At 39.4% G+C, this 144,179-nt stretch overlaps 1 protein-coding gene across 1 annotated transcript; it reads right to left on the bottom strand.

The window, feature by feature from the left end:
- Nucleotides 1–62,961: 62,961 nt before the first annotated feature.
- Colec10 (collectin subfamily member 10) lies at nucleotides 62,962–117,408 on the bottom strand. Its single transcript, XM_004661372.2, has 6 exons — nucleotides 117,228–117,408; nucleotides 88,656–88,727; nucleotides 86,335–86,406; nucleotides 71,016–71,069; nucleotides 69,601–69,696; nucleotides 62,962–65,139 (listed from the first exon to the last, which is right to left on the bottom strand). The coding sequence occupies exons 1-6, from the start codon at nucleotides 117,373–117,375 to the stop codon at nucleotides 64,748–64,750; spliced, it is 834 nt and encodes a 277-aa protein (XP_004661429.1). The 5' UTR covers nucleotides 117,376–117,408; the 3' UTR covers nucleotides 62,962–64,747.
- Between the last annotated feature and the right edge of the window lie 26,771 nt (nucleotides 117,409–144,179).

The raw sequence follows: 144,179 nt of genomic DNA, 5'->3' as shown, positions 1-144,179 counted from the left end.
TTTTGCTGGCTTGTTAAAGTTTCATCTCAAATTCCTAGTCATGGTTTCTCCCTGCCTCATTTCTTCAGAATGACAAACCACTGGGATGACATCTGTGTGCTCTCTTCTGCAGACTCACCTCTGACCACTTTGTTCTAGCAGCCAGAACTCAGGTGTCATCTTTTAATCATAGCATAAACTTAATATAGCTTAGCTCCCCATGCTGACCTCTGCCCAAAGATGTGATTGGTATTGTTTAATAATGACGTAGGGTGAAGTGGAGCTCTGGTTTGTAGCACATGCTGACTTCTACAATACAAACAATTGAACTTGACCAATGGGAAGAAGGCCTTGTAGTTGAAACTATGAAGGAGTAATGTGTGATGGTATGTAGTGTCTCTGCTCTACATATATGATAACTATTGATGCCCTCTAATGCACAGATACAACATCTAAAAAAAAGCTTAGAAATTGCTGAGTTTGAGTGTCTGTTATCTCCATTTCCAATACAATATATCCTTTCATAAGTCTATAGGATTTAAATTTTAGTAATGTTTATGTACAAATTGCATTCTGTAAATTACTTAAAATTTAATGATAAGCTCTTATGAGCAGGTTACTGGATGACCCATTATTTGTCTGGGATGAGGCATAAGAAGTGGATGGAGCAAGGGAAGAATTGAATCATTATAGATTTTCTCCAGACTGAAATTTTCTTGAAGCTCGTCTGAGAATACTCGAAAACAAATGAAAGTCATCAACACCCCTACACACACACACACACTCCCCTCCACCCCTCCACACCCCACCACTTCCCCCTAGTGAGGGATTGGGAAAGACACTATTACATGTACAGGAAACAGAGGCAGATGGAGCCATGTTTTGATAGGTTTGATATATATGATATACATATATACACACACGTATGTGACGTATTTTCATTTTATTTCCAATTACCTCCCTTGCCTTCCATTAACACTATTCTATCCATTAATCTCAATCTTACTTTTATGTGGTTTTGTTTTTTAACCAATTGATTTAAATTAGGGTTGCCTGCACCATCATGGGTGGAAGGTTGTTTACTGTTGATTGGGCAACTTACCAATGGCTACACCACTGATGAACTTGACACCCCCTCTCCCAGCAACCACTGGCTGCTGTTACTTGTCTGGGGTCTCATTATCCTCCCCTATCAATGGTGAGGTCTTGACAGGCTCAGTCATGTACTGGAAAACACTGCTGTGAGCTCATGAATACAAATACAGCATTTCACAAATATCCATCCCATCCTCCTGCTCTTATATTTGTTGTGTCCCCTTTTCTATGAGGGTCACTGAGTCTTGGAGGGAAGGGTTTGGTTGATGACCTTTTTGAAGCTGAGCACACAGGAGTCATGTATTCTTGGCAATCTTGCCAGCTATGCAGCTCTACATTAACCACTGCCCATTGCAGTGTGAAACTTCTGCAATTGATTCTTCAAGCAGTACTAAATCTATAGAAATGAACATAGATATTTATAAAGCAGTTTGACACACTCTATGTTTAGCATTACCACAGAAGTAGGTTCCCGCTTAGGGCTTATGTTCCTAGCCTTAAGCTTTTGGCGAAGTTTATAACATCAGGCATGAATTCTCTCCTGTGGAGTAGGCCTCATGTCCCATTAGAAAGCCATTAGTTACTCCTATAACATTCATGACACTATTGTACCAGTGGGCTTATCTTTCCTGGCAGTTCATTTGTAGAAAACACAAGGTCCATAACTGGACAGGACAGATGGATGGCATCTCTCCGTCAGCAGCCAGCTTAGTACCTTCTGGTATGAAGAAAGCAACTAGGAGGAAGGAAGCTTCCAGCTCAGCTCCAGCTTAGCTTCTTAGTCCTGCAACCACATGCGTGTGGTGTCTTCAGCAATGGGGATTTAGCATGTGGTGTGCGTGTTGTATGCATGTGCCCCCAGGTGCATGTGGCTGGAAAATAGCAGCTGTCTTCCATAGCTCTTCTGCCTTGTTTCCCTGAGAGTCTTTCACTGAAACTGGAGCGCCCTGTTTTTTGGTTAGACTGGTTGACCAGTGAGCCCCAGTGACTGTGGTCCTCCCAGTGCTGGGATGGCATGCATGCACTTGGTGTCTGGCTTTACCCAAGGGTGCTGATTGGTCTCAGGTCCTCAGACTTGTGCAGCAGGAGCTCTACCCACAGAGCCATCTCCCTATCCCCAATCCAAGTGTTCCTGATCAGCTGTGTGCTGATTGGTGTGAAGCAGAAATAAAGATGTGTGAAACTGTGCTTTGGACACAATTCCCAAGCCCTCCACAAGCTGCGGCGGTATAGGCTTGGCTGATCTTTTGATTTCATTTTACCACTGATCACTGATTTACATATTAAAACATAAATTTATTTGAAAATGTATTTCTACTAAATTCATGTTAAAATGATTTACCTAAGTCTTTCCTTTATTTTGAAGGATTACCTTTCCCTCTGTTTAACTGAGCATTCCTTTTAGGGATCATATATAGAAGTGGCTAGGACTGTTGGAGCGCTAACATTAACTGATAACACTAAGAAATACATCTTTCCTTCTTTAAACTTCCCCTCAGCCTTCGTGTGAGCTGTCTTTATCTATCTTTAGGATGCAACAAATGGGCTTAGTGTCTGTATAATTATTAGAAAGAAAACTTCTTTTTAATTAATCATATTTCATTACAATAGTTAGTGTGTTATTAAGTGGAACTACCTATCATTTTCTTCTACACATTGCATTCGTTTCACTGCTTTAAGCCATCTCAGGACTCCTGCGCTGAACACTCATTAACCTCCTGTCTTCAAGCCCTAGTCTGAACATTAGGAGCTGGTTTCATTTCCTTCCCTTCTTTCCCCAATTGGACATATACTATCTAGAGAAGAGGTTCCACCTATTCCTTACATTCACATGACTAACGTAGCTCCAGTTTTTATGGAAACTGGACTTTCAACTTATCAATAAGGGAGATCAAAATACCTACTGTATACAATTGAGAATGTGTGTATATATATTCTGTTACAACAAATACATTTTGATATTTACTAAAAAAACAATTTAGTGAATTTCAGTGAAATTTTTTAAAAATTTTTATTTATTTATTTGAGAGCGATAGACACAGAGAGAAAGACAGATAGAGGGACAGAGAGAGAATGGGCGCGCCAGGGTTTCCAGCCTCTGCAAACGAACTCCAGATGCGTGCACCCCCTTGTGCATCTGGCTAACGTGGGACCTGGGGAACCGAGCCTCAAACCGGGGTCCTTAGGCTTCACAGGCAAGCACTTAACCGCTAAGCCATCTCTCCAGCCCTTCAGTGAAATTTTTGAGCTAATTAAAAAATCTTATTTATTTGAGAAAGAGAGAGAGAGAGAGAATATGGGCATGCCAGGGCCTATAACAATACTATAAAACCAACTCCAGATGCATATGCCACCTTGTGCATCTGGCTTATGTAGGTATTGGGGAATTGAACCTGGGTCCTTAGGCTTCACAGGCAAGTGCCTTAACTGCTAAGCCACTTCTCTAGCCCCTGGAGCTAAATGCGACATATAGTGTCAACATTTGTATTAATAACTAATCATCTGTATGGTTTATATATGATACATTCTACTTATGAAATGTTGTGCATATGTACATAAGGTATATTATATATATTTTATACACACCTCTAGAAATACTTTTACAGATATAATATGCATATTATGATATACTTGGTGTATTTGAGACAGGAATAATTATGCACATATATTTATAAGGTATATATATATACATATATAGAGAGAGAGAGAGAAAGAGAGAGAGGGAGAGAGAAAGAAAGAAAGAAAGAGAAAGATAGATAGAGATATGCTATTTTGGCAATGCACTGTGGTGGATTAAATTAAAATGCCTATGTTTCAATCCTTGTTCCATTGGATGTGTGAATTTGGGCAAGTACCTCTTTCCATCATACCACTGCTGTTTCTTTTCTTGTGCATGACAATAATGAGGGCATCTTCCTGCAAAAGGCATATAAGAACTAGTTAGTATTTAATCAGAAAAGTAGAAATCGCATGACTCCTATGGAATAAAGAGTGTACTTTTGGCATTCAAATTTATATAGCTGTGGGAGGAACACAGGGAAGAAAAGTTCTGGAAAAGATTATTGAAAGTTGCTATTGAAGCTGGGCATGGTGGTGCAGAGGTAGGGGGATCGCCATGAGTTTGAGGCTAGTCTGAGATTGCATAGTTAATTCCAGGTCAGCCTGGGCCAGAGTGAGACCATACCTCGAAAAACTAACAACAACAAAAAAGTTGCTATTGAGCCTGGCATAGGGCAATGAGTGGGTAGGCTTGGAAGATCCAGGTACTGTAGGAAGCCTTGGAAGGTGATAGGCTTTTCGTAGCTGCTGCCTCAGTGAGTTCCCAGTGAAGTACCTTGAGGTGTATCTGAAGTGAGTATGTCACTCATAAAGCGGGTAGGTGGCAAAACATGAATTTCAGATAAGCAATTCATAGTCTTTTGTTGTGATCATCTTCCAAATAGTGCATGGGTGTATTATATTTTAACGGTAATTGTTCTGTATCTGAATTTCAAATTTAGCTAAACCTTCTTACTTAATTTTTTTAGCCTGTATGTGTGTGTGTGTGCATGCATGTGCCCATGTTCATGCCCATCTGCTCTCCTGTGGTGAGATGCACTTGCCTCTGGTGGGCTGAGAGAACATTGGGTGCTGTTCTTTCTCCATCACTGTTTTTCTTTTGTTTGTTTTGAGGCTGGGTTCACTCTAGCCCAGCCTGGTTTCAAACTCACAACATTGCTCCTATTTCAGCCTCCCTTGTGCTGAGATTAAAGGTGTGATACCATTACTGTGATCCTGTGTGGGATTTGGGGTTATAGATATAAGTGGTCATGCCCAGCCCTTTAATGTGGGCTCTTCAGACTGAAATTCAGGCCCTCATGTTTGCATAGGACATGCTTTTAATCCCTCTAGGCCAGAACGTCCATATATTTTAATTTCCTAAATATGACCCTCCTAGCCTGTGGTCATTTTTGGTCAGTATGGCCAGAAGTTAGGACAGAAATTGGGCAAGGAGCAGGGAAAATTAGCAATAGATTGGAATTCTCAGCAGAGAATGTATGCCTCATAAATATTTGCCTAGTGGATGTGTTTTCTCTGCTGTCTCAGGCTTTTACCTGTTTAATTACACAGAGTAAGTATACTCACATATGATCAGAGGTCAGTCGGTGGTTGGCTGGCTCCGTCACTCTTAGGCTTATGTGAGGAAGAAGTGTCATGGCAGAAAACTGTGGCAGTAGGAACCTGCTTACTTCAAGGCACCAGGAAGTAGACAATGAAGAGCTCAGAAACCGAACATACCTTTCAAAGGCTTGCCTCCACTGACCTCCTTCCTCCAACCAGACTCTGCCTTCCAATTTCCACCACCTCCTAAAAGCCCACTCATTTTTGAATCCATCAATGGACTGAGCCACTGATTAGGTCATAGGTACCAATATACAATCACCCCTCAAAAGCTGTATCTCTGACCACTGATTTGGGAACAAAAAGAATTCAACACATGAGCCTTCTGAGGGGCCACTTCCTATCCAAACCAGAAACAATTTTTAAAAATCACCAACTTTTACAGTTACGATGGTATTTTAAAGAAACAAATAGGCAAAGGGTAAAAGGAAACAGTTCACAGATAGATGAAAAATATCTAATCTTACTAGTAATAAAAATGAGAAATTACACTGACATTTAAGAAACAGAGTTAAAGATTTCTAGAACCACTTACATTTCTCAGCTGTATCTGCTTGGGAGAGAAGCAAACACGACTTTTAAGTTATTAATTAATCAAAATGGGGGGCTCAAATGTGCTTAAGCCACACCTCTCTGTTCTAGGTATATCAGCCCTACACCGATATGTTCTTTCCTTCTTCCATTGACCTGGTGAGCTATGGTTTTGTTGCTTATGTATTAATGTCTCCCTGGATAAAACTGGTCTCACATAAGTGCAACAAGAATTTCATAGCAAGATTTCTTTCTCCAGATCACACATATCATTGCTGAAGAAAGCTCCCTCCATTTGCCACTGTTGATGACAGTAGCCTCTTTCTTCTTCTTTCATTGGGTTATTTCCACCAATGTTTTCCCTGATCCATGTTTGCTCAATTGCCTGTATTTTGAGTATGTCTTCTTCCTCTGTTTAACATGCCATTTTACCACATATAAAACTTGTTTATCTTCTATCTCCTCTTCTTCCTCCTTTTAATTTCTTCTTCTCCTTTTCCTCTTCTTCTTCCCCTCCTTCTTTCTCTCATTTTGGGAATTGAGCTCAGGTTGTCATGCTGTGCTAGGCAGGGGCCTTACTACTGAGCATACCCTCAGCCCTTTAAGCTTCATATTTTGAATATCTAATCTTTCTCTCTTACATAACAGCGTCCTCTGAGTTCCATTAATGAGGAGGTTACACACTGCTTAAAGATAGGTGTGCCAGGCAATATTTACAATGTTTTCATTTTTAAAAAGGGTGATATTTTATTTACCATATTATATTTTAGCTTTCCCTTCAAGAAAAAATGTGTTACAGGTAAGCAATGATTAACTACTCCCTTATAATGTATTCTTAAGCTCTTTTATTCACCGTGGGCCCCACCCAGTCTATTTCCTGTTTATATCACTTTCCAGAAAGGCAATATAGCCTCATTCCTTAGATGAACTGCCAGGCTGCAAAATTTGGCTACTTGCTAATTATGTGTCCTCACTGAATTCCTGCACCTTCAGATGCTCATGTATTTGCTATGTCTGTCACACAGTTGAAAAAAAAAATGCCTATCTCATAAGATTCTTGTGTTAACTAATATAAAACTTTAGAGTGCTGTCTGCATATAAATGTGTTCAATAAACCTTGAGTTTCATTAACTATTTGCACTTTGTTGAACTTATGAGTTTTGTTTTAAAAATCTCTAAATTTGATTAAAGTATCCATCATAGATGCTATTATGCTGTCAAGACTATCTCATTTTCTTGTGAGAATTGTCACATTTTTCTTAGAAACTTATTATGGATGATCTCTCCAAACATACATGCCCACACGCATACACACACACACACACACACACACACACACACACACACACACACACACACAAGCAGGTGTCAGAATAGAAGGTTCTAAGATGCTGGAGACATTCTGAGAACTCTAGCCATGTCTCCTGGGCTTGAGGCCAACAGCTGTCCCTAGGTTATGAATGTCTATTCTTTATTTCTTTCTCTTCTATTAGTTGAAAGGTAGTGATAGCAAGCCAGAATTAACCTCTTGCTTCTCTAGGTTCCATTTTGTCTCGCCTCTCTTAGTATCTACTTTTTTTGCCCTTCTTCCTTCCTTTTGCCCCCTCTCCCTTCCTCTCTCCCCCTTCCCTTCACAGACAGGTGAACTCTCAGTAATTACTTTCTAGTCTGGAACACTAGATTTGATCATTCTTGTCTTGGACCAGAAAATACACCGTGATTAGTTAAAAGATACCCATGTTAAAATGTACCAAACTAGAATTATTATTCTCAGTTTGGGCTGTTGCATATTGAGCGCCTGCTACTGTGAAGACTCCTCTTATCAAATTTTTATAGTCATACCTATATTTTATATAGGTATAACTATATATTGCATAGAGGCATAACATATATTTTATGTTTCCTTCTATAAAAAGTATTCAAACTTTGCCTTCTACAGGCTGAGACTCTGCCTAAGCATGGTAAACTCTAGTATGAATTGCCCTAGGTGAAACATAGCCTAAATAGATTGTCTCTTGAAGTTTAAAATGAATATAAAAGGAATATCATATACCATGAAGCTCCCCATCCCCTCCCAACTTTAGTAACGCTCCTGCCTGAAAGGGAAGAGAGAGAGTAAAGAAAGGTCATACTTGTGATATTCTGACTAAATTTATGGACCCAAAGTTACTAATAAGCCTGGTTTTACTGCCTGGACTCAATTTGCAAAAAAAAAAAATAACTGTACTTAATTGGATCCCACCACTTTACTAAAATCTGAGATCATTTAATACTTCATCATGAAACTTTTTAGGATTTAATTTGGAAAAATGTCTTGAAATACTTAATGTGAGAGGAGGAAAAAAATTTAGCAGTCACTACACATCTCTCTCACTGAAAGTCTGCACATGCCTGGCAGGCCTTGGACTGGAGGGCACTGTAGGAGTTTAGAAATAGGGTATTACATCCTATCTGGGTGGCATTTGATAGACAAGGGATTGGTATTAGTGATGTATGTGTGTTGGGGGGGGCAGAATGGAGTTAAGATGTTGAAACCAAGTGAGCAGTTCAAAGCTGGCCACAAAACAAAGAGGAAGTGTACCCAGGTGGGCAGTCAGGAATCAGGAGGCTGCAGACACTCAAGGGCATAGTAATGTGAGGACTCCAAAGTCTAACTGGGCAGGCGGCCATAAACTGAGAATGCCACAGGGAGGGAAAGGCAGGGACAGCCAGGGAACCAGAAACTGGCCAAGCTTCATGAACACAGGTCCTAGTCACAAAAGAGTTTGATAACAGAGACCAAGCCCTGTTTATGATGTAGTCTGAAAGGTATGAAGCAAGAATGTCCTCAGATCCCTTCCCCACCAGGGTCTGTGACCCAGGGCACAGTGGCTCAGCCCCTAGCCCATTGCCTGGTACAAAGAAAGGAGAAACTCATCACTGGGAGGTCCACTACCTCCATACAGAATGGAGAATTTTTTTTTGCCTACCTTATTTTGTAAGAATCAAAATGAATACAGTAACAGTACCAGGAAATACCTAATGTGCTTTATCACAGGTGCTCCATCAAGAGTATTTCCGCATTCTCCTTGTCAACATCAGCTTCCATATTCACTTCCAGCTGGAGCAGCAGTCAGGGAATAATGAAAACAGGTAAAGGACTGTGGTTTGAGAAAGTTGAAAATAAGAGGCAGAAAAGACCTGTACTAGCTACAAATATTGATCTGAAAGTAATTTATAGCGATCATTTTGTTGAATATTACACTCATTGACTCGACACCTTCTCACAGTGGTGGCCTTCAGATAAAATCTAAAATCTGAGCTCCTTAATCTTACAGATGAACTTTCAGGAGGTCACCTGTACTGTTAATTCCACTGCTCACCTCTCCCTGGAGGGAAGATCACAATTGAGAGATAAAGAGAATGGGTGGGTCTTCCAACATGAGCCCAGTTCAAAAAATGTCCCGTGACACAAAGAAAAGTGTCTCTATTCTGCCCAAACAAGAACAGCAAAGAATCATGGCCAAACAAAATTAGCCACAACCTGTGATGCCCATTGACATGACTGGAGTTGCATGATAGGAAACTGCATGCTTACTGGTTTGCCCTACCCACCCAGCACTAACCACCAACCAATCAGGACTTCTCTATCCACCCAGGACCAAGCACCACAACCAATCAGGAGTTCCTCCATTTATGTGGCAGGAATTGCATGCTGAGGAATTGCAAGCAAAATGGCCTGCCCTAACCACCTAAAGTCTCCTCCCTAAGGGAGGCATCTCCCTGTCTAGCCTTGGGCACACACAGCATTGTTTATGTGGTGACCAAACTGTTGTTTTCTTTGTGAGACAGTGAGTAAACTTTCTTTCAATTCTGTCTTGAAAAGTGAGTTCTTTCAGTGACCAGATTTCACTATCATCCTATGGCCAAGCTTAAAAGATATGAGATTATAATAGTATCCTATCTTCCCTGCTTATTTTTTTCTTTCCACTCTATTTACTTTCAAACTTTATTTTTTTCTTTTGCATGTTGAATTTCATCTGCTTTGTTCTGTTTTGCATTAATATCTAAATCTGTTCAAGTCTCTTCTATGTTCAAAATAAAGCAACAAACTTCCAGCCGTGATGTCTCCTTTGAGCTGTTCCTGTTTCTTTTGTATACAGTGTTACTGATATATAGAAAGGAAAGCTTGAGCTGCCAATATAACCTTCTCATGTTCATTCTTCACACATTTCAACTCACCACTTTCTATTATCTATTGATCAATGATCTATCTATCTATCTATCTATCTATCTATCTATCTATCTATCTATCACCTATCATCTATCTACCTATCTTCTCTCATCATCTACCATGTTTTGAGATGGGATCTCACTAGGTAGTCTTGGCTAGCCTGGAATTCCCTTCACAGACAAAGCTGGCCTTGTGTTTGAGGCCATCCTCCTGTGTCTGAGTTCCAAATGTTAATAAGTTTGTAGGAACCCTGACTCCCACTGCTTTTCTTTATTTCTACAATTATCATACCTAACCTTTTTTTTTCCCACTTTTCCCACCTCTCCTGTGTTTATTTTTATAACTTACTTTCCCTGCTTGATCCTTCACAATAGACTGAATTTTCATATTCCATTGTTTCAATTCTTCTCCCTTAAAGCCTCTTACTATTTTTCAGTCTAACATTATAAGGGAACCCATTCCCTTGCACAATTTTGATTGTCTTGACCCCACGTTAAAATAATTTCACAACTTACATTTCCAGCTGAGAGCTTTTTGTAATTGATTCCTGTATAACACACTGTCACTAGATATATCTGCTTAGTTGGCACATGTGTTTCCAGGTCAGGTTCTCCTGGGTTCTTACCTTCTCAAAAGAAAGAATTCATCTGAGCGACACAGACAAATTTAAGCATCATTTTATTTAGTAAATCAAGTGACTAGTACACTCCAGAAAAAGGTTGGCATGGACTAAGTCAAAGTTGGCATAACATCCCATTGGGTTTTGGGTTTTAAAGATATTTTAATGAATATTTATGGTGGCATAGTCATAGGAATACAGTGACTTTTTCCTTTCAAATTCTGAGAGATTCCATCTATTTTTTGGGGTATACCCATGATCCTCTTGAAAAGCCCACAAAGTGGGGGTGGATCCCAATCTCCAATGTGCATGATATTGTAATAGAACTAGGACTTTCTGACAATTCAGACCCTCCATGATTGTGCATATGTGGCCGTTGGGAAAGTCCTCTGTGTCTGGGTTTCTGTTGTCATGGGAAGAATTTAACTGTAGCTTCAAGGATGCTTAACCCCACAGGGGCATCCTGATTGTGGACAGAGTCACCCGCATGTAGCTGCAGCTTGCCTTGGACAGCTCGCATCTAGTCCTTGTCAGCTTGGCCTCACATGAGCATCTGAAACCCAAGCTATCCAAAACACAGTTCAGGTTTTCCTATCATTTTACTTCTTTTGGATTAGTTTGCCAGGCGTGGTGGCACACGACTTTAATCCAAACACTCGGGAGGCAGAGGTATGAGGATCGCCATGAGTTCGAGGCCACCCTGAGACTACCTAATGAATTTCAGGTCAGCCTGGGCTAGAGTGAGACCCTACCTCGAAAAGCAGAAAAAACAAACAAACAACAATAAAAATGAAATTAATTTTCTTTGATGTGTGTGTGTATATGTGTACCCATCTTTTTAAATTTTTTTATTATTATTATTTTTTTTCTGGAGCTTTCTTGTTAGGCAAGACTACCTATCCAGCAAGCCACAGGGGTTCTCTTGTCTCAGTGTTCCCAGAGCTGGAATTGCAAGCACATGCCACCATGACTGGCTTTTATTTATTTTTCAACATAGGTACTGGGGATTGAACTAGGGTCTTTAGCTCTGTCATTAAGCACATTACCAACTGAGCTCTTTCTCCCAGCTCCAGTGTGCTGATGCCAAGGAGACTGAGGGAGACTAGGCACATGGAGTATTGTGACCGTGGAAAGGGAGGTGCTGTGCTGCTCGCTGTGAGAGTGGAGGAAAGGGTCTGTCGGGGAAGGCGTGCAGAGTGCAGCCCTGCACCTGGAAGGGACCGGATTTCCCTCTAGAGCCTCTGGAGGGAGCACAAACCCACCCTAACACGGCTTTGCCTAGAGAAACTGATTTTAGGTTTCTGACCTCCAGAAGTGCACAAGAACTCTTACATTCCCAGAGAGTTGTGAAAGCGGCCACGGGAAGCTAAGATACTACTGGACCAATTGTGACCCACACATTTGGTTTCCATGGGAAAGAAATTTGTCTTGCGTGCTTCCCGATCCTCCATCCTCCTTTGGGTATGGCTTCTCAAGTGATGCTGCTCTCCTCTGCGCTGTATCTGTGTCCTCTTACCTCAAGGCCCGTGGTTGGATCATCTGCCTTCTGACTGGAATCGTCGGCTTTGTGAGGATAAGGTCTGCCTTTTTCACTTATTCATCTAGACAGCTTTATTCCTTGCCTGGGGCATAACATTACATTCAATTACGTGGAAATATCCATATGAGACCATTGTTAATTTCATATGCTTTAACCTAATGGGCTCTTATGAAAGGTCTACTGAACACAAGCATGCAAGAAAAAAACGGTTTCAAGTGGTACGAGCTTGTTAGAACTTTGTTTTCACCTCTTGCAGTTCCTTTGTCAGGGAAGTAGGGCAAATCAAATGTGTGAGGAATTCTCGCTGCTAAAAGCCATCTTTCCTGTAACTTCTTGTCCTGTAAATGCACTCACACCTGACCTACGAGCAAAGCAGGAGTCATGAAAAGAGGAAACAGGACTGTGTATCTCACTCTGTAAAGTTCTTTGCTAGAATTAGCCCATTAATCCCGTCAAGAGCCCCATGAGTAAATGCTATTTTTATATGCATTTTACAGACCAGGAAATCAAGACAGAGAATTTAAGTAGCTTGGCCAGGGTCAGATTTCTTGGTAGTGTGGAGGTGCCCAGATTCAAGTTCAGACTGTGAGCTCCACCCTCCAAAACCTTTGAGAAAACACGATCCTGGCAGAAATACTGGCGGCACAAGTTAAGTTAGAAGAAACTTGTGTCTGCCTAGCTTTGGCGGGATGGAAGTCTCTGAAATGGTAAGCTGAACAGTTGATATCTTGAAATTTATAAAAATTATTTTCTAGTGAATCTGTGCATAATAGGCTCTACTTTTATGTGTGAGATGAGCAAATTCTGTTGATAAAAATTCCCTGAAGGGCTGGAGAGATGGCTTAGCGGTTAAGCACTTGCCGGTGAAGCCTAAGGACCCCAGTTCGAGGCTCGGTTCCCCAGGTCCCACGTTAGCCAGATGCACAAGGGGGCGCACGCGTCTGGAGTTCGTTTGCAGAGGCTGGAAGCCCTGGCACGCGCATTCTCTCTCTCTCCCTCTATCTGTCTTTCTCTCTGTGTCTGTCGCTCTCAAATAAATAAATAAATAATTTTAAAAAATTTCCTGAAAAGTAGTAAGTCAGATTTTCTGCATACATTGGAGCTAAAACTTATTGCCTGACCACAGAAATGTTATAAGGACTGTAAGGCTATAGGATACAAGACAGAAAAATAATGGGATTGCTTGAAAATAAAATCATCATACACAATGCTTTTTTGGAGTACTAATAGTGTATTAAAGTAAACACATTTAAAATGTCATTGTCTTATTGTAAATATTTTTTTCTGTTTTATTTATTTGAGAGGGACAGACAGAGAGAGAATGAGGCAGAGAGAGAGAGAGAGAGAGAGAGAGAGAGAGAGAGAGAGAATGAATGGGTGCGCCAGGGCCTCCAGCCACTGTAAACGAACTCCAGATGCATGCGCCCCCTTGTGCATCTGGCTAACGTGGCTCCTGGGGAATCGAGCCTGGAACCAGGGTCCTTAGGCTTCACAGGCAAGCACTTAACCGCTTAGCCATCTCTCCAACCCTGTAAATAATTTTAACAGTTGTATTATAGACACTATCCCGAACTCTACTATTTTACAAAGCCCAAACAGTTCAGTGCCAACATGATAAGTAGCTATTGAATACAATAAACTTTGTGTATCAATCACCACACTTGTGACTCCAATGCAGTCATGGAGAATGCAGGGTTTTGATGGGGGTGGTGGCACATGCCTTTAATCACTGGGGAGGCCAAAGTAGGAGGAGCTATGAGTTTGAGGCCAGCCTGGGACTACTTAGAAAATGCAAGTCTTTCATTATAATGGAGGCTGGTAACTTACTCTTCTGAGACAATATGCTAATGCTGGTACATATGTCATTGTAAACACCTGAAGACCTAAGTTTCCAAAGTGATCACTCTTGTGTATTTAGCTGGGCTTCTAAATGTCAAGAGACCAACTTTACATGACAAATGAAAGATGCCAAAGGTTAGACGCTCTATCCTATCTCACAGCATCTTTTAGCCCAGAGTCATATCCTTCTTGTTATTGAAGAAACCAGCTGTGTTCAGGCTCCCATTGCGATGTGCATTCGCAATTTCCTGTCCTGTCACTCCTGAAACAGCATAGGTGGGGAATCCTACTCTGGGTCGATATGCACAAAATGAATAACACTGTACAAAGTAAAAGGGACTTTTGATTCAGTTTACTCCAAAATTGGTATTTGTTGAAAAGTATTTTACAAAGCACATTGATAGCCACCAAAAACAACTAAAGCTGCGGGTTGTTTCCCATTAATGCTTGATGCATTCTTTGGAGTGGATCAAAATAAAAAGGACGACCCTCTGAGCAGCATGGCAGGAGGCTGGTCCTCTATACACACCTCAGCAGCATCCATGCTTATGGATTCACTCAAGTGAGTGAACTTGTTAAATGTTTATTGCGTTTGCGGTTCTGTGTCCTTTATAAATGCAAGCTGCAAATAATATCTTCAGTCATTATTATTATTATTTTTTTTAATTAATTTATTTATTTGAGAGCGACAGACACAGAGAGAAAGACAGATAGAGGGAGAGAGAGAGAGAATGGGCGCGCCAGGGCTTCCAGCCTCTGCAAACGAGCTCCAGACGCGTGCGCCCCCTTGTGCATCTGGCTAACGTGGGACCTGGGGAACAGAGCCTCGAACCGGGGTCCTTAGGCTTCACAGGCAAGCGCTTAACCGCTAAGCCATCTCTCCAGCCCATCTTCAGTCATTATTAACGTGCAGGTATAGAGCAGTTGCCAGGTACCAGGTGCTATATTCCCTGCAGGATATTCAGTGTAGAGCAATGGAAACCAGGCTCTGCTCCCATTCTAGAAGCGGGACAAAAAACCAAGACCACAGACTCTGTGGTCTTGAAGGAGGGTCTGTAAGTACAGCATGTTGGGCACCTCTTCCCTCTACCACACAGCAGTCTGCTGGGCTCCAGCGGGAGATGTAACATAGAGCAATAGAGTGAGGTCAACTCCTTCCCCAGGATGTGGCCATAGGCTGGCAGAGCTCCAGTTTAACAGCTCCTTTTCGGTAGCTCTGCCTATTCTGTTGCCCATTTCCAATATCGGCTTCATTCTTTCACCTCTTCAGACCTGCTACCGTTAAAATATGGAATGTCTTCTCCCATAGGTTCATGCTTGGAATACTCAGACCAAGCTTATGAAGCTGTTTTGAAGCTGCAGAGCCTTGGGATAAGTGGCCTGGCTGACAGATGCAGATCACTAGGTGCAAGTCTTTGAAGGTGATACCTGCCTTTATGTCAGGTGGTTCTTTTTCCTGTCTGGCATGATTTGAACAGGTTGCTGCCTCATGTTCCTGCCACCATGGACAGAACCCCTCTGTCACGCCTTCTCTGCTGTGACAGACTAAAACACCCTGAAAATGTGAACCAAGATAAGCCTTGCCTCCATTAAGTTTTTTTTTTTTTTTTTTTTCTACCAGGTATTTTGTCTCAGCAATTGGGGAAATATCTAAAACCTGAGGTTTGGCCTCCTGTTACTAACCTTGTGGTGTCCTTATTCCTCTACACTCAAAGTTATCCACAGACTAGAGTTTAAATTGCATAAGATCAGAGCTTAGTTCATATTAATCCCTGTTCTCAATATTTCTTGGCATAATGCCTTTCATAAAATAGGTACTTGAACAGTACATTAATGTCCACATGATCGTGAACTGTTGAAACTGCTGCTGAGCTGTCAGAAGGTAAAAAGAAGCATTTTTGTTAAGAATGGGGGCTGGAGAGATTGCATAGTGGTTAGAAGCAAGTGTTAAGGCACTTACTTGGGAAGCCTAAGGACCTTTGTTCAATCTCTCTCCAGATCCCACATAAGCCAAAGACGCAAAAGTGACACAAGTCAGAGGTCACACATGTGCTGTCTGTAGTTCAATAGCAGTAGCTGAGGCCGTGGCATGCCAATTCTTTCTCTCTGTCTCTCTCTCGCACACACACATACACATGCATGCACTCTCTCTCTCTTAAAAAAAAAGAATGGGGGCTGGAGAGATGGCTTGGCGGTTAAGCGCTTGCCTGTGAAGCCTAAGGACCCCGGTTCGAGGCTCGGTTCCCAAGGCCCCACGTTAGCCAGATGCACAAGGGGGCGCACGCGTCTGGAGTTTGTTTGCAGAGGCTGGAAGCCCTGGCGCGCCCATTCTCTCTCTCTCCCTCTATCTGTCTTTCCCTCTGTGTCTGTCGCTCTCAAATAAATAAATTAAAAAAAAAAAAGAATGGACCAAATATTAGTGTTGATAACATTACTGCCTTTTCAAAAAACCACACAACATCTTCCTCAGTTCACATCCTTATGCCTCCACCTAGAAGCCAAGTCTCCTTAAAAAGTTCGTTCAGCTACTACGAGCCTCATTAATACTGGGAAAGTAAAATGAAAAAAATTGATCAATATAATATTGCTCAATATAATTTGAGAAGTTCTTTGTTAAAGCAATGTACTCTTGCCAAGGAATAAAATCAAGATAAATTTTCTTACATCAGGATCATTTGATTTTGCCATTACTATTCAACTAAACATTTTTCCTTCACAAAATTTTTTTTTAATTTAATATATTTTGTTTATTTATTTGAGAGAGACAAAGAGGGAGAGAGAGAGAGACAGAGAGAGAATGGGCACTCCAGGGCCTCAAGCCACTACAAACAAACTCCAGATGCATACACCCCCTTGTACATCTGGCTTATGTGGGTCCTGGAGAATTGAACCAGGATCCTTTGGCTTTTCAGGCAAATGCCTTCATTGCTAAGCCATCTCTGCAATCCACAGAACACTTTTAATAACCAAATTTGTACTTTAAATCTTGTTGAAATTCTGGACTTGGAAATGAGATAGGGTAATACTTTTTAATTTTATCATTTTAATAGACATATACTTTTATGTCTAAGTGATAAGTTTAGCATAATCAGGAGTCATCATCAATAGCAGCCTCAAAGGTAAATTAATTTCATTGGGTGTCAGTGCGTGGATCAGTGAGCCCTTTCCCTAATTTAGTGTCAGTTCCTAGCCAATTGTGTAAGACAAGGAAAGGGAAAAGGAAGACAAGACTTCTCCAGGGTAGTTGTAATCTGGCACATGGAGGAATGGGGCATTCGTGTGGATTCTAAATCCTATGGCTGGACATAAGCTCTTCCTCCATCAGTTAACCACTGCAGAGGTCTTTTGTAATTTGCAACAGGGCTTCATGTTAGTTACTTTATAAACCTGCTGTCAGAGCTGGCTTGTGATCAACCTAAGTGCTCACCACATTTGGTACTTGTATCACAGAATTCCCTCAAAATTGATTTAAAGTTTTTAGTTCAAGAGTGAATCAAAGTGCACCCACTGTGCCACGTGTTTGAAGAAAAGGTAAAGATCTGTATACCCAAATTCAAGTGCAAAGTTATACATAGTGGATGGATGTTAAGTGGAAAAAAATAAACTGAAGGGCTCCAACTTTTCTGTGGTTGCAAAGTATTCTATTGTCTTCCATCTTCTTCATGTATGGGGAGTTGTTACTAAAATACAATGGCATTTGACAAGGCATCATGATCCAGGAATCCTCCCATTGCTGGATTAAAAAAAAAAAAAAGGCATTATGCCAGAGGGATAATCTTGGAAAAATCATTCTGTTTATTTCTAAAAGACTTTCCACCAAACCTCAGGGGTGTCTTCATACCATATGATGCCGTGAGAATGCTTTTAGCATCGACTGTACCCAGCAGGACTACTGGGCTCCTTGGCCCGTTTCTCTAAGTCTACACCCTAATCTCAACTTTCCATCTTAACCCTGAGATGGGGAGTTAAATAGGTCCAAAGAAAAGAAAGGGGAGCATTTATTTATTTATTCTTCTTGTACTAAAAATTCTGCAATATGACCCAAGTTTTTTGGGCTTGATTCTTGTAAAGTAATAAATCTCTTTTGTGCTGTAGAAGAATAAAGATGAACCTTGGACACTACATATTTCCTACCAGCCATCCCTGTGAATCCTGCCTGTCCCCACATTGTCTCTGTTCCAATTAAATATATATAGGTTTTAGTTCCAACTCAGCCCTTGAAGGCTGGATTATCTTGATGCTGTTATTTATTATCTTAGTAGTCTTTCACTTAACTGGAAATGAAGCTCTCTTACATGAGGGTAGCTTGGGGAAGGAAATAAATAATTACAGAGAAAACTTCTAAAAACTGCGTAGTTCTCACAAGGTCTTAATTCTCCTACAAAGCTTCTTTCAGATTTATTTATTTTTCTCTCCACTGGTCACTTTAATCTGGTCACCTTTGATATGAACAAATGGCAAGGATTCTAGTGGAATAAAAGAGAAACATCAAGAGTACAAAAGGTAAGATGTCAGAAACATATCCACCTCAACACACAAGGATTTTATCATCTTCCAACATTTCTCACTTCCTTCTTGTGGCTCAGTATTCTGTTGCCTCATCCTTCTAGGAAATGGTTTTCCCCTCACACTTAGTAATCTAGAGTGAGCAGAGAAAACCAAAGTAACTGAACTGATTGACCTTATGTGATTAGTTTAGAAAGCAGTTCTTCACATGACCTGGCAAAATTAAAGATATTCTCATGGACTTTTTTTTTTTAATTCATGGAAAAAGACAGCAATAGTCAGTCATTTCCTAGTGGATTAAGTAATTGAAGATTCCATTTCCTGTTGGCCCCAAAGTCTTTTATAACAAAATAACATGTGGAGAGAAGACATGTAACACATTCTGGAGACAATGCAGTTTTTATTTCCAGTTGGAGCCTGTAATATATTTGTTCTTTTTGTGGTTTCATGTATTCTAATAAATTTTCATTTTTTCCTTTAGCTCAACCAGTTTATTGGCTTGCTGTCATCTTCTATTAGAAATGAAATTGACTTAAGAAAGCCCTTAAAAGAGTCAAAACTTCATAATCCTTCACTCTGGGCCAAAAGGAGGTTCTAGAATCTGCCCAGAGAGGAGAGCCTGAGGTTGGAGCTGCTTTAGGAATAGACGCTGTCCTTGCCTGCCTTCAATTCAGAACTTAATCAGAAGGAACTGAAATCAAGAACAAAGGCAAACTTAGGAACTAAGAGGAAGTCAACATGAAGCTATTGACTCTTACGAGCCAGTCAGAATAAGCATCAAAAGTAATAAGCACACAGACAAGAAGAGTCAAAGTCAGTTGGTCTTCCATGGGCAGTAACTTCAAAACAGTAACTGAGTAACTAAAGCTAGGAGAGGTAGTTAAGAGGCAGTATCCATCATACAGATGCAGATGTTTGGTACTGATGATATACAGAGGCTAGCTCCAAATGAGTTGGTGACCATGACTATTTGCAGAAGCAAAGGTTGTTGTAAATTGGTGATAATGGTATAGATGAAATACTTTGCTATCTAAGACAATGAGCCTATTCAAATGATAACATCTTTAGTCTTCATTCACATCTCTTGGTCCTATGTTGTCACAATTCACTGGTTGATATACTTAAATTTTCAGGTTTTTTAAAAAAAGCCTAGTTAAGTTAAATCCCCATTTTCAGAACACTAAGTATATGTAAATCCACATTTATAAAGCAATTATTTGTTTTGGATTTTTCAGGTAGGATCTCACTGTAGCCCAGGCTGACCTGAAATTCTGGAATTCACTATGGAGTCTCAGAGTGGCCTTGAACCTCCTACTTCTGCCTTCAGAGTGCTGGAATTAGAGTGCTGGAATTAGAGACCTGGAGAGACCAATGTGTAACACTTCATTCTACATAAGACTTATCACCTCATCTCTTTTATCTAAATAGTAACCTCCTTCCAACAGAGCTATTTATGAATCAACTTGTATTTCAAGAAACATCTCTTATGTGAAGAAAGACAAACCAACAAGCACAAATAAATAGTCTAATGTAAGCAATCTTGCAAAGTTTTGCTTATTGTACATGGTATGTAAGAGTTCAAGGGTTGGACTTAATCTGATTCTGGAGGCATTATATTTACTATAGAATCAGCTCTCAGATGTCCTATGTTTGTTTACTTCACACTTACAATCAAGATTAAAAGGTTGTAGACTCTTTAGATGTGTCTTTAAAACTCAACATCAATAGGTTCATTAACACCAAAGCAAAGACTATTGTATGGAAATTAATAACTGCTACCTCTTGAATCATAAAGATCCTTAAGAATAGAAAGCACTTTTCCATTTACTATTTTATGTAAACTGTATCATAATCCTTTGAAGTAGATATTATGAGAGTCTTTTTAAGGATGATAAAAACTGAGATAGGGACATTAAATAACTTGCCCAAGATTATTCAAGGAAGTGCAATATCAAGGAGCTAGGATCCCATATTATATTCATATGGATATTTTGCTTTTCAATACAATACAAATGTTTCACAGCCAAGCACCATGTTTGTCCTTGAATGAGCTGTCAGAGATATCTTATAAATGACAGTAACAAATTTCTCTTTGCTGTTTTCCAAGCATGATACTGCATAATTGGCCTAGATTTGCACTTGAAAATTATTCAAAAATCAAAGTTCAAAATTCACTCAGACAGTTTCTCAATCACTTGGCATAAAACTTTTCTTGGACCTGATCCTGTTGTCAAATAAGTGACATACCCCAATTTTTGTCTTGTAAATTATTGGTTTTTGTCTGTTAAACTGATTTAACAAAATATGCTTTTTTTTTTTTTTTAAACGACTAGTTAAAGTATGTGGGAGCTTGAATAGAACTTTTGGGCTTAATTTTGCATGAATAAGTTAGAGAAGGATTTTAAAAGTTCTGTCCATATTTAAGTACTTGGGTATTTTATTTCATTTTTAGAAGTTGTTTTTCCATCATTATGTTTATATATATGTGTGTGTGTATGTAATATACAGTCATTATTTTCATAGTGAGTGTGTTTGCTTTATTGAGAAAATATAGGCTAAGAATATACTGGAGACTAAGGAAAATCACCCAATACAAGATTGTTTTGTTTAAATTATGTACAACTTCAGAGAGAACAAAATATATGCAACCTTGTCAAAAATAAAATTTTCTGGATTACTCATAAGTATTACAGAAAGTTAAAATGTCATCATAATTTCATAAAGGAACAAAAAATGAAAAAAAATTATGAGTTTAAAAGTATGCTTAAAGATAACTAGAAAGAGAGAATTTTCTTTTTTCATCTTGAAAGTCTTAATTATGTATTAGAGCAGTTTGCATGAGGAAGTGATGACTGGAGGTAATACTTTCTCTGTACATTTTTGTATACATACATATCAGCCAACACAATGATAAAAGGAAGTGTTCAGTCATGTCATACCAGGGACTTTCAAGGAACAGACCAGTCAACAGCCATTCATCTTTAAAATCTATGATAATCCATCACAATGAGTGTGGTGATGCTTAGAAAGACTCTTAGTGGGTATATTGTATCTTTAGCTAATTTGAATCTGTAAAGAGATAAAGGTCTGAATAATCTTGTAGTAGTTGCTTCTAACTTAACCTCATTTTCTGTTAAATTGTTTGTTTTGGGCTTTTATTTTGGTCAAAGTATACGTGCACAAGACTTTTGACCTATCACTTCATTTTAGATTTATATATGACCAATTAGACAGCAAGAATTTCTGGCTTTGAAAAGTCCTCTCAAAATGACTGCTTGTTTTGTTTAATTTGCAGTGTTACAATATGAAGTCAACATTTCAAATAAATTCCATATTGCCAAGATAATAATTCTTCTTACTTCTTGCTAGAGTAGGAAATTCCAAGCCTTTCCCCTATCAAAACACATGCTCCCACTGTCATAATTAAGTCAATAGAACATCATAGCAATATATGTTTAATGTACAGACTGAATAATTTCTTTACAGACATTTGGCCCTTATTCATTGCCTTAAGGAGGATGTCTCTTAAGGGAAACCATCCAGTTTTGGCACTTTATTCTGTCTTGGAATGAGGTTCATGTGGGTTGGGTTCCAAATGTTATTGAAGTTGCCTAGCTACCATATTTCAATGGAGAAGAAATTGAGAATTTTAAGAGCATTTAGTCCCATAGAAAACTGAGAGGGATGGGAAATTCATAAGCAAAATATATAATTTCCTTCATGTGTCTTCCAACCAAGGCAATTTTTCTTCATATACTTAGATTTTCACAACCAAATCTAAATTTCCAAGTTCTCTGTCGACAGCTTGGTGGTAGAGAGGTATTCATTTTCACCTATCTTCTTTGAGTAAGACTGACTGATGCAAATGGTAAGGTGAATAGTATTTCTCCACTCCTCTAAATTCACACCAGTCTTTAGTAGATTTCAGGCTAAAGCATGAGTCAGGAGTGAAGGTAAAATGTCAGTGAACAAATATTTTTGAGCTCTTATAATATACCAGGATAACACAGGGAACTACAATGCCAGGACTTAGGGAAACCTGCTCCAAGGGAGCAAAGATTGTGAGGGAAACTCCCTTTAGGAGGAGATCATTAATCTGGATCACAAAGAGCACACTGGCAGGGAAAACAGAAAGAGAATACAGACAGATGATTTGAGAAGAAGAAAAGAGGGTATTGAAGGATCTCAAGGAAGCTTAATAGGGCTGAGTAGAAGGCAAGTAATGAGGAGGAGTCAGCAGTAACTCTAGGCCCATTCATGCAAGGCCTTAATACTGAGAATTTTGGGTTTGACCCTAAAGAAAATGAATAGGAAGTTATTAAAAAGCATCATAAAGGGGACTTCACCATCTCAGTGGCAGTTTTGTAGATTTCCTACCAACTACTGCAAGGAGAGAAAATCATTGCTAATACTAGAGATACTAGATGTAGAAACTCTGTTGTGGGTTATTATATTTTCACCGCAATGTTACAGAAAGAAGTGGATGAAGACAGACCATTATGAACAGGCATGGAGAAGAAGATTACATCAAGAGATATTTCTTTTTTTTTTTAATTTTTTTTTGGTTTATTTTTTTATTTATTTATTTGAGAGCAACAGACAGAGAAGGAGGCAGAGAGAGAGAGAGAGAGAGAGAGACAGACAGACAATGGGCACGCCAGGTCTACCAGCCACTGCAAACGAACTCCAGACGCGTGCGCCCCCTTGTGCATCTGGCTAACGTGGGACCTGGGGAACCGAGCCTCGAACCGGGGTCCTTAGGCTTCACAGGCAAGCGCTTAACCGCTAAGCCATCTCTCCAGCCCAAGAGATATTTCTGAGATAGCACTGGCAGGGCAGGGTGCCTGGCTCTGTGAGGTTGTACAGTGAAGGTAGAGATGGAGTACACATTATTATAAACTCATGTGAGCAAAAGAGAAAGAACAAGGATTCTTAAGCAAAGCAGAGTTTCATGTATTTCTGGTAAATTTGAATGGAAACACACTTGGACCTTGGCTCAGGGACTCAGGCATAGGGCTGCTCTAGAGTGGTATGCATTAATGAAAGCTCTGAGACTGTAAGTGGGTCCTTTGGAAGAGAATGGGCAAGATAGTACAGGGCTGAGCTCAAGAACTATAATATTCGCTTGCCATGTGGGGGTGTCTGACTCATAAATGAAGACTAGTTTGGGGAGAGAGATAGAAAAGAAAAATAATAGCAGAGGTGTCAAGAATTCCAAGCAAAATGTCCATTTTAAGAACAAATGAATCCACTTGAATGAGTGTATAAGATACAATGAGATGAAGAATGAAAAGTATATTTTAGTATGGTTGACTTTAGAAATATACTTCTTGGTAATATTTACATTACCACTGATTTGGAAAGAACAATGTTGGTGGAAATGTAAGAGTAGAATGTTAAGGGGGGATAAGAAGAGAGAAATGTGAAAGGGTAAATGGAGACAAGTCTCTGAAACTGGAGGTAGGAAGGAGAGATAAGATAGCTAAGCTCCAAACATGTTAGAAAGCATAAAATATTGCATTAGACTTCAGTTCATGTGAAGTTTTAAAAACTGAGAGGGATGGGAAATTCATAAGCAAAATATATAATTTCCTTCATGTGTCTTCCAACCAAGGCAATTTTTCTTCATATACTTAGATTTTCACAACCAAATCTAAAAGCTCCTAAAAACAGACACGAAGCCCAAATTAGTGGGAAGCCTTTATTACATACTTCCCTCTAAAGCATGAACTTTTTCTGTCATTATTATTCATTTTCTCTGTCTTGTACGATTTGTGATCTGTCCTGGTGTTGCCTGATTCATGATTTGAGTCTGATGGTCTTGTTCCAATCTGTGAAGGTTCGAGGCCTATGTTCAGTGCTTTTAACTGTTGCTTTTTTTTCTAGGTATAAACAGGGGATTAGGTACGAAAGGAACCCTTCCCTTTAATTCTCTCTCTAGTATTATCATTAATTTTTTATCCTTTTATATTTTGGGGAGTGGTTGAGGTAGGGTCTCATTCTATTCCGGGGTGACCTGGAATTCACTACATAGTCTCAGGAGGCTTTGATCCTCCTACCTCTGTCTCCCAAGTGCTGGGATTAAAGGCTTGCACCACCACACCTGGTTTTAGATTTTTATTTTTTTATAAAGAACATAAAGGACAAAAGGCCAGGTTATGGATTAGCAAGTAAACTATGCCTGTGTTTTAGGAACTTTTAGCTTATGGTGATTATCTCAATAATCGCTAAAATCACTTGAATCCTAAGACTTAAACAAGAGAATGTGTGATATTTCAATACAATATCTGTGTGGGAATACTTACCTACCTTTCTAAAAGGTGTATTAGTTTAAAAGACAAAGCACAGTTTTTTTCCACTGTTGACCCAATATAAATTTAATTATCATATTGCCTAAACAAGACAATGAGTCTTGATCAACAGTGGGAAGAAGGTCAAACATGGAGAAGCATCCAAATATTTCCCTGTTACTTCCAGAATATTTTTTGTCACATCTATTCAGAACTCCTGTGTTCTGAACTACTCTCTAACTTCTGTTTGCTGTTAAGGAGAAACATATGAAATGTACACATGCAGAATATTTGCAAAATTAGAGAAACTGCAATTTTGTAAACCCTGATTAGGCAGAAGAGGCCATTTGGGGTTCACATGTGGTTGGGCCCAACACCATCCAGTAGCATCTCAGAGCTAATATGAAGCTGGACTCTGCGGCAGGAAGCTGTGGTTCAGTTCTGGAACCAGAGGAATTATGATCACAGGAAATTGACATAACCTCTTTGTCATTTTTTTATCCTGTATTAAATGGTGCTATTAATAGTACCTGTCTCTATCAAAAGATCAAATAATATAAGGAATAATCCATTTAACTCTCATTGAAACATTTTTTAAAGACCTCTTCTCTGACAGGTACTAATTTAGCACCTGTTTTCTTAATAGACCTGGCTCAGGGTAGTAAAAACAGAAATGTCTACAGGACACACAGACTATGGCTTCAACAAAGCTTGTACCCCTATGAGGAATTAAACTAAAAACAATACAAAGGCAAATTATCAGAAGTTGTAATAAATGCCAGAAATAAACCCACAGTCCTGTTTGGGTAGAGTGATCCGGGAAGGTATCTCTAGGAAGATCACTTCTAAATAATGCAGAGAAATGGAGAAACATGAATTGGGAATTTTGGAGTTCCTTGTCAATACACCAGTATGCCAATGCGTCAATAAATTTAGGGTGCCTCAGATTCCTGTCTTATGAGTTTAGAGAATTAAAATCCATGGATCAGAGGGTAAGGTTTGGAGAGACTTTATTAGATTATGAGGAGGAAGTTCAGCTTCTGCTTTGTGAAGGGCAGGAGATGTAAGAGAGTCCATATGGAAGTAGGGGTCAGGGTTCACCCCTCTCTAAGCCCAGTTGAGATGAGGACAGGCTCAACAGAAACCGGAAGTTCGGGAGAGATGAATAGCCAGCAAAAAGAGGGACCAGCCCACCTGGTAAGCTTCTACTTTATAGCGTTATTGTGGTGGGCCTTACTTACTTTCAGACTCACATGAGTGACAGTGAGGGCTGATTGGTCTGGGCTAGGAGCTGCCTCAAAAAGAGGCCTGTCACAAAGCCAAGTTTTGGTGCTGAGCTTAACCAAACACAATGCCAGGATCAGATTTAACTTCTAGAGAAGGGGAACTCCCTCCCAGGAGAGCCACAGGTTGCTTATGGGAAAACAGATCTAGGGAACTCCTTTAGTAAAGAGATAAGGAAAGGAGAGATCCTCCTCTGATCTCTAGTAAAGTAGAGATTGCCAGGGCAGACTTAGGGGCATTTCTAATTTTCAGTTTTGGGGCCCATTCTAAACTGTCTAACAAAGCTTCCTGACTCCCTCTCAAAACTTTTGTTGGAGAGGAGCACTTGTGAGAGGCTCTGGGAAGCGCTTTGCCTTCCTGGCAGAATCCATGAGGCTAAAGCCAATGTGTAAACAGAGAAGGAGAAAGTGAACCGGAATCGAGGGCACATCTGGATCATGAAGGTTACTATTGACCACTGTTAGAAATTTGGATGTTGTTCCAAATACGTTAGGAAATCATCCCAGGATTCTTAAAACAGGCAAGTGATCACAATTTGTGTTTTTAGTAGAAGCTTATCATGGTGTGGATTTAGAATAGAGTGGGGCGTGTGGGGTTAGGAGTCTGGTTTTTTTTAGAAATGAAAATTAATAATTTGTCTTAAGGTGATTGAGTGAAGATTATCAGGGCATGGATTCCTGGTGTAGTTGTGATGAAATAAAGAGGTGTTTAGAGAAACTCATGTGAAGGAATGTTGGGGAGAATGTAAGAATCCTACTTGTACCCTAGACTTCTGGATCCTTAGTGAGGTAGGATGGTTGTACCTTACAGAGATGAGGAGAGGGGTAGATTTGAGAAAAAGTAAAATTGGACCAGTAGTTCTTAAAACATGTTAAGTGTGATATTTCTAAAATGTATTTACTCTATCCCAGAATGAGAGTGAATAGATTGTTTATAATATTATTAATGACATTGGTAAATGAAATTATTTTGGTTGTAATATTTCTTCATTCATTCAATCATTCATTATCATTCAATATTTGGAGATTTTCTGTTTTTTTGTCTTTTTGGAGATTTTCTTTTGACTAAACATTTTCTTAACAATTCAGTGCCATCTTGGTTTATACTTGGACTACATTTGAATTAGATTCAAAATTACTTCAACAGAATTATTTAAAAAAGTAAAGAGTAAATAATACCTTTCCTCTGTGTCTTGAAATGTTTAACCAAAGTCAATATAAGATGGATATGAATTCACATTGTGGCTTAAAAATACAGACACAAAAGCTGAAGTAAAATAATTAAAAGTTATGGTTACCCCACCTGTGTTCAGCTGACGTTTCTAGTGCGATTCAGCTAGCAAGTGGTACAAGGTAGAAATGACTGCTGGAGGGAAGGGATTATGCCTATAAAACCGTTGATTTGACAGTTTGCAGTTCTTTGTGGTTTGAATTCTATGCCATTAAATTTTTCCTTGCTTTTTCAAATAAAGAGATAAAGGGAAAACATAGTATTTAGTCATGTAAAGCATCTATCTGTATTGTCAAATAACTAATAATGAAACTGTCAAAAGATCAAAGTATTGGTTTGAGAAATGAAACTTCTCATTTTAGTACCTATTATTCCTACCAGAATATATATGACATATGTATGAGCAACTCATTAAGCATATTTAAATACTGAATTTATCTCAATTCTTATCATGTGTAAGGATGGTGACCTTCAGTTTGTGTGGGATTGATGTTGATTTTAGGATATGGGATTGTGACTTAAAAAAAATAGCACATTTTTTGAGCAAATGTGAGTTTTCCCATTCCTGAAGTGAGTTGGAATTAATTATGATCTTTAAATAGGGAAAGTGTTGTCTTGTCTTGAGGATTTTTTTTTTTTTTTTTTTTTTAAGTTTTTAGAGGTAGAGACTTTCTCTAGTCCAGGTAGTCCAGGCTGATCTGGAAATCACTACGTAGTCTCAGGCTGGCTTAAAACTCAGAGTGATCCCCCTACTTCTGTCTCACAAGTGCTGGTATTAAAGGTGTGTACCACCATGTCCAGGTAGGATTGTTTCTAAAATTTGTCTTCAGAAAATTCATTTAAAAGTTGAGCTGAGTGAGGAACCACACACAGAACATATGGGAGGATATGGCAAGATGATGAGGCCAGCCTGAAGACGCAGTAAGACACTGTCTTTTTATTTATCTATTTATTTATTTATTTATTTATTTATTTATTTATTTAGGAGTGACAGAGAGAGAAAGAGGCAGAGAGAGAGAATGGGCGCGCCAGGGCTTCCAGCCACTGCAAACGAACTCCAGATGCGTGCACCCCCTTGTGCATCTGGCTAACGTGGGACCTGGGGAACCGAGCCTCGAACCGGGGTCCTTAGGCTTCACAGGCAAGCGCTTAACCACTAAGCCATCTCTCCAGCCCAAGACACTGTCTTAATAGCCAAAACTAATTTAAAAATTAAGTATTTCTAGTTGGGAGGCAAAAGTAGGATAAGCACAAGGTTGACATCAATCTTGGCTACTTGGTATGAATGTGTTTTACAAATCAAAACAAAACAAACAAATTGAATAGATTGATTTTGAGATCTTAAAAATATTTAATATTTTTTAATATTAAATCTATAATATCTTTAAGTGTTTCAAGCAGGGCTGTGTCTTATTCTTTTGACAGGAATGTTATCTCAGAAAAATGCAAATCATAGACCCTTTATACATGTTGATGTAAAAGCCAGTGATTTGTCAAGAGTTAAAAAGGAGCAGCAACAATCATAAGGGATTTTATTTCTTTGAATCCTGGTTCTCAAATTTACATAAAAATGAAAAATTACTATAATATGTACTTTATTCAATATTCTTGGGGACGAAATGTGTGAGAAACTTTTAGTTCCAAAACTAAAGGGATACAGAAAGTTCCACATGCCAAATGAAATAGCATGGTAATACAAATATTTTCTGACTGAGTGGAGATCGTGTTACTCTAACAGAGCCTTACTTCACAGTCTACCTTTTCTCTTCTTTTCTGCCAAGTGAAACAATTGTTTTTAATGTATATTTAAATGTTAAGCTAAAGCATCACACAGATTTTAGTAAAACTAAATTAAAGAAAACCTTTGCTTTCTGTTCCTTTTCATTATTTTCTTTTAAATAAAGTCCATAAAACTAGTCAAACCAGTCGGTCCACATTCTTGGTAAAGCATTACCTGTTTCTTCTTACAAGGAAGTAAAAAGACAACACACAGACATATATATATATAGACATGCTGGATCAAGGCCATGTACTTTACTAGTTCTGTTGTCTGTGAGACCAAAGATTAGAAACTATCTTTCTTCATACAAATTCTTTTTCAGCCATGAGACTTAGTCAATAAGAGAGATGTTAGTAACACGGTGAAGACAGGTAAAGTTTTAGTGTAGACTAGGAGATGGAACAATGTAGACATGTAAGTGAGCTGCTTTTAGTAGAGAGACCAGGAATTGCTGCAAGCTGGGGCCCAGGGAAATTAGGGGTGTGATATGGAGAGAACAGACAACGTAGTATACCTTTATACCAGTCGAAGGGAGGCTTCTGGTTTCTTGAACTTCTTTGAAGAGTGGTTGGGATAACAAAACACCTTTCTCACCATGTCAGTTACATCCTTATTCCAAAGAATCAAACAAGTTTCATAACGACATATCCTCATGTAACTAGAAATTGTATCCATTGTAAATATTCATTTTAAAGAAAATTATACCTGTGAACAATTGTTCGTGCTAATCTCCCAATAAGCATGCAAACAGACATCTTTTGTCTCCTTTGCCATGCTTTTTAAGAACGGTTCATGTAAGAGATTTCTGCCTTACCATATTGTAGTTGAGGCTTCTAGTTAAATCAAGAAAAAATTTTGTGGCAATCTGGATTGAGTTTAGAGAGGGTTTGGAATGTCATATCTACCAAAGTGTTTTAAGAATGTCAATAATAATAATAATAATAACAACATTAAGAAATGAGCCAGTTCTGTAGATATGGAAGAAAATGGAAAATGTACTAGTTTCCATGTGCTATTGTACCTTATCACAACAAATTCAGTGACATGAAACAGAACCAACCACATAGCTTCTAGTCCAAAAGTCAAAATGGGGGGGGAGAGATGGCTTAGCTGTTAAGATGCTTGCCTGTGAAGCCTAAGAACCTAGGTTCTGTTCCCCAGAGCCCACATGAGCCAGATGCGCAAAGTGGCACATGTGCTTGGAGTTCATTTACAATGGCTGGAGGCACTTGTGTGCCCATTCTCTTTCTCCATCTGCCTCTTCCTCCCTCTCTCTCCCCTTAAGTAAGTAATAAGACATACTTTTATAAAGTCTAAACAGGTTTCCCTGGGCTAGATTGCAGGTATGGCTGTGCTCCTTTTGAAAGCTCCAGATGAAAATCTCCAGCCTGTCTTGTCTCCTATGTAGAGCTTGCATACTCCTGGTGGGTCCAAGGCTCATGGCTGCTCCTCCCTCCCTCCCTCATTAAAGCAAGCATTTCCGAGTCCTTGTGGTATGCATTGTGTAGTACATGAATATGGACCCTTAAGAACTACTCACTGCCAGGGGCTCTGTGGCACGATGGAGAGGGTGTTGGGCTTCTAGTGATGACAGAACTCACTGCTGCATTGCTAGAAGTATCACTAGTGCAGAGCCATCAGCTGTCAACAAGCTTCACCGACCGCCTATAGACATCTGCTTCATTGCAAATGGAAACCATCTTCCTAGACGGTAGCCTATGTCTAATTACTCTGAGTAAATAAAAAGTACATTTTATCTTAATTTTCTAAGGCCTTTACAAATTGATCAACTGTGTAAAGTATTAATAACAAGAGACTTTGGGGCCTATGACAATACAGGTGTAAAATTTCCCAACACAATCACTCAAAATATAGGGGACTGTAACCGCTAAACCACCTTTAATCCCAGCACTCAGGAGGCAGAGGGAGGAGCTGTTAAAGACATGTATTGCGTTGCTTTCAGTCACTACTGTACAGCAATTCAAGAAGGTAGAGTTACAAAGCCAACAGAAAAGAAGGAATGGAGTAATAAATAATGCTGACTCACAAATGGAATTCTATAAAAGGGGAAAAAGTGTTAACAGGAGATGGAAGGATTTAATCCAAATTTATCCATAATTCTGTTTTAACCAAAAGGTAGAAATTATCAGAGTAGACTAAAAAGTGAAAGACCATTTTGAATATAAAGTAAGACTAGCTGAAAGGAAAGTGATACAAAAAGCCACAGTATATGAACATCAGGTTTGGAAAGCAAATGTATGTGTAAAGAACCATGACAAAACTAGACTTTAAGATAGGGAAGTTACCAGTTCACTAGAAGTGAGAAAGAGTGAACTCACAGAAAAGATTAGACAATTTTAGATGTGTACATTTGCAATAGGGAGCTCCAAAATACACAACTAATAAATTGAAAGAAAAAAAAGGCAAAACACCACAAAGCTAGAATTGATTTTAATCACTTCTTTCCCATAATTAATAAAACAAACAAAAGTCCATAAGTATAGGGGAGATGGGAAAAGATTGTTTCACACTCCTCTCCACTAATTATTATAACGAATAGGTGAAAGCCATGAAGATATGGGAGATTCATAAAGCAATCTTAAACCCTTGACTTGACTGACATTTAAGGAACACCACACCCAGCAGAGCACATGGGGAAGTTACCACCCAGATCACATGCCAACAGGTAGCAATGGAGTCATAGAATCAAAATATCCCAGACTATGTTTTATGTACACAGTGTAATGTGCTTCATAAGCTCAATGGAATTAAATTAGAACTCAAAAATATAAGATATTTTATAAACTGGTTCCTCTCCTGTGCTGTAGTTTTCTCATTTGATGAGTATGACCTCTTTCCTCTATGCATAGTTACTTCTGTTGAATAATCTGTTTCCCATTCCAAATTAACAACTCTTAATATTGTTTTCTACAGGGACAATCTCTCTCCAGACTATGCTGCCTGCATCTTCTCTCTAATGGGTGTCCGTAGCTGAATGCCAGTCCCCTGGAAATCAGTAACATTTTCTTAGTAGAAATAAGAGACAAGTCTACTCTCCAGATCTTCATTCATTTTCAGAACACACAGTTGCTTAGCATATAACCCTAAGGATTCTCTCTTTTTTCCTCCTTTATCACCATGGTACACCTAATAGTGCAAAATCATGGCCATTCAGTCCCCTGGAGGAGCTTTGACCCCGTGGAAGCTCAGCGTCTCACTAGCTCATGACCCTGAAAGTCAGTAACTGGCCCGCTGCTCGTCTCTCATCTTGACCTTCGCAGTGTTTGCGTGTGGACTGCTGCCAACATGTCCTTAGCAAATGCGTGAAGTAGTATGGGTGCCAGGCAGACCACATGGTAAGATGGCACTCTCTACTTACTATGTTTGACCTTGGGCCGGTTATTAACTTCCATTTCCCTGTGTATGTAATGAGGAAATAGTAAGACTTATTATAATGCTGTTAGGAGCTTTGAATGACTATCAATGAAAAGTTCCCCACATGATGCCTGGCTTGTTTTGAGGCATTCAATAAATTATATTGATTTATTTTAATGTAGTAACTATAATATTCTATAATAAACATGCTAACTATAAATATTTACATATAGACACCTCATGGTTACATATAATATTTATATATATATCTGTTTATGTTATATTTTTATATTTATAGTATTATATATTATATATAACAATAAATATAATATAAAATGTATATAATAACATATGATTATATATTTATTAATATATATTATTTATTTTTATATATTGACATATGGTTACATATAATACTCATATGTAACCATAAGGTGTCTATATGTAAATATTTATAGTTAGCATGTGCATTAATTATTAATGTTTAAATATCAGTCTTCTCAGGATGGTACACATAACTCTTTCAAGCCATTCTTCTGATTACCCAAATGTGTTTTGGCTTATATGTTAGTGACCTTTGGGACATGTTTTCCATTGTCTATCAAGAAAAACGTTAAGTTTTTATTCCATCAAGGGCAATGGATAGGTCTATAAGCCTTTGTTTTTCTCTGTTCTAGCATGCTTTGTTTACCACCAGCTAGCCCTATACTTAGCTTGGTTCCATGAGAATTTTTCCATAGCTGAAAGCTTGACATCAGTTCATGAGATTTTATTCTCTGTGAGCAAGAGTGAAGTTTAAAAGAATCAACTACTATAGGAAAGATTTCAGCGCATCTGCTGCATGGGCTATGGAACCCCACCCCACTCAACTGCCCTTTGTTCCTATAATAGGTGGGATGACCTAATTTCTAAACGATGGCTCCTGATGTGTGCTGAACAAGCTATGACTAGACATGCTCTTTCTCCTCCCTCCATTCCTTCTCATCTCCTTTCCTCCTTCCCCTCTCTTCCTTCCTTCCCTCCTTTCTTTTCCTCTTTCTTTCTTTCTTTCTTTCTTTCTTTCTTTCTTTCTTTCTTTCTTTCTTTCTTTCTTTCTTTAAGAAGCTGGTCAAACTATAAAGGCAACATTGCTTCCAAGTTACTTTATAGTTATCTACAGAATTGAACTATTTTCTAATCGGCAAAACAGGAACAATAGTATGGCAGTTGTGAGAATTTAAAAATATATAAAAAGCATCTAACTCCTGGCTGCCATTGTTTGGATCTTAAATGTTCCCAAAAGTCCACGTGTAAAAGGCTTGGTCCCCAGTTCCTGTCAATGCTGCAAGGTGGTTGAAATCGTATGTCCTGACATGAGAAGGTGAGGTCATGGGAACTGGGATCATACCACAGAATGGGTACAGGGAGCCTGACCCGCCTCTTTCTGTCTCATTGCTTCCTCTTCCCGTGAGCTGAGCAGCGTTTTTGCTTGCTCCTCCGCATGCTCCCTGCCACAGTATGCTGCCTGGTCAAGTGACAGGCCAGTGGACCACGGACTGAAGCCACCAGACTGTGGCTCAAACCCAATCTTTCTGCTAATTAGGTAGATATACCTCTGACTTATTTACAGTCATGGGAAAAGATGACTAATATACTTTTGCATCATCATAAGAACTCAATATATGTTTATCTAATTATTTTATTACTGCCATTCTTATTGTGACACTCTCAATACTCAAGTTCTATGATATTATAGATATGGGATCAACATGGATATGAAGGGCTGGAGTGTTTGCCCAGTGGTTAAGGCACTTGCCTGCAAAGCCTAAGGACCCAGGTTTGATTCCCCAGTACCCACGTTAAGCCAGATGCGCAAGGTGGAACATGCAGCTGGTGTTTGTTTGCAGTGGCTAGAAGCCCTGGTGTGCTCATTCTCTTGCTCTTTCTCTCTCACGTAAATGAGTAAATAAACAAAATATTAAAAGTGTATATGCATACCTATATATACATTGTTTTTCTTTTATTATTATTATTATTACAAACATATTTTGTATGGATACATCATGGGTTGGTACCTTTTTTCCCTTGTCGCTGCCCCCATTCCACTGGGGACCCTCCTCAGTGGGGTTGCAGGTAATCCCTATGGTTATGTATTGTGGGAACAGCAGTCAGTTATTTTTGTGGGGAGGAATACCTCTGGGCATGGCTCAACCTGTGGCTCGGTTCTTAAAATCTTTCTGCCCCCTCTTTTGCAAAACTCCCTGAGCCATTGTGGGTTTTAAGTCTACTTCAGTGATGAGCTCTTAGGAGCCTCTGGATCTCTGATTTGGTAGGTGTTGAGAATCCTCAGGGTCTGCTTCCTTCACCCTGGCGTTTCTTACCAGGTTCAGCATGGAAGCAGCTCTCATGCTCATCTCCTCAGTTCCTCTGTGGATTCAGCTGTGGCTTGGCTGAAGTGTGATGAGTAGTTTATCTCCTCAGGTCTTCTGAAAAAGAACCTTCTGGAAAAGAACGACAGATTCTCCTGTGGAGACTGAAATCAGCATAGTTTCAATGAGATAAACATTATAAATTTAGGGAGCATTTGATGTATGTAACCCTTCTTTTAGCCAAAGACTAGTGAGAGTTTGACACTGAAGAGCCTAATCTTTGTCTCCACAGGGTTCCAATCTGGTTCCCAATTCCAGATATGGGTTCCTTTACACTGAGCAGATCTCTGTTTGGACATCAAAGGTTGCAGTTAGTTCAGTGTCTGAAGGACTTTTATACCATTTCGCTTGCTCCATTTTGTTCCAGTCCAAATGTGTTGCGTTACCTACTTTGTTGAAAGTGACTACAGACACTTCCTGGTGACACTGGCTATCAAAGGGCAAATGTGCTGAGACACGTCTGCTGCTGTGCGGCTTCAGTGTAAGCCTTGTGGTGCAGGCCTGTGAGCCTCCTCGCCACTCTGAAGGCTGAAGCAGGACGATTGCAAATTCAGTGCCTGCCTGGACTACCGAGTGAGTTCAAGGCCAGCTGAGACAACATAGTGTATTCCTTGTCTCAAACCAGAAAAATAAAGCGAGGGCTGGGGACACAGCTCAGTGGTAGAATGCTTGCCTAGTATTTGCTAGGCCCTCAGTTCAACCCTCATATTGTAAAAAGAAAATAAATGCATATGTAAGAGATTAAATTTTTATTAATGCTATGTTTGGGCAAATATATAGTTATATAAGAAAGTATACAGTCATTCATTGATTTATGAATTTTTACTCTCTCTATATATGCATATATATGTATTACTTAAGGTTTACTTTAACAAGTTTCTTAAATTATACATACTAAATAGGTAAACTTTAAGTATTTCTTGCCTAAGTATTTTATTTATTTATCAGCAATTGAGCCCCGAGTCTCCCCCATATAAGGCAAATAAATGTCCTGTATAGTCCCAATCTTGCTTTTACTTTTTACTTTTGAGACAGGGTCTCCTTCTGTAGCACAAATAGTTTCGAATGTGCGATCTCGGTGCCTCAGCCTCCTGAGTCCTGGGATTAGAGGCCCGTGCCTCCAGGTCTGACCCAAGTCATTAAACATAACCTTTGGACATTGAACATATCCTCCTTGTCAGATGGTTAGTAGCCACGATTTTGAACATGTTAGTCACAAAATCAGGAGGGCTGGAGAGGTGTGCAGCAGTTAAGAGAACTTCCTGTGCAAGTGTGCGGGCCTGAGGGGACTCGAGAGACCACCCAAGTTTGCAGGCCAGCCCCCACATACACATCGTGGCTTGATAACACAAGACTGTACCCCCAGACTCATGGCAAGCAGAGACCAGACAATCACTGTGGCTCATGCAAAACAAATGGCAAGCTCAGGGGTCAGTGAGAGGCTCTGACTTGGGCTAGAGAGATGGTTTAGCAATTAAGCACTTGCCTATGAAGCCTAAGGACCCTGGTTCAAGGCTCGATTCCCCAGGACCCACGTTAGCCAGACGCCCAAGGGGGCACACGTGTCTGGAGTTCTTTTGCAGTGGCTGGAGGCCCTGGCGCGCCCCTCCTCTCTCTCTATCTGCCTCTTTCTCTCTCTGTCTGTCCCTCTCAAATAAATAAAATAATTAATTAAAAAACAGGCTGTGGCTCAAGTTAGAATGAGTAGAACAGATGTTCTCCTTTGACACACACACCCACAAATAAATGAAATAAACTTTGGTACAAATGCATCAGCACTAAGCAATATTCTGGAATTTTCAGTGTATTTAATGATGATAAGTGAATTTAGCAAACAGGATTACTGGGGCATCATGGCTCGTGCCTTTGATCCCACCACTTGGGAGGCAGAAGTAGGTGGGTTGCCATTAGTTGGATGGGACTAATCTACCTTAAAAAAAAAATGTAACCACAGAGAAAACAAGCAGTATAAAGTTTAATTCTGCATGTAAAATACTAAAATATATTCTTTACTTTTAGTCTATCATGTATTAACTTTACAATCTCTAGAAAGTCATATTTTTTCTTTGACTAAGATTTTGTTCTTTTAAAATAAAAAATAAGGCTGGGGAGATGGTTCAGCAATTAAGGGCACTTGATTGCAAAACCTGCTGGCTTGGGTTTGATTCTCCAGTACCCACATAAAGGCTTATGCAGAAAGTGGTGTATGCATCGGGAGTTTGCAGTGGCAAGAGGCCATGGTATACCAATATGCACACGCTCTCTCTCTGCTTGCAAATAAATAAATGAAACATTTAAAAAGTAAATAATCGGGCTTGAGAGATGGCTTAGTGGTTAAGTGCTTGCCTGTGAAGCCTAAGGACCCTGGTTTGAGGATCGTTTCTCCATGACCCACATTAGCCAGATGCACAAGGGGGCACACACATCTGGAATTCGTTTTCAGTGGCTGGAGGCCCTGGCACACCCATTGTCTCTCTCCCCATCTGCCTCTTTCTCTCTCTGTCTGTCACTTTCAAATAAATAAATAAAAATAAACAAAATAAAAAAGTAAATAATCATGAGAAGTAATAGTGTGTAGTGATAGCCCTCTTTTACAATGGAAAGGCATCCTGATAAACCCCACATAAGCTGAAAATATTATGAGCTGAAAATGCATTCAACACACAAACTCAATGAATGGTATTTATTTGATTTTATGAGGTAGGGTTTCACTCCAGTCTGGACTGACCTGTAATTCACTCTGTAGTCTCAGAGTGGCCACAAACACACGGTGATTCTTCTACCTCTGCCTTCCGAATGCTGAAATTAAAGATGTGTGCTACCACACTCGGCTTAGTGAATGTTATATGTTAGACATGTGCATGATAATGACTTGCTTGTTTACCTTCCTGATAGTGTAGCTGACCATCCATTGTCTCTTGCTGTTGCAATCCAGCACCGCACTACATATTGCTAACCTAGGGGAAAAATTAACATTTTCATATTGAATAATGGATACTATTGGATGTATATCAATGTCATTCTGCTGTAAAGATAATTTGGTCATAAATTAAATCATCCAGGACAATGTGCAAATCTCAGAGGTTACAAAATATATCACTATACTGAATGAAAGCAAAAAATTAATGTGTGAAATAATGGTACAGAAATATTTTACATTTCAGTTTTATTTGACATTTTATATAGCTATGCTGCCATGTATTGCAGACATAAACAAACCTTAGATGTCATAATTACATTTCATTCTTCAAATGAGCTATAATCCTTATGGGGCCATAGATTGTCTTATTGAGGCATTTATTTGGAAGACTCAGCAAATATCCTTGAATGAAATGAAGTGTTTTGGTTTTTAATTTACTGAATAGCTCAGAAAGGATTTTTTCTATATATTCATCTGTATCTACACACAGATATTTATCTGTCTAGCCAGGCATCCAGCGCTGTGCTTGAAGTTTTGCAAGACTGACAGTCATTCTTTCAACAAGCCTGGTCTGGGTCACCTGCTCTGTGCAGTGCTAGACAGGCATGGAGAGAGAGAGGCAGAAATGAATGAGACTGGTCACTGCATACAATGAGTCACAGTGATGACCTAATTATAGTTCTCTAAGTATTAAAGGCTGTATTAGTCATTCAGTTGATCAGAAGTAATCAGCTTTCATGATTGAAACTTGCTAATCATTGCAACTTGACAGAGTATGGGACAAGTTCTTTTTTTCTTACACAATTAAAAAAGTTGACTTGGGCTGGAGACATGGCTTAGTAGTTAGGGCGTTTGCTTGCAAAGCCAAAGGACCTAGGTTCAATTCCGCAGGACCCAGGTAAGCCACATATACAAGGTGGCACATGCATCTGGAGTTCATTTGCAACAGCTGGAGCCCCTGGCATGACAATTCTCTCTATCTGCCTCTCTCTGTCTATCAAATAAATCAAAAAATAAAATTAAAAGTATACTTAAAAGTTTTGACTTAAAACACATCCACCAAGGCTCAGAGAATTTTGTGAAAGAGAGGGCCACAGGGTGTGAAGGAATAGCAAGAGGTATTGCTCCCCTTCCCCCAATGACTGCAGCTGTCACAGCTCCTAACCCACAATTCCACGGTGAATACCAGCAATCTCATGGGGAGAGCCTTCACTGGAGTTAGGGGGAGGAAGGAGGGAAGTTATGGTACCAACACATGATGTTTCCATACAAAGTCTCTCTCTGTCTCTCTCTCTATATATAGATATATATAATAAATTTTACATATAAATTCTACTGTGGCTGTAGTTTGAGTTTCATATTATCATTTGAGTTCTCCTATCTACAATTTCTGAAATGAAACCTTTGTCTTGGTATTTCGCTGTTATTTTGGTACATCTTCAAGTACATAAATATAGTTATCCTTTTCTATTTTTAACTAATAAACTCAAACTCCATCCTTTATATGATAGTATGCAAACTTTGCAGCTTATACATAGGTATATAGACATAATGTGTGGGTATACTGTATGTTCACGTGTTATGGTTTGCATGTGTGTACAAGCTTATGCGTTGAGAGCTTGTTCTCTGATTGGCCTATATTGGAAGATTCTGGAAATTTTAGGAGTGGGGCCCGGCTTAAGGAAGTGGGACACTTGGGGGATGTTCTTGGGGATGTTCTTCGATGGCCCTCAATTACCCCTGCCCTCTTCCTTCCTTTCCTCCTGGCCACCATGTGGCACATACTTCTGCTGTCAGGATATTCTACCTCATCTTGAGTCCAAGCAATGGCGCCAGTCAAACCTGGACTGAAACCTCTGCTTAAAGCATAAGCCAAAACATCTTCCTCCTTTAAACTGTTCACTTTCAGGCATTTCTAACAGTGGCAGAAAAATCCGACTAACACAATATGCATGTGTATGCACATGCACAATAGTCAATATGTGCTTCAACATCAAACATAAGACTGTTTCTGGACCCAGGCACAGTAAGATGCATTAGCCAACAGCACAGCTTAGCAAACCAGTGGGCAGTGAACTTGACCAGAGTGATTTAAGCTTCTACTTCTTGATTCCGTTCTGCATACATTTATTTCATCTTGGCAAATGAGGTTATTAAAACGCAGTGATCAGCTTGTACATCTCCAAAAGCACTAGAGCAATAATATGGAGAAATGAGTAGCAACCCAATAGATAGGAAAAATAATAAAATTTAAAAAATCAAATTCTGAAAGCACAGGAATCTGAGATCATTGAAACTCTACAAGTTCCCATGACTTTCCTGTTTTATACCATGGTGCAATACTTCATATCGTAAGAACCACTTAACTATCAAAATGGGTTTTCTATTTCACATATTTTTGGGAGAATTGAGTATAATTTAATAATTAGGCTTATAAAATTTTCCTCTACAATAGCTAAGATTGACTAAAGAAAATTCCATGTAGACACAATTCAGTAAAATACTTACTCCTTGTAACTGGTTAAGTAAGACAACCATGGACTTTTTTCTAAGACTTGATTTCATGTGTTTGTTTCTGTTTGGAAACTCCATTTAATTTATCTCTCTTAGTAATAAAATTTTCTTATTTTCCATATTCTTTTCCCTATGGAGACAAAGTCTTTGGGAAGCTCACTGTAAACCTCGTGCTTTCAAAGTCACTCCACTGTTGCATCATAATTATCCCCTTTCAGTGGACAATTTCATTTTCCTATTTTCAGACTCTTGTTAATGCAACCAAGTCTGTCTTCATGACCCTGTATATAGCTTCTTCAGCTTGATGTCATTAGTCTTTCTAAAATCCTGAAACTTAAAAATATGACTGCATAAGTCTTAAAAAAACACCATATGCCTGTTTTCATCTATTTTAATTATTTAAGCAAATACCAACTATAATTACAGTGAGTTTTCCATCTAGATATGGTGACTTATCACTTATGGCTTTAAATTCTCATTTTTCTTTCAACTTATATATATTTTTTTAATGTTTTATTTTTATTTTTACTTATTTATTTGAGAGTGACAGACACAGAGAGAAAGACAGATAGAGGGAGAGAGAGAGAGAATGGGCGCGCCAGGGCTTCCAGCCTCTGCAAACAAAAGTTGCGCCCCCTTGTGCATCTGGCTAACGTGGGTCCTGGGGAACAGAGCCTTGAACCGGGGTCCTTAGGCTTCACAGGCAAGCGCTTAACCGCTAAGCCATCTCTCCAGCCCTCAACTTATATTTTGATTTCTTTCCTGTCATTCACATTTATCTCTCCTTCTTCTGCTCACCTCAATTTCCTTCCTCTGTACAGTGCAATCTTGCTATGTCCATGAGGGTTGCCTGAAATTTCTAAAGTAGAAGATGTCTGAATCCCCAAAATGCTGACATGAAATTAGCATAACTGCTAATATAAGGAATTCCAGACTTTATACTATCTATGTGGCAAAGAAAGGAGTGAAAAGGGAGACCTTTTCCCTCCATGGGCTAAGAGATGAACTTTATGAGTTATTCTCAATGCAAATGGCTTCAACCTAGTCAGAAGGAGGTGGCTGTAGCAGCTCTAGCTCCTCCTTGTTAGTAAATCCTGAGGAAGGAAGATAGATGGCTCCTCCTGTCATCTATATATTAAGCCTTGGCAACAAGGCAACTGCCCTTGTGCTGGAGTCCAATCACAATAACTCGGGAAAGACGTTGCCTTGCCTATGAAGGAAGAAGAGACCAGTAGAGTCTTTGCCAACTTTTTATAGCCCCAGGGAAACAAATATGTTCAACTGCAGCAATGCTCATTGGGAGAAATACAAGGCAATATTTTAGACTCTACTTAGCTTATGTGTTTATCTTTGTGATGGGGATTGATCCTGAACCTTATGTTTTCTAGGCAAGTGCTTTACCATTGAATCCTAATCCCACACCCCTAGTTTCATTTATACTACTGAATTTATAAATTCTGTTTAGAAAGTATGCTTACTTGTTTCGAAAGAACACTGTGTAGACATGACACATTGTGCTAATGCCTTTATTCTCAAAAATAACCGTGATAAATTGTCATACTAAGTAAAAATTGACTTTTAAAAAGAAATAAGTGTGTATGTCTCCTGATGGTGCTGATGACCAACACTTGAACCGAGAACATGCAAATCAAGGTTGAATAAGCGCAGAAGCATGCTAAGTGTAGTGAGGTCTGTTCACTCTATTTTAAGTCCATTAGAAGAGCTTCAGTAGATACCAGTAATGAGTTTTAAAACAACCAGGTCAGAAGCACGAAAAGGCTGCTAGGTCACCACATAGGATCCATTAATCATTTATGTTGTCTGAGAAACAGGTCGGTGAAAATGTACCAAACATGTGGTGGAGGAGACACTGATTACAAAACTTTCAGATGGGAGGACCACACAGATATTATCCACCTGTGACAGCTTCAACAAGAAACCACAGTTTTGTTGAACTTACATGGTAGAAAATATTTAAAAAACATGATGTAAAATATTTCAGACAAATGTTTCTCTGTTTTTTCTTTTTTTTTGTTTTGTTTTTGTTTTTTGAGGTAGGGTCTCACTCTAGCCCAGGCTGAACTGGAATTTACTATGCAGTCTCAGGGTGGTCTTGAACTCACGGCAATCCTCCTACCTCTACCTTCCAAGTGCTGGGATTAAAGGCGTGCGCCACCACACCCAGCTATGTTTCTCTGTTTTTGATCACATGCCCAGCCTATAACTTGTATGAGAAGCTGTCTTCTCTGCCCTTCAGATCTGATTGTCTGCTTCACTGATGTGTTTCGTCACGTGTTGAGTCACAGGGAGCCTTTACAGTGGCCATGGGAACCTTTCAGAGGTGGACTTCAATGTTCTACCTGCTTGCTTCTACCATCGTCCACTGATGCGTGTCCTGACACAACTGGGTGTGTTCCTGAACCTGCTTATGTTAGTTTGCCTCGAGTAAATGGTAATAGGTGGACATAATATTTATCATAAAGGAGAGTTGTTTCTGGGAAAATTTAAGTCAAATCCACAGTATACTCTAATATATGTTTTACATGCCCGTTGTTGCATTGAGTGCACACTCCACTGAAATGTTTATTAATCCTGACTGGCCGTAGGCAGAGTCCATTTTCATCTGGGATATCTTTTGATGTACCCCTACCCTTGTAATTTGCTCTTTTTTCTCCTGTTCTCACTCTCTCTCTCTCTGTTTTTTTTTTTTTTTTTTGTTTTTTTTTTTGTTGTTGTTTTTTCCCTTGTTGTTGTTTTGTTTTTTGAGGTAGGGTCTCAGTCTAGGCCAGGCTGACCTGGAATTCACTATGCAGTCTCGCCACAATCCTCCTACCTCTGCCTCTCAAGTGCTGGGATTAAAGGTGTGCACCACCACGCCTGGCTTTTTCCCTCACTCTCTTTTGTTCTTCAGGGGGCTAAACTATAAAGAGTTACCCAACAATTCCCCTTGCCCTCTGTACTTCCATTTGTTTTTGTCAATGAGAAACAGTGATTGAAGTTCAAAAGAAAAGTAGTGTTTATTTAGCCAGGCTGTGGTGGCAGAAGTTTTGAGTACATATTCACATCTCATACCTTCCCTGGGGGGGGGGTCACACTAACCCACACCCTAGGCCAAAGTTCACACTTCCTGACAATCAGTCTTCTGTCTATGATTTTTGTGAGCATGTCTTCTCCTGTCTTTGGGGGCTTATAAGTGGTATTTGTGTTTCATTTTCACTAGCCTGTGATCTCCGTGGTTCTCCATCTTTGCCTACATTGGGTTACTCATCCATTGTTTGAGCTTACCTGTACTTACCTACTTTGAGTATCCCTGATGTTTCCTCCCAGTACCTTGTGGGTAAAAAGTGTGACTGTGAGTGTCCTAGGTGTTAGGTTTAGCTCCATCACTTCCTATGTTCAGTAAAGTATCTGAGGAGCTTTCCACTAAATTCCAAATTTTTTTACTCATAAAAATGTGGATAATAATAAACTCTTCTTCATAGGCACACAATCTGCTCTTATTGCCACCAGGCGAATCAATTATTTATAGCTTCCTTTGGTTTGGTGTCTGGCACATATGAAGTACTTATTAAGTCTTGGTAAAACAACGACTGTTTGTGACTACAAGACACTATTTTCTCAGAGAGATGCACTTCTGGATAAGTCTGGAAGTCACTAATCAGATATTTCTCTTCAGTATTTTAGAAGAATATTCATTAGGCACAACCAGATAAAACCCATATAAAGAACTTTTATTAATGTTTCTTCCCATTGATTTATAGTAAAGCATGCAAAATTTAAATGATGAATCACCAAAATGCGTGGTGACAGAGACAGACCCTAAGGGTGCTCAAAACGTACCAAAGCAGAAACCCAGAAGGTGCTGAGAGCTCAACACTGAGGTGAACTTAAAACACACCCTCCAAGGCTCAGAGAATTTTGTGGAAGAGGGGTGGAAAGATTTTGAAAGCACAGACTGGTAGGGAATGTCTAGAAGCATTGTTTTCACCCCCAACAATGACAGACAGCTGCTCTCACAACCTGTAACCCATAACCCAGCGTGAATACCAGCAATCCCACTAAGGGGGCCCTCCGTGGAATGGGGGTGGGGTGGGAGGAAAGGAAATGATGGTATCAACATATGATGTATCCACACAAAGTTTCTACTTAATAAAATATTGGGTGTTTAAAATGTACATTATTTTTATATTAAAATCATGTGAGCTAGGATTTTGCACACACACACACACACACACACACACACACACACACACATACACACACACGAATTACTCATACAATCATAAATGGTACATTTGCTGTGCTGTGTACTGACCTTCCAACATTTTTCCATGTGATACTGTGATAACTGTAAATAGCATTCACTGCACGCTAGTGGTCTTTTTTTTATTCTGATTACATTATATATGTAAAATTAATGACCATCTAATGTGGCAACTCTTTGATTAATTGCATTTTAAAGGAAGGAGACTGAAGCACAAGAATTAAATAATTTGTTGGAGATACCATGCCTCAAAAGTGGTGAAATCAGGCTATCTAATATCTGTAAGCCTGCACTGGCCAGCAATGGTCTCTATTAGGTTGTTAGCTGCTTAGCACATTTCCTTTTTCCAGAATCCCCAGAAAGACTACAGTTTCTAGACTGTCCTATTACCAATTGTGTATCATTTTATTTTAACTTATTTAAAGGTCTCGTGATTCACTTTAGATTGTTCTAAGTCAATGGGAAGAGAGATGATTAAGTTCTTCCAGTTGCCAGGAAAAGAGAAATACTTTTTACCTCTCAAGAAGTGTGAGCTTTGGGCTTGTATATAGTGCATATAGTGGATATAGGACTTGTCATGAAACCATGAGGACATGAGTTTAGATGTCCAGAAACCATGTAAAAACTGGGCATGGTGGTCTATAATCTCAATTATGGGGAACCAGAGATGAGAGGATTCCTAGGGCTTGCTAGCTAGCTAGCAGTCTAGGTGCATTGTTGAGCTCCAGGTTTAGTGAAATGACCTTATTTTTATTTTTAATTAAAGGTAGAGAGCAATTGAAGACATCATGTGGTGACCTCTTGCCTCCAATGTACACATGTGCATGCATACCTGTACACACAGGTGAGCCTGCATATGGAATGTGAGAAATATATACATATTCACATATAGACATGCAAAAAGGTGGCAACTTGATAAAACATAGAGGCTTTATCTAATTATTACCCAAGGGATGTCCTTCCATTGGACCCAATAACTGAATGCTAGCTAGAATAAATGAGGCAATGAACAGAATTTTAATCCTTTTCCAGGACTGGACTTTAAAACTGTCCGGTGCATATTTCCCATTCTTCTTTTTCTGTGACAACCTAGGAAGTCAGGATTTCCAACATTACAGCCCTATGAGATAAAAAAGAGTGTCCAATTTCCTTTTCAACTGTGAAATGGATGAGAAATAAAATTTTACTGTGTCCAACCATTATGATCTTAGGGTGAATTTATTAAGCCATCACATGGCATATCCTGACAAAGGCAGTCATTTGTATCTTGACTCAGGCTACTTGAAAAAGCTTTTCTCTTTATTGTTATACATCATGGAGGTCAATTTTAGAGGCTGGGATACATGAGAAGCTAGTTGTCCACTTTGTGGACAGTAGCTCGTAAGACTGTTGCCATTAGTAACATGACAGGGAGAACAGATGCCTTCAACTTGTAGTTTTGGGGGAAACAAGAGAATAGGACAAGAGCATTCGTGTGTACTGGCTGTTATTAGCTGCCTTTGGCAAATACATGTCCCAGTAAGGAAGTGAGAGAGAAATAGAGAGAAATTATGCTTACCATGTTAGCAGGTACCATATCTCTAATGGTGAGATGCTATGGGATATAATGATACAAGTTTGGGAAAAAATCAGAAGTAATGTGGATTAATCACCTAAAGGTTCCGATATTTTCAAAGAAACAGCAAATAACTTGAGAGAGACAGAATTGAGGTGGTGTGGGAGGCTGGGGGTGTGTACTGAGGGAGGGAGGGAAATGTGTGGCAGGACTTGAGAACTCTTCTTATCAAAGGACATGGAGTGTGTTTTCTGGCATACAGAAGTAATAGTAAAATCAGAAGCCTAGTAATTTCTGGAGGCCTTGCATTACTAAGAGACCCCAAGTCGGGCCTTTAAAAAGCCTTTGATTTGAGCTGGAGACATTGCTTAGTAGTAAGACATTTGCCTATGAAGCCCAAGGACTCAGTTCGATTCCCCAGGCCCATGCAAGCTAGATGCACAAGCTGGTGCATGTGTCTGGAGTTCATTTACAGTGGCTAGATGCCCTGGCATGCCCATTCTCTCTTTCTCTCTGCATCTTTCTATCAATTGGGGGCGAGAACTCTGCTTCAAGGGCTGTTGTTAGTCTCAGTAGAGCATGGTTTCCAATCCTCACATCAGATGTCGCATAGGTAAACAATGGACAAGAACGATGTCCCTACCACAAAACCAGGGGCTGCAGAGTACAATGGTCAAAGGAACTGCTCCCAGGAAACAGAGCCAGGGTGATGGGTCAGCAGACTGGAAGTACACATGTGCGCTTCTATTGGTGCCCCAAACAGCCTCATGGTCTCAAATTGTCAGACAGCACTGTCAAATTTCCAGACATAATGAGCCACTTCACCAGCAAAATGCTGCTTCAAGTAATAGAAACAAACACTTTTTTTTTTTTCATCTCAGAAAGTGTCAACTTGATGAAACCTAAATAGGAAATAAGATCACCACAGGCATTGTAACAATTTGAAATACCTCATGGCCTTCTCTTCTTGGAAGAGTATAATTGCTGGTTTTCCATTTGGGAAAATTCCAGCAACTTTCATAACACTCAGGGAAACTGAAATTTCAGTGAATTTGAAAGTGATCATGGCACAATAAGATTGATTTCTGGCCAGCAGTTACATCCTTATGGTCTCATTCGTGCTTGGCTTCTATGTGACACAGCACAGTCTTGCTGTTGGATTGAGGCTCAGACCAGTGTGCCAAGGAGGGGCAGGGCAAGGGGAAGTGAAGCCTGTCGGGTTTTTACTTGCCGCTTTACCTTGAGGCTGAATGGACCCATCATTTCATATGAGAACAAACACAAATAAACACGGTGGAGTAGACTACAACATTTCAATGATTTTTTTTTAGAGAGACGATATATAACTGCAATAAAATTCCTGCTTGCAGCATTGGTATATGCCAGCTTCCCTGGACTGAGTCACTTGGAAGGAGCAAGTTTGCACGCCTAAGTTAACTGAGAAATTGGGAGGTGTAAGGGAACAGAAGGAAAGAGGGAGTGTAGGAGGCAGTTTACAATTTAACAAGATGGATAGTGATGGCTTGTGATCATATGTATATATATATGTATATATATATATATATATATATACATATATATATATATGTATATATATATATATATATATATATATATATATATATATATATATGTATCTATCTTTATTGTCCCACTGGTTTCAGGACCCTGAGTAGAGCAACAAGATGATGACCTGGGACTTATAAATCTGATGCTTTGGGTAATCACCATGGTGGAATTATGGCATATACCTTCACCATTTATCCACTTTTCTCCTTTACCTCCTATTCAACCTTTCATTGGAATTCAAATCAGCACAATTCAAAATCCTTGTACAGAGACTAGCCATCTCCTCATAGATACAGGATAGACAGTGTATAAATGATAGACAGATGGATACATGGGAGGCAGGCAGAGGAAGAGAGATACAGAGAAAGATCAAGTTTCATGAGCTAATGGAACCCTGTTCCCCATCATGCCTCTGCATCTGCCACAGGACATCATGTCACAGCTCACAGGGATGTTTTCCCTGGTGCTAATGATGCTGTAGGATCAGAGTCTGGCCCAGCACCCACCTAAAGCCAGAAGAATGAAGTCAAGCAAAGACTAAAGGAATGAACTCAGGAAAGGCAGATTCCTGTTAGGTCCTGGGTCCAGGTGAGCTCCCATCTAATTATAGCCTTATTATTTTGAATCTTCTTCCCTGCATCAATTTGTTGGACTTAGGTTTCTGTCTTTTGGCTTTGGGACACTCTAGGGTGAAACAGTACTACAGGAGACCTGCAAGACTAGAATGGATGGGGTGGGGGGTTGTTTCCATAGTAACCATTTCTTACAGAAATGACCTTTATCTTGATTGAGCAGAGTCATAGATTTGATTAAAACTTAACCCTGTAGCAATCAACTTCAGTAACCTTTCTAGGGGATAGATGGATAGATAGATAGATACATAGATAGATAGATAGATAGATAGATAGATAGATAGATAGATAGATAGATAGATATAAAATCATAATGCCTCTAGTGTTGAAGAATCAGGTTCTTATTGCTGGAATGTTTCCAAAGTAATTCACAAGCACTAACATTGTATCGCAGAAGAATTCTGGTAAACATGGTGCTAATAGCTGCCAAGGGGTGAGCTATACACAAACTATATCTGGCTCACTCTATGTAGCTCCTTTCTTTTTTGCTTTAGCAATTTAGCCCCTACAATTATAAGTTATATCTTAGTCTTGTTGTATCTGTTAAAATCAACTTAGAAGAATTCAGTTTTCACCTGAATAAATAAATCTATAGAAATGTTGTTTCTTTATTTAACTTTATTGCCTTCTAGAACGGCCACACCTATTCTGATTTTCATGAAAATTTTTCTGCTTAGGATAGATAGTTCACTTTATAGTGTATCAAATCTGGTGTGGATCACCCTGCCAAGATTTTAACCCTAATGCCTTATTAGGACCACGCACATTAATCCTAATTGTCCACTACGTCTGCTTTTCTAATCCTGAAGCTCTTCCAATCTCCTTATGTTATCCTGTCTTCCTAGAATCCCTAATAGGCAACAATGAGTCTCAGTTTGCTGAAGGGATGAGATTGGACTTGATTTTCTATGCTGGATGCTTGATTTGTCCTTCAACCCAAGCTGTTCAGAATTCTATAGCTACAACAAATGGATCTTTTACCTCCTGGCTTGTGGTTGGGATTGGTCAATGGGAAGAGCTTGTAGAAAAACAGAATGGTACATGATGTAAGTCAAGGGGCTTGAGAGATGGCTCAACAGTTAAGGAGCTTGCCTGTAAAGCCTAACGACCTAGGTTTGATTCCCCAGCACCCACCTAAAGCCAGGTGCTGAAAGTGGCACATGCATCTGGAGTTCGTTTGCAGTGGCTAGTGGCCCTAGCAAGCTCACTCTCTCTCTCTGCTTGAAAATAAAAATATGTTTTTAAAAAATATGCAAGTCAGCCTGTGAGCTTTTGGCTTACCTCTTTGATTGGAAGTAGGCTATTTCCCTACCTCTCAGAGAGTCTTCCAGGAAGCTCTTACATGAATCTCTCTCCAGGTCTGGGAGTTTCCTTTTCTTCAAGACCATTGCCCATTCATTGCACAGACTTTTAGTTTCCTATATCATCATTATCCCTTGACTATTTTCCTTAACCCTGTTCATACCCTTATAAACAATTCTCCTTTATTAAACCTTAAAATATTGTGTTATTTATTTATGAGAGACAGAGACAGAGAGAGGAAGAGGCAGGTATATAGAGAGAATGGGCATGCCAGGGCCTCCAGCCACTGCAGATGAACTCCAGATGCATGCACCACCTTGTACATCTGGCTTATAGGGATACTGGGGAATCAAACCTGTGTTGCTATGCTTTGCAGGCAAGTGCCTTAACCTCTAAACCATCTATCCAGCCTTCCTTTGCTCAGCTTAATTACTTCATTTACATGGGATATCTTTATCTTAGTTATTAAAGTAGTATCTTACACAAAGCAGGACCAAGGGGCACCAGGAGACCTTGAGTTCTATCCTGGATTTCTTAATAATTTATAGTTTTTGAATTAATATAAATTGATTACCTATTATGTCCTGGACAATTTGCGTTGACTTTTATGTTAAAAAGATGAAAATGGTACCTTGTGAAGCCATCCATCTGAAAGGTAAGAATTGAATTCTCACTAGACATTGAATCTATAGGTATCATTTATTTTGGACTTTACAGCCTCAAAGACTATAAGTAAATATATGTTGTTTTGTGAGCCATATAAATTAATGACATTTTGTGAAAATGACATGAAAGAATGAAGACAGCTGACAATGGGGAACCATGCTCAAAGTTTGTAAGCACAAATCATATAGAGAAAACTGCTAGTTTGAAAGTATGTACCTAGCAAGGTGTTGCAATCAGTTTCTCGTTGCTGGTAAAAAAGCACCAGACCAAGAGCAGCTGGTGGGAAAAAAAGGTTTATTTTAGCTTGTAGACTCAAAGGGGACCTCCATGATGGCAGGGGAAAACAATGACATGAGCAGCGAGTGGATATCACCTCCTGGCCAACATCAAGTGGACAGCAGTGGCAGGAGAGTGTGCCAAGCACTGGCAAGGGGAAGCTGTCTTAAATACCCATAAGCCTGCTGCCAACAATACACTTCTTCCTGGTAATTCTTCTAATTACCAAGTTGCCACTAGCTGGGGACCTAGAATTCAGAATACTTAAGTTTATGGGGGACACCTGAACCAAGCCACCTCCCAGGGGATGGCAAATGATTGGAGTGAAATTGTAGGATGAGGCCATGTTTTAAAGGCCATCCATTCATCAGAAGATAGGCTTTATAGTATGTTATGAATTCATAGCTTGATTCTGAAGTCTGTTAGATGAAGAGACAGGAAAAGAGGCAAGTCACCTGTGACTGAACAAGTATCACAATGAGAAAATAATATAAAGAATGAAGTGCAATTTCATTCATTAGATGAAAGCAGTACATACCATTTAGTGCATCACAGAAGTAAGAAAAGAAATAGGAATCATTTTAGACTGGTGAGGGTCTGTATTAAGATTCTACTTCTCTGTTAAGAGAACCAGATGATTTTCAGAATCCCGGAACAAAGGATGACCTCTCAGTGTTTTGACTATGATTAATTTATACAACCCCCCACAAAAAGCAGGATGTCTGCACACTGTCACCCCACAGGCCTTGCAGCACTCACAACTCCCTGTGCTCTTCATCTTTCTGCCACTCCACTCCAGTCTGGTATTGCTATAGCCCAGGGGAACCCAATACATCATCTTCCCCCTGTCTGTCAGAGCAGTTGCCTCTCAAATTCTTTTCAGGGACTTTATCATGTCTGACGTTAAGTGTTTTCAACCAGATCCCCTCGGAACACTCTATCTCTATTAAAATCATTTCCTTTATGTGAGGCTGTATTTCTACTTGCCTTTTGAGGGACAGGAAAAATAATAATCTTCAGAATTCTTGAAATATCTATTTGTTCCTTTTGAGGAATGGATGCAATGCTCTGAAGTTTCAAGTTTACCCATGACTGATGGAGATGTCATGAAGTAGGAATGTTTGCCTATATATTTTTTTCTTCCCCCATATATCCATGAAGAGGTATGCCATACATGCAAATAATAAGCTTAGACAAATTGAGAGAAGTCACATAGAACATGTGTAGCAAAGCTACTGCATAAACTCTAAGCCTTTCAAATATGCCCTTATCATATGGTGAAAGAGAATGGTGCAGTCCAACAATGGAAGCAGGAGTTTAACTAGTACATTGAAATCTCACCAAGGTGACTTTGGAGTGTTATTCAACCTCTGCAACTCAATCTCCCCTGTGTAATATAGAGGCAATAGTAGTTTGGGTCATACATTGTTGATTTAAGGATTAAACTAAAACCACCCATAAAACTGCTTAGACTGTGTTTACGTTACAGCAGTCCTTTCAGTAGCCCTGATCTGCGGGTTCACTTCCCGTCATTTCTTACTCATGGTAAACTAAGATCCAGAAATTTGAAGTGGAAACTTCCAGATGTAGATAGTTCATAATTCTTCAATTGCATGCTGTCCTGAGTAATGTGATGAAACTGTGTGTTTTCTCACTCTGCCCCACTCGAGACACAAGCAATCCCTTTGTACAGCATGCTTGTACTTTGCACATACTATCTGTCCACTTTCCACACAGCAGCTTTCTTGTCCTCAAACTTGCTGTCACAGTATCATACTGCTTGTGTTCATGTTCCCATTAGCTTACTTTATAATGGCTCCAAAGCACCAGATTAAGGACACTGGGTGTTGTAGTCACCTTCGTGTGGCTGAGACCAAGCACCTAAAAGCAGCTGATGGGAGGAAAGTTGGTTTACAGTCTGGAGGTAAATTTCACGGTTCTTGGAGAAAGCATGGCATGTGCAGAGGCTGGACATCACCTCTGCCTCAGCAGATGGAAAATAGCAGCAAGAGGGTGATACAGACCCTAGTAAGGAAGAAGTGGCTATAATACTCCAAAGTCTGCTCCCAACAAGACACCACCCCCAGCAAGGCTACACCTCTCAACCTGCAATCAGCTGGAGACCCAGCATTCAGAACACATGAGTTGATGGGGGACAACTGATTCTAACCACCACCCTGTGAATTTGGGTATTACAAAGAGAAGCTGCATGGTACTGTCTTGAGATGGTAAGAAAAGAAAAAAAAAAGTATGGTAAAGTTTTTGAAATCAGTGATAAGAATGAATTTGTTGTCTGTGATGAAATATTTGTACTAGTGTTTAAAAATTATTTTTATTTATTTATTTTTGAGGAGAGAGAGAACACAATGGGATGACAGGGCCACTGCCAACAAACTGCAGACACACGTGTCACTCTGTGAATATGGGATATGTGAGTTCTGGGGAATCAAACCCAGGTTGGAAGACTTTGTAAACAAGTGCCTTTAACCACTGAACCATCTCCCGCCACTATTGGTACTAGTTTTGCTGCTGCACCTCAAACTACCAAAGCTATGGTCATAGCTTGGGAAAAGTGGATGAAGGTGATTACATCTTTGGATGTGTGGATGGGGAGATGTACTATATATGGATTTTGGTATTGTACTTAGATGCAGGCATCTCTTGAGGTCTTGGAATGCAACCTTTAGAGATAAGTGAGGAAGGGGTAGTGCACGCACTACTTTCTGGCAATTCCAGTCACTACTTTAAACAAATTTTTTAACTTTTTAAAATTTTTTTTTTTTAGAGACAGTAAGACAGAGAGAGGAGAGAGAGAGAGAGAGAGAGAGAGAGAGAGAGAGAGAGAGAGAGAGTTGGTGTGCCAGGCTCTCAGCCACTGCAATAGAACTCCAGATGTGTGTACCACCTTGTGTGCGTGGACAACCTTGTATGCTTGCATCACTTTGTGCATCTGGCTTATGTGGGATTTGGAGAGTTGAACATGGGTCCTTAGGCTTTGCAGGCAAGTGCAAACCACTAAACAATCTCTCCAGACCTCTCCAGCCCTCCAGTCACTATTTTTGTTCTTGTTACTTAATTTCTACTTTTCTGGTAAATTTCATGAGGCTATTTTCTTCTTGATTTCTTTCAGCCCATTTCCCTTCAGCCTAACAATACTTTGTCTCCTACTTCCATTATGTTTTGACACACCCAATAGACATATAGGTTTTTTTTTTTTTTTTTTTTTTTTTTTTGGTTTTTCGAGGCAGGGTCTCACTCTGGCTCAGGCTGACCTGGAATTCACTATGCAGTCTCAGGGTGGCCTCGAACTCACGGTGATCCTCCTACCTCTGCCTCCTGAGTGCTGGGATTAAAGGCGTGCGCCACCACGCCCGGCTTGACCTATAGGTTTTTAAACACCTTTTAAATATTAAATGTAACTATTTTCCCTTCTTATAATATATTACTAAATTCTGAACATTCTTTATAAATCTTTCTTTTAAAAATATCTTAGCTGGGACATGGTTGCGCATGCCTTTAATCCTAGCACTCAGGAGGCAGAGGTAGGAGGATTACCATGAGCTCAAGGCCACCCTGAGATGACAGAGTTAATTCCAGGTCAGCCTGCACCAGAGTGAGACCCTACCTCGAAAAACCAAATATATATATATATATATATATATATATATATATATATATATATATATATATATGTATCTTAGAGAGAGAGAGCGAGATTGTGAATTGGCACACCAGGGCCTCAGCTACTGCAATCAAACACCAGATGCTTGTGCCACCTAGTGGGCATGTCTGACCTTGCCTCACCTTTGTGCATCTGTCTTAGGTGGGATCTGGAGAGTTGAACACGTGTCCTTAGGCTTTGCAGGCAAGAGCCTTACCCACTAAGCCATCTCTCAGTCCTAAATCTTTCATAATGTCCCCCATTTGTTCCTCTCAACCTTTAACACATTAGAATGACTGGAATTACCTTGGGATATCTAAACCCCTCATTCAACATCCTTAGACTTAGAAATCTCACTCATTTAAGTACTATTAAATCCCACATCCATATCCATATTTGCTATGGTACTCCTTATCCAACAAATATCCGAAGAAATTTCTTGAAAGAACATGAATAGATAGCATGTAGCTCTTGTGACACAAACTTAAATAATACCAGACTGCAAAGTTATTTACATTAAATAATTTGGCATTTCAGCAGTTGGTATTTTAGTTGTTAAGTTGCAGAATCACTGTCTTATATGGTAACATAAGTTTTTTTGTGTTTTTTTTTGACAAGGACTTTTGGAGAGAGAAAATCTTAATTGCTTAGGGCTTCTTCCAGTGTCATGTGCTTCTATCTTATGTGGGCTTGCTGCCATTCATTGTCTTGAGTGAATCCTAATGAGTCATAGAAGGGAAAGTTGCTAAGATGTATAATTTGGTAGCTACCATTCTTGATTAATTAATCAAATATACAAGGGTTTTACTTCTTCAGTCCTTGAATTCATCTATTCTTTGATCTAGGTCTGAGACATGTTTAGCATGTGAGCTAGATGGTAAGAAGAATCTAATAGCTGATAGGAGATGAAAGGGAGAAAGGATAATATGTACCCCTGTGTCTGAGTAAGCTGATATCAAACCTAATGCATGGGTGGTAGAAAAATTAAACACTCATTTGGCACATCCTCATACTGAGGAAAAAGGGGAAAATGATCTTGATATATATGAAAAGAGGTGGATCAGAAACTAACTACTCTTAGAAGGGAGGCAGGAAATTGAGGGAGTGAAATCAGAAGTCATATTTTCTTTAAGTACATCTACAGATCAAAGGGATTGTGTATGAAATTGCTGCTTGCAGAGATAATAGAAGCATGACCCTAACTACAATTCTAAGGGAGATCTAGAGGATCAAGACAAAGCATGAGATTTTTGAAGAAACTCCAAAATGGAAAGGGATCCAGAAAAGGATCAAATGGACAAGTCTTAAGGTATTAATCCCCCAACACTTCTACTGTTCAGTGATTGTACAGAGTCTTCTGCTGTCTACTACTGCCTAGAGTGGATTAAGTGTCACCTGTTAAAAACTGACAGAGTCATTCTCTGCCTTTCAGTAGGAGCTTGCTATATGTATCTGAGAGGGAAGATAGAAAGACCTGATTTCTTCTGGGACAAGTATCTCCACAAACTCAGCTACTCATTAAAGTACCCATTGTTCAGGCTTGGTGAAATAAGATAGACTTTATTGGGCTTTGTGGGTAATGATTTCATTATTTCAAAGACTTAACCAAAAATCCCTTGGAATAAGGAGCCATCAAGCACATAAACCTAGATGAGGAAGGGTTAACTTGGTACCTGCCCTTTAAGCTTTCTTCGGTGTCAATGCACTAAGTGATGTCAAAAGCAAAGGAATGAAGAATCTATAGTCCTAACAGGTACACGCTAATTATACTTCTGCAAAGGGTGAGGGTATTTTCAAACACAGTGAGTGGTAATGTCCAAGAATTAAGCAAGCAATGCTATTATATCAGGTGCCAGAAATGCTTCAGAATCTAAAGCATGCAAATTATTCGAGAGTGTAAACAATTTGACAGTAAAGACTTCTAGAGGCTTTGCATACCAGGTCCCAGACACCAAGTACTTTCTGTGCACTGAGAATTGAAGGTTTGTGTGTGGTGATTCAAGGGGTACAGCCTTTGCTTTGTGAGTTATATCACCCTGAAAATATTGTCTCTATAACTCATGGCACATAAAGTGGTAAAGCCAAGAGATTAATTTAAATGGAGCTACTGAGTGTTCTGAAATGTAAGAATGTGGAAACCATATCTTAACTGCTTTTGGAGAGCTGCTGTGGTTCTATACTCACTCTAGACCCAGTGAGACAGATTATCTGAAGGAAGTTGTATTGTATTTTTTTGTCTTGTATTTTCAAAATATGCATACACATGCATTCTTAGTCTTGCTTTGCTTTCTAAAGTCCTTGCTGTGCAGGTTGTTTGGAGTTAGAAAATTCAGAAGCAAAGTTTTCAAACTCATTCAAAAACTGTCCTTATCTGATGCTGCATTGTAATGTCTCAAATGTATTACACACACACACACACACACACACACACACACACACACACACACACACGTATGTATGTGTCCTTTCATTCAAATGTTGACACCACAATTGGAAATAGCTTCCTATTATGATTTTGATGTGAAGTGTCCTCTTGGGCTCATGCATTTGAACACTTGGTCCTCAATTTGTGCTGCCATTTTGAGAGACTGTGATACTTTTAGGAGACAGAGTCCAGTTGGAGGAGGTCAACTGCTGTGGTATATACCTTGAGGTTTAATTTTTTAAATTTTTATTTATTTATTTGAGAGTGACAGAGAGAGAAAGAGGCAGATAGAGAGAAAGAGGGAGAATGGGCGCACCAGGGCCTCTAGCCACTGCAAACGGACTCCAGACACGTGCGCCCCCTTGTGCATCTGGCTAACGTGGGTCTTGGGGAATGGAACCTCGAACTGGGGTCCTTAGGCTTCACAGGCAAGCACTTAACCACTAAACAATCTTTCCTGCCCCACCTTGAGGTTTATAGTTCAGGCTTGCTCTTCCTGTGCATTCTCTGCTTCCTGAACAATACAGTGCAGTCAGTCAGCTGCTGGGCACTCCCACCAAGGAGCTGACTTCTGCAACGATGGAGCATAGTAGCTTAAACCATGAGACGAAGTAGATGATTCTTCCCTTTAGTTGCTTTGTTGGGTGTTTGGTCACATCAAATACAAAAGTAATTTCTACTTGGGTATAGTGGCATAGGCCTTTAATCCCAGCACTCAGTAGGCTGAGGTAAGAGGATTTCTATGAGTCTGAGGCCAGCCTGTAGCTGCCGAGTGATGACTCCCAGGATAGCCTGGGCTAGCATGAGAAACCGTTGTGATAAAAAGTAATTTCTTCATTTGTTAATTATGTTCTTTAAATTTTAAGCTCTTCTAGGACAAGACCAATGTCTCTGTTATGTGGAATACAGAGTTATTCATGTCTGTTAATCCCTCAACAACTTTAGAGGTTGCATCACTGAAGAAATTAAGGTCAGAGAAGTCAAAGGTAAATTCTTGTTCTTTTTGTATGTGGGGGGGTGTGTTTGAAGTAGGATTTCACTCTAGTCCAGTCCAGGCCGACTTGGAATTTGCTGCTTATTCTCAGGATAGCCTTGAACTCATGGTGATCCTCCTACCTCTGCCTCCTGAGTGCTGGGCTTAAAGGTGTGAACCACCACGTCTGGCTTAAAGGTCTTGGGAAAAAGAAATTAACATAAACATTCACAGAAACTATTGACTTCTAAAATGTATCCTTCTTGCTGGTACGCCTTTTCCATGATCACCTTTTATGAGCTGATTGAGAAAATAATAATGTGCAGTTGAGAACTCCATGGGGAAATCTCCCTTCTCCCATATATTCAAAGTATACAGACTATCTTTCTTAATATATTCACTCACACCCTATTATAGGACTAGAATTGAATGCCCTACAATTACTTCTCCTCTTTATTTTCTCAAGGGTTGGAAACTATTTCTGTGACTTCATAGCTGTTTTGTATATCATGACAGAAGATAGGAGCATCCTTCTCAGGAAAAGCATTCTATCAATACATCAGATGAACAATAGTCATCTTCCATCTTTGACACTAAAAGCAGCAATTTCTAAGGTGAACAATACATATGTCAAAGAGTTATATGCCTTTAAAGCAAAATATCTGTATTCTTTTCCAAATTGAGTGGGCAATATGGTGATTAATTCAGGATTTCTGTAATGACAGCTTAATAAATTACAACATATCTAATTCACTCCTCTTTCCTTCCCTACCTCTCTGTATTTCTCTATGACAGTCTATGGCAAATCTCAGTTTCACTCAATGTCAGGTATGGATCACTGGAGAAAAATAAGGCAAAAAAACCTTTACCACTTGTCATTGCTCTTTCATGCAAAAACCACAAGGATATATATATATATATATATATATATATATATATATATATATATATATATATATATAATCTTGTGAAGAAATAGTGTGGGCAAAATGTACATGGTGATATGGGAACTTTGTGTTCACATCAAAATGACTATGCCAAAATAGGCATGTTAATGTACTTGAACAAATGTGTCAACATTACTCTTTGAAATAGAGTGATGCAAGTACTCCTACAAAGAATCCTTTTGCTCAATTTATTTTAGTATATTGCTGAGGAGCTGTGATTTTCTCACATAACATGGATGCAAATTAGGATGGATTTATATAATCCCAACAGTGCATTGAATCCTGCACCTCAGTGTCTAGGCTTGGTTTACATAGAGCCGGATGGGAATCTTGCTTATGAGGCCAAGCATCTCATCTGTTTTCCCCCCTTGGGTCTCCAGTCCTCATCATGGTACCGCCTAAACTGTATTAGACACTCTGAACTGAACATGAGTTGATGATTCCTTCTATCCACTTAAGGTACAGCTGTCCTAATTGTTTCATGCTTTCATGCTCTTGGATTCCAATTTTGACTTTACCTTCCCACTGGTACTAGGCACCTGTCTTTCACCCGCTAGGTGGGCTTTGTTATGGGCCTCTTATGTAAGCAGATGGATCCTGTATTAGAAATACCCGTTTCTAATTAATCAATTATCTATGACCAACATGCCCCCTGGTTGAGCACTCCCTACGCATAGCCTGCCTACCTCTGTGCCTCCTGTGAATCATCAACAAAATCTGAGTTGGTTGAACAGGATACACATTATTTAGGTTTTGAAAAGGTTATAGTACTAGGTATCCACTTTCATGATGCTTGGTATATAGAAGACAGTTATTTCTATAATTTTCCTTTCTTGCAGAGCTCCTACTACTGACAACCCAGCTGGTCTCTGGGCTAGACTTCTCAGTTATAGATAGTAAAAGGCAGAACAAAGGCAATGGGTGGAAATTAGAGAAAAAATGTATTAGCGTTTGCTACAGGGGCTTATCAAATTACCAAAGACATTTAAGGAAAGACCACATACCATCTGTTAGTAGAGTAAAGTATATTTATAAAAAGGTATATGTGTACAATCTATGGCCAACAGTTCCTTTCCTTCAATTCCCATTTGAAAGGACTTAATAGATTTCTCCCGTCAAGTCTGAAAGGACTCATTTACAGTATGGAGGTCTCATAATCTGATGGTAATACTACTTATTGGTTTCACTTTTGAACAATATACCCTCCAAAGCTTAGGGTCCATTGTGGAAGAGGTGGTAGAAAGAATGTAAGAACCAAAGGGTAGGACTGCTTACTACACGATTTTCCCGACACAAATGACCTTAATATTCATGATCTCACAGTGCCTGACAAAACCCCCACAAGACCTTTATAACGGGAGGAAAAGATGATATCAGAACAAAAGAAAGACTAATTGTGGGGTGGACATTCAGCAGAGGGTGGATTTGAGAGAGGGAGAATGGGCCTGGGTGAGCATTACCATATTTTATTGTTTATATTTATTGAAGCTGTCAATAAAATGCTTAAACATATTTTTCTTTATTATTTATTTGGAAGGAGAGAGAAAGAGAAAAATAGAAAGAACATGGGCATGCCAGGGTCTCCCACCACTGCAAACAAACTCCACATGCATGTGCCACTTTGTACATCTGGCCTTATATGGGTAGTGGGGAATTCTTCTTTATTAGATATGGACATATTTAGTATATAAACAACACATGTTGGTACCATCCTTCCCTCCTCCCTGCCCCCATTCTGAAGAGGCCTTCCTTGTTGGGGATGTAGGTCAACCCCATGGGGATTGTGCATTATGCATTATGCATTATGGAGGAGAGGCAAATGTTCAAAACATCCCAACTTGTGGCTCTAACATTCTTTCCTCCCCCTCTTCTGCAAAATTCCCTGAGCCATGCTGGGAGCATTTGCTTCTCTTTCTGCTCTTTTTCTTTTTTCTTTTTCCTTGGCTCTGGCCTATAATTCCCTGTACCAGGGTGTGGTCTACATCCACAGTGAGCTGTTGATCAGAGAGACCTACTAATCTCTCAAAATAAACAAGACAGACTTCTGTCAGAGCACTTGATTACCCACCCAAGGTTAATGGTAAGACCCTACTGACAAAGACATCACAAGCTGTTGGCACGGAACGTGGAGAGACCTGGCTGGAATCTGGAAGAAAGCCAGTCCCCCAGTTAGCCTGGCTAGTGCTGGAAGGCACTACCTGAGCTACTGGGGGAAAGTGACCAACATCTGTCCAAGCAACTCAAAGTCTAAGTGACTCAGAAGCAAACAACCTGACGTGATGCTCACACAAGTGCAATAGTGGCGTACAGCCATGGTTGGTGACCAACTGCTCTTGGATTGGCTAACTGATCTGCTCAGTGGGAAGGAAACCATATCTGGAACTGGGAATCAAGTCAGAATTGTATGCAGATAATGATTCTGCTTTTTTTTTTTTCCCTTTGTCAAGTTCCCACTAACCTTGGGGTACTGGGGAACAGAATCAGAATTGTTGAGTCTGCAAGCACATGCCCTTAACAGCTGAACCATCTCTCCAGTCCTGGTTTCACTTTTAAGTTAAAAAAAATCATTACTTTTCATATGACTGAATATAGGTTCAGGTGAACTACATTTCAGAAGAAACAGGGAAACAGAGACTATTTGGGGGAAAGAAAACTAGCAAGACAAGGAAGGGAATTAGGAAAGAGCAGTAAGGAATGAATACATATCAATACACAGTAAAGGATAATGATATATAAGAAAACATCACAATGAAATTCATTTATTTGTATGATAACCAAAATATTAATCCAGAAAGAAAAAGAATAGATGGTTTTTAGAATTGATCCTACCCCATTATGAGCCTCAGTTCTAAAATTAGCAAGCAATGCAATTTGTGGCAAACTTAATCTGTTTGAAAATAAAATTTCATCTGCTAATGATTTAAAAGTCACTTTGCTATATAGCTATACATATTTAGTAAAGTTATATGCTGTATTGTAATATGCTCTATTTGTAGTATATATGTGATATACATTCACATGTGCTTTTTTATATATCTTGAAATATATATTATTTCTTCTCAGCATGCAGGTCATGCACATGCAGATCATAGTAAAATCTAAGTGCTATTGCATACACACAACATGTCTAGCTGGTTCTCTCCCAAATATCTAGCTACACTGTCTCATGAATTGTGATAGAATTCTGTTGGGAGGAAACATGTAGATTAGGAAAGCAAGATAAGAGCATTTGACATATACTCCTACTACAGGCAGTAAAGGTCATAGTCATGACACATTGGCCTTCAGGCAGCAGTGATCCCAGATCTAGAGTCTGAGTTTCTAAGCAGTCCTGTTAAAGTTCTATCACCCTATGTGGAGACTCACTGCCACTTTCTTAGCAGTGAAAATACCCCAAAATACTGGTCTTCCATCTGTTGATAGTACTGTGAGAAATGCTGCTCACTGTATGTTACCTGTCTCATTTATGTCATGCTGCCTTAAAGCATGAAATCCAAGGATCTGGCAGTTTGGACCATCAGGCCTGCATCTTGCTTTTATTTCAAGGGAGTTGACTTTGTTAAATACCTTTGCTTCCTTAGATCTTAGTATTCCCATTGGGAAAATTGCAGTGAAAAAATTTGTCTTTCATATTTTCAGATTATATCAAGATCACATGAACAAGGTAAGGCAAGGCAAGGAAGGCAAGGCAAGGTAAGGCAAGATCACAAGGCATCTTATAAAGTATACTTACACATGTTTTATAACAAGTTTTCAGTTGGGCATGGTGACAAACATCTATAATTCCAGAACACTGAAGGCTGAGGCAGAAGGATTGTGAGTTCAAGACAGCTTGGGCTACATAATTACAATATGTCTCAAAAGAAAAAAGAAAGAAAACATAAGTTTTCATGTAATTCTAATTAAATAGTAGTGACTTAAAATTTTCTTCCTGGCAAGTCTGTAGGATGTTTCCTATCCTCTGGAGCTCCGTCATCTGCTCTTACAAGTATCCGCAGCAAAAATGAGTCATCGAGAGAACTATTGTTAGTAGTATACTGTTCATACTGGAAATGATGGCACTTGAAGTAGGCTTAATAAAGACTCAAAACTTGGGGGACGTAGAATATATCAGAACATGTGTCATATGCGAACTACCCCCAAGCAATTGTTGCTCTCTTTGCCCTTCTTTCTGTCTTATTCTTTTGTGTTCCTCCCTGTTCATCTGGGTGTGCCCATTCCTCGTGATCTTGGCTGGCATTCCATCCAATTATGCTAGCTTTGGCGTGGAGTCCTGCTTTGTAATTTTATCAAACTTCCCCGCCTCCAAAGTATCCTTCACCACATACTCAAATGAGACTCTATAGCCACTTTAATAATGTGATAAATGTCAAACATTGACCAAATTTCTGTTTTTGAGCTGAACTGAATAAGGCATTCACAGGGGATTTGAGTTTGATGTTGTTATATCCTAATGACTTTTGGCATGGTGAGAACCTTCAAAACTTTCCCCAGAGGTGAGAAATGGAAAGATCACAATTTTGGCTAGAAGATTTTGTATGTTTTAAAGTCCAGGCTAAGCATTGATTAATTGTCAACACTTGAAAATATGAAGTTGTAAAGGTCTAGCTATCTGACTTCTCTGAGAATGTCAGGACACAGATATGCACTGGTTACTGCATGGCAACAATAGCAGTAGCAGAGAAGGAACAGCTGGTTCCTTCAAGAGCAAGCTGTGTCCAGTGGATCAAGGGTCTCACCTGTTCCATTTCAATTACTCATGTCCTCTGTCTAGACCCTGCAGGATGACAGTCTGTGACTCTCGTTAAGCCCATAGAACTGACTTCATCAAATCCTTTCTCATAACTACTTTTTCATGGGCCAGATCATGAATAGATAGCTTAAGGAGAGGATACGTTCATTTTTGAGCTGTCTCTCTTATTTTATTAATTGCTTTTGTCAGAATTTTAAACAGTCTTATCATGTATCACAATCCATAAATGGAACATCAGTATATAAGAAGATAATTTATAGTTTGTTGACCTGTGAACTTTTAAATGCCAAGGGAAAAGTTCTTTAAGGTTTGATCTGCAGCTTATGGTAGAATTTGGCCAATCCAGTAATCAGAGATTCTAAACACTTTCCAAACCCCATGCCTGACACATCCTCATGATGTCAAAATAATAGGAAGAACATCTCTGGCACTTGGTTTCTGCCACAATTATTTACAGATAGTGAAGGGCCTCTTGTGAAATTTCATCATGAATAATCTATAAGAGTCAAAGAGGAGGGCTCCTGGAGATGGTAGCACTTTGAAGCTTCTAGAGTTTTCTGAAGGCTTCGAATGTCTTTCCTTCCTTCTCCAGGCTGAAGGGGAGGCATGACTACATGAAGCTACATAACAATAGCAAAAGGAAAGTTTGCAGGAGGTCTTTAAAATACATAGCTTGGCAAACTCTCATTTTCCCTTTTTGAGTTCTAGACTTCTCTTTTCATTAAATCAGAGGGTTATATCTAGGGACTTGAGATGAAAACATGGGCCTATAGGATGGGTCCAAAGATACCTGATTGCTCAACTTTATTGAAGGCTTTAGCTCAGAAACACAAAGGCATGTCTGATATTCCATAGTATCTGTCATAAGTCACTAAGCTATACATTCTTATCAGAGGAATTTGGGATTAAATCATTTCTATGTGTGAGCAAACAAAGAGAATTTTCAAATATGGACACTTCCAGAGTATGAGACAGGTCAAACAATTAGGTTCAAACATTGTTAAGAGCTTGATATTACTCACAGGAGGCCTTCCTCTGGGTCTAGCCTTGAGCCAAGGTGAGTTACCTTAATCATCATACAGTCAAGCAACCAACTACGCAGTTACCTGTTGAGGATGGGACTCTAGGGATAACCGGCAAAGAAAATGCCAAGGGAACATTCATATGAGGCACAAGCAAAGACTTACAGCCCATAGTCATTGAAATTCTCTCAGGATCCATGTCATATTGGAAGCTGTTGGGTCAATAAAATACCATGTATAAAAATGTCACAACTGCCACTGAAGACCATGGTTGAGGAATGGTCGTAGCCTCATTTTAGCATTTGCCATCCATCTTGAACTGGAGCAAATGTGTTGTAATTAACAAGATAAGGATGGATAAAAATACCCCTCTCCTAGTCAGCCACAGGCAAAGGACAATAGCGTAGCATGAGGGACGTTACTTTTTCTTTTTGACAAACTCGCAGACGAAGTACATGGTTAGGTGGCACTCTGTATCATTCCACCTGCCGGAGCTCAGCATCTCCACACAGTCCTCATGGCCATACGGGTCGCTGGGCTCCCCTTCCTTCCAGTTGCTGTAGTTCTGCAGGGGAGTGTTGTCTGTGAATACATACTGCCCCTCCCTCTCAAGGTCATTGACTCCAATGAACACCCGGAAGAGCCCACTCTTGGCGACATAGTCGGCGATGAGAGTATTGACAGCTTCATCCTTAGGCATGGCAAGCATTCCACCCCGGATCCTGCAGTGGGTTAGGGATTCCCTGTAGCTCTTCTCCTCTTGCACAATGTAGTAGAATTTCTCTTCAGTTTCCCTAATCCCTGCTATGACTGCAGGGAGGAAAGAAAGACTATTATTACATGTCTCTGAATGAGAAGATCCAAGCACAGATATAAGATTGCCAGGTTTCGCTTTGTTTACTCGGCACGTGAGAGTTATTTTGTAAGGCTAGGGAGAGGCAATCCTTGCGTAGTATCTTCTCTACCTTTATTGGTGATCAAGTTCCATTTGTCCTCCCTTTCTTTCCTTCCAAACTTCCCACACAATCATCCATCAGGAATGTGGTAGATTGACTGAGAAATGTCCCTCACAGCCTTATATATTTATGATTCAGCCACACTCAAGCCCTTGATGGTGGCAATTTGGGAGGCAGAACCTTGCTGAAGGAGGTTTATCTATTCCAGCTTCTTCATTTTCTTTTTTTTTTTTTAATTTTTTATTTACCTATTTGAGAGTCACAGACACAGAGAGAAAGACAGATAGAGGGAGAGAGAGAGAATGGGCGTGCCAGGGCTTCCAGCCTCTGCAAACGAACTCCAGATGCGTGCGCCCCCTTGTGCATCTGGCTAACGTGGGACCTGGGGAACCGAGCCTCGAACCTGAGTCCTTAGGCTTCACAGGCAAGTGCTTAACCGCTAAGCCAGCTCTCCAGCCCAATTCCAGCTTCTTCTTGCCACAGCTAGTCTCCCCTGGCTGCTGACTCCCACCTGCTATGTAAACATATGATGACCACTTTTCTGCTCTGCCATGCTTCTCTGCATGATGAACTTTACCTCAAGACTACCAGTTGAAATAAAACCTTTCCTCTCCTAAACTGCTTCTGGTTGGGTGTTTTGGTCCAGCAATGAGAAGGTAACTGTTACAAGGGACCAACAGTGACAAAGACATGTTACTATGAACAGCCACTCTGGTCATTTTGTACTGTTTCCCAAAGTGAGCTTGTATTTTAGCCATACTGTCTGTGATTGTTAACACTGGTTGTCAACCTGCAGGATTTAGAGTCAACTAGAAACAAATCTCTGGGCATAACTGTGATGAAGATTCTACATTAGATTGAGGTGGGAAGACCCACCCTAAATATGGGTGACACCATCCCATGGTCAGGAGTCCTGGACTGCACACAGAGGACAAAGCGAGCTGTGTAGCAGCATTCATCTCTCTCTCTGCTTTGTAAGTGTGGATGGAATGTGGCCAGCAGCTGCTCATGTCGTGGCAGCTGTACCTTCCCCACCATGGTGGGTTTTCTTCTCTCAAACTGTCAGCTGACATCAACTTTTCCTCTTGAAGTTGCTTTGGTTGGGCCTTTGGTCACAACAATGAGAAAAGTAGCTAATAAGCTACACTATAACCATGCTCTTCTGTCTTCCACATCCAAGCCTTTCATGCCTGAGGAATCTTATTGTATGAATACTTGGTAAACATCCCATTCCTCTTTTAAATATATATATATATATATAAAGATTTTTCCAATGTAAAGCCATTCCAACAGCCCTTGAGAAGCATTGGGTCTTCTATGTTCTTTCCTGTTTCCTTTATCCTTTCCACTGACTACTGATAAAACTCAGCACAAACAACTTTAATTTCTTTTATTTTTTTATTTTTAAAATTTTTACTTATTTAGTTAAGAGTGAGAGAGAGAGAGAAAAAAAGAAAGAAGAAGAGAGAGAGAATGGGTGTACTGGGCCTCTTGCCACTGCAAAGGAACTGCAGACACATGCACCACTTTGTGCATCTGGCTTATGTGGGTACTGGGGAATTAAATCTGGGTCCTTAGGCTTTACAGGCTAACACCTTAGCCACTAAGCCATCTCTCTCAGCCCTATTTTTTAAAAAAAAATTTTTAATGTACCTACTTATAAGAGAGAGAGAAATGGCCACACTAGGGATTCCAGCTACTGCAAATGAATTCCAGAGGCACCCACCACCTTATGAATCTGGCTTTATGTGACTACTGGGGATTGAACCTGGGTCCTTAGTCCTCACAGGAAAATGCCTTAACTGCTAAGCCATCTATCCAGCCCTGTTATTTATCTATTTTATTTACTTATCTGAACGGAGGGCCAGACAGAGAGGAATGGTCATGCCAGGGCTTCTAGCCACTGCAAATGAACTCCAGAAGTATGTACCACCTTGTGCATCTGGCTTTATGTGGCTACTGGGGAATGGAACCTGGATCCTTCAGCTTTGCTGGCAAGTATCTCACTCACTAAGCCATCTCTCAAGCCCCTCTACTTTAATTTTTGCTTGTACTTTTTTCTGTTCAATTGTGAATGTCTTGAAGACAATAGTCATGGTATTGACACCCTTCTACTTCAGTGCTTAGAACATCCCAAAGTTAATGGATGCTTATTAAAATCAGATTCAGTGGAAAATATAGAAATAATCCAGGGGTGTGTCCACTTTGGGAGCAAAATTCTAGAAGGTGACCCTGAACATTGAGGTTGTCCATACTTCCTCTCACTCCCCATCATGAGATGAGCTACCCATCACCCATCAGCTTGGGCCCAGGTGAAACCATAAAGGAACTGGTGAGATGAGCAAGTTGCTGCTTCAATGCCAAGCTTGACAACCTGCACCAGGGTGATGATGACAAACACTGGTGATACTCAAAACATACCAAAGCAGAAACCCAGAAGCTGCTGAAAGCTCCACACTAATGTAGACTTTAACTGCACCCACCATGACTCAAGGAATTTTGCTGGAGAGGGTGTGGAAAGATTGTAAGAACCACAGGGCGGAAAAGAATATTCAGAGGCATCCTGCCCCATCCCAATGAGTGGTGGCTGTTCTTTCAGCTCAAAACCCACACCCCCATGGTGAATACCAGTAATCCCACTGAGGAGGGCCCTCTTTGAATGAGGGCAGAGAGGAGGGAAATGATACTAACACATGATGTGTACATGCAAAGTTTCTACTTAATAAAAAAAAAAGGAAAGGTCTGGAGAGATGGTTTAGCGGTTAAGGCACTTGCCTGTGAAGCCTAAGAACTCATATTCAGATCTCTAGGTCCCGCATAAGCCAGACACACAGTAATGCAAGTGTGCAATATTGCACATGTACACAAGGGGGTGCATGTGTCTGGCATTCATTCATAGCAGCTGAAGGCCCTGGCATACCCATTCTCTCTCTCTCTCTCTCTCTCTCAATCTTCCTCCTTTTTTCAAAAGGCATGCAAATTCACAATGAATACCACTTTAAGTTAAAAAAAAAAAGGAAAACTGAGGCTCAGAACAGAACTAGGAATTTGGTATGTTCATGAACTCAATGTAGCATTTATGCCATGGGGTTTTAGGAGCATCTCCATATGTCCTATCTTCAATTCTAAAGAAGTCTGAGACCAGTGAAATGTTTTATTATCAGTCTGAGTCTTATTAGATATAGGAGCTTAGTGTATAGCTCATAGCTAGAGCTTATAACAAATTAGATTGGTTAGTTGATATCAGTATGTCATATGCCTCCAGCACTAGGAGATGGCTGTGAACATGAGATCCATTTGTGCACTTCCAAAAGTGCACAGCATATACATTTGCACTGTACTAAATAAGAGAAGAACAAAAAGTAATCAACTGTAATCGTAACTACAATCATTTGCTACATAACACTCTGTCAGAAGCAAATACATCTCGTCCTTTTCACTTTAAGGACTTTACTATTAACTATTATAGGGAAATTTACAAGAAAGAACAAAAATGACTAAGTCACAAAATGTAGAGAAACACAAGTGCTATATTGATTTGTATTAGTGGAAGAGGTGTAAAGAAATCCTGTATTCAAATCATTGCATTGGTCTCTATCAATGGTAAAAGCATTTTCTCCAAGCTTGAATTGAGTAATAGTACCTGTCCATAACAATTTATAAGGACTCAGTGAAATAATGTCAGTATTTTTAAATAGGAGGGAATTATGATCAGGGTATATTGTACATATGAATGGAAATTGTCAATAAAAAGTTAAGAAGAATTTGTAAAACATTAAACTGAAAAAAAAATCTCAATGCTAAGAATGTATTTTTAAAAATATGACATAAGTCCCTTATGTTTTGGGCTAAATATTCTGTACCATTTATTGATGAGCATGGAAAAAAAAACTCTACTATTAAAAAAATAGCATGAAACTAAAAAAAAAAAATAATGTCAGTATTTGTGCACTAGCTCACATATTCAAGGAAAGAGCTATAGTTTTCTGTTTCCCAAGATATATTTCTATATGATTCTTATACTTTTTTTTTACTTTTATGTTTATGGCCCAGCTTAGCAAATACCATTCGTTTTTCCATTCTCCTCTCCTAGCAAAGCACCTGTGTATCCCAAGACACAACATACATATGCCGGAATCTGTGCAGCAGACTTAAATAGCATAGACTCTGTCAATAATTAGCACTTTGAGAGGCCTCCAAACTGCGACACTTTCCCAATAAACTTTTGCTTGACCCAACGTATTTCTGCTCAGAAATACGCTGCTGAAAGCCTATGGCTAGATGTATGGCACAAAACAAAAGGGAGTAAGCTTACCATTCTTAACAAACTTCATAGATGTCTTGAGTCGAGCCACACTGATATCCAGCTGTCCAACCACTTTCCGGTACCTTCCACAATCACAGACAGTGCCTTGTAGATGAAAAGAATTGTGAGTCCGTGTGAAAGTACATGAAGACCAGCTGGAGAGAGCATTTGTTCGCTTCTCAATGTTTACTATTATTTCCTAGTCTAGTTCTATCTCTCTGTTACCTGGTACACATTTAACTTTTCATTTAAAGTAGGGCTTCCAATTTATATCACTTTAAAAAAAATTCAGAAAGTATACTTTTAAAAATTCTTCAAAATGAGTTTGGAAACAACTCTAAGCTATACTTTTGAAAACAATAAATGTAAAAAGCCATTGCACACACTTTGTGAACCACTTGACATTTTTGTTGAATGTATAAATGGTCTATTCAATATGAAAATAAAGTTGTTATAGCTTCCTCAAAACATATTTGCAGATAGTCTTTGTCATTATTACAACATTCCCTAACATACACAGTTCTCACAAGACAGAAGAGTTTTCATTGTTCAATCAAGGCTTCATTCTGATTACCCATGTGAAGTACTAAGTTTAAATGCTACAAATAGATGCAACTTAAATTTAAGGCTTCATTCATCCAGTTTATGGGCTGAATTTATTTTAATGTTATTCATTCCATTTTTGCTCTCCTATCTCTCTAATGACCTAGTGCTATTATAGTGACAGAACAATGATAAAGAAACTGATGTTCAGTTTAAATGATTCCTTCTTCTACTTAATGGTTGTTTCATATAAACATTTCATTTCTTTCATACTTGGCAGTATAACAAGTGAAAATTATTTTATTAGACAAAAGGAAAAACATCTCCTTAATTCATGCATACACATGGTTGAATACGCACGACTTAAGTAATATCCTTGAATTGGTCTTTGCTATACCACTGTGAATTAAAGCAACTAAAATTTCCTTTGAGCCATTTTCCTTCCTTGCATAATACTGCAAACTGAATACTCTGGGGTTACTCCTCAGGCACGGAGAGAAGACTACATAGTCAGGCAAACTTGTGAGTTGGGCCGACTTGCTGGTAGTTATGCTCAGGCCAGCACTGGTTGAGATGCTGGTATGAAGCAAAGCACATGATGCTAACTGGAGTTCTGGTAATTTCCTGCTGTGCCAGGTTTGCTTCTCTCCATGGGCATGACAGGCATGACAGGATGTGCCCTCATCTCCTTCCCCAGGGCTTGGAAAGTCACCAATGGACAGAGAAGAAAGTTCATTTTCTCCCTATCCTCTCTAGCCCTTAGTGAATACAGTTGACCACATGAAAAGGACTTTTGTTTTCTTCAAAGATACATTTATTTTATAGATGGACACATTTGGAATGATGTCAGAAATCAAATAGAAAAAATGAGCATATCATACCTGCCTTGCCTTTTTCTCCAGGTATTCCAAGCAAACCCTTTTCCCCTTTGTCACCTGAATAGAAAACACACAATAACAACAACAAAAAATAGTGAAATAAAAGTGAATTATTTCAAGTAGACAACATCCTATACATCTAAAATCAGAGGAAACAGTGTATCAAATTTTACTTGTCATATCTAGCTCCAACTAATATCCCTTGGTCCTTTTTTATAAATAATTTGCTTTTGAGTTGGCTTCATAGATAAAAATAATCAGATGAGCCATAATTTATTTAGATTGAATGCTACATTTCCCACATGATGTGTAAGGCACATTTGGATTTATGGCACCTGTCCCACTAATAATGTAGCCTTCTCAACAGGGCCAATGCAATGTTCAGCATATTTTAAATGCTAAAAATATCAGTGCTTTGCAAATCTGGATCAGCTGGTTAACATATTTTAGTGTTTTAGTATTTATTTTGGTCCAGGTTATTCTATGTGGCTTTGCCCTTGGTTTTGAAAAGGAAAAACAAAAACCTGTATTGTGCTTCTTAAATTTAATTCAACAAATATTTGCTATTTACATTGTACAAGAATAAAGGCTCAATACTTGTAAAGAATGCATAAAAAAGACAAGATAAAACCTCTAACTTCAGAGAATTTAAAATTTTAGGATGTGATATATGCACATATCCGTAACACAGACCTATAAAATGGGTTGTACCATACTGAAATGTCAATCTTAGTAATTTCCTTTTCTGATCTTCCTTCCGTGTGACCATTTTCTTAGACAGGAGTCTCTGAAGAAAATAATTCTAAAGAATCAGGATATTTTTAAAATAGAAACAAAAATTTTCTGTGTTTTGAACTTCAAAATAAGCTCTTGAAGACCACATCAGACACAATAATTGAAAGGAAAGGCTTTTTGATTTATAAGAGAAAATGGTTGGCTGGGGTTCTTGGTGATCAAAAGAGAAGTGAAATAGAATTCTATGCTTAAATGGTGATCTGGAGAAGTGAAATAGAATTCTGTGCTTAAAAGGTGATCTGGGAGAATAGTGAAAAAAAATATGAAAGATTAACACAGCTTTCAGGTCACCTAGGCTAAAAGGAGTAGGAAGCTCAGACCATTAGATCTAGGAGAAGCCAACAGTGGGGCTCATGACCCAGGAGGACAGTGTGACGGGGAGTGGAGCCCCCACTGCAGGATGCTGTCCCTCACGAAGCCTTGTAGAGCCTACAGGGCTCCCTTTGCCCTTTGAACTCTGGGTCTCTTTGAGCATTCTTCTCATCACTGCATGGTGAGGGCTTTCCATTCAGTTTCCTGTATGTATTGAATAAGGCACTTAGGTCCATAGGTTTCTGAATCCACTCTAAACTGATTTATGTGGACACTTTTCATTGCAGTGATATTGTCACTGGATATGTCAGATATTCTGGTGCTTGCCAAACAGAAGGAAGGGTTTGTTGAGATCTAGAATGTACTTTAAGTGTGGAGGCATAAGTCTCAGCGTTTGTCCTTGGATTCAACAAGACAATGAATGTGATAACTGTTGTAGAGGAACTTGAATAAAAATACTACACTCAAGAAGGAGCCAGAAGAGATACTGCATCTGCTGGAAGGATGAAGGAACTTGAACCTGGCTATGAGAAGATTCAGCGGCAAAGGATATGAACAGGGACACAGTGTAGCAGAGGGTAGAGCCAATAAATAAAACGTGGAACTATGTCAAACACCTTGCAGAGGAAGATTGAGCTGCTCAGATTTTAATTCTGCATCTTCTTTGTATCCTTATGTGCAAACTATAGCAGATAAGAACAGATTTGTGAGACTATGTCAATGGAAGAAAGAGAACATGTATTTACTAAATGCAAATCAGTTACCAAGTGCCATTCTGTATACTTCACACATGTCATGCATATTAAATCCCACAGGGTAGGTAGTTAATTGTCTTTATTCTACAAGTGAAGGAACATTGGACCGACAGATAGTCAACAATTAAATGGCAGTGCTAGTCTTAAAATCTAACATTTTTAGACTCCCTGGTTCATAATGCTTCCCAAATGAGTTGGACATTCAATGTCGATTTCTTAATACTAATGATATTATTTATTTTGACATTATTAATATTAGTATCATTTAGGGAAGGAAAACAAAGTGAAAATGTTATCAAAGTGAAATAATCCAGATACAGAAAAGGGACACATGACCTCATGTGCCCACAGAATCTGAGAATATTGGCCTTGTAGAAGAAGGTAAAGAAATGGCTACTGAGGCTGGAGAAGGTAGAGGCAAGAAGAAATCGGAGGAAGGCTGATCAATGGGGACAATCAGTTAGGTGGAGTGACTCTTGGCTTCTGTTGCATAGCAGGGAAACACAGTCATCAAGAATTCTCTACTTCCAAATAGTTAGAAGAGATTTTGACTATTTCACCATAAAGAAATAACAAATAGTCATGCGTGGTGGCACACGCCTTTAATCCCAGCACTCAGGAGGCAGAGGTAGGAAGATCACCGTGAGTTCAAGGCCACCTTGAGACTATGCAATGAATTCTAGGTCAGCCTGAGCTAGAGTGAGACCCTACCTCAAAAAATAAAAACAAAACAAAACAAAAAAGAAAACAAATGTTTGAGGTGGTTTATGTGCTAATTCATCTCATGGATCATTACATTTATATATATGTGTGTGTGTGTGTGTGTGTGTCTATACACATACATATGTATGTATATATATGTATCAAAATATGTTATGCCCTCAAGTGTGTACAATTATGTGTCAGTTTAAAATAAGACAAATAAATGAAAGAAACAGCAGTCCTCCTCCTCATCATAAAAGCAGTATCAGTTCAAAACTCAGGCATGTAGTTTTAGGAGATTCAGTGATGCAATCAGCTAGAATGTAGTACTTCTATAAATGTGAGCATATTTTTATTTTATTATTTTATTTTCTTTCTTTTTGAGGTAGGGTTTCATTCTAGTCCAGGTTCATCTGGCACTCTCTCTGTAGTCCCAGGCAGGCCTCAAACTCATGGAAATACCCCCATGTTTTCCTCCCAAGTGCTAGGATTAAAGATGTGTGCCACCATGCACATCTTAAATGTGAGTTAAATATTTTATTTTTAAAATAGTTCATATTTTCTTTGCATGTAATCCCTTTAAATTTAGTATATATTGACTACTGATTCCAGTTATGTTATAATTCTCATTCTGCATACATCACATAATAAATAGAAAATTAACATATAGAACAATCATCTCTTCTTATCTGCTTATTTTGTTTTCCAGGGTTTCAGATACCTGAAACTAACTGTGGCCCAAAAATGTCAAATGAAAAATTCCAGATATAAACTATTCATAAGTTTTAAAATGCCTATGATTTTAAATATTATAATGAAATCTTATGCCATTTTGCTCCATGCTTCCTGTACTGTCATCCACCCATTTATCCGGTGTATCCACATTGTGTATACAATCGACCCATTAGCTACTTAGTAGTCATGTCAGGTACGAGGTGGACTGTCATACACTGCTTATTTTTAAATAGGCCTATATAAGACCTAATTCTCCTTATACAGGAGCCTTATAATTTGCTTCACTTATATCATTATGTAGACATCATATCGTCTCACATCCTCGCAAGAAGTGTGAAGAAGTATAGTACAATAAGATAGACAGATAGAGAGAGAGAGAGAAAGACACACAGACAGACACACACACACACACATGACAGAGATAGAGAGAGAGAGAGAGGAAGAAGGGAAAAGATAGAGACCACATTCACATAACTTATATTATATTGCTATAATTCTTTTAACATTTTTTTGTTTATTTTTATTTATTTATTTGAGAGCAACAGAGAGAGAGAGAAAGAGGCAGATAGATAGATAGATAGATAGAGAGAGAGAGAGAGAGAGAGAGAGAGAGAGAGAGAGAATGGGTTCACCAGGGCCTCCAGTCACTGCAAACGAGCTCCAGATGCATGCGCCCTCTTGTGCATCTGGCTAACGTGGGTTCTGGGGAACCGAGCCTCAAACCGGGGTTCTTAGGCTTCATAGGCAAGCGCTTAACCACTAAGCCATCTCTCCAGGCCGCTATAATTCTTTTAACTTGAGTTGGTGGTGCTCATCTCCTATTTTGACTGTTTTATAAATAATTTTATCACAGGAATGAATGAACAGGAAATCACACACACACACACACACACACACACACACACGTGGGGGGGGGCTCTTCACTCTTCACCACTTCTGGCATCCACTGTGAATCTTGGGATGTTTCCACCAGGGATCAAAGAGGACCATAATTGCTTTTGGGAGACTTTTACGGAAATAAAAATATGAAGGAGAACAATGAGAATGGTAGGATGTGTCAACAGAAGGAAGCAAACCAAAGGTCTGGTAGGTGATAGAGGAGGAAAGGACTCCCGTGAACCACAGCACAGAAGGCACAACACTGGAGAAGCAGCTCTTGCTCAGAGTTAGTGCATGAATTGGCTTTTTGAATTAGTGTATGGCTTTTATTCTTAGAAGATGTGAACCTTCTGACTATTTTCCAGTGTTTTTGGCATGATTTTATTTTCTTTTTGTGACAAACTGGAAGTCCAAAGAACTGTGATGGAGTGAAAGAGGAAATGAAGCCTCAAATGTATGGTTTGAAGTCTGGGTCTGCTACTTATTAGCTGGATGGGAAAAGGCTATTTAATTCCCTTAACTCTCCATTTCTTCATCTTCTAAGTGGGAATAATGGTCCCTGAAATGATGAGGTCATTAGGGGAATAAATTAGGTAATGCTATGGCTTAGCAGTTAATGTGCTCACCTGTGAAGCCTACGGACCTATGTGTGACTCTCCAGATCCCACGTTAGCCAGATGCACAAAGGTGAGGTAAGTGCCAGTTCTCACATGCCTACTAGGTGGCACAAGTGTCTGGAGTTCAACTTCAGTTGCTGAGGACCTGGTATGCCAATTCTCTCTGTCTCTGTCTCTCTCTCTTTCTCTCACTGTCTCTGAAATAAATAAATATAAAATCTAAATTAAAAAAATAGGTAATTCTATAGTTTAATGGGATTGGTATTACCTTTGACTCAGAGGGTGCTCAGCCAGACAGTGTTAGCATTTGTTTCCTGGCTCTGACCTATGGTAAAAGACTACATGTTGTACATTTAGTCAGTTTATAGAGAATTTTGACTTAGCATATCTATCTCTTCAAAACCAGTTATGTTTTTTTTTAAATTTTTAATTTATTTATTTGAGAGTGACAGACACAGAGAGAAAGACAGATAGAGGGAGAGAGAGAGAGAATGGGCACGCCAGGGCTTCCAGCCTCTGCAAACGAACTCCAGATGCATGCGCCCCCTTGTGCATTTGGCTAATGTGGGACCTGGGGAACCAAGCCTCGAACTGGGGTCCTTAGGCTTCACAGGCAAGCGCTTAACCGCTAAACCATCTCTCCAGCCCCAGTTATGGTTTTAAGTCACCCACAAAACTTACTTTGGCCCATGAGTGGGAATATGATTAAAAAAATAGCTTAAGTTTGAAAAGTAAGATGTCACATTCAAACAAACAAATAAAAATCACCATACCTTTATGTAAAAGGCTTGTTAACCTTAAGTAAAAACATTTATTTTGCTATGATTAAATTTTGTCTGTACTAAATCACTCTTATTTCTTACCCCTAAGATGAAATACTGACATCCAGAAAGCTACCTTAACTGTGCAAATGACAACATTAATGCAAGTCTAGAAAGTTGAGATGAATCCATGTCACAGGAAAACTTGGAAGGGCCATGACCAAAATTTGGAGAACATATTTCAAAATACAGATTAAAAATGAAACGAATCCAGGTGAACCAGTACTGCATCTCCATTTATTTTAAAATCCTAGGACAGGGTCATAAATTTTGTGGCACATCTCTGGAGGGGTCAGAAACCTCAGTGGCCAATGGTGAAAATTGATGTTAGGGGAAAGTTATAGGAATAAGGAGAAGAAAATAGGCCACATTGTGGAAACTAGAAGGTTTCATTATTCCTTTCTCTCTCTCTTTCTCTTTCTGTGTGTGTGTTTCTGGAGACCACGCCCATCGCCTATGCATGACAGACAAGCATGTTCCCATTGACCTACATCCCCCACTTACTCTTGGTCTTCCCACAAAATATAGTAGGACGTTTCTACTATGTTATAGGCATTAGGATAAAATCAAAGACCTCTGGTAGAGTTTATACATTTTTAAGCCAGCAGACCCAGGAAATTTTTCATTCATGTTTATTTCTAGAAATTCACAGTCATTATGAGGAAACTAGAAACTCAGTATGGCAATGAGTAAAATGAATGCTATGACTCGTCCTCCTTGAAAGAACACCACCATTTAAAAAAATAGAATTCCTGGGCTGGAGAGATTGCTCAGTGGTTAAAGTATTTGCCTGCAAAGCCTGAGGATCCTGGTTCAATTCCCTAGGACCCACGTAAGGCAGATGCACAAGGGGGCGCATGCTTCTGAGGTTCGTTTGCAGTGGCTGGAGGCCCTGGCGTGCCCATTCTCTCTCTCTCTCTTTTTCCTGCTCTCTGCCTCTTCCTCTCTCAAATAAATAAATAAATATCAAAAATTAAATAAATAAAAGTAAACATAGTAATAATTAACATTGTTATTGACAGTTTCCATGTACGAAGGTAATGTAATTTGATCATATTCCCTTTCATTTCCTTTTTTTGTTTCTCCTTGCCTAGTCCCCTTCTTTCCAACTGAAACCTATTCTATTTTGATAACTGCCTTGTCTCCCTTCTCCATCATTCATGTTGAAATGTTAATGTCAATTTTGGGGAGGTTTGTGGAGGTATTGGCAGATGCTATGAAGTCATAACATGGCAGTCCCTTCATGTCATGAGATTGTGTCCCAAAGTACTTCTCCCCATCCTCTGGCTCTTAGATTTGTAAAGTCCCCTCTTCTGCAATGGTCCCTGAGCCTTGGTGGACTTGGTAAAGATGTCTCAGCATTGAGCACAAACTCATCAAACTATTGCCAGTGCCATCAGAAACAGCTAGGATCCCACAGGAGAGATTCTCCTGATGGAGCCTGTTTCCCTGTAGATGGAGAGGGATGGGAAGGGCCATCAGACCGTCACATGAGATCTGTGTCAGTTGTATGCAATGCTGCATGAGGTCTCGTGGCTTCAGCGGGGAGAGGGTAAAAGATCAGCGGTGGTGAATACTACCTATCTAGCCAAGGGGAAGTTGTCATTCATGTTAGGATAGACTTTTCAAAGGTGTTGCTCTGTGGTCACCAAACTCCTATAAATTAACCTTCTGCCCATGTTCTGTCAGAAAGCCCAACAAACTCATTGGCTTACCAAGGTAAACTTAGTGAAATCAGCCTTCAGTGTGTTGGGGTTCCCCTGCCTTGGGAAGTAAGCACACAAGAATAATTGTGGTTCTGTGTGCTTGTACTTGAGCCTTGAAGTAAGATTTAGTTAACTCATCATTTACAGACTTAGCTTTTCAATAGTCTTAGAAGTTCAGCCACTTTTATTTCTCAACCAGTCATACCAAACACAGCTCATCCTTCCTTGTTTTTGTCATCTACTACTCAGTTTTTAATTCTGGTTCTGGGGAGATGGAGCCAGGCATATTGTTAAGGGTCATTGACTAGCTAGTCTGGCCTAATTGGCGAACTCTAAATTTCGTGAGAGACCCTATCTCAAGAAGTAGGTGGAGGGCTGGAGAGATGGCTTAGCAGTTAAGCGCTTGCCTGTAAAGCCTAAGGACCCCAGATCAAGGCTCGATTCCCCAGGACCCATGTTAGCCAGATGCACAAGGGGACGCACGCGTCTGGAGTTCGTCTGCAGTGGCTGGAGGCCCTGGCGCGCCCATTCTCTCTCTCTATCTGCCTCTTTCTCTCTGTCTGTCACTCTCAAATAAATAAATAAAAATAAACAAAAAAAAAGAAGTAGGCGGAGACTGACTGAGAAGGATAATCAGCAGCAACCTCTGGCCTACACATGCATGGACATACACATGCACAAGCATCTTTAAGTACATGTAGGTCCACACACAAGTGAATATGCATACACACACTCAAAGTACCACACAAATATACAATCTACCCCCCTCCCAAAAAAACTGTCATTTTAGTTGCTGACTTGAGTTTCATAAAATATCACTAAGTGAATGTTGGCTTGGGATTAAGACAGAATTTCCAATCATTTCTGAAGTGCCTCTAAAAGTATTCCTGCCATTTTATACTATATATTACTTTTTTAAAAAATTTTTATTTATTTATTTGAGAGTGACAGACACAGAGAGAAAGACAGATAGAGGGAGAGAGAGAGAATGGGTGCGCCAGGGCTTCCAGCCTCTGCAAACGAACTCCAGACGCGTGCGCCCCCTTGTGCATCTGGCTAACGTGGGACCTGGGGAACTGAGCCTCGAACTGGGGTCCTTAGGCTTCACAGGCAAGCACTTAACCGCTAAGCCATCTCTCCAGCCTACTATATATTACTTTATGTAAAGATAAGCACATCTACATCTTTAGTATGCAAGTCTTTAATGTCATAAAATTATGTGCATACCAAAGAATTGTTTTAAAATCAATTTCTATGTAAAAGTTCCTTGGCTGAGAAGGAGTCACTAGTGGGAAAAATGTAAGAAGCCCCCAAGTTACTGTTCTTACTCTACAAGAGGACTGAATCTTAGCTGGTGATCACTTTCTGCAGCTCTTCTACTTGGAGACTCATGGGAACGTAACACACTGAAGCCAGGGGTGTGCAACATCAGGCATGAACACATCCGTGGTAGTGGCTTCCTCACCCCCTTCACTTCTGCTATCTCTGGGGAAATACATGGATCTTAGTCTCATTTCACACAACTGACTCCCAGAAATTTTGTAGTCCAACGCCTACTTTCTGGCTACCCTTAAACGTCATTGATACAGCCATACACAGATGTATGATGCACTGCATTTAAAGTTTGCATAACTTGTATATCCTCTGTTAAAAAGCTGATGAGAAGTTACAAATTGAAAATAGATGTAAACATCACTATTTGTCATAAGTAATAAAAACAAGTCTGTAAAAAATTAAAAAAAAACAAGACAAATATTGCATTATATACTTCACTGAAATTATGCTTTTGGCCCTATTTATTTGTCCTGAGATACTTTCATATATATGCACATAGGAAAGTGTGTGTGTGTGTGTGTGTGTGTGTGTGTGTGTGTGTGTGTGTGTGTGTTGTAATTTGATTGTGCAGACTCCCTATGACCCTCTTTGTCCCCTTCCCTCTCCCAGTGAACACTTCCCCCCACATACTAGTGGATATATATTTGACGAGAATGACTCCCTTTACTCCAACATATAATGACACCCAATGGCTTCTTAGGGAGGTGGAGGAACTCAAAAGCTCCTCCCCTATCATTGATAGAATAGAGACTGACCCTGTCTTGTTCAGGTCCTGTGCAGGTGGCCATAGATGCTATGAGTTCATAAGTGATAAAACCACCAGGAGAGAGTTCTACAGCCTTCTTCTACCTCCCTGGCACTTACATTCCTGCTGATCCCTACCTCTGAGATGTCCCCTGAGCCTTGGGGGAAGACAGTATAGATGTCCTTGTGAGGGTAAAGTCATAATATTTTAATGATTTAATGGATTAGTGTGCTTCTATAATCTTTAAAAAAATATTACTCATTGCACATATTTGGCTATAGCCATTGCTTTTTTATTGAATGCTCAATTTATAAATATATTTAAGAGACATACTATAGTTAGATTGCAGTATTTACTTTAGTATGGTTAATCAAAAATTATAAGTCTTAGAGAACTCAAACACATGAAAAGTGTACCAACAAAGCGTTCATCTTGATGACCTCATGGATTGAAACACACACATAGACATAATGGTTAAGCCCTGATATTCCCCTCCGACACCACCTCCCAATCCTTACATTCCTCATTCCTAAAGGTCATCATCTCAACTAACAACCATAGGGTAAGTTATAATTGACCTGTTGCTGAACTGCCTGTAAATAGAATAATTTGACATGTAGGCTTTTGAAATTCATGGATTCTTTTGAGCATTATTATATCCATGATATCCATCTACTTTGCTGCACATAGAAATAATATATTCTTTTTCATTGATACAGTGAAGACATGTCCTTGGCCATCTTTTGGTGTCATTTAAAAAATGGAAAGTCTTGGGCTGGAGAGATGGCTTAGCGGTTAAGCGCTTGCCTGTGAAGCCTAAGGACCCCGGTTCGAGGCTCAATTCCCCAGGACCCACATTAGCCAGATGCACAAGGGGGCACATGCATCTGGGGTTCATTTGCAGTGGCTGGAAGCCCTGGCGCACCCATTCTCTCCCTCTCTCTCTCTGTCGCTCTCAAATAAATAAATAAAAATAAACAAAAATTTTAAAAATGGAGTCTTTTGATAGACTAGAAGGACACTTTTTGTTTCTTATTATGGCAGTTTTATGTCATATTTATGTGGTGGTTTGGATGTAAATGTCCCCATATTCTCAAATAGTTTTGATTAAGCCTCCTAATTAGTCTCCAGCAGGTGGAGCCCTGGTGGAAGAGTGTGGCACTCTGGGCAGATTTTGAGTCCAGCCAACTAGGCTCACTGTTCTGTCTCTGTTACGGACATATGATGAAGTGAGCCAGCTTTTTCTGCCTTGATAAATCTTTCTGTCAAAACTGTCAGCCTTCTGAAATAAACCCATTTCTCCCATAAACTGCTTTTGCACTGATGTTTTGTTCCAGCAATGAAAATATAACTGCAACAATATCCTATTAAAAATTGTTGCCCGTTTTCCCACCAGGAATAGATGGTAAGATCTTATTGCTGAAGATTCCAAATGCTTGGGCTGCAAGATCACTGAGAAATCCTGTGGGAGCTAAGCCTAAAACCTCCTCTGTGTAGACCAGCTGACAGGAATCTGGAAAAAGCTATGCTGCATACATTTCCATGGGAAAGACAGAGAAGTAATCAGTGGAGGTAAACAACAGTGGACACTGCAAGTCTTAAATTTGGTCACCCAGGCCAAATGAGCCAATGGGTACAATAGTGGCATGTCTATTATGGGGGAAACCAACTGCTCTCTAATTGGACTAGAGGCCCACTCTATGGGAGGGAGTACATGCTTGGTACCAAAAACCTATGAAATTTAGATCTTTGAACCATTGATTCCGGATGTAGCACCATGTTCAGGGTCAAGATTGTATGCATGGATATCCAAGCAACCCAGCAATATTAACTCATGATTTTTCAATGCAAAAATGTGTCAACCGTGCATAAATTAAGTTAGGCTGTTTGGAGTTCTTCATTTCCATTGGTCTGTTTCTATATTTCAATCCCATTTTAATGGTATAGGTTTATAATGACTATTTAAATTCAGTAATTTGTATCTTCTACTGTTGTTTTTTTGTTTTTAAGATTGCCTTGTGTGTTCTTAGTTCTGTTCATTTAGACATAAGTTTTGAATTAGTTTTCCAGTTTACAAATGAACATTTCTGGGATATCAATTAAAATGACATTGAACATATAGATCATTTTGGAGAGAATTGACATATATATAATATTGAGTCATGAAACCTTTATACTGTTACTTCCATTTCCTTAGATATACTTTAATTTATTTCATTGTCATTGTGTTGTGTTTGTTGAAATGGCCTTATGTAACTTTAACTAGGTTTATTCCTAAGTATTTCAAATTTTGATAGTTTTATAAAGGGTATCATTGTTTGTCCAGTTTCTATGTAGAAACAAAATTGATTTTTATGTACTTAGCTTTCCAAGAAGTACTTCTCTGTACAGATGGTTTATCTATAGTGTATTTTGAATTTTCTAGCTATATAATAAGTCACTTACAAATAATTACCCTAATTCTTATATTTCCAGCTCTTGTGATTTTTATTTCTTCTCTTTGAATTTTTGCTCTGGTTAGAATCTCATGTGAAATGTTGCTTAGAATTGGTGATATAGGGCTACACCAATCTAATTTCTAATCTCAAGAGAGAAGTGTTCAGCATCTCACTAGTGAATAGATTTTAAGTGAGATTTTGTTCTTATTGACATTCCTTTTCTTAGCAAATATGCTTTCTTGTATTTCCAGTTTGTAACATCTTTAAAAACACAAGTAGGTATAAGCTTAGTCAAATATCTTCTAAATTTTCTGGGGTTATAATGAAATCTGTGGGATGTTTTCCTATGCCACTGTTCTTTGTCAGCCCCCAGATTCCAAGTTCAGTTTGAAAAACTTCCTACTCAAACCTCTTAGTCTCTTGGTTCTGCCTCTCTCATGAATTGGTGAACGTCTTGGGGGGAAAGGAGTACAGAATGCACTCCTCAACTTTAGCTTGAAGCCCTGGTGCTCAAGCTCATGGTTCCTAATATTCTGTTCATGTGGGTAGTTCTTTCACGCCTGCGAATAAGTTGCGGTTGTTTGGATGTGGAATGACCCTTATAGACCCCATGTGTGGGAATGATTGCTCCCCGGTTAGTGGTGCTATTGGGGAGCTTGGGGAACCTTTAGGAGGTAGCACCTTGCTGATGGAAGTATGTCACTTGAGGTGTCATAGTCCAGCCTTCTGGGTGCCCTTGCACACTCCACGTCCTCCACAGAACCAACCTGACAGTGGCTGTCTGCTTCTGTCATGCTTTCCCAGCCATGACAGACTTTCCCTTGAAGGTATAACCCAAAGATGAGCCATTTTCTTCAATAAGCTTATTCTGGTCAAGTGTTTTATCTCAGCAACTGAACACACATGTATTCGGTCGCTTTAGACTCAGCTAGTCAAATATGTAGAAAGATTAATCTGCAATAAACCAGTCTATCATGGCCGATAGCAGACGTCTGAATTTTGTCCCCATTAAGTGGCATGATTTTCTTCCACCATTTCAGTTTGTTTTTGATAAGGTATGTAAATTGAGACTATTGTCAAATTTGAGAAGGTATCCTTGTCTTTCTCATCTATACTTGAAATAATCTGATCTGGAAAATTCTCCATAGACTAACTCTGGCTCTATGTGTTTCAAATATTGATTCTTTTCCACACCTATACATTTATTATTCTGAATGCCTCAGGACACATTTAGCACTTTTTTTCCCCATGCCTTTGTATAGGTCTGCACAGTAAGTGGTAGAAATATTCTTAGATGCTATTCCTACACTGGACTTGTTAGCAATAACGTAACTGCATATGGAAGTAACTTCAAACTGCCCAAATATATCACAATAAGTTCAAACAAGATGTTTTTCCCCACTTAAGCTTGCCTCAGCTACCTCCCAAAATACTTGTGTCCACTCCAAAACCATTCAACACCAGAGGGGAGATAGAGAAGTTGGTGCTGGAGACAGAAGTCTTGGGTTTTCTCAATGGACAATATCATCACCTCAAGGATACCATTGTCTTTTTTGAGGAGGTGGGGGTGGTAAATAATTTAAAAATAGGTATAAAAGATAAACACACATATATGTAAATATATACATATATATATATATATTGTTCATGGATGCTATTAGAATTTCATGGGGAAAAGCTATTAATAAAATACACATAAAATATTGCTAGAGCAGTAATTATTTAAAAATAAAAATGCCTACTTCACAAATTTTACTAAGTCATACAGACATGTGACCCACTCCTGGGGCTTCTCTTGGGATTTCAGGAAAGACCCATGCAAATGAGAGGCTCAGAAGCAAGAACTTCCTAGCTTCATGGTAAGACCTGGAACAGGAGACACTCACAAAGTTCTTCCTTGCTGTGAGAATTTCTACCAGAGGTGACATTCAGCAGAAGTTACCAGTTCATAATCAACTGTAGCAATTCCTTTTCATTTGCACTTCCCTTCATTCCTGTCTTCAAAGTGGCTGAAGGAACATCTTCAAGGAATGAGATGTAAAAGAATGAGGAGAGAGAGTACTGAGCCACACAGTTATAAAAAAAGGTCACAACTTTAGCTTAGGCTCCAGCCTGTCAACCTGCCTACAAGAACCCAGGGTGGTCACCACTAGACAGTTGCCAGTTATGTAGAGGTTCAAGTTTATGGAAAGATGGGCATATGTTAAGGCTATAAAAATTATAGTACCCTTGGCAGTGAGCTTCCCTGATCTGTAACTTTGTACAACTACATTCTGCCTATCTCTCCAAAGCCTCCCCACGCCAATTTCTGTAATTATTTTGTAATACAGAGGTCAGTTTTTCCCCATCTCATTCGTTTCCCTCTCCCAGATGGTCCCTGTGGTAGATATATTATTTAGAATTGTGATTCTTTTCTTTTTGAGAAACTGCTATCTTTCTGAATAATCCGTGTTATTTACAATACAGTTTTATTCTTATTCAGCTTCCTATCTCCAAACCAAGTGGAAAAATGCCTATATGTATGAATTATGTAACATCCAAAGCAACTGGAACTCGCTATCATTGTGGGGCTTTATGAGAAATGGGTAGGGAAGGCATGCTTACATTACATTACAAATTGGTGACTAACAATTTTTAATATTGAGACTATAATTAGCTACAAGATCAGAATATGCCTAAATGCATATTAATTGTAATTATATATATATATCGTATGTCCATCCTATTAAAAGATCACAGGGACAACATTATTAGCTAAAAGAAGACACACTGCCTATTTTGTGTTCTATGTTAGGATGTCATTTGGACAGTATCCTAAGAGAGGCTACCAAAATATTATGTTTTATTCTGTTCCTTAAATTTTGCTTTTTTTTTTTTTTTTTTTTTTTTTGGTTTTTCAAGGTATAGTTTTACTCTAGCCCAGGCTGACCTGGAATTCATTGTGTAGTCTCAGGGTGACCTTTGAACACTTGGCGATCCTTCTACCCCTGCCTCATGTGTGCTGGGATTAAAGGCATGTGCAACCCCGCCGAGCTAATTTTACTTCATTTTGATCAAGCTTTTTCTGGTTTTCTCTCTTTCTGTGAGATATATCACTTGTGTAAGAGCCAAGCTGGGAAGACAGAACCAAGTTGTATTTATCTTTGTATTTTTTTTTTTTTTTATGAGAGAGAGAGTAGGCATGCCAGAGTCTTCAGCCACTGCCGTCGAACTCCAGACTCCTGTGCCACCTTGCGCACATGTGCAACCTGGTACATTTGTGTCGCTTTGTGTGTCTGGCTTATGTGGGGCCTGGGGAGTCAAACATGGGTCCTTACGCTTCACAGGCCAGTGCTTTAACCTCTAAGTAATCTCTCTTGCCTCAAGTTATCTTTTAAAAGAAAGTAAAAGGATCATTTTCGCAATACAAAGCTGTAAACATATATTCAAGATATGTTCCATTTGCTTTAACTTGCTGCTGGAGAGTAATAAATATTACTTACCCTTCTTGCCAATGGGGCCAGACTTGCCAATATTGCCCTGGGGTCCTATATCACCCAGTTCTCCTTTTATTCCTGAAAAGAAAAGCATGCCATGCTTACATGAGCTTTTGTCTTTCCTTCACAGATGTGAGTAACATGGCAGTCATACAATGGGAATATCGAAAAGTATATTCTTCTACTTGTGACATGTAATATATATCCTGGCTTATATTACTTACACTGAAGTAATAAAGTATTAAAATTTAAATGTGGTTGATTATGACAACTCTTGGCATTATGACATTAAAATGCAGCATTTTTAACATGAACACAGTATCGTTTTTTTAATCTAAAGGTTAGGTTAAGGGGAAGAGTGGAAACTTGGACTCTTATGCGTTTATTCTTCTCTTGATACATTTTGGCATTGTTTTAGGATTGATCTAGTCTCTCTTGAAAAATGGAGTGGGGAGTGTTTTACAAAGAAAAATGTAGGTAGTCATGAAACTTAGTGATAAAAGAGGCAAAAGAAATATTTTATTTTTGGCTAGCATGGACCTCACTCCATAGCCCAGACTAACCTCAAAATTAAAGTAGTTCTTTTCTTTTATAAAAGAAATATTTTATTTATTTATTTGCAGATGGAGAAAGAGAGAGCGAGAGCGAGAGCGAGAGCGAGAGAGAGAGAGAGAGAGAGAGAGAGAGAGAGGGAGAGAGAGAGAGGGAGAGAGAGAGGGAGAGAGAAAGGGCACTAGGGCCTCCAGCCACTGCCAATGAACTTCAGACACATGTGCCACTTTGTACATCTGGCTTGGCGTGGCTACTGGGGAATCAAACCTGGATTGTCAGACTTTGCAGGCAAGTTCATTTACTGCTGAGCTATCTCTCCACACCTAAAGTGGTTGGTTTGCTTCAACTTTCCAAGTGCTGGAATTATAGGAGTGAGCCACCACAGCCAAATTTCTTACTGAGTTTTTAATTCCACAATTTCGGATCAGGAGCCTTTCATCATTTTAAAATTGTTTTCTTTTTTAAAAAATAATAATAATATAATTCCAATTCCTAGTTACAAAGCTTTATTTTAGTGTGATTAAATTTGCCCCTTTAAGTTACTCAGAGTTCTAAAAGAATGGGTCTAGGACAGCCATGTGGTGCAGCTATCAGCTGATTCAGGTGTTCAGAGAGACACGTTTGCACATCCCAGTCAGCTCTCAGCTGTATTAATGAAGACATCTGAGTGGCATTTATGTTGTTCTCATCCTTTTTGTGCCTAATCTCCCCAGGCCCCTCCATTTCTACTGATATGCCATTCATTTTTATAAGGAAAAAGAAGTTAAGGACATGACGAGAACCTGTAAAAAATAAATGAATGCTTCAATAAGTCAGGCAACGCATACTATAAATACAGCTGTGTTCCCTAAAACTCATTATCTCTTCCATTTTCTCAGAGAGTGCTACCCCTTAGCACTCCCTTGCCTCACTCTGACCAGCGATATTGACTTAGCTTAGGAAATATGGCCAAGTCTTGCTATTGGGCAAGCTCATAGTACTTCTTCAATAGCCAGCCAACTCACATTTGAAAAACATCAAATGCATCTTTGAAGACAGGAAAGATAGCTTAGCAGATGGGCCTGCTCATCTGAGTTGGATTCCCCAGTGCCCACATAAGGCTAGATGCACAAAGTGGTGCATGAACCAGGAGTTCGTGGGCAGTGGCAAGAGGCCTGGCATGCCCATTCTCTCCTCTTTCTCTCTCTTTCCCCCCTTCTCTTTCTCTCAAATAAATAAAAAGCATTTTTATTTATTTATTTTTTTGTTTTTGTTTTTCTTTTTTTAAAATTTTTATTAGCATTTTCCATGATTATAAAAAAAAATCCCATGGTAATTCCCTCCCTTCCCCCCCCCACACTTTCCCTTTGAAATTCCATTCTCCATCATATTACCTCCCCATCACAATCATTGTACTTACATATATCCAATATCAACCTATTAAGTACCCTCCTCCCTTCCTTTCTCTTCCCTTTATGTCTCCTTTTTAAAGGCGGGCTGGAAAAATGGTTCAGAAGTTAAAGGTTTGCAAAGCCTGATATTTCCCCAGTATCCATGTAAAGCCTAAGGAGTTTATTTTCAGTGGCATGACCATACTCACCTGTCCATACTCACTTGGGCGCTCTCTCTCTGCCTCTCCCTCTCAAATAAATGAATGAAAATATTTTAACAGTTTATCTTTAGGGTGGAGACCATTGTGATGTACTAATTTCAAGGCAAGGGCCAGGAGAGAAGGACACAGAGAGAAAAAAAAATGCTTTTACATTACAGTGACAACTTCATATGGGCTTACCTACCTTTTGGTCCCCTGCGTCCCACTTTACCGTCCTTCCCATCTTCACCTGGATCTCCTTTTACACCATTGTCTCCTTTTAAAACAAAATAATAGAAAGTGGAGCAGCTCACATCAAAACCTAAGCCCATTCTCCATGGGGGAAAGAGAGTATGTTTAGAATCTACTTTAAAACTTAGATGTGAAAATGTTCCTCTGCCACAAGAACTGGACACTTAACGGAAAGAAAGAATTTTCTCCATGTCCAACTCTGTGAGAAAAGTGCTCAAACTGTATGCATGGACCAGGAGGCTAGGAATAGAAAACAGCTTCAAGCAGTGATATGGGACCAGTGACTGTGTCATAGATGAGCAGAGTTCCCTCATGTTGAATGACTAAGAAAGGCTGGGAGAATGATTGCATAACAGGTGCCATGGATGCTAAACAAAAGACCCGGATTTGAATACATGTTAGTCACTACTGGGCTGAGCAATTCTTTAACAAGTTGGCAATTGAACTTACTATCTTTGGAGGAAGAGAGGTCTGGAGTTGAGTTATGGTTCTCTGACTCCCAAGAAATTCAAGACATGCAATGTTCATAGAGCTGGGACATAATCCCAGCTTAGTACTGTTTCCTCATCCTCAGTATGGCATGACCTGCCCTTACTGCTTTGCCCAGTTGTTTTAGGATCAACACCATAAGCACGTGAATGTGCTTTGAAAATACAGAACACACCACGCATAATGTTATGACCAGATCTAGGTATTATCACAACCCTCCCTAAGAAGGGCTCTTGTCCATCACCAGAGGAAAGATGGAGAAACAGAAATGTTGAAGGGCAAAAGTGAAGTTTTGGGGACTTAGCAGTTTGAGAGGGAAAAATGTTTAAGTGTTCATTGATTTATCCAGAAATAGCATATATAGTTTTTCTGGTCTTTTTTTTTTTTCCTGGTAGCAGAATGTTATAATTTTAAATGATGGGGGAATGGATTTCCATGTTATGAGATTGATGAGATTGTCCAGGCACTTGAGTACCTCACAAGAATACCTATAAGATCCCTTTGGAGTGGGCTTTCAAGAAGATTCATAGACGATTTCTGTGGTCACACTATAGGGAATGACCAGGTGCTGTTTTTCTAGCTAAAGTCGCCAGTGTCTATTGACATGTGCTAAGAACTTGAGTGGAGGAAGGCTTGACATGGAATTATCATGGCTTTTCCAGATGCTTGAACTCATTATTGCTAAAGTTTATAAATGGAACAAAACGAGAGCCTATGTCATTAAGGTTTCATGCTTATTGTCATAGAATTTATTCCTGGGTGGAAGAGGATTCTCTAAATGTATTTCTGCCTTTTCCAGTATCAAGTGTGCTTTCAGCCTACACTTGAGTGACTCTTAACAGATGGTAGGTTTCAGAGAGATTGACAATTGGCTAAGTTTTTTTTTTTTTTTTTTTTCGGAGAGAAATGAGAAGATGTATGGAAGATGATAATTTTTACTACCTTTTAAGCAAGACAATAGTAGGTGGGGGGGTCAGTTTGTTTTCTCAATGACTTAGTTGATAGGAAATGCATTGCTGAGGTAGGTGAGTGGGATTGGGACCTGGTTTTGCCACTCTCTAGCTGAGGGATGCAGGTTCCTTTTCTGAGTCTTGTTTCACTCAGTGGTAGAATAGACAAAATGTTTCTTATAGGAAATACTATATAGAAAATTATTCTCCTCCTAATACCGGGCTAAGGTAAATTCTTCTGATTACCTTGGTTGCTTAAAATACTACTTTATATTCTAGATGTCAGTTTACCTGTTTATCTCCAACATGTGCAACATGCCCTCCCCTGTGTGCTGATGGACAGTTGTAATATTCAACAATTAAAAAAATATTTTATTATTTATTTATTTTGAGATAGAGATGAGAGAGAGAGAAAGAGAGAGACAGAGAGAGGGGGTCACTCCAGGGCCTCCAGCCACAACAAATGAACTCTAGACATGTGCCACTGTGTGCATCTGAGTTTCATGGGCTCTGGGGAATCAAATCAGGATCGTTTGGCTTTGAAAGCAAATGCCTTAATTGCTAAGCCATCTCTTCAGCCCATCATTTTTTTTTATAATACATCCAGAATTTAACACATTGCATGAGTCTGATAATTAATAGCTTTAATAAAATTGGGTAGACATTTTATAAATATAAGTATTGCTGAATACTATATGCCAAAATTGTTCTTAATGCTTTACAGTTAATCCTTTGATCTCCATGACAACCTGTGGGAAGGGTACTACTCTGAGCTCCATTTTACAGAGGAGGAAATGGTGTCAAGGAGAGGTGATATAACTTATGCAGGGCTGCATAGTTTATACATAGTAAAGTTAGGATTCAAATCAGGGCATCTACCTTCAAAGCCCATGTTCTGATAAGCTGAATGATTTGGGGGAAAAATGCTGTCTTCTCACTTCTGGGATCTGGATTGTTATTTTTGGTAATGAGTCTAGAGAGGCATGTTCTGTTCATTGAAGGGCAAGGTCATGGAGTCACCAGGATGTGAATTTCAGCACCATGATTACATCCCCTCTCTCTTCTGCTCCCTGTGGCTTCCCCATTCATTTCCAAGCAAATGTCTAACTGGAGGTGGTTTGGTGGGGACTAAGGCATCTGTCACTACCTAGTGACTCCTAATGGGAGATCCTGGAGGGTGGAAATGGGATTATCCTTCTTGTGACCTCTATGACTGCTCTCAGACTGGTAGTGAGCAGAAGGCTGCCAGAGATGAAATAATCAACTTGTATACCTGACTTCTGCTTGGGTCCTGGTTCATTTGATCTTTGGAACTTGCTTTAATGAGAACAGAAGAGAAACGCACAAGCAAGAATTAGAAAGAACCTCACCCCATACACTCCTGTTGTTTGCTTTTACCCTCTTGGCAACAGTTCATTAGATTACTAGAGCTACTTACCCTGCTTTTCCTTCATTTACAAAAAAACTAGCCACTTCTATTTTAAATTAGGTTAAAAAAAAACCTATAAACCAAAATAAAATAATTTTAATTTTATAAAAAATGATTTGTTTGGGCCCCTGCAGACCATGAGCTTACTGTGATAATCTGTCCAGCAGAATTCCAACAGAGCACACAGCTGACCAAATTTTCTTGGGCTAGATATTTTTACAATAAGCAAAAAGTCGTTTATAATTGAATGCTATTTTAAAACTAAATAGCTGAGTTCATGTAGGTAGCATGAACTCAAAGGGAGTAATTATTAAAAATTAGTGCACTCGTTTTTGAAATGCTAAGCAAAATTCACCGGAAGCTCTTCCTTTTATATTGCTATAGTAACCTTCAAATCTTTGGGGGGCAGTTGTTAGCATTCTTTCTCTTGATTCACCTCAGAAAAGAATGGGAAACATGGCACAGGCTCACCTATTAGTGAAGCAAGAACTCAGTCCTAAAACATATACTCCTCACCCCTTTTCACACTTTATTTCTAAATATGCCAATTGCATCCTGGGTTTTGGACATTTCAATAGTCATATTGATTATTTCCAAGACTCCTCATGCCCGTCACAGAATAAGGCTGTACAATGGACCTGCACTTTGCTTTCTCCAATCACTTGGCTAAACTATTCAGGGGCTGGAGAGTTGACTTAGTGGTTAAGGAGTTTGGCTGCAAAGCCAAAGGACCCAGATTCCATTCCCCAAGACCCATGTAAGCCAGATGCACAAGATGACCCATGTGTCTGGAGTTTGTTTCCAGTGGCTGGAGGCCCCGATGTGCCCATATTTTCTCTCCATATATCTATGCTTCTTTATCTCTCTCAAATAAGTAAATAAAAATGAAATTTTAAAAAATTCAGTTCTTTTTGGGACCTGTGACCAATCCTTCTCTACACTGACCCCATGAATTAACCCCTAGGTGCCTTCGTTTTCTTCCTTTCCTGTCCTGAAGAAGTTCTTTTAACACTGTCCCTTCCACATGGGCCTCCCTGATGCAGAAGGACAATAGTGCTTTGTGAAGAGGCCTCTGTAGCAAAACCTTTTACTTCTCTGAATATATTTCCTCATCCGTATGACAAAAGTAATGCCTATCAGTAAGGACTACTATAAATTGAGGGTACCTCCTTTAATGTATGAAAAGAACCCAAGAAGTTCATTTTTTAAACTCCTTTTTTCTTTAATGAAAAATTAAGAAGTGATCATTTTTATTCACTGGCTCAGCCCTTATCCTATGACCTTTTTTTGCTTTTTCATTTGACTATATGGTGTTTCATTCTTTAGTAAGAAACATGTTGTACACATAAAAATAAAAACACAGACATATTCGCTACTGGCATTTAACAATTAGCATGATGTCATTGCTTGAATTATTCATTCCACTGATTTTATAATGACTTAATTAAAGGCATAATGCATTTTCTTTAAATAGTTCAGTGAATGTCTCCAACGGGTGTGAGGGTCTCCTGTGTAAGCATATTACCCTTATAACATCCTTGCTTTTGAGTTCTTGCTAGAATCACCTTTGCAGAATTCTGTGGTGTTATTTATCTTGGGCTTATATTGCTGTGCTGTAGCAGTATAATCTAGTCAAAAAGAGAAATGAACTCTCAGAAAGCCAAAATGCACAGGAGTAAACCTAAATTCCTTGAAAACAAATCATGAAAAAGCATTCCACTGCAGAGTGGTTAGAAGTAAATAAATTTCCATCAGTCATTTATCGAAAGCAGTAATTCCTGAGAAAGTGAGTATGTAATGGTGAAGTCCATGGGCTCTAAGCTTATATCTCCCAAGTTTGAGGTTTCATTATGTCACTTACCATCTGTTATAGTTTGGGTATTGAAAAAGTTTTAAATGTCCCCAGCAACTCATGTGTTAAAGATTTCGGAGTTGGTGGAACCTTTCAGGGGTAGTGCCTAGTAATGGTTTATGGTTCATGGTAAATAGTTATGGTTTATAGTTAATGGTAAATGCCTTTGGTTATTGGGGGCCTGTCCTTAAGTGGAATTTTGTGATTCTACCTTCTTCTACTTCTTGGCCATGAGAAAAGCAGTTTGTTTGGCCATGCTACCACCAGAGGCTGAACCTGTGGGCCTGCTCTGTCTTGCACTAGAGCAAGGACACCAGACAGACCTTTCCTCAATGCAAGTTAATGTTCTCAGCTATTTTATCATAGTGACAGAAAGCTAACACAGTGATTGTTTTTCATCTTATGTGTGATATTTAGCCTCCCAAAGTCCACTTTTTCTTGCTGATAATTTGAAATTGCTGGAGTACCTATGCTAGGGTCTCCCAAACTGAGCATGGTTTCTTCCTTCTGTGATATATATGTCTCTGAATAACTTTAGCTGCTTTGGGATGGAAATGTCCAGCACAGGAAGAAATGAATCACATGGTTTCGTATTTCTTGTCTAAGTTAGTGCTGAGGAATATCAATACTACTGGTTTCTGATGGCTTTGTGTGTGATTCTTCAAGTGTATAAACAGACTTGTATACAGGAGGTGGGACTGACCACTTGGTTAATGGGAGTCAGGAAAAGAATGGTAAGTGATTAAAAAAAGAAATAAAATAGTGAGACTGACAGGAATTAGAGAGGGCATGAGGTTACAAAAAATAACTCCCATCTTTATGGGTATGAAGTGATATTTCGATGTGATTTATTTTTATTTTTGTTTTATTTATTTAATTGAGAGTGACAGAGAGAGAATGAGGCTGATAGAGAGAAAGAGAGAGAAAGAGAAAGAGAGAGAGAAAGAGAGAGAGAGAATGGGTGTGCCAGGGCCTCCAGCCACTGCAAACGAACTCCAGACATGTGCGCCCCCTTGTGCATCTGGCTAACATAAGTCTTGGGGAACTGAGCCTTGAACCAGGGTCCTTAGGCTTCACAGGCAAGTGCTTAACCACTAAACCATCTTTCCAGCCCTCAGTGTGATTTTGATTTTGATTTCCTGAGTGACTAGAAATATTAAAGGTCTTTTCATGCATTTAGTGGCTAGTCAAATAATCATATAGCTTCTTTGGAGAATTTGTTAGCTTTTATGTTTTTCACTTGTTTGTTTCTTTTTTTTTTAAGGTAGGGACTCGCTATAGCTGAGGGTCACCTGGAATTCACTGTGAAGTCTCAGGGTGGCCTTGAACTCACAAAGTCCTCCTACTTCTGCCTCCCTGAGTGCTGTGATTAAAGGTACATGCCACCCCACCTGGGGAGTTGGTGAGCTTTTTCTGTTTTTGAGTTGTTGAAGCTTTCTATATAATGTGGATATTAATTGTTTATCAGTTAATAATTCACAAATATTTTCTTCCACTCTGTGTACTGCATTTTTGCTCAGTTATAGTGCATGTGAATGTATAATTTTGATGAAATCTAGTTTTTGTTTGTTCGTTGTGATTTTGGTGTCATATCCAAGAAATTGTTGACAAATTCAATGTCAATGAAGTTTTTTTTCCTTAAGTTTTCTTCTAAGAGTTATACAGATTAAGCTTTTATGTTTAAATCTTTGTACCATCTTGAGTTGTTTGTATACTTTTCATAGGTAAACATATTATTGTTGTTGTTGTTATTTTTATTTTTTATTTTGTTTGGTTTTTCGAGGTAAGGTTTCACTATGGCTCAGGCTGATCTGAAATTTCACTATGTAGACTTAGGGTGGCCTTGAACTCACAGCAATCCTTCTACCTCTGCCTCCTGAGTGCTGGATTAAAGGCATGCACCACCACGCCTGGCTAAGCATATTATTTTTAAAGTTTAAAAATAACTGGGCTGGAGAGATGGCTTAGTGGTTAAACGCTTGCCTGTGAAGCCTAAGGACCCCGGTTCAAGGCTCGGTTCCCCAGGTCCCACGTTAGCCAGATGCACAAGGGGGCACACGCGTCTGGAGTTCGTTTGCGGTGGCTGGAAGCCCTGGCACGCCCATTCTCTCTCTCTCCCTCTATCTGTCTTTTTCTCTGTGTCTGTCGCTCTCAAATAAATAAATTAATTAATTTAAAAAAAACTTTTTTTTTTTTTTTTTTTAAGTACTGTGTGTAACTCAGACAAGACGTCTACTGGCCTCCACAGGCAGCTGCGTGAGTATATGGTAGAGATTATGTGACATGGTGACATGTCACCATAGCTCTGTCTCCTCACTGGACGTGTGGAGGGGAAGCTTTCTTCATTTTAGTTGTGTTAAACATAAAAAGGAAACAGCATCACCAGTAAATGATGAATAGCTTATAGAATGGTCTGCTCCCCTCATTCCCTGTGGTAATTTATGTGTGGAAAAGGGATAGCTTTAGTTGCTTAACAAAGAATAGTAGTATACTTCTCAGAAATAGAGCCAAATTTTGCCAGACAATGGAGTAGTAGAAGATTTCTCAGAGGTTCTCCTCTAACACTGTGTTACCCTTTTAAGATGAATGTGCATGAAGTTACATAACCATTCATGGAAAACAAGGTTCGCTTTACCTAACATATTTAAAGTGTTCCAGAAACATTATTTCTTCTGGGCCTAAAGTAGGAATATGCTTACAAAAGAACCAACTACATCTCAGTGGACAGGAAATACTCATTTGAATTTATACATATATGTACATATATGTATATTTTGTGTATATATACATATATGTTACCTATACAGACATGCACAAATCCTGAGTTTCTTTTCTTTCAAATCCTGAATTTCTGAAATAATATTTCTTCAATCATATTTTAAATAATTTCTACATTTAATAAATAATTGAATTTTAATAACTTAGTAAATAACTTGTCAAATCATTTAATCAATTATTTAAACTTAAATTAAGTCTTATGCTAAACAATTAACCTCTCTTCTTCAATTTCCTTTCCCAGGAAATGGGGATAATGACCTGAGAAAAGCGGAGTTACTTGAAGATTAAATGAGACTGTGGATGGTAAAATTCAAAATAGAGCCTTGGCATGAAATATATCCTCACCATTCATAAATACTATGTGTATGGTGGGTGGACATGTATCACTATCACTTCCCTAGTATCTTCACCCTGGAATGCTGATGACAGTTCTGTAGTTTTCTGCAGAGACCTCACTCGCTCATCCCGATGAGGTTTGAACTTTACGGGCAGTAATGGACTCAGTCAATTGACATGTGACCCAGTGGGAACCTGTAAGTGAATTTGAGGGCTTTAGTTAGGATTTCAAAAAACCAGAGACTTGGTCTGTCTCTCGGGGTTTCTGAGAAGATGCATTATGGAAGTGGCTGAATCTCTGCTGATAGCGCAGGAAAGGACGTGCTTGACAACAAAGTCAATGGAGAAGAAACCAAAACGAGGCAAGGAGACTGGGTCTCGCCAGAGAACACTGCTCTGCCCAAATGCCCCTCGTCCATTCCTGTTACACGAGCCTATATGTTTATGGTTTTGTCTGATTGCTTGCTTGATTAACCAGCGAACAGTTTGCATTAGATTCTTCGACTTGAAAATGCAAGTTTCTTTATGAATAACCAACTAGAACAGGATTAAGACAGCAACATCCTTTATCATTGGTGGGTCAAAGTCTCAGGAGAAGATGAGCAGGGAAATGAAATTACTGAGGCAAATGCAGCAAGAGTCTCGGCTATGGGCATACAAAAGAGGATCCGTGTATTTCCATCTGTTTACATCCCAAACTGCCAACTTCTCTTTCTTAGAAAAAATTAAGTGCAATCTCTGAGACTGAATTCTGTCAGAATAGACAGATCTCAAGGTAGGTGCAAAGAAATGCACTAATCTACAAATTTGTCACTAAACTAAGGAAACACTGGTGCTGAAATGTGCTCATCTTTAAAAGCACAGAATTTTTTTAAAAGACCTTATTTTTTATTTATTTATTTGAGAGAGACAGAGAGAAAGAGGGAGAGAGAGAATGGGTGCACCATGGCCTCCAGCCACTGCAAATGAACTTCAGACGCATGCGCCTCCTTGTGCATCTGGCTCACATAGGAACCGGGGAATTGAACCAAGGTCAGGTCCTTTGGCTTTGCAGGCAGATGCCTTAACCGCTAAGCCATCTCTCCAGCCCAAAAAGCTCAGATAAATTTTTATCTTCTGTGGAATTCCACATTTCTGATAGGCCCAGGCCATGAATCTCGGAGGTACAGAAATGCCTAGCACAAGCGCTTTCTATTTTAGTGGGCAGAATTAATGTCATCCCCTGAAGGACACGGTTCTGGCATTTCATAGGCCCCTACTCCACGCTCTCGTTCAGGATGAGACCAGTGTGGAATGACATCGTGTCTCTTCTACATTCTTAGCACTTGGCACAGAGTGTGAGATGCAATAGGTGTTTGCTAAATAAATGCTCTTACCATAAAAGTGGTGACGACCCTAAAGACAGGATGAAGAAGTACAAGCTTAATGATAACACATTCAAACAAATTTGCAGTTGATTGAAATGTCATTCTCAATAGTGCATGATTAATGAATCGGTTTCAGTCTGCTGGGAAATCTGTGGTGACAGCCCACAAAATAGCAACACACAGCTCAGGTAAATAAACAAATTATTCCCTCTACTGCTACTTTGTAACATTTTTTGTTTCCTCTTCTTATTTACTTTGTTTCCCAAAATTTTCATCATGTTCGATTTTTTCCAGGATCAGAGCCAAGTTAGCTTTAATTATTTCTCCTTTTCAGACCACTTTGATTCTTGCTTTTTCACATGTCCACCCTTTCTTTTTTTTAAAAAAAAATATTTATTTATTTGCAAACAGAGAGAAAGAGAGAGGAGAGAGAGGAAAGGGGCATGCCAAAGCTTCTTGCCACTGCGTACAAACTCCAAATAAATGCACCACTCTGTGCATCTGCCTTTATGTGGATACCAGGGAATTGAATCCTGAGCCATGCAGCTTTGCAAGTAAATTCCTTTAACCATTAAGCCATATCTCCAGCCCCCATGTCCACCCTTTCTATTTCCTCCTGTTCTTACTGCCATTATTTTACCTATTGCTTATCAGGTTCCAATTACCGTCTCTTACAGATAATTCCCAAATTGTCTTCCTAGTACTTAATTAATTGTTGTACCAAACATGCTTAAGGTAGTTTCTGTTCAGCTAATAGTTATCAAAATAATAGTTTCTGTGAAATTGAACTTCACTTTCTCAATCTGTCTTGCAAATTAATCTTTTGAAAAAAATCTCATTTTCAATATGTTACAATAAAATTCAAAATCTGTGAACAGAACTTTGTGTTTGTAGGCTAAAGCCAAGCAGAATAATCTAGGGTGTGGATTAGGGAACCTTCCTATGGCTTCTGCCTGGCTTTTACATGCATAACCTTCTCTTCCTGTCCAAGTACTTTGTTCACTAGCAACCAAAATGCCTTTCAGTTTTTGCCTTCACTGAATGGCATATTCTCTTTATTTCTATTTGAAATTGAAGTAATCAAAAATAGACCAAACATATGGCCAGAGATGTTACTAGATGAGAAATTTAAGTTTTCATGTAGGAGCAGATAGCATGTTAATATACAAAGTTTATAAGCAAATAAATGAGATAAGAAAAACTTGAAAACACAAAACGTAAGAAATGAGTATCTATCATCTATCTATCTACCTATCCATCCATTTACCTATCTATCTAATCTATCTGTCATCTATAATATCTTTCACATATTTTACATCAGATCCAAATATGGGATAGATGCAGGGAGTTGAATGTCCTGACTAATGGTTCTTAACTATATAAATTACTTTACTTCTGGAAGATAATCTGTAAATGGTGACTAAAGTGCAACGGGACTGCTGCTGTAGGCCTCCACTAACAGCTACTCTCACTACTAAAGGAGAAAGATTTCAAGCCCAAGGCCTATCTAGGTAACTTCATAGACCTTGGTCTCAAAATAAAAGAAAGGGAAAAGAGGGCTCAGGCATTTGCTTAGTATGAATGAGAGTCTAGGTTCTGTGAAAAAGTTAGAGTAACCCACATACTTTAGTTTACCTTAAGGAACTAATTTTATAGTAATAATAAATATATAAAAATATTTGGGGTAGCAAAGGCAAAATCAATACAATCTGAAAATGTATCATGAGATTGATTAAACACACAAAGATCAATATTATAATCTAATGATTAAAGTTATGTTAAAATATAACAAATTTGATGTTGATAGCAAAAGTAATACATTAGAGAAAGCTCTCTAGGTATGGAATAAGTTTCATATTATATATATATATATATATATATATATATATATATATATATATATATATATATACATACATACATACATATATATGGTGTTTCTTAGAGAGTAATAAGAATACTATAACTATGGTGGGCTGGAGAAATGGCTTAGTGGTTAAGTGCTTGCCTGTGAAGCCTAAGGACCCTGGTTTGAGGCTTGGCTGCCCAGGACCCACGTTAGCCAGATGCACAAGGGGGCGCATGCGTCTGGAGTTCGTTCGCAGTGGCTGGAGGCCCTGGCACGCCCATTCTCTCTCTCTCTCTCTCTGCCTCTTTCTCTCTGTCTGTCGCTCTCAAATAAATAAATAAAAATAAACAAAAAAAAATTAAAAATAATACTATGATACTGTTCAGAATAAGAACATTTAAGTAGAATAAATATAGATAAAAGTCCCCAGTGATGATTATATGGGAGAAATTGGTCTAGAAATGGAAGGATGACAATGAAAAGAAAGACAATCCACTTCCCTTTCTTCCATTTTTTCTTTCTTTCTTTTCTTTTTCTTTTTTTTGAGGCAAGGTCTCACTTTCTTCTAGAAGACCTGGAATTCACTAAATAATAATCTGGTAGTAATTAATAATAAGCTGGTATCAAACTCAGAGTAATACTCCTACCATTGCCTCCCAAGAGCTGGCATTAAAGGCATACACCACCATATTTGGATCCACTCACTTTTCTTTACTTTGTACACACACACACACACACACACACACACACACACACACGAAATACTCTCATAATTTGAAACTATACCATAAATAATGTAAAACGAACTGTGACTCCTCTCTCTATCAGTCCTACCCATGGATTTTGTCTATAGTTAATTTCTAATTTTTGTGAATTTATTGATAGAATTGTTTCCTTAGTAATTTGCCATCTGCTTCCTTGTTATTACTTTATGATTACTACCTTGAAGTCCTATTTAAATAACACATTTTATTTAAGTGTTCATAGTAATGTCAACTACTTTAGTAAAAGTTTTTTTGTGATGAGTGGATTTTGCTTTCAAGTGTTTATCAAAGACTTACCATTTACTCACTTATTCACTTATAGAACAGACAGTTATTGCATTTTATTTAGTTCTCTAGGTTGAGTCCTAGGGATTCAGCAGTATCTCAAACAAGACATGACCCAAGTGTTTGGTGGGTGTGAATGTCTAAATGAAATTCCCTCTGTAGGCTCATGTGTTTTGAATATTTGGCCCCCAGTTGATAGTAACTTGGCAGAGTTCCTGGGCTTTTGGGAGGTGGAGCCTTGCTAGAGGTGGCTGGGGGTGGGCTTTGGTTTGCCTTGTTCTTTTTCCAAAGCTTTAAGGTAGAGCATTAAATTATTTGTGAACTCTCTAATTTCTTAATATAGGAACTTAGAGCTATGAATTTCCCTCTTAGGACTGCCTTCATTGTGTCCCAAAGGTTTTGGTATGTTGTATTGTCATCATCAACTAATTCTATGAATTTATTGATTTCCTTTTTGATTTCTTCAGTGACCCACTGATCATTCAATAGTGTACTGTTTAGTCTCCATGAATTTCTGTATGCTCTGTAACTTTTCTTTTTGCTGATTTGCTGTTTAATCCCATTGTGGTTAGATAGAGTACAAGGGATTATTTCAGTTTTCCTATAATAGTGGAGTTTTTCTTTGTGTCCTAATATATGGTCTATTTTAGAGAATGTTCCATGTGCTGCTGAGAAAATTGTATATTCTGCAGCATTTGGAGGATGGAATGTTCTGTAGGTATCTGTTAGGTCCATTTGTTTAATGACATCATTTAATTCAGATGTCTGTCACTGTCAACTGATGAGAGTGGGGTATTGAAGTCACCCACCACAATTGCATTTGATGTTTCTGGGACCTTTAGTCTAGCAGTGATTGTTTGATGAAACCGGGAGCTCCCATGTTAGGGGCATATATGTTTAGGATTTCAATGTCCTCCTACTGGAGTGTTGCTTGAATCAGTATAAAATGACCTTCTTTATCTTCCCTCACTAATGTTGGTTTGAAGTCTATCCTGTCAAATATTAGGATAGCAACCCCTGTTTGTTTCCTAGTCCCATTTGCTTGAAATACCCTTTTCTATCCTTTCACCCTAAGGCAGTGTCTATCTTTTAGTGAGAGATGAGTTTCCTGGAGGCAACAAATGGCAGGATCCTACCTTTTTATCCAGTCTGCAAGCCTGTGTCTTTTGGATGGTGCATTGAAGCCATTGATATTAAGAGTTATTATTGAAAGGCATGCATTTATTCTCGCCATTTTTCTTATTTTGTAGTGTTCCCTGTTTTTCCTTTACTCATTTGTTTTAACTGTTATTTGAGTGTTGTTTATTTTTTCCGATTTTCTCCTCTGTGTGTTTTGCTTTCTCTTCAGCATTAAAAATTCCTTTGTGTATTTTCTGTGGAGCTGGTTTAGTTGTCATAAATTCCTAAAGCCTGTTTTTTGTTGTGGAATGTCCTTGTTTCTCCATCAATTTGGATAGATAGCTTTGCAGGATAAAGTAATCTTGGTTGACAGTTGTTATCTTTCAGAAGTTGGAACACATCATTCCAAGCCTTGCAAGCTTTTAAAGTTTATGTTGAGTAATCTGCAGTTATTCTGATGGGCTTGCCTTTGTAGGTGACTTGCTTCTTCTCTCTAACTGCTTTCAATATATTTTCTTTGGTTTGTGTGTTTTGTAGTTTAATTATAACATGGCAAAGATTTTGTCTGTTTGGTGTTCTAAAAGCTTCTTGTATCTGCATTGGCATTTCTTTCCCAATTTGGGAAAAATTTTTCTTCTGTGATTTTGTTGAAAACACCTACTAAGCCTCTGGATTGAAATTCTTCTCCTTCTGTTATACCCTAAATTCTTATGTTTGATCTTTTCATAGTGTCCCAGATATTTTGAAATTTCCATTCATACCTTGCTGTTAACTTGTCTTTCTTTTTGTTGATCTTTGTTAGATCTGCCACCTGGTCTTCTAGTTTAGATATTCTGTTTTCTCCTCATCCATTCTACTGGTGAGACTTTCCACAGAGGTTTTTTTTTTTTTTTTTTTTTTTTAATTTCCTTGACTATATTCTTCAGAGCCAGGATTTCAGCCTGGTTTTTCTTTAGTGGTTCTATTTCCTTACTCATGTCTTGTATGACCTCTTTATTTCATTAAGCTGGTTTCTTGTGTTCTCTTTCAGCGGTTTGTTCTCTACTTTAATTCCTTTGTTTTCTTCTTTGATTCTCTTCATTTCTTCTCTGATTTCTTTGAGCATAGATACCAACATTTTCTTGAAATCTTTGTCAGGCATTTCATCTAAAACAGTCTCACTGGTGGTCATTTCTGATGGATTTATAGTTTTTGGTGGGACTGTATTGTCTTAATTCTTTGAGTTTCTTATATTGTAGCAACTTTTGCATTCTGAATTGATTTGATGCTTGGGTTTTCTACTTATCTGCAGTGTTCTCAGATGTAGCAATCCACCTCTATATACTCTTAGGATATGAGGTCAAGGTGTCAGGTTTAGCTCTTGTCCACCAATCAAGCCACAGAAGTAATCCTAGGTGTTAAGTTTGCTTGCTAAGCAAGTATTCTAGTGGTCTGGGTGGAATAATTTACTGGCAAATTCTAAACTTCAACAGAGTAACATAAACAATCAATAAAAATCAGCAGAAAGTATGCAATTGTGGGGATTAAAACAAACAGTCATATAAAACCAAAATCCCTAAGGGTGTGTGTTGCTCTACACCCTTAATCTTGTCAGCTGGGAGGTAGAGATTTCTGTTCTGAGTTGGGTTCCAGGTCAACCTGGATCTGGATCAGACCCTGCCCCCAATAATGGCAAAAGCAAAAAACAAAGGCCCTCTGTATATGAAAGCACCAAAGGCAATAAAATTCAACCCTATACAGGTTATTTGAAAATGGTACTTCCAACCAAGAATATATACCCCCTAACCTGCCCTGACAAGGAAAGAGAGGTTAGCTCTTGCAGGACTCTGTACCTGTTTATTTATTTATTTATTTATTTATTTGTCAGTCAGCCTCATTACTTTTTGGGGTGGCTTCCAATCTCACCAATGCTGAGCGCACACTTCGATCCCTCCGTGTTGTGCTGTGTAGCTGTACCTCTGATCCACTCTGCTGGCTGCGCTGCCACTGGGGGCTGAATGCTGGAGGTTCATGGTTCTGATGGTGGCGGGGGGGGGGGGGGGGTGGGGTGGGGGGGGGGGGCGGTGGGAGAGTTCAGGGGTCTGGAGATGCTCACACTTTCAGTAGCTCTTTAGTTGAGCTCAGCTGTCTTTCCTTCAGATTTCTTAACTTTGTAAGAAGGCTGATGGAGTTGAAACATCTGCTGCTTAGTCTCCGCTGCAGCTGCTGCTACTGCCTGGTGCACCTGGCGGGACTGCCCAGGCAGGTGTGCGGATCGCAGCCGTGATCACCTGAGTGGGACTGGCAGTTGTCCTCCTTTCTAGTGGGTCTTGGTCTCTCCAGCTTCTCTGCTATGTCTAAGAATAACCTATACTCCTTCACTTTTCAGAAGAAGAGTGTATTTTGCTGGGATTTTGCTTAAATCCCTCCCTTGGCTGGTTTGGTGTGGCTCCTAAACTGCCATCTTAACTGGACATCCCTGGGGGTGGGCTTTGGGAGTAATATAACCCAGCCCGCGTCCCCGTACTCAGACTACCTTCCTTCCAGTTGATATGGAGATTTCATCCAGGTTTGCTGCTCAGGCCTGCCATGTTTTTCCTGAAACTTCCACTTGAAATTCCAAGCTATCCTTACCTTCCATAAGCTGCTTCTGGTCTGGTGCTCTGTCCCAGCATCAAGAAGGTAACTTCTTAATTTGATGGACAGCATCTGGCTACTGTAGGTCCTAGAGAATCTAACCTCAGTCCTTTGGCTTTGTAGCCCAATGCCTTAACCACTAAGCAACCCCTTCATAACTTCGTAACTTCTATAGTGGGAAAGGAAACACTTAACAGCATCTTCCAAACAAAAATATTACTAAAAAGTATTGTGGTTTGTTTGTTTGGCATCTAACAAGAGAAGTCTTTGGAATGATCCTTAACATAAGAGGAAGGATACTGTTTTTCTTACTAGAGATGAGCTCAGCATAATGGGACTCTTTTCCTAAGATAATCCCTTATTTTCCACCCACATTTCTATGCTTTTAAAATCAAGATAAGACATAAGACAGCATACAGTGATACAATGTTCATGGAGAGATACAGTCATTAGTAATAAAGACTTTGTAAGCATAACACTTTGAGGACGCTGGACATCAGTTTTGCATTCATTTATCTTTTCAAAATTAGAGTATTTAAGAATAAAGAAGAAAAAACATAGGAATATTACATGTTAGGGCTGTACAGACACAAGAAAATAACCAGCTTGCTGTTTCCTCCCCTGATCATGGATAGACAAGAAACAACATTCTTTATTCAGGATAGTCAAATTTTGAGCTCATATTACTTTAAAAAAATAAAAAAAGCCATCATAGGAGTACTTCACCAGCCTAGCTGTCCTCAACAGATGAATGGATAATGAAGATGTCGTACATTCATACAGTGGAGTTATATTCAGAGGTAAAAAAATGAAGTTATGAAATTTTCAGGGAAATGGATGGATCCATAAAAGATTATACTTAGTGAGGTAACCCATGCCCAGAAACCAAATGCCACACGTTCTGTCTCAGATGTGGTTCCTAGCTACAAATGATTGGACTTCTATGTGAGTTGGAATAAAACTCAGTAGCAGGGGCCAGTAAACTAGAAAGGGAATATAAAGGCAATAGAAAGGGAGGGAGAGGGGACTTAAGAAGATGGTATTGTATATATGTACGTAGAAGAACAGATTAATGTGGCTGAAAATAAAGGCCTAAGTGAGGTCAGGGGAAGAGACTGATTAAAGGAAAGGTAAGGGGAAAGCCAGTCACAACATAAAAGGGTATGAATAAGTCATATGGAAACCTACTGTTTTGGAGAATAGCACACCCAGAAGCCATAGATTGTTAGTAGAAAACTTTCAGTGCCAGGGATGGGACACTTTCCAGTGAGTTGTTGGCCAGAGAGGTCCCTGAAATTCCCAAAACATTACAGGCAGTTGCCAAAACTCTTGGTTTCCCACCAGGAATAGATGGTAAGACCCTATTACTGAAGACTCCACATATTTGGGCTACAAGGCCACTGAGAAATCCTGCTAGAACTGAGCTGAAAACCTCCTCCCTATAGACCAGCTGACAGGAAGCTGGAAAAAGCCATGCTGCATGCAGTTCCACGGGAGACAGAGAAATCAGCATTGGAGATAAACAAAAATGAACACTGCAAGCCTTGTATTTGGCCAGCCAGGCCAAGTGAGCCAACATGTGCAATAGTGGTATGTCTGTTACGGGGGAAACCAACTGCTCTCTAATTGGACTGGAGGCCCACTTCATGGGAGGACACACATGCCTGATACTAAAAACCTATATCAGGGGAAGTATGCTGGTGTCTGGATAAATGTATGTACTTAGCTCACCAAACTGCCTGGTGAATGCTTCTCTTAATGTTTATACCCATGTAGGAATTCTACCCTCACTTTTGGCATCTATTTTTAGATAGTGGTGAACTTGGGATGACTCAGAAGGCACCATAGTTCTGAGATGAAGTGACAGAGGAGTGCTCAACACAGAATTGTCTGTATTATACCTTGAAAGTCTCAGGGTCCATTGTCAAAGAATGTAAGAGCCAAAGGAAGGGTAGGACTGTTTACAATGCACTCTTCCAGACACAAAATGGCCTGAAGATCCATTACCTCACAGTGCCTGACACTACCTACACAGATTCATCATAATAGGAGGAAAAGATGATGACATCAAAATAAAATAGAGGGCTGGAGAAATGGCTTAGCAGTTAAGTGCTTGCCTGTGAAGCCTAAGGACCCTGGTTTGAGGCTCGTTTCCCCAGGACCCACATTAGCCAGATGCACAAGGGGGTGCACGCAACTGGAGTTCATTTGCAGTGGCTGGAAGCCCTGGGGCGCCCATTCCCTCTCTAGGTGTCTCTTTCTTTCCCTCTCTCTCTCTGTCATTTTCAAATAAATAAATAAAAGTGAACAAAAAAATTAAATAAAAAAATAAAAGATAACTGATTGAGAGGGAGAGGGGATATGATGGAGAGTAGTTTCAAAGGCAAAGTGGGGGGAGGGATTACCATGGTTTATTGTCTATAATTATGTAAGCTGTCAATAAGAAAATTAAAAAAAAATTATGAGAGTATTCCACTGTAAGCAAATTGGTCATGTTCCTGCATGGAGACCATGTGAGCTTCATTTCAGTGATCTGGTCTGCGTATGGGTCAGCATTGGCTTGGACTCACAGTGATTGCTTGACTTTCTAGCCTTGGTCCTCAAGTGATAAGCACAGCATTTAAATGACAGTGACAAATAGTTCCCGATGTCTTTCTTGTGATGCATCCAAGTCTCCCACATTCTGTGAGGTCCTGCAATGTGGCCTGGCACATATTGCCATGCCTGCTGCCTCACTCACCTGATTTCCCATCAGATACGAACCTCCTCATTTTCACTGTCCTGTCATTTGGTCTCCCGCCATGTAATTTATCAAAATAGAGATGACTTTCTAGCAACACTTGTCTCTAACTTGCATTTGTTTCTAGATACCGGCTCATCTTAGGGCAGGTGGAATAACTCTATTGAAAATATTTTTACTGCATCTAATATTATGTCCTACACATATATTCATCCCTGGATAGCATCAAATGAATGAATTTAGATGGTATTGAATGCAGGGGACAATAAGAGCTGATGCTTCAGGGCTGAAGAGATGGCTTAGTTAAGGCACTTGTCTGCACAGCCCAAGGACCCAGGTTCACCTCCCCAGAACCCAGGTAAGCCAGCCAAACAAGGTGATACATATGCCCAAGGTGGAACATGCATCTGGAGTCCAGTTGCAATGTCTAGAGGCCCTGGTATGCCAATTCCCCCTCTCTCTCATAAAAAAATAAACATTAAATTAAAAAAAAAAGAGTGCTTCAAAGAATTTGGTTCCATCAGTTCATCATTATCTAGTTAAAAGATCTCAACTCCAAGGCATCAATGATGGCTATAGGAGAGACAGGACAATTAGGAGCCTTCCTTCAGATTTGGAGAGGTAGAATGGATAGGGATTTTTATGCAATTATAGGATAATACAGATCAAATACATTATGAAAAAAGCTAGAGTCATTATGAGTTAAGACATCACGAGATTCAGGAAGGGTTCGCTAAACCATCCTAACAGTGTTATTAGGGCTCCACAAGTACGATTTCACAGACTGAAACAAGAGGGGCTAGGAAGATGATTCAGCAGTCAAAGGCACTTTCTTGCAAAACCTGCTGGCCCAGGTTAAATTCGCCAGCCACCACATAATGCCAGACACAAAAAGTGGCAGTTGTGTCTGGAGTCCATTTGTATGGCCAGAGGCCATGAAATACCCTTACGCTCTCCCTCTCTCTCATAAGTAAAAGTATTTTTAAAAGTTAAAATTAACTATAGTTACTTGACCCAAAGTCTGGGCCCTCAATTCTATTCCGTTGGTCTATACTCCTGGTTTTTTATGCCAGTACCATCCTGTTTTTATTATTATGGCTTTGTAATATAGCTTTAGATCAGGTATGGTGATGCCTCCAGAGGTGTTCCTTTTGCTGAGGATATGCTTGGATATCCGAGGCCTTCTGCTTTTCCATATGAATTTTGAGATCAATTTTTCTATCTCTGTGAAGAATGATGTTGGAATTTTGATTGGAATTGCATTTAATCTGTAGATTGCCTTTGGTAGGATTGTGATTTTCACAATATTAATTCTGCCTATCCAGGAGCATGGAAGGTCTTTCCATTTTATCAAGTCCTCCTCAATTGCTTTTTAGAGTGTTTTTATCTTTTCATTGTATAGATCTTTCACTTCCTTGGTTAATGTTATTCCAAGGTATTTTTTTTTTGTTGCTATTGAAAATGGGACAATTTCACTTATTTCTTTCTCTGTATCTTTGTCATTTGCATATAGAAAGGCTAATGATTTTTGTGCATTGATTTTGTATCCTGCTACTTTGCTGAAGGAGTTAATCACCTTTAAGAATTTTGGAATGGAAGCTCTTGGGTCTCTTACACATAGAATCATGTCATCTGTGAATAGATATAACTTAACTTCTTCCTTTCCAAATTGTATCCCTTTTTTTTCTTTCTTCTGTCTTATTGCTTGAGCTAGGACTTCCAGTACTATATTGAAGAACAGAGGTGAGAGTGGAGACCCCTGTCTTGCTCCTGATCTCAATGGGAATTCCTCCAGTCTCTCTCCATTGTTATTTGGGCTTTAGGAGCTTTGTATATACCCTTTATTGTGTTAAGATATAAACTGACCATGCTGATTCTCTCCAGTGTTTTGATCATGACGCAATGTTGTATTTTTTCAAAGGCCTTTTTTGCATCATCAACATGATCATGTGTTTTTTTGTGTTTAACCTTGCTTATGTGGCCTATTACATTGACAGTTTTTTATATGTTGAACAACCCCTGCGTTCCTGGGGTGAATCCCACTTGATCAAGGTGGATAATGGATTTGATGTGTTGTTGGATTCAGTTTGTGAGGATTTTGTTCAGGATCTTTGCATCTAAATTCATTAGGGAAATAGGCTGGTAGTTTTCTTTTCTTGTGGCATCTCTGTCTGGTTTTGGTATTAGGGTGATTGTAGCTTCATAAAAGGAGTTGGGGAGCTTTTCCTGATCTCCAATTGTGTGGCAGAGTTTGAGAAAGATTGGTTTGAGTTCTTCCATGAAGGTTTGATAGAGTTCAGCTGAGAAGCCGTCTGGTCATGGACTCTTCTTTGGGGGAGGATTTTTATTACCTTTCTAATCTCGATGAGTGTGATGGGTTTCTTTAGGAGATTCATCTGCTCTGAGCTTAGCTTTGGTAGATGGTATGCATCCAGGAATTTATCCATTTCCTCCATATTTTTCAGTTATGTGGAGTAGAGGTTATTGAAGTAAGAACTGATGATTCTCCCAATTTCACTTATATCTGTTATGATCTCTCCTTTTTCATTTATAATTTTGTTAATTAGAACCTGAAAGCTGGAAGAGAGTCAGTCCCCAGACAGAGCATCTAGTGCCAGAAGGTGTTACATGAGCGACTGGATGGCTGGAGAGATGGCTTAGCAGTTAAGCACTTGCCAGTGAAGCCTAAGGACCCCTGTTTGAAGCTCTAATCCTTAGTACCCATGTAAGCCAGATGCACACGGTGGTGTATGCATCTGGACCTCTTTGCAGTGGCTGGAGGCTCTAATGTGCCCACTCTCTCTCTGCTTTCTCTGCCTCTTTCTCTCTGTCTGCCACTCTCAAATAAATATTTTTTTAAAAAAAAATAGGAAGAATCATAAGAACAAAATACAGGAATCTCACTCTCCTTTGGATTTTTGTTTATATTTATTTATTTATTTGAGAGCGACAGACACAGAGAGAAAGAGGAAAAGAGAGAGAGAGAGTAAGAATGGGCACTACAGGGCCTCCAGCCACTGCAAACGAACACCAGTTGTCTGGGGAATCGAGCCTCAAACCGGAGTCTCTAGGCTTCACAGGCAAGTGCTTAACCACTAAGCCATCTCTCTAGCCCTCTCCTTTGGATTTTGATAACCTGTCATTTGATCACATGGAGTCTTGATGCTGTGCCCAGCACTACTTGGGTGGCTTAATATGTTTTTTTCCCTCACCATGCTCCGACGAAGCAGTTATACTACTGTCATCCCCGTGTTACTGAAGAGAAAGCCCAGGCTTTGGTTTGGTGTGGACAAAATGTCATTTAATCCTTATTATAAATCCAGTCATGTTTATACTGCTGCTGTTCCCATTTTACTAATAAAGAATGACAGACTCAAATGGAGAACTACAGGAAGGGCACAATACTGGAGAAGAGAAAAGGTGGCCATTAATTTGCAAATTATCAAAGAATAAAAATTGACTAAAGTAGGAAATTACAGAAAAGATCTTAGGTGGGTGCACTTTCTCTAGAGGGTTTCCTCTTGGAGAAACAGTTTTATAATCTTTGTATCAATTTATTATTAATTATTAACAACATATTTTGTATGGATACATCAGGTGTTGCCTCTTTTCCCTTGTTCCTGCACTCATTCCACTGGGGATGCTTCTCAGTGGGGTTGCAGGTATTCCCCATGAGGTTGTGTTTTATGCATTGTGGGAGCAGTAGTCAGTTATTTTCTTGGAGAGGGCATGCCTCTGGGCATGATGTCTATGACTCTTATAATCTTTACAGTAACCTCTTCCACAAAATCACCTGAACCGTGGTGGGCGAGTTTTAAGTCTTTTTCAATGATGAGCTCTTAGGACACTCTCTGCTGTGGCAGATGTTGAGTATCTTCAGGGTCTGTCTCCTACACTCTGGCGCTGGTTATCAGGAATAGCATGGAAGCAGCCCTCTTGCTCATCTGTCCAATTCCTCTATGGGGTCTCAGCTGTGGTTTGTTTATAGTTTTTTTTTTTTTAAGAAAAAAAAAAGAAGAAGCTTATGGTATCTGGAACAGCAATAGTAAGTCACAAAAGAAATGAGAGTTAAATTACTTGCTAAGGATATTTAATTTTTTTTGTGTGTATATGTGTGTGTGTGTGTGTGTGTGTGTGTGTGTGTGTGTGTGTGAATGTAATATAGGTATATGTCCAGTGTATGCATGTGCCCATACAGAAGCCAGAGGAAAATGCCAGATTCCCTTCTCTATTGCTCTTCTATTTTGTTTCCCTAAGGCCGAGTCTCTCACTGAGCCTGGAGCTGGTGGCTCTTCTTGGTCGGAGTCACTGACCAGCAAGTCCCCGTATCGTGTGGTTTCCACCTGCCGCAGGACTGGGTTACAGGTGTATGTGACCATGCCCAGTTTTCCACGTGGGTGCTAGAGATTCAAACTCAGCTACCCTTAGACCTGTCAGGCTCTTGTGCTAATACAGCAAGCGCTGTGATCCACTGAGCCACTTCCTCAAACCTCACCTTTTAATTTGATAAAATAAGGTACCATCATTTCCTGGCCTCTGTCCCCCTCCCCCTGCACTGAAGGCCCTCTTTGTGCGACTGCTGATATTCACCATGGAGTTGTATGCTATGAGTTGTGACAGCATCAGTCTATTAATTGTGGGGAGGGCTATGTCTCTGGATAAGTCTCATCTTTTATTTTTACAAAAATAAGCATTTGAGGTGGGTGATAACCTTCTCTCCATTTTTAAGTTGAAGACAAAAAAGTTTAATGTCACAATGCTAGGTAAATCACAGAACTCAAATTCAAAGCCATATATATATATATATATATATATATATATATATATATATATATATATGGGTTTTTTTTTTCTAAACCACGTAAGTTTTGCCAAGTTCAAAGGTCCCTACTCATGACTAGGGCTTGGCCAAATAGTTACATAAGGGAACTGGGGAGAAGAATGGGAAAGATAAGAATATGCCTTTATTAAAAGAAAATGAATCACATTTTGACATCATTGCCATGCATCATGTCTGGATCCATCTCTACCTACACTTTGATGGACAGGAGTTACATGCATTCCCTCATGAACTAACCCTGGAATGTTTCTTTGCCATCTACTCAAGGGCAGAAGAGAAAAAAAAGATGGTTCTGAACTCCTGCAAGCTGGAGCATAAAAGCGAAAGAATCCAAACTCTCTAAAGTATTGGTTTGGGTCTGGAGAGGTGGCTTAGCGGTTAAGCACTTGCCTGTGAAGCCTAAGGACCCCGGTTCGAGGCTTGGTTCCCCAGGTCCCACGTTAGCCAGATGCACAAGGGGGCGCACGCGTCTGGAGTTCGTTTGCAGAGGCTGGAAGCCCTGGCGCGCCCATTCTCTCTCTCTCCCTCTATCTGTCTTTCTCTCTGTGTCTGTTGCTCTCAAATAAAGAAATAAATAAAATTAAAAAAATTCTTTAAAGTATTGGTTTGCCTTTCTGAATAAAACACATATTACAATGCCTAGTAAAAAATAATATCCAAGGTTAATAGAAATTAATAGAAATTGTTGGGGAAAATGTCCACTGTTTATGTGACCTAAGACCTCTTGGCTTACTATACGGAGGCAACCCAGGTAAAGCTTCCCTGTACCACATCCCATGGTGACCTCACAGGTCTCCTCTTCCAGTGCTGACTCATGAAGCCAAGATGCAGGCATCAGGCAAGAAGGGTCACTGCTCTGCTTAGAAGCCAGTGGGGCCTGACAGGGAGGCTCTTTGACCACTGGGGAGATGACACCATCACAGGAGCCCCCAAGAGCAGCCCTTTCAGGGACGCATGTTCGGTGATTTTGAGGAGTTATAGAATACACAAGATCTTTTCATGCAGCTCAACTGTTGCTAAACTGTTAGGGATACTAGAAAAATTTATACTCATTAATTTAATCGAAAATCTTTACTGACCACCCAGCGTATTCAGAATCTCTCCTGTGCAGTGGGAAAGCATGCCTAACAAGATGGACAGTATCTGCTTTCACAGAGTTTCCATACTAGGCCTGACTATTAGTAGACAAATATGCAAGGGAGTCTTATTCAGTAGTAAGCCTATGAAAGGAGTTAGATGTCTAAGTCCTTTTAAATGGCATTTGAATGTCTAGGACAAACAGCGCAAGTGCTAACAAATAGGGAAAACGTGAAAATTAAGTAAGACAACATGTTCTGAATTTCCATGCAAGTTGTAAAGTATTCTCCAAAACCCCTTATGATTTTGTAATTCTTAAAAAAGAAAATGTTAAAATTGCTTGTTGTTATACTCAAGTAAAACCACTAGAGGTCAGAATTTCACATGGATTGCTTAAAGAAACCACTATGGTAGGAAAAACAAAACAAAACAAAAACATTCTGATGCTGAGCAGCATACAGTAATAATTTAAGGTGCAGAAAGAAAAACAATGGTGACGTTCAAGAAAGAAGTTTTGATAACTGGAACAATGCTTATCCTAAAAATTGGTATTCAATAGACTCAGATAAGGAGTTGAAAGAAAGAACAGCGGAATTTGTTAAATATCTATTATTTTATCTTAAAATATGAAATGGCATATGATGAAGGTCCATTTTGCAAATACAGAACCCAATGTACAAGTGCACAGAAAGTGTGCTGAAGATAAATAGACTGAATCTGAAACTTTCTTCCCCACTAGACGATGCTTGGGAACTGCTACTATAAAGAGAGATGTCTATGTTCTGAACGCAGCATTTATCAGTTGATAGTATTACTGGCTTTTCATCTTCAACTCTGAATAATTTATTTGGTTCCAAGTTTTGCAAATGAATTGAGAGTAAATTCTTTTTATTGTCTCTTTCCCAGAGCATCTAGAAGTTTCTGAGCTCAGTCTTGCTGTGCTTGTAAACACAGTAATGAGATGATTAGCCATGGAGAAAAATATATACTGCTTTGATTGTAGGAAAAAAAATATTGAACAAAAACTGTAATCTGGTCCTTTAAAATGCTTACTTGGTCATCAATATTTTGGTGTTCTGTTTTCCTTTCATTTTGTAGAGGTAACTATGCAGACACGCTTTCTCCAGGGGTGGGGAAGGGCTGCTCCAGCACTCACGAGGAGCAAGGCAGAGTATATTAGAGTTTATAATGCAAACAGAGTTCTGTGCCTTGGGTTTGGTATATCTACCATTAATACTTGACCTAGAGCAGAAGAAAGGCAACAGGAAACATCCCCAGGTTGCTCCACATGCCTTAAAGGCAATTCGCCAAGAAAAGAGCAAGACACCTGGAAGCTGACCCCCAAAGTTTGCAATTGAATTCTAGGCTCCATCTGTAGATGCAAGTCCCAAGACAGCCTCCTGATCTTAGTGTCCGACCCTCATTATTGTAGCAGGATGCCTGGAACTTTGGAGGTATCCAGCATTCCATAATCACAGGGTCCCTTTAGGAAGAAGAAAACAGGATGCATTGGGTGCAAAGTCCATGTGCCTCTGGAAGAAGAGAAAAATCACACCCCAAATACAGTGCTGTAGCCCTAGGCTCTCCAGGCACCTCTCCCCACATCCGGCTTTCTAGGTGACCTATCTCCCTCCTTCTACACCAGCCTGTTAACGCCTCACAGCTTTACACTGGTTTATTGTTTGAAATCATGCTAGGATTTCTAATGAGAACAGGAACGTTTTGAAGTAGGGTGAAGTAAGGAAGGAAGACATATACATCCTGTTTGTTTTCAACAAAAATTGAGTGTAGATTGCAGTGAAAAACTGCCACTCATTTTTGTTTTCCTTTCGAGAAATAGTTTCAGGTAGCCCAGGCTGGCCTTGACCTCCCTTCTGATCCTCATGCATTCCCCTTCCCACTGCTGGGATTACAGGCGCGTCTCACCCAGTGCTTGGCACTAAACCCAGGCTAGGTATATGCTAGCCAAGCATTGTACCAACTGAGCCACATCTCCAGACCCTGAAGTGATGAAATAAAATGGTGGTTTAATTTTTGAAAACTTTATTTCTTGTCTTTTTCTTGGGAAGATTTTCTGCTTCTTAGTTCAAAGTCTCTGTTGGTAGTCTAGGCTGTCCTTCAACGTGCAGTTCTGCCTCAGCCTCCAGAGGGCTGGGATTGCAGGCCTGCACCTGGCTGTTTTGAAAAGATTTGTATTTTTGCCTACACAAAAGCGAACGGGATTCTTTTCCCAGGCACATTCTACTCACTTTCTCTTCTTGTTTCTGATAAACAAGAAAAGCACTCTGTCCCCATCTATCTGACAGAATTATGCCTAAACTTCAACTCAACAGCATTGCCTTAGAAAAATCTCTGCTAATGTATTCCCAATTTATTTCTCCATTGCTTATGGCAATAATGTGCATTATTTAATGAGTCTCTGGGCCTAAAACAGTGACCGACAGTAAGTACTTGATGCACACCCGCTGAATTGCAATGAACAATTGTTGGGTTGGAGTGTGTTCTGTTTTGAGAATTGTTTTTTGTTCATTTTTATTTATTTATTTGAGAGAGAGAGAGAGAGAGAGAGAGAGAGAGAGTCACTTAGAGAGAGACAATGGATGCGCCAGGGCCTCCAGCCACTGCAAATGAACCCCAGCTGTGTGTGCCCCCTTGTGCATCTGGCTAATGTGGGTCCTGGGGAATCGAGCCTCGAACCGGGGTCCTTAGGCTTCACAGGCAAGTGCTTAACCGCTAAGCCATCTCTCCAGCCCTATTTTGAACATTTTTCTAACAACACTTTATCTCTCCTTCTTCCCATTTGAGGCTATTGCTTTTCTTTAAGGGAAATTTTATTAATATTGTACTCAAATGGATTTCCCCACTTTCTTAGTGAAAGAAAACTTAATTTTTAGCATTCTCCATAACACCACAGAAAAACATAAGGTTTCCTAACTCTCTATTGAAACTCCAGTAATGGTTTTAGTAAATACTTTAATCAGACTTTCTTTTCTGAACATTTGCCCTCACATTATTCATTTATTCACCCAAGAAATTGTTTGGAAGTCCCAAGGTCTCACTGTTCCTGCTTGCATTTATTTTATAGTATCAAAGGTTAAAACTTGGATTGCAATCTAAGGAGAAAATTAATTCACTGATTAAGAAAAATGCACTTTAAGCAATACACATTTAAATAACTGACAAGCATCAGGACATGTATTTTTGATGTTTTTAAAACTCTTTTTCTACTTAAAATGTTAAGCAGCTGCAACTCTTCCATTATATATTCTGAAGAAACATGCCATGCATTACTAATAAGAGAGCATCAATCTGCACGGCAGTGACCACTTTTAGAACAAAAGGGTAAGAGCCGAAACTAAGACAACAGATTTTTTTTTTTTTTTAATCAGCCAGTTGTTTGAAGCATGTTTGGACCTTGGACCTTGACTCTACTTGGGAATAGAAAAAAAAAAAATAGCAATATCTTATCATTCTGTACCTGAAGGCATTTGACCTCAAAGCCTACTTTCAAATAAAGAAAATGTTCATTTATATACTATTTTCAATCCTTAATTTAAAAAAATAATCTGCACCTTTCTCATTAGTACTCAGGATCACATTAGTTTAGGAAATATTAGTTTTGGAATTGGTTTTTATTTTAGACTTCTTGTCAAAGTAGCTGGGTCAGGATCAATGTAAGAGAAGAAAGGAAGCATCACAAGAGATAGCTGGCCTGAATGAAGTCAGTCTGAAGCTGCCCTCATTGAACACCATTGTCTAGAGGTCAATGGAAGAGGAAAATATCCCACAGCCCTGGGTGAGTGAGGTCAGATTTCTGTCCCAGGAGACTCCTTCTCCCAACCATCTCTTACCTACTCCATCAAGGAAAACCTGTAAGTAGCTACTAGTGAGCTAATTTTCCAGAAGATAAGAGAAGAGAAGTGAAAGCAAACAGATGGATGAAAAAGAGGAAGTCAAGGAGAAGCTGGGGTAGGGTTGAGAGATAAGGCAAGCAATCCTACGTATTATATGAAGTTTGGAGATTATTTCCTCACCTTTGGGTCCTGGTGAAATTGCGTGTGTGGAGCAGACCTCCGTGGCAGAGTGACTGTCAATATTCAGACCAAGACTCTGAAAGTGCACGAGAAATAGCAGCAGGAGGATGCCCTGGTTGCTCCCGAGCAGGGCTCCAAAGACGGTCATGGCCGTGGCTCCTCAAAAGAGGTTCTCCCAGAAATGCTAAATACACAGCATCATTGTAAGGAAAACCTGGTTCTGCAGGGAAGAAAGGGAAGTATCTGGAAACACATTCCAGAAGAGGGCTGTAAAGAGCAGAAGGAGGCACCCCCGGTTGCTTATTTTCTCCGAATCCCAAAGGGAGCATACACTGTCCAGACTGTTTATTTTCAAGTGACAACAGTTTATGGAAAATTATCTCTGAACTAAACACTCACATGCTCAGGTCACTAAGAACATCCTGTAGAGGGGAGAGGATAAAGACGTCTGCTGCTCAGAGCTCGTGCTGACTGCTTAGTTTGCATTGTACTTAACCGGTAGGCTCTGGAAGGGTTGTGACCCAGGATTTCTGTACATTATGCAAACACTATGCATGGCTTTGGGCTTTTAAAATGTAATGTTCATTTACCTGCTGTGCCACTTGACTACAGATGCAACCATTTCTCCCTTTGACAAAGTTCCTTCTCTTGAAACCAAAAAATATGACCTTGGAATTAATCCAATGGGAAAAAAAAACAGATTTTCTGAAAAATCAATTTGGTGATGAATATTAATATTACAAATGATTATAAACTTTGGATCCGTCATTTTCCTTCTATCACATTATCTTAAGAACTAGTCTCGGACTGGATAGATTGATTAGTGGTTAAGGCTCTTGCCTATGAAACGTAAGGACCCAGGTTTGATTCCCCAGTACCCACGAAGGCCAGATGCACATAGTGGCCCATATGACTGGGGTTTATTTACAGTGGCTAGAAGCCTTGTGCACCCATCTTCTCTCTCTCTGTTTCTCTGCCTCTTTCTCTCTCTCTATCAAATAAATAAAGGAACATTAAACTTTTTGTAAAAGAAAATATTCTCAAGGGCTAGAGAGATTGCTTGGTGGTTAAGGCACTTGGTTGCAGTCTAGGGACCCAGCTTTGATTCCCCAATACCCATGGAAGCCAGGTGTACAAAGTGGCACATGCTTCTGGAGTTTATTTGTAGAGTTACTAGAGGCCCTGGTGCACTATTTCCTCTCTATATATCTGCTTCTTTCTCCTGCCTCTCTTACTCAAACAACTAACTTATATATATAAATATTATATGTAAATATAGACATAAGTTTATGTGAAAGATGAGATAAAAAGGGTAAGGAACATGAAGTGTCTAATAATAGTTGGCAAAATATGTATAGAACTTTATATGAGAGACTTAAAATGGTGTTTGTAGCAAGTTTTTGATAAAATGGAATGCAAGTTCTATTATTTTTTTTAAAGGGCAGAATAAATTTAGGTATAAATGATATGAATTTGATATAGACATGGATATGAAATTCCAGGACTCTCTCTGTCATTATGCATATATATATATTATTTTACTATTTCACCAACCCACAAACAGTCTACATTTTGTAAGATATTAGAAGATTAAAATCAAGCACTTAACATTGGAGAAGCTCCTTATACTCTCTGTTTTTGAAAAGACATGCTATGTTAAAATTGTATGAAAGAAATTTTCAACCTACACTTCTTCAACTTGGAAAAGAAGGATCTCACAGGTCTTTGTAAGAGTTTATCCCTAAGAGTATGCATTGTAAGCAAAGCCTAATCTAAAAAAATCCACACAACTCAGTGTTGCCATAACAAACTTCCTGAAACTGAATAGCTTAAGCTACAGAAACTTGGGCTGAAGTGCAGTGAATTAAGAGTTTGGGGCTGAAGGGTACAGTCCCAGTCTGCACTAACAAGTTTATAGTGTGACTGAACTGGTTTCTCCATACACAGTGTGGAGAGGAGGGACAGGAATTGGAGTTGATGAAGAATTACAATGTACAAGCTGAGAGTTTCTTTGAAGACTGCATCATTTAAGCCTCAAACTATTTCTCTGGAATAGCTAGTCATCCTCCTGTTTTGCAGACAAAGTAGCCGAGGCTCAGAAAAGTTAAGCAGTTTGCCTCACATTACCCATTGAAGAATTCAGACACACTCATGCACTTGCGTGAGTACACACACACACACACACACACACACACACACATACACACACACAGCAAATGTATACTAATTTGCAAAATGTCTTTTCTTCTATAAAGGTGAAAATTCTTATTTTAAAATTAGTGTTATTTATTTATTTTGGACTGAGAGAGCTAGAAAGAGGGAGAGACGGAGGGAGGGAGAGAGACAGGGAAAGAATAGAAGCATCAGAGCCTCCAACCACTGCAAACAAACTCCGGACGCATGCACCACCTTGTGCATCTGGCGTACGCTGGTCCTGGAGAATTGGACCTGGGTCCTTTGGCTTTACAGGAAAATGTCTTAACTGCTAAGCCCTCTCTCCAGCCCAATATTCTTAAGCATTGAGGCTGAATTAATTTTCACACTCAGTTGAAATGTCTAAATGAAATGCAGTTACCAGGTTCACAGTTGTAGGAAGCAGTAAGAGTAAGAACAATGATGCTAGAAGCCCAGATTTCACATCTGTCATGACTAGACACAAGACGCAGACAAAACTATCATTTCAATTGCCATTTAGATTATAAAATTAGTTTTGACTTTAAATCTATTTTTTTGAATTCTACAATTCTTTGAAAATTGGTGCCCTATAATTGTTTAGATTACTCTAAATGTATTTCCCTTTTTTGTTTCAAGTATCTATAGAAACAGTGAAATTAGAACTATTATGCTTACACATAGAAATCCACTGATAAAAATCTGAATATTCTTTAGTATTTTTTAGTATTTTCCTTTCTTCTAGTTCTAATATCTATTTATTACTCAATAAACCACATAAATAGCTTTATATATTCATCAATAGCATATTACATCAAAATTTAAATTTTTGCACACATCTCACGTATTTTATGAAAGAATGGCATCTATTCAATTCCCTATTTGGAGGAAAATGTTACTGTTATTATTAATATAAATTACACTGGGATGAACATCTTTTTTTCATGAATAATGTAGCTTTTATTGCTTCTTCTCACGTTTTGCTCTCTTCCCTAATACATACATGCATGGCTTCAAGACCTTTTTTTTTCTTTATTAGATATGTATGTACTCAGTGTGTAAACAGCCATGTTAGTACCTTCATTAGCCTCCTTCTTGTCCTTCCCCCTCTGAAGGGACCCTCCTCATTGGGGATTGTGGTTCATGCATTGTGGGAGTAGCTATCAGTTAAAGAGGCAATGTCTCTGTGCATAATGTCCCAATGTGTGGATCTCTGGTTTGGTGTTCTCTGAGTCTATCTCCTTCACCCTTGTGCTGGTACCAGGTTCACCAAGAAAGCAGCAATCTTGCTCATTTCCCTAATTACTCTATGGGTTCAGCTGCGGCCCTGGTGAGGTGCAATGGATTGATTCTCTCCTCAGGTTCTGTGTCCATCTTTATATGTAATGTATTGTTTCTCCCTAGCTGCTTTTTTAGGACTTTCTCTTTGTTGTCGATGTTTAGTCTTAATGATAATATGTCTTGGAGAATTTCTTGTTTGGTCCAGTCTGTTTGGAGTTCTGTTAGCTTCTTGTTACTTGGTGGGACTTTCTTTTGAGAGTGGGAAAATTTTCTTCAATGATTTTGTTGAGTAAGTTCTCATGCCTTTGGTCTGAATTTCTTCCCCTTCTGGTATTCCCATGACCTGAATGTTGGGACATTTAAGGGTATCCCACAGTTCCCTCATGTTCTGTTCTCAAAAATTTTTGAACTTATTGTAACTTTTGGACTCACAAACTGTCTGTTTCTACTGTTTCTTCTTCCAGTTCTGAGTTTTTATCCTCCACATGGCTGACTGTGTTCTTGAAAGCTTCTATAGAGGTTTGGATTTGTTTAAGTTGGTTTGTATTTTCTACTGTTTTTTAATGTATAGTTTCCATCCCTCTGTTTAGTTCCCTGTTCATGTCATTTTCTGATTTTCTTAATGCTTCTTGGAATTCATCCTTGCATTTATTTATATCTTCATTGAGCTTAGCCAGGTGGTTATTGAGGTCCTCTTTTCTTTTCATTCTCCTTCAGATAATTTAACTGTCTTTGGAACCCTTCCTGGTTCTTTTCTATTAGGTATAATCTAGCCAGGACAGCATTCATACAATTATTGGCCCTTTATTGGTTTTCTGCACTTTCTGCTATTTGCTTGGCCAGGCTGGCATAGCTTGTATCTTCATTTTGGGATTCTGATCCCATTGCCTCATCTATGCTTTGATTAGAGACATCCATTTTGGGATTGGACAATCTTGTTGGATTTACTTGCATTTGATTTTCATGTTATTCCTTTTGCACTGTGGTCTGCACATCACAGTGTAGGAGTCTTATTCAGTGTAGGAGAAAGCTGTAGGTTACCCTTGAAGTGTCTTCAGTGGTTGTTCCCTTTTATGTTAGCTTTGAGTAGGCTTCTGATGGCAGTGGGGCCTGCCTGCTCAGAGGGAAGGAGCCAGTGAGGCTCTCTGGTGGGGGCCCGAGGACCTGATGAAGGTGCGTGTCGTTGGGAGGTCCGGGGTATGGAACTGCATGGTCAGGTGGTCTGAGGGGACTGGGGGCGGGGAGTGGGACAAAGCAGACGGGCGTTGAGGCTGGACTGTAGTGGGGGAAGATGGGGATGCTTGATGGTTCTGTGAGGCGGAGGGGTGAGCTGATGGGACAGTGGGTCCATTGGGACCCTGTAGCAGGAGTGGAAGGGGCCAATGGGTCCTGTGACAAGGCAGTGTGGGGCTGTGGGACTGCTGCAGGCCAGGGGACATGTGTGGGTGGATTGGCAGAGGTCCTGGTGTAGTGGACGGAAAGGGGAGGGAGGGGTGAAGAATAGCCTGCTGGCCTGGTTCCGAGTAGGCTGCAGGAAGCGCAGTAGGACCTGGCCCATGCAGGGCAGGGCAGTGAGTGGAAAGGCAGTTGCGGCATGGAAGTCCCCTGTGGTGGGAAAGCCTAGGGCCTGGGTCCACGTAGCCTGCAGTTAGTGCAGGGGAACCTGTGGCTGGTAGAGCAGCTAGGATGACTGTTTGAGGGGATTGGAGACTGGTGGGCTAGCCGAGAGTACGGGAATCAGCAGGTTCCTTACTTTGCTCCTCCATGCCCTCCTACGGGAGGCCTATCTACTAGGATCTTCAACCACCCAAAAATCCCCAACGAACCCTAAATATCGTGCCTTTCCTTATCTGCCAGGTGAGGTGTGGTTAGGCGAACGCCATCCTGACTGGAAGTCAAGATGAACACCTTCATAGCTCAATCTGTGAGCCAATTCCTTTTCACCTTTAAGGAAGACAAATTCAATGTTAATAAATGAAGTAAACAGTTTTTAAGACAATTTATGGTATGTCAGGTATATCATACTATATTCATCACCCTCAAGCTGTTAGTCTACAGGGTTATTTTTTTATCCCTGTCTTAGAAGCAATACTTTACTTTCTTTCTTACAGATTAACATGGGGAGGTTATACCTGAGCAGATATTACAAAAGGAGGACTTCCATGGATAAGAGAAGGCTTCTCCATTTTTATCCAGTATTTACCTAGTAATGTGCCACCCTCAACGTTAGTCTATGGCTTTAATCTGGTGACTAGAAAACATAATATTTCCTCTAAATAAAGGCTGGTGAAAGTAAGTTTTGAAGTAAAAATGTTGAGGTCTTTTGAGTGTAAGGATTAAGGCAGTAAGAGGGTATAGTATAAGCAGGAGGTTTAAATACAAGTCTTGAGTCTAAGAGAAAGTAAAAATTGTGAACATTCAGCTTGAGAGGCAGAGTTATAGAGACTATAGGTAATGGTATAAATGTTTAATGAGCAGCTCAAGAAATGTAAATGTTAAGAGAGTTGACATCCAAGGTCTGGCAAACAAACAATGAAGTAGAGAAATGTAATGGAAGTCAAAATGCAGAAAGCTTAGACATGTTATTGACACGGACTAATGTATGTAAGCATAAGAAAAAAGCTGACCTCAATCTTTGGGACTTAGGAGTCAATAATGTGTTAATAGAATTTATGAGTGAAATGTACCATATAGTGGAATGATTTTGAAAAGACAAGAGAAAAAATGATAAAAGAATATACTCACCACTGGAAAAGTCACTGTAGAATAGTCATGGTAATAATAGTTTTATTAAATCTATTAAAAGAATAATTTTTACTGAATACTTGTCATGTGCCAGGCATTGTGCTAATAATTTTACAAATGAATAATTTAAGGTATAAAACTAATTTAATTGGATATAATTGTCTATATCCTAAAGATAAAAATGAATATAAACTGGTTTGAACATAAATTAATGAAGGGGTAATGTCTTTGAATGGCTCCCAAATACATTCACTTAATTAATTAATCTCTTTTAGCACCTGGAAACCAAGGAGTATTTTTAAATTTTTTAAACAGTGTTTAAACAAACATGCAGTTAGTACTGAATAGAGTTACAAGTGACACAATGGAATCTGGATTCATTTTCTAATGATGAATTTGTTGGCAAATAGAGGGACAATCATATTAGAAACTATTTATAGTGATGTAAGAGTGGATCATTTAGGTGATATGCACCTGAAAATGAGGAGCCGGAAACCAACTTTATGTAAAAATCTTGTACCAGCTCCTTGATAGCACAATGAATATGGAATGCCATCAATTTTAGAATACATGACTTGAAAAAAAATAAAATTATCAGATTATGTTAAAATATATATATATATATATATATATATATATATATATATATATATATATTCTAAAAATACCTCTTTCTGCCCACAGAGATTTCCATTGACTTTGAAACAGACAACAAGCCAAAGAAGTTTAGCTGCCCTTAAATTGGGAGGAGGTTAAAGGTAGTTCTAAAAAGAGAAGAATCAATGGCTGACTTACAACACTGGCCCCATTATTCCACATGTTCCCTGACTGCTTTCATCTCCTGTTTCCCAAGACACTCACAATCCAGGCTTAGCACTACTCAAACATAACTACTGCTAAAGTGAATAACAAGTGGGGTTTTTGTTCCTGTTTTCCTTCTGTCCATTGTTTGTGGATTGAGGGACAGATCCCTATAAGATAGTTCTAGATCTTGATACCCCTGGACCTGTCAATGTGACTCTAGTTGACAAAAAGTTTTACAGATGCAGCAAAGCAAAGGGGTTTGAAAATGAGTTCATGGAATGAACCCTAGATGCAACGAGAGGAGAGTGCCTTTGAAGAGACAGCCAAAGGCGAGACGGGAACAAGACTAGGAGAACATGTGGAGACAGAAGTAGACTGGAGCCGTGCCACAGCTTAGAATGGGATCTGAGGAGCAGCCTTGAATCTGACAGAAGGTATACAAGGCATTGAAAGATTCTCCCCATGAGCCTTCAGAGTGAGTTGAGGCCAGCTGATAGCTAAGTTTGTGCCTTTGGCCTTTGAAAGTGTAAGATAGTAAGTTTCTGTTGCTCTGATCCACATGTTTGTGCTGATTTCTTACAGCAGCCCTAGGAATCTAATACACCATTCTTATGGTGTTCATGCACAGTGACTAGGAAGCAATGACATATCAAAACATTTGCTCAGTGCCTGACAGAGACCTAGAAACATCTGTTCTCATGCATTTTAATTATCATACATCTATCTTAGATGATATCTGGAGGGAAAACCAAATCCAGGATGTGAAATGAGAATATCCTAAGGCAGACATGTTTTACTGCTTAAAACAGTGAGTAAGCTAGCAACACTTCAGTGTGATCTCTAAAGGGGTTCCCTGACACGTGGATGGAACTCAACTCTCAAGGAGTTGGTTTTGGCTTTGTCCAATCATGTAAGTACCTTATTGGATTTAAGTTCTCTCTTGTGGCTGACTTAATTTGATACAGTTTAGAAAAATGAAAATGGGTAGAATAACTTTTACAGTGACATATTTACAAGGAAGCATCCAAACACACACATGATTATTCTTTTTTGACACTTCAAATTTTATATGTGTGAAAGTATAATTTTGAAAATTCAACTGGTTTTAACAGGCTTATGAAATAAAAACAACAGCTCCCTGCAATCTCCTTCCCACTCCTGATTCTTTTTACAAAATATATGTACTTATTTATTATTTATTTGGGAGTGTGTGAGCCAGATAAAGAGGGGGTGGGGAGAGAATGAGCATTCCAGGACCTGTAGCCGCTGTGCACCAACTCCAGATGCATGCACCCCACTGTTCACCTGGTTTTATGTGGCTACTGAGGAATCAAATCTGGGTCCTTAGGCTTTGCATGCAAGTGCCTTAACCACTTAGAATTCCCTCAAGCCCTAATTCTTTTTTAGAATGTAATTTATTTATTTATTTATATGCAGAAAGATACTGGGGTGGGGGGAGCACATGGGTGGCCAGGGCCTCCAGCCACTGCAAACAAACTCCAGATGCATGTGCCACTTTGTGTATCTGGCTTACATGGGTACTGAGGAATCTAACCCAGGTTGTTAGGCTTTGCAGACAAGTGCCTTAACTGGCAAACCATCTCTCCAGTTCTACTTCTGATTCTTTATTATTTTTTTTTTAAAAGAGAGAGAGAAAGAGGGAGAGAGACAGAGAGCGAGAGAGAGAGAGCGAGCGAGAGAGCGAGCCAGGGCCTTTCAGCTGCTGTGGAACAAACTCTGGATGTGTGCGCCCCCTTGTGTGCATGTGCAATATTGCATGCTTGGGTCAATGTGCGTCTGGATATGTGAGACCTGGAGATTCAAATACACCTTCTTAGGCTTTGCAGTCAAGCGATTTAACCACTAAGCCATCTCTTCAGCCCTACTCCTGGTTCTTAATGCTATAGGAAACTATTTTAACACCATTACATCTTATTTATTTATCTTCTTTATATTTTTTAAAATAACATATAGATATAAAGATTTTTTAACTTAGATACTCACTGGTATCATATAATGGATGAGTGAGAATTTTCTTTCACTCTTTTGCATCTACCCCATATACATTTTCTAGGACTCTATGTTTTCAACTTAATAATAATATATTTGCAACACAATATTTGATGTTCATACTGTCACCACTCTGCAAAAATTAAAATTGAGTCACATGGTGTGCCATAATTATATTTTGTTTCTTGTACTGACTTTCTGATTTTGAGGATTGATAATGGAATTGTTTTCTTTTGCATAGTTTTTATATACCAAAACCATAGTGATCCCATAGAGATTCTTCAGTTCCATAGAAATGTAAAATATTCAATTAGTTTCCACTGCTTTTGTTAGAAGGATCTCTCTTAGAACTCTTAAGTTATTGCTTCATTTAAATGGGCACAGTTGTTGCAGAGCTGCTCTGCTGTGATTTCTCTTTGCCATTGACTATGGATGTTCATTATAGTCCCTTTTCTGATACTCATATCTTTTTTTGGTTCTTGGTTTTATCCCTCATATTTGTGTGGAATTTCCTCCAGTAATCTTCTGAAAGAAAGTAGATTAAATTTTGAGACTTTACATTTATGAATGTATAATAATTCCAACTTCATATCATGTAACAGTTTAGCAGACTATAGAATCCAAGTGTGAAAATAATTTCCCCTCTGAGTTGTAAAGATATTGCTCAATTTTCTTCTAGCTTGTGGTGTTGCATTTGAGAAACTTGGTATTCAAATTCTCTATGCTTTGTAGAGAACATATTTCTCTATTCTTTGAAGCTTTTCAGAGTTTCTTTTTATCACAAGTTCTGTGCCTTAATGTGAGCTCTTCGAATTCACTGTATCAGGTTATCTGCAGGCCATTTGAGTCACAGTATGACTGTCCATCATCAATATTATAAATTTACTTGGGTTAGTTTGTAATAATTTACTTATCTCCACCACCTGTCTCCTCCATCTCTCTTTTACTCTGTCTATGATTTTCTACCATGTATATATTTGGTAATTTGTACTGCCTTGAATTACTAAAAAATGTCTCCAGTCATTCCTTTTAATTCTTATGTTGAATATATCTTTATATTGAATGACTACAAAACAATTGCATATATACATTATTTAGTATTTCAAAGAGTCAATTCATCCAACAAAATTTTATTGAGCACTCATTCAATGTCATTAATCTTTACTTTTTTATAGAACCTTTTTTTGTTTCCACAACTGAGTATTGACCTAGAAGCATATGCATGCTAGGCGAAGCATTTTACCTCTGAGCTATTTGCCCAGCCTTCTTTTACCTTTCATTTTGTGACCAAGTCTCCCAAAGTTGCTCTCCTGGTCCTGAGCTCACTCTCTAGCTCAGATAACCATTGGACATGCGATAGCCCTCTTAGCCTCCTAAGTAGCTGATGTTTCGGGGCTGAGCCACCAGGCCTGGCTGTAATATTTGTCTTTGTTTCTGTGATTTATCATAGCTTTCTATCAATCATTATTCTATAAAAATACTTTTTATTTCTAGATTGTCTCTATTAAGCATATTCCTTTATTTTTGTTTTAATTCACATGTTTCTCATTCCTATCTTTATGAAAATATCTGGATTTCCTACATGAATTCATTCAGATCAGGACCCATGAAGATGTTCTAAGGAAGCTCTGTGCCTAGTGGAGTTACTTCACAAGAACATATCCATTGTACTGGAGGATGAAATAGCAGTGACTGGGCCAGCTTGTAAAAACGTTCTTCTTCTGATTTCTTTTATTGTGAACTGCATAATTTTCTCAGGGTATTCTAATCTCCTTCCTCACATGATACATACATCTCAGTTATGGCATTTGATGAAGGGAGGGAAGGACTGAAGTGCCTTGCAGTGCATTTTTACTTTCTCTTTGTCTTCTGTGACTCACCATGAGCTCCGCTATTTTTTGCTGTCTCCTTGTCTAGGTTCTTTCATATTCAGTCTCTGTATGAGGAAAAACCTGAGTCTTGAACTCCAGTGGTCCTTCTAGCCATATGGAATGAGCTTGGGGTGGGGGTAGAAATTGCTCATTTTGAAAACTTTCTCTGACTTCCTGTTTAGCCTCATTTTGTTAAAAACTACATGACATTTCACACCTTCACTGACAGCCATTTTAGATTTGAGTTCATGGTTAACTTGTATCTTTTTGTTGCTTCTAGTGATAGATAGTTCTTATGTTTTGCTGATCTGCAAAGATAGTAATTACAAAATACTAATAATAGTGTCACATTCCCTATTGCTTCTTCTTTTATTTTCTTCCTGTCATTGGGGAATTTTTATTTGATTGTTTCTATTTGGGGGGCATTCTATAGGGAGCAGAAAATAAACATGTAGATTTAATCTGCCATATGGACCCAGATGTTCCAAAAATTACTTTATAATATAATTTGAAGGAACTCCTGTGGGAAACTGTGCTGAAATGAGGTTAAACAACATATTCTTGCCAATAAAAATCACATCTGGGAGAGAGTTCCAGCAGCGGATATGTGAGAGGTCATAACATTCATCTCATAAACATCCATAAAAGTAGAAAATGTTATAAAAATAATCATTTCACCATTTATTCTTGAAAATCTGCAATAGATTTATGTAAAAATGTACCATAAAAATCCTTTTTGTATGCAGCCAGGCCACCACCTGCATCTCAGTTCCTGAGAAGAGCAGTTTGAGGAGAACAGGGGCGGCCAACATGCCCATCAGCTTGGCAACCTCAGGACAGACGCAGTGCAAAACCTGATCTGACACTACACAGATGATTATGGTAAGCAGCATAGCTGGACAGAAATAACCATTTGTGGCCAGGGTGCATTAATGGTTAATGAAAGTATCTCCTCTGGGTTGAATGGAAATATCCCTAGGCTTGTGGGTTTGAATAGTTAGCCCAGAGCTGGTAACACTGTTTGAGAGGTTATGGAATCACTGGGGTGGTGGAGGCATGGGTGGATAACGTGGAGCACTGAGGACAGGCCTCTGAGGGGGACAGCCTAGGCACCTCTCCACCAATGCTCTCCTTCTCTCCTTCCTGTTGCCCCAGGGACGTGACCCATCACCACATTTTCCCACCTGCAGTGGTAGAGCTGCTTTTGCCATCATGATGGGTCAAATCCACTAACCTGTGAACTAAAATACATCCTTTTTCCCTGAAGTTGCTTCTGTGTAGTATTTGGTCACAGCAACTGTAAAAATGTACTGCCAAACCTATTCAAAGGGTTACACAATAGTCTCATTAGTATTGTCTTGGAAAATTGAAAAATACAAAAAAAATTGAACTTAGGATCATATCTCATCTATTCACAAATATACACTGAAGGATTATCAGTCTTAAGTGAAAAACATAAAAGTACAAAACGTATAAAATAAAACACGAGATCTTTATTACCATGCTTTAAGCAAAAGGCTCCTAAATATTCCATAAGAACATAAATTTCTATAAATTATGCATTCCCATTAGAAATAAAACATTACAAAACAACATTTGAATAAATGTAAACAGATAAGTCACAGACAGAGAAAAATTTGCAAGGAATATATCCCTTAAAGGATTTGTACCCAATTAAAAAACAATTTGCAAGGCTGAGGCTATGGCTCAGTTGGGAAAGTGCTTCTTGCAGATAGATGAGGACAAGCTTGGATGCCGACTACCACATGGAAGCCGTGCGTGGTGGAGCGTTCCTGTAACCCAAGGGCTGGGGAGGCAGAGACTGGACATCCCTGAGGGTTCCTGGATACTTTAGCTAACTCAGAAAACTCCAGCTTCCTTTAGAGACCCTGTCTCAGAAGTAAGGCAGAGAGAGAGCGACTGAGGGAGATCCCTGCTACTGACATGTCTCCCACTTGCATACACATCCCCACACTGGCAGCTGCACACGCGTGTGTATCCACACACATCTGAACATGCACACACACAGACATGCAGATGACTCACATGTATGCATATATATTCTATAAATCACCTGTATTTGACTAGACAGGAATACAAATAACTAAATAAAGCAGGCATAGCACCTTGTACTCAGGAACTCACGGCAGTGGTGATTTCCAGCAAGATTGAGCCTGTCAATATTTCGTCATGGACAGGGCAGTAAGCTCCCACACCTCACGGTGCAGCTAACTGTGGCTAACTGTGGCTGAGGGAGGAGGAGTCATACTCTTCGGTTGATGCCACACAGGTAATTTGGTCATACTTTAGTAAATAACCACGACCCATGCTCTTGCAAGCAACTCTAATTTAACTCAGTGTGTGTGGGGGGAAACAAGAGCCAGGCGTGGTGGCGCATGCCTTTAATCCCAGCACTCGGGACGCAGAGGTAGGAGAATCACCGTGAGTTCAAGGCCACTCTGAGACTGCAGAGTTAATTCCAGGACAGCCTGAGCTAGAGTGAAACCCTACCTTGAAGAACCAAAATAAATAAATAAATAAAATAAAAAAACAAGGCATGATATTAGGATGGGAATTAATTGGGAGAAAGATTTTGTAGGAGAATGAGGGGTCCATAAAGGATAACTGTGGTAAATAAGATCAAAATACATTTATGAAAGTGTCAAATGGAAAATAAAAGTATTTGAGTACACATTTTACTAAAAAAGATAAATAGTAAGTACACATGAAACAATAAACATGTTTACTCATTAAATTCGAAAGAGAGAGCTACACAAGGTGGCATATCCATTTCATCCAAGTAGGAGACTGTGGCAGGAGAATTGCCATAAATTCAATGCCAGCATGGGCTACAAAGTTTCAGGACAGTCTGGTATAGTGAGTCCCTACTTTAAAAAAACTCCTGAAACTTCCAAAGAGATATTACTATACACAGGCAAAACTTTTCATTAATGATATAGTCATTTTGGAAATAATTGTATAACTTCTTAGAAAAGTTACATATAAGCTTAAAAATATATATCATAAAGTAATCCAACACCTGGATATCCAGTGAAGAGAAAGCAGCCTATATATTCACACAGAAATAGTCGTACACACATGATTATAAAAATACAAACATATATCAAGCTGTAAGTAGATTTAAAAGTGTTATTTCTTTGTAATGGAACATTATTTAATTAGGTAAACCTATTTATGATAAATTCAACAAAATGGACATCATCTTTCCACACTGTGCTAGGCAAAAACCGACACAAACAAATACATACTATATGATTCCTTATACATATAATTTCTTAAGGAAATGAGCTGTGGTTTCCTGAGACTCAGGGTGGGAGTAAGGGTGGAATTCAAATTTACACACTAGACCTTTCAGAGATGATGGCTGTGGAATAAAATGATTACATGGGTTCATGGGATATCAGTGCATTGGAATCCAGTTCTTTGTATACAATTGGTTAATTGTGGGATATATAATTTATAACTCCATAAAACTATAAAAATAACTGTCATGGGAATTCCATTCAGTGCTCTTACAATGACTGTGAGTTAGAGTCATGTTTATTACTTTAGAAATAGTCAATTAGACAAATCCCTACTTTAGAGAGGTGGCCTTGTAGATTCAGTAAGTCAGCAATCTTCAGATAGTTTCCAGTTCTCTGAAACTGATTCAGTGCACTTAAAATGTGTCATTAGAGGCTTTTGTAGTCAAACGAATTGATATGAAACCAACAGATGAAAGACAAACAGTAGTATGGATATATAACTCAAATTTATGATTTAAATATATCTAATTATAACATTAATTACAAATGAGTTATGTTAAGGAGCACAGGAATCCCAAACCTGTTTTATTTACTAAGGGATCAATATCTTATTCTGATGCTAATGGAGTTGGAGGTAATTTATTGATTTTCATTATTGTTGTTCAGTGATTAATTACATAGCAGTATCTTGACTTATATTGGTTGAATTAGCATTGATAATTATATAGGCATATAATGAGAGTTTGAACTTGAATGATATCTGTGTGGAATGATAATCCTTTCAATAATTTGCATATTGTGATATTGTGATAAGCTATAGAATTACAACAGCAAATAAGAAGATCCTTTCCCTAAGAGATTTACCTTCATCCCATTAACAGGCCAGAAAAATACAAAATTCATTTCTATTGGTTTGTGACATACTTTATAGTAACATAATATAGAGCAGAATACACTTTATATAGTCTAAAATACCAGGCCTAGTGTAGTTACAGAAACCTAGGCTTGGTGGGTCAGGACAGGTTTACTTTTGGGAAATGCTTACTAGGTAGAATTTGGAAAACATTTTGGAATAGGCCAACTATTGGTGGATGGAGGAAATAACAGGAAGCTATTCCACATAGATGGAAGAGCACACCCAGTGATTAGGGTGAGGGCTTGTACGATGTGTGTGGGGAATTGGAAGTGCTTCATCAAGGCTGGGGTTGGGAATGTTCTATGTTCAATGGGACTCAAGGTACAGGCAAGGAGAAGATTCTGGAGCATGCTGTCCATGCTGCTCATGAGTCAGAAAATAACCTAAGAGCAGTGTGGCTCCATAACAATGTTTATGAAAAAGATGATACTTATTAGAAGTGAAAAATCAGAACGTAAGAGATGTGTCAGAAGTCAAACTTCCATGTCTTCTTGAAATAGAAACCTAGAAAAAGATGAGGGCATAGCTTCATGGTAGAGTGCTTGTTTCCCCACTTCCCACTCCCACAGAAAAATGAGTGAAGTAATCGAGTTTTATGTATGTGTTTAGATAATAAGCATGCAGGCAGAGAATCCTCACCTAATAGCCCATTCTAGTACCAAGAACTACTCATGGATTCATCATTTTTGACATGTGTCTATTCTCTTCTCAGCCACGCAAGGGCTGATAAGAGTCCTGACACTCTACCTATGCTCAGGTGATGAAGGGAAAGACTGTAGAACAAAGGCTAAGGAAACGTGACGGCTAACTTGATCAGCATTGTTTTCTTAAATTCACGTATTTGAGAGAGAGAGGGAATGGGCATGCCAGCACCTCCAGCCACTACAAACTCCAGAGGCATGTGCCACCTTGTGCATCTGGCTTACATGGATCCTGGGGAGCCAAACCTGAGTCCTTAGGCTTTGCAGGCAAATGACTTAACTGCTAAGCCATCTCCCTAGGCCTTGATCAGCTTCTTAAAGAACCTTTATGGAAACCTTCCTTTTGGGATGAAGTCCACCTATGTCTCATGGGCACTGATTCTGCCTTTTGCTCCCAATAAGGAAGATTAAAGGAGAAAGTATTTATTTATTTATTTATTTGAGAGCAACAGACACAGAGAGAAAGACAGATGGAGGGAGAGAGAGAGAATGGGCGCACCAGGGCTTCCAGCCTCTGCAAACGAACTCCAGACGCGTGCGCCCCCTTGTGCATCTGGCTAACATGGGACCTGAGGAACCGAGCCTTGAACCGGGGTCCTTAGGCTTCACAGGCAAGCGCTTAACTGCTAAGCCATCTCTCCAGCCCAGGAGAAAGTATTTTAATGAGGTAAATTAGGGGTTGGAAAGTCGGAATGCCAGCAGTCTGCTATGACTCACTAAGAGTGTTATCAGTTATCGTGAATGCTATCAGTAATAGCAGAGATGCCAAGAAACAAATAGATTCAAGGGATAGTAAGAGACATGGAAGTGGCAGAACTTTCTGATTCCTTGGGCATGATGCAAGGTGGTTCCCAAGCTCCTGCTTTAACAACTGAATGCAGGGTCTCTTCCTCAGAAGTCAATTGTGAGAAAAAGACCATTCAGAATTGAAAGTCTTGAGTTCATCTTTCCGGAATATTCAGAAGGAGGTATCTGGGGGTTCAGCAGAAATACCAGCCGGCGGTACACAAGAGAAAGTGATTTACGTGAAGATCACAACTCAAGCCATCACAGGGGTGAGAACTCATCACAGGAAGGAGAGAAAATAACGACAACAAAAGCCCAGCAAGATATTTTAAAGAAAAGACAGGTGGGATTTGGTGGCTTGTCAAGTCCACGCCAGGAAACAAGTTCAAATTTTATAACTGGGAGAGTTTTTTGCTGCTTTTGGCAGCACAAATAGGAACTTCATACTTTACGGCACTTTTATTTCCTCGTTGAGAAAGCATTTTTTATTCTTTGTACTCAGCCCAAATGCATGATCACTTTTAAATTGCTTTATACTCTCCAGGACAAAAAGATGATTAACTTGAGCCTGTTTAATAGAAACCATGTTAAACAGTGGTTGCAACTGGACATTTTTGAGTCTTAGGCCTAGTTTTCAGCTCCATTATAAAGTTTTGCTCCTGGCATGGTTTTTTTTTTTTTTTTTTTGCTCTTCATCTGGCTAATGTGGAGACAGAGGCTTGTGCTTCCTCTGCAGAGAGCTTCAACAGAGCACTCTAGAATCGGGTAAAGGCTGAGTTCCTGAGGAGCCTGCTGGCCTCTTTTCCCGCCATCCACTGAGGTCAGGGATGTGAGTCCTTCCAGACAGAGGCGGCTCCTCCTCTTACCCTTTGCTTCTGAGAAGCCACAGGCAGAGAGGCCTCCGCAGAGATGCCGCGGCGCGCACTTGACCTGCTGTGTCTGTCTGACCCTCAGCGCACTGGAGAAGGGGCAGACTCTATTGAGTGTTCGCTGGACTGATAAAGTCCAGAGAATCACCCACTCCTGGGAAAACATATTTTCTGTGTTAAGGAGATAAATATTTATTTCAGCTCTTCTGGGAAGCATGTGCCTAATAAATAATGTTTCTTGTTTTTAATGATCTGTTTATATTTTAGAAGCTTCACTTCACAAATTTGGGTCACTTCCATCATATATAATTCTCAAAATGTTATTTTCATGAAACAATTTCCAGAAGATTGAAATTCACTTATCAAGAAAATCTTCTTCAGTGGCAAAGTTCCCACAAGTGGCTCAAATTTCTGCTTCATAACCTGCCTACATGCTGAAGTCTTTTGTCTATTTAATAAACTTTTTATTTCAAAGGAAAAAAAAGATTACACGGTCACAGATTATTTAACTGCAAGTAACAAATTTTTGTTTAAAAATGAATATTTTATTCCAATATATTTTTCTCTAATATTGAAGATTGAACCAGAGCATTGTATCTGCAAGGCAAATGCTCTTCCACTGAGCTGTATCACTGGCCCTTTTTTTTTTTTTGCTGCCTTTTGTTTTGTTTTGCTTTTTAAACTAAGTCTCACTAAGTTTCCCAGGCTATATTTGAATTCACTCCATACACCACGAAGGCCTTGAACTTGTCATCCTCCTGAGTTGCAGCTGAGATTATAGGCCTGAGCCACCAGCCCTGGCTGCAAAGTGTTTTCAAACTTGCTAACTTCACAGGTCAGAATCTAAGAGGGAAGCTGCCATCTATCTCAAGTAAATTTTTGTTTGTTTGTTTGTTTTTAAGGAAGGGTCTCACTCTAGCCCAGGCTGACCTGCAATTCACCATGGAGTCTCAGGGTGACCTTGAACTCATAGCAATCCTCCTACCTCTGCCTCCCAAGTGCTAGGATTAAAGGCATTCACCACCACGCCTGGCCTCAAGTAAATTTTTTGGGTGATTTTCTTCAGCCATTAGAATACATAAGGTAAGTTTACACTCTAAGATAATACCAAGCTCAAATCAAATTTGGTTTTGCATTCCACTCTTCAAAGTAATCTCAATTCCATGGTGCCTTTCTAAATAGCTTGATTACATGCTGCCTGTGTACCTTTGACACTTCCAAAACTATGACTGTCCCTACGTGCCCTGTGTGCAATCTGAATACGGAAGAATTTCCCTGATGAATAATTTCATTCACAAGTTGCATCTTTGAAATAAATGGTCTCAAGTAGCTTAATTAGATATAGACAGAAAGCAAGACAAGATGCCACTTTGTGAATTCAACTATGTACAAGATATGGTACTGGGGACTTTTTTTCCCCATTGTTATGACCTGCAATCCTGAGAGGCACATGTCACTTGCATTTTTCAAGTTGGTAACTGACTTTTAAATGATGTAGTGACCTCCTTAAGGTCTTAGAGGAAAGGAAATCTCATGGAAGGTTTCAAACACTGGTCTGTAGACTACAAAGCACACAAGAAGAAAGACTGCACTTGGCTTCCAATACCATTCTTTTTTTTTTTTTTTTTTTTTTTTTGGTTTTACGAGGTAGGGTCTCACTCTGGTCCAATACCATTCTTTATGCTACAAACATCAGCTGACAGTGGGAGCTATTTTTCTGTTTTGTATGAGTGTAATGTTCATTCATTCTTGAGTTTTCAAGTTTCCTTGAACTATCCTGGTTTAAATTTTGCTAGCTTACTGCCCTATTGCTGAGAAGTCCTGAGGAGTCTCAGTCTCTTGATCTCTGTTCACTCCAACTACTCCAATTACTTGCCCATCTCTTTAAATCTCTAGTCGCTGTCACCCTGATATGGACTAGGAACAAGAGAGCTTTCTTCTAGCAGGGAGTTAGCTAGGGCCTGGCCCTTGGAAATATGGATACCACCTTGCCTGCCCCAGCAGGACCAGAACCCATGTGTGATTCAGTCTCACCCAAGATCGCTGTAAACAATAACCTCCTAAGCCACCACTCAGAAACAACAGCTTCCTGTCCTACTTTAGTTCTCAGGAGTTAGCTCCAATGTTCCTCTTGGTCCCACCAACCACAGGGTTTCTTCCTGCACACCGGAGTGTGGTGATGAGACGCATGCTAACTGGCTGTCTGGTTCACGTTCGTGGGCCTGAAACACGGGTTGTGCAAGCTCATCACCCTTCGTTGCCACTCCTCAGGCTCCTTACTCCCTTCCCAGCCTGTTGGGGTGTTTGCTGCTTTGCTTCCCACTTATGTGCGCCCCCTCCCCACAGGGTTCTTTCTCAGAGAGACCTTTCCCATGTGAGGGGTCTTCGTGATCTCTCTGTCTTCCAAGGCAGGCTGAGAAAGGGAAGACGTTCTTTCTTTGGGCACTTTTATGCTTTGCATTCCCTTTTTAACTTTTCCTAAAATAAAACTGCAAACACACAATTTACCCTCCTTTGAGTGTGAGCACTCAGTTCTTTGTTAATATGGATAATAACACAAGACTTGAGAGCTGCCGATGTTGTTGCAGGATGTGGGGTCCAGGTAGGGATTAAATTTGAGAAAGATGTGGGAGATTGGGCTGGGGAGATGACTCAGTGCTTAAAGGCATTTGTTTGTAAAAGTTGCCGGCCTGGGTTCAATTCCCCAGTTTGTTCTCTGTCCAGCTGTCTCTCTCTTCTTCCTTACTTCTCTTCCCCTTTCCCTTCTTTTCTCTCTTTCTCTCAATCTCTCTCACTGTCAAATATATACACAAAAAGAAATTAAAGAATTACAAAAATGCAGGAAATCCTGGGCCTATGGACCTCAGCTGCTGGATCCTTATCATAGTTTGAAAAGAATTGAAAACATGGACTCTGAAAAGGGTAAATTAGAAATTAATTGAAAGATTTATTTTAGTGAAAGTTAGTGTCCAGACAGAACGTTAGTAGGGAACCCCAAGCCAAAATGTCTGGGCCACCATGTGCACATGCACACACGCACGCATGCACTCACACTCACGAATGGTAAGGATGAGAGAAATGTCAAAAGGTTCCCTTCACAAAGTGGTTCCGAAAAGACTAAGAGATAATAAAGAACTCAGATCTTACGGAGAAAACATACATGTGGCAGAACAGGAGAGGCCTCAAAAATGAGGCAGGAAGAAGCCCAGGCAAAAAGGAATCCTTTCTCCTTTACCAGCCAGGCTAGGAAAGCAAGAGGAGACAGAGAGACTTACACCTTTGTGTCCAGATGGATCCTGAAGAAGAAAGAGACCAAGTGCTTCTAGGTAAGAAAACACCAGGACATGCGAAAGCAGGCAGGGAATGTCTAGGCCAAAAGAAGCCCTCCCCAGGCTGGGAAGGGGGTGAGCTTACCACTGCAAGGAGCAGAAGGTTCCAGCACAGGGAGAATGGAGAGGGCCAAGAGCACGTTACACCTGTGCTCAGGCTCCTGTGTATGGGCCAGACATCCACGTAGAATGAGACTTATTCTCAGACTCAGCTTGTAAGGGTGTCTCCATGGACTCAGATGGCCGACTCATGAGGGATCAACCCACGGGTGTGCTAGGTGGGGAAATCTTACAGATGAAGCTGGAAACACCGTGACTAGCTGCTTATAGCTCTCTTGTATGAGACTGGGTCAGACACGGGTTCTAGTGCTGCAAGGCAAGATGGCATCTCACTGGGCCTCTGTCCCTGGCTGACTACCTAAACGAAGCAATTTTGCTCCTATTTGCCTTTAGCATGGGAGTTCTGATCCCATAGAGAATTAATTCTCTGGCATCCCTCCTGTGCATTTTGGCTCTCTGACACGTTTTCCCTTGAAGATAGAGCATACTCCTCTGCCTCACCACCAGTACAAGGGAGTTTTGAATAGCTTTTTTTCTCTGAGCATGTGTGTGTGTGTGTGTGTGTGTGTGTGTGTGTGTGCATGTGTGTGTGCATGTGTGCACACATGTGTGTGTGTGCATGTGCATGCATGTGGGCCAGAGGACAACTTCAAGTATTGCTTCTTCCCTCCCACCTTATTTGAATCAGGATCTCTGGCTGTTCACAGCTGTGTTCATCATAGAACTGGCCTGGAAACTTCTGGGATTCTCCTGTCTCAGACTCTCTTCTCACTGTAGGCTCCCTGGGTTACAGATGCGGAATCCTACTATAGCATCCGGCTATATGTGGGTCCTGGGTACCTGAACTCAGGTACCTACGCTTGCAAGGCAAGCGCTTGATCTACTGAGTCATCTCCTTTTCCTCGATTATAGCTCCCCTCCCCCATCACTAATGTCCTCAGAAGAGCAGTGCGGGTAGGGGGAAGAATTGCATGAGAACATGTCTCATCACAGAATGTTGGCCATGTGACAATGTGAGTTCTCCAGTCAGTATCACGCTAGGACTTTCTTGTTCACCATGTTCTCTTAGGTTTTCTATTTCCATTTTTTTTTCCTCTAGAATTTCCATCTTCCTTCCTGTTCTTAATCCTTGGGTGTCTTCTCCTAAATTCTCTCTTAGACAATCAAAGAAGCTTAAAAATATATATTTTTTAATTTTGCAAAGATTTAAGCTTTTGGACTTGTTTGAACTCTGTTAAACTTGCCTAAGAACCTCAGATGCATATATTTCTCTTTTTCTTTAAGTTAGATATTGCCACAAGGAACATATCTTTGAATTGAAATGTAAAGCTACCTCTTTTTCTCTCCTTAAAGACCGAATAAAAGATATAAATAAATAAATAAATAAATAAATAAATAAATAAATAAAAGAATGGCTCAAAAACACCAACTGTAACTGCCCTTGGGCTCCAGGAGACTTTTGCCTCCACTGTGTCTACAGTGTGTCACTGATACTAACCTCACCTGATGACACTGATGCCAATTAAGAGCAAAGCGGCTCTCTCTTCGTAGGTAGTGAGCTAGGGGCTGGTTGGTAGAAACATGGATGCTACCTTTCCTGCCCTGGGAGGACTAGAACTCGTGAGATTTAATCCCATCCAAGATAGCTAGAAGCCACAACTCTAGTATCGGCCTCCTGGTTCTTAACTTTTCCCAGGCTTAGCACCCGTGGTCTGGCCCACCAACCAGTCAGGCCCTTACACACCTGCATCTGAGGATGAGGTTCATTCTAATTGTATGACTGATCGATGCATTTGTACCTGAGCCACATAGGTGGGCACCTTCTTTTCTCCTCCTTGGTCCTTAGCCCCTTCCCCATAGGCTATTTTTGGAAGAGAGGTGTAAGGGAGATTTTCTCAGCCTCTTCCTCCTCCTTCTCCTCCTCTTCTGCCTGGCTGGGAAGGGGGAGAATTTCTTCTGACTTGTGCTTTCTGTATCTGCTTTCCCTCTTAATTATCCCTGGATAATTCTTACACTTCATAACTCATCCACTTCTGTGTTCTCAATTCTTTGTTGCTGTGGATAAGAACCTGAGACTTGAGAACTATGAGAGCATGAGCTTTAATCCCACAGAGCTCTCTTCTGCAGTAATATCACTAGCCCTACAAGAGAGTAGGGACTCGAGAACTTTAAGGGACATAACAAAATTGTATAGCTAATAAAAGCCATAATCGTAAGTTGAAGTCATATCTTAGAAATTAAGCTATTATAATGAAAGCTGTGATAGTTTTTTTTTTAAACAATAAATGAATCAAAGTTTGGGATAATGGGAGTTTTGATTTTTAATCTTATAATATTTGTCTAGCAGATAGGTCTTGTAAGTAACTCCACATAGTGACACAGTCTTAGTAGAATTAATTTGCTCCTTGTGGGAGGTCAGTATTTATCAAGATGTGGCATTTCTACAATTCTCTGTAATTTGGTTAGCACCTGACTATCTATAAAACATAAATGTTTTGCAAGTTCAAGCTAGGACTGTAGGATGTTGCTAGCCCTGTATTGGCTAAGATGTTTTATAGTCACCAAGCAGAATAAAATTTGCTTAAGAATGAGAAACTTCAGTAGTTTTGATAATCTCATAGGAAGGAATAATTTTGGGAATTTTGTCATCCTGCCACATTTTCCATCACCATGGGCTAAGTAATAAAAGAGTTACCCCAGGGCTGAAGAGATGGCTCATCTGTTCAAGCTAAGGGCATGAGGAGGTCTGAACTCCCTAGGAGGGTGTGTCTAATCACATCTGTGACCCCAGTCTCTCAAAGAGAAGCCAAAAAAACCTAAGAATTAACAGAGTATGCACAAATATGCGTGCATGCACGTATACGCACACACATATACATCCAAGCCAAACCAAAACAACACCACCAAAATAATAAAAATAAAAAGGCAATCTCCAGAAGAGAGTGGGAAACTCTGGTTTAAAAAAAGAAAACTGGCAGAAGAGCGTGGAATGTATCAACAGGGGCTCTGTTCCAGCCATCACGACAGGTGAGCACATGGGGTACCACCATATGGGCATCACACACACACACACACACACACACCGAGCAAAAACAAAGTTACCCCAGACATGCTTGTTTTGCAGAATAGCTCAGCTATCTCTCTTCATACCTAGCATATCACCGTGCAAGTGGATCCTTCCCATGTTAGCTGTGAGGAAAGAGAGGCACAGAGTGCTTAAGCAACTGGCCTAACATCATCTAGCAGCTGATGCACGCAGCCAGGATTCAAGTGCCAATTCTAGGCCAGGGTTAATTCTGAACACATATCCCCAAGTTCTGCCACGAGTTACCATCTGCCACTGGCTTCCACATAGCAAACAACATGCAGCCTGCACACTAGTGAAACTAGCATTCTCATGCCTTCCTATTCACTTAAGCTAACAATTGATAGTGCATGCATCTAAAAATTTCTAAGTGGTCCAGGTGAATTCATCCTTTTTCCATCCTTCTTCCTAAGCCAAGCATTTAAATAAAAGGTTTCTTTCAGAACTATTTCCTAGAACTGTTTTCTCAGTTTGAGGAGTAAGATCTGAAAAAATTGGAAAAAAATATTCTTCCATAAGTTGTGTACCCATTGCCTGACTAGGACATAGTGGCTGTGAAGGGCCCTTCGCTCCTACATCATGAGTACATTCAGACGTAGAAACACAGTTAGCTTTGAAGCCATGCTGGTTCTTCCTGCAGTGACTAATTCCACCACAGGGCTACTGTATTCCCCTGCAAAGTGAAAGAAATTGAACTTGTAGGTAATCCAGTTCTGTGATCATTGAAAGTGGTAGACTGAGGTGATAGAAGTTACAGCCTAGGAGATATCAATCCTGAGATGATTCTGTTTCCTCTTTAGAACCAATAGTTCAATCCCCACAATGGCTTCTATTCGATCATAGATTTCCAGAGTATATGTAAAGAGGTAAGATAAACTTGTTCAAACTAGAATTTGTCTTGAAAATAATGGTTTTCCTAACATCCATGAAAAGCTTGTCTTATTGGTTCCTCTCTCTTCTCTCTCTCTCTCTCTGCTTTAAAAACTGGCAGCTCTGACTTTTCATTTACTTTCATTATTGCTGAGAGCTATGTTGTTATTAATTAGTTTTTTGCTATAATTGGTATGACACCCTTGATATAAAAAATCAAGTCCATTTGTTTTCTTTCTACTAGTTTTTAGTTCTTTCAGTAAAATGCATTAAAAAAATGAGCTTTAGTACAGAAAATAGACCAAGCCTTTTTTTGAGTGCATGTTTAGAATATCCTCTTATTTGCATATAAACATTTTTTCCAGAAAATTTTACTCATCATTTCTTCTCATGGAGAAGATGTATGGAAGATCTGTACCTATATATTGCATGTATGTATATATAAATTCTAAAAGGGGACAAAAGTGGATAGGTCACTGTGAAGAGCCTGAAAGTAAAAAAGTCCATGTTGCCCATTGATCTTCTGTTTTTCTGTCTTTCTTCCTCATGATAATTACAATCCAAAGGAAGCTTCCTTTCTGGTACACCAAAAGTAAGAAAGAATCCATTGAATTGTTCTGGAAGGCTAATGGCTGGAGTTGACATAGCATATGCCATAACATACTGTTGGTTACTGAATACAAATAGAGGCTTTGGCTAGCTGGCCATGGCCACACTTATGGCTTGGAATTGTGCCCTGAGCTTCCACATCTGAAATAAATCCATGATCTTTTGGTACTTTAACCCAGTACACATGTGGCCAAAGGGTCAAAGTGGTAACCCATTGGCTCCAAGCCTCCATTAGACCCAGGTTGTTTATCTTACACACTGGCATGATTACTCTCTAATGCGAAGGGGATGACGCTTTGTGCTCATGGTGTATTATGCCCTTTGAGATGGTACCTAGTCATGTCTGTTGGTCAATTTTCCAATAATAATAACAATACATTTTTTGACTACAGTTCAAGTTTAAAGTGCTTAATTACCTAGAAGAAGTAAGGCAGTTTTAGGAGTTTTCCAAAGTTCAGCTGTTTGCAAAGCCATATCACGTTCCTAGCTGAATTCTTAGCATGAACATCTGTTCTAGTTACTTCATATTAAAGCCAATGGTATGTTCTTAACACAATAAAATGATAAGTGTCTGAGGCATGCCTACTCTTTTCATCTGCTTACTATATATTACATTTATGTTGAAATGCCATGCTATATGCCACAAGCATGAATAATTATTATGCATCAATTAAAAATTGAAATGCACATTGTGAAGCTGAAAATATGATAGAATATTCAGTAGTTCTATGTATGTCTATTGGGGCTAATGATCATCCCATGAGACCACAGGAAGAGAGTCTTGAGCTAAGGATAAGATTTAAATCAGAAAACAAACAAACAATAATAAGCATTTAAATTGTAAATATAAAATAATATGCTAGTATCCATTTTTGTTTCCTTGCCTACAAGCAGATAACCAAATGAAACATCACATAAAAAGCATAAGATACCAAGGTAAAAGTTAAAATCATTTGGATATCATACAAATCACCTTTTTTAAAATTTTATTTATTTATTTATTTGAGAGCAACAGACACAGAGAGAAAGACAGTTAGAGGGAGAGAGGGAGAATGGGCGCGCCAGGGCTTCCAGCCTCTGCAAACGAACTCCAGACGCGTGCGCCCCCTTGTGCATCTGGCTAACGTGGGACCTGGGGAACCAAGCCTCGAACCGGGGTCCTTAGGCTTCACAGGCAAGCTCTTAACCGCTAAGCCAACTCTCCAGCCCACCTTTTTATATTTGGAATAATTCTAAACTCTCCACTTTCAACATAGAAAGTAGATATGTAGGGAGAAACATTTGAACTGTGCATTGTTTCTTTAAAAAATACACAAATGAAGAAGTGGCTTGGTCACAAAAATATGGACAAAAAAACTATTGAAATAAGATGCAGCCAATATTTATCTGGATGATAAATTCATGTCAAAAATTTCCTATCTACTGTACATCTGTGGTCTTATGATACCCAGCATTAATCATGCGAGATCCCATTCTAACCTGCATAACACCACCGATGTAGAGAAAACAAGTTGAGTACCGAAGAGGTTTCTAGGATGAAGGTTGTAGACTCAACAAAATGAGTGACACATGTTGGGT

The sequence above is a fragment of the Jaculus jaculus genome, chromosome 2, assembly GCF_020740685.1.
Source record: "Jaculus jaculus isolate mJacJac1 chromosome 2, mJacJac1.mat.Y.cur, whole genome shotgun sequence".
NCBI classification, from domain to species: Eukaryota; Metazoa; Chordata; class Mammalia; order Rodentia; family Dipodidae; genus Jaculus; species Jaculus jaculus.
Note: the sequence above shows the minus strand (reverse complement) of the source record. Positions and strands in the feature narration are given on the sequence as shown.

What these genes read in the sequence shown, in the direction of transcription:
- Colec10 (XM_004661372.2), bottom strand. Translation starts at nt 117,375, where the DNA reads ATGACCGTCTTTGGAGCCCTGCTCGGGAGCAACCAGGGCATCCTCCTG. An exon ending in AATTTCACCAGGACCCAAAG is followed by an intron (nt 88,728 to 117,227) that starts GTGAGGAAATAA and finishes TTGTTTTAAAAG; the next exon opens with GAGACAATGGTGTAAAAGGA. An exon ending in TATGAAGTTTGTTAAGAATG is followed by an intron (nt 65,140 to 69,600) that starts GTAAGCTTACTC and finishes TCCTCCCTGCAG; the next exon opens with TCATAGCAGGGATTAGGGAA.